General features: G+C 40.9%; 3 protein-coding genes across 4 annotated transcripts; 1 reads left to right on the top strand and 2 right to left on the bottom strand.

Annotated features, from left to right (window-relative positions):
• Positions 1-11,178: 11,178 nt before the first annotated feature.
• On the bottom strand, positions 11,179-35,473 carry PLAA (phospholipase A2 activating protein). Its single transcript, XM_072992039.2, has 14 exons — positions 34,563-35,473; positions 32,874-33,067; positions 32,286-32,386; positions 32,044-32,164; positions 27,917-28,084; positions 26,627-26,762; positions 23,900-24,069; positions 20,345-20,502; positions 20,007-20,226; positions 19,687-19,755; positions 15,495-15,566; positions 13,988-14,089; positions 12,623-12,787; positions 11,179-11,880 (listed from the first exon to the last, which is right to left on the bottom strand). Exons 1-14 carry the CDS (start codon positions 34,829-34,831, stop codon positions 11,315-11,317), a joined length of 2,511 nt encoding a protein of 836 aa, XP_072848140.2. The 5' UTR covers positions 34,832-35,473; the 3' UTR covers positions 11,179-11,314.
• A 138-nt stretch (positions 35,474-35,611) lies between these two features.
• On the top strand, positions 35,612-131,087 carry IFT74 (intraflagellar transport 74). Of its 2 annotated transcripts, none has more exons than XM_020796174.3 (20): positions 35,612-35,763; positions 52,572-52,715; positions 53,937-54,072; positions 55,429-55,477; positions 58,451-58,549; positions 58,725-58,785; positions 59,029-59,088; positions 66,059-66,120; positions 80,088-80,226; positions 81,228-81,290; positions 84,005-84,148; positions 84,703-84,743; positions 98,836-98,915; positions 100,784-100,837; positions 113,204-113,301; positions 117,836-117,962; positions 125,512-125,675; positions 127,690-127,815; positions 128,881-128,941; positions 130,519-131,087. In XM_020796174.3, exons 2-20 carry the CDS (start codon positions 52,596-52,598, stop codon positions 130,632-130,634), a joined length of 1,800 nt encoding a protein of 599 aa, XP_020651833.1. In that variant the 5' UTR covers positions 35,612-35,763; positions 52,572-52,595; the 3' UTR covers positions 130,635-131,087. The 2 variants fall into 2 exon arrangements, with proteins under 2 accessions (XP_020651833.1, XP_078241019.1); XM_078384893.1 differs by having other exon boundaries at positions 35,661-35,763; positions 58,730-58,785.
• On the bottom strand, positions 68,794-78,403 carry LRRC19 (leucine rich repeat containing 19). The gene is made up of 5 exons (XM_020796176.3): positions 78,279-78,403; positions 75,608-75,697; positions 73,887-74,397; positions 71,075-71,266; positions 68,794-69,337 (listed from the first exon to the last, which is right to left on the bottom strand). The coding sequence occupies exons 1-5, from the start codon at positions 78,306-78,308 to the stop codon at positions 69,030-69,032; spliced, it is 1,131 nt and encodes a 376-aa protein (XP_020651835.3). The 5' UTR covers positions 78,309-78,403; the 3' UTR covers positions 68,794-69,029.
• Positions 131,088-131,777: the final 690 nt, after the last annotated feature.

Here is a 131,777-nt window from a genome sequence, read left to right as displayed (position 1 = left end):
CGGGTTGCCAGCGAAGATCGAACATAAAGCGTGCCTTTCCTCTCTTAACTCAAATCCAGATCCCGGCCTTGCTGGGTTGAAAAATAATAAGTGTTCAAATGAGCTATTAGCATCCCATTGTTCTAAACCAGGAGTCAGGGAACTTTTTTACCCTTTACCCCCAAAAAATGTATATACACTGCCATCACCCTCTTGATTTGAAAGGAAGGAAATCATATATTATTTGAATTCAAAATCTTATTGAATCTACACAGGCTGTGTACCGAACTAGCAGGATATATCATCAGTATCAGTGGCTACCAGGCTAGTATACCGAACTAGCAGGATGCACCAAATTTAATAAAGATGTGCACTATTTTTGCTGGAATACATTGCACACCAGCGATGGGGTGGTATAGGGAGTAGTAAGGTGTCCAACGTGCCTAGCAAATTGCATTAAATTTTTGCTAGCTCACAGAGAATTTAATAATCATCAATGGCTGGCAGAGTGGTGCTAGAAATGACATGCCTGTTAGAGACAGCCAAGGCCGGGGGGGGGGGTTCCTACCACTTTAATCACTCTATGTGTAGTGTGCAAGAAGGAACAAACCAGGCTAAAGGTCATGTTACCCACCCTGGTGCCACAGCCCAACATCAAAGGATCAGTGCACTATTTTTTATTGTAATCTATGGAAAACTCAATAGTGGCCAGAGGATTGGAAAAGATCAGTCTACATCCCAATTCCAAAAAAGGACACTGCCAAAGAATGCTCCAACTAACGTACAATTGCACTCATTTCACACCCTAGCAAGGTTATGCTCAAAATGCTACAAGGCAGACTTCAGCAGTATGTGGACTGAGAACTCCCAGATGTACAAGCTGAATTTTGAAGGGGTAGAGGAATTAGAGATCAAATTGCTAACGCGCTGGATTATGGAGAAAGCCAGAGAGTTCCAGAAAAACATCTACTTCTGCTTCATTGACTACACAAAAGCCTTTTACTGTGTGGACCACAACAAACTATGGCAAGTTCTTAAAGAAATGGGAGTGCCTGATCACCTTATCTATCTCCTGAGAAATCTGTATGTGGGACAAGAAGCAACAGAACGATATGGAACAACTGATTGGTTCAAAATTGGGAAAGGAGTACGACAAGGCTGTACACTTTCTCCCTGCTTATTTAACTTATATGCAGAATACATCATTCAAAAGGCTGGACTGGATGAATCCGAAGGCAGAATTAAGATTGCCGGAAGAAATAACAACCTCGGATATGCAGATTATACCACTCTGATGGCAGAAAGTGAGGAGGAATTAAAGAACCTTTTAATGAGGGTGAAAGAGGAGAGCACCAAAAATGGTCTGAAGCTGAACATAAAAAAAAAAAAAAAACTAAGCTCATGGCCACTGGTCCCATCACCTCCTGGCAAATAGAAGGGGAAGATATGGAGGCAGTGACAGGTTTTACTTTCTTGGGCTCCATGATCACTGCAGATGGGGACAGCAGCCACAAAATTAAAAGACACCTGCTTCTTGGAAGGAAAGCAATGACAAACCTAGACAGCATCTTAAAAAGCAGAGACCTCACCTTGCCGACAAAAGTCCGCATAGTCAAAGCTATGTTTATTCCAGTAGTGATGTATGGAAGTGAGAGCTGGACCATAAAGAAGGCTGACCGCCAAAGAATTGATGCCTTTGAATTGTGGTGCTGGAGGAGGCTCTTGAGAGTCCCCTGGACTGGAAGGAGAACAAACCTATCAATTCTAAAGGAAATCACCCCTGAGTGCTTACTGGAAGGACAGATCCTAAAGCTGAGGCTCCAATACTTTGGCCATCTCATGAGAAGAGAATACTCCCTGGAAAAGACCCTGATGTTGGGAAAGTGTGAAGGCTCTGCTCATTACCCCCAGGATTTTCCTTTTTACCCCATTTGGGGTAATTTACCCCTGTACCCCGACCACAACCAGTTGTCCACCCAGGAACACCAGAAACTGATACTTCCGGAGCTCAGTGCCTCAGCTAATTTTAAAAAGACTGTTTCTTGGAGGAAAAGGCAACAGGTTTAATCAGGTAAAAAAAGTGTGCACATGGGTGCAAAGCAGGGTAGGGACCCTGAGATCAACAGGGTTCAAGTTTTTATAACGTTCTAAAAAAGAACAAAAGAACACAGCGGTTCATTGATCCTTGAGGAATATATGCATTGGTTACAATTTCTTGAATCTGAGCGAAGCAGTTACCCATGCGCAGAGCAATTTATTTCTAAGGAATGAGTTTTCCTTCCAAAGCACTTCTTTGGCATGTGCTCCCTCCTTACAGGAGAGCACAGTTAGGAAAAACATAAGCTGCTCCTTTTCGCTCATAACTCATTGCTGATGCCCAATTGCATCTAAATTAAAATCATAGTATTTAAAAGGATGAAACTTTGGTCCACAAAGCTAATGCAAAATAAAATGTTTTCAGAGATGTGGCCTTGTTTGTTTCCTTGAAAACCGACGAGATTAACCAATTGATTTCAGTGTGAGCTTTCCCTGGTGATAATCCACTTCTTAAAATATATCTTCACAGAACTGGGCTGCAATCCATGAAAGGTGATGCTGAAATCAATTAGTTGGTTTTCAAGGTGCTATAGCAATTCTGTGGGGGTTTTTATGTTTGTGTGTGGTGTGTTTTATTATTTTTTTTTGCTTCTGTTGCCAAATAGAATGCTAGTTTCTAAACAATAAAAAAATGACTTAGTTGCTTTCTCTCCAGGCAAGCTTTCCCTGAGTGACTGGCTACTTCAATGTTTTTATTGAAATGGACTGTTGTACTTTACTGCTTTGAATGTGCTTTGTCGCTGTTTGTTTTTTAGTATGGTATTTATTTTATTTTTAATGTTGTCAGTTTTAATATTGTCCTTTAATGATGTAAGCCACCTTGGGTCCTTTTAAGGAGAAAGGTAGGGTAAAAATATTTTAAATAAATAAAGTCAATAAAAAGTTCTGTGGCCCCATAAGAATTAACTAATGTATGATAGCATAACCTTTTGCATATTATCGGGCTCAAATTCCATGCTTGCTTTAGTTGTTTTCCCCCGAAATACACTCCATGGCATCCTTCAGTCTCGAAAGACTATGGTATCGTGCTCTGTATCGAGGACTTGAAACAGCATCTAGTGTGGCTGAGAAGGCCAATTCGAGAGTGACAATCCCTTCCACACTGAAGACAAATCCAGTCTCTCCCCTGTCCAGCTTCCTGATTTTGCTGCTTTTGTAACTGCCTCTTTGCCTCAGCTTGCTGGACAAGGGTCTCTTCAAATTCGGAGAGGCCATGATGCACCGCCTGCCTCCAGGCTGAACGCTCAGATGTCAAGATTTCCCATCTGTTGAGATCCATTCCTAAGGCCTTCAGATCCCGCTTGCAGATATCCTTGTATCGAAGCTGTGGTCTCCCTCTGGGGCAATTTCCCTGCGCTAATTCTCCATATAGGAGATCTTTTGGGATCCGACCATCAGCCATTCTCACGACATGCCCAAGCCAGTGTAGACGTCGCTGTTTCAGTAATGTATATATGCTAAAAATTCCAGCTCATTCTAGGACTACTCTCTTTGGAACTTTGTCCTGCCAAGTGATACCAAAAATGCATCGGAGGCAACGCATATGGAACGTGTTCAGCTTCCTTTCCTGCCATGCACAAAGGGTCCAGGACTCGCTGCAGTATAGGAGTGTGCTCAGGACACAGGCTCTATAGACCTGGATCTTGGTATATGTCGTCAGCTTCTTATTGAGCCATACTCTCTTTGTGAATCTTGAGAACATGGTAGCTGCTTTCCCAGTGCATTTATCCAGCTCGACATCTAGAGAGAGGGTGTCAGAGATTGTTGAGCCAAGGTACACAAAGTCATGAACAACCTCCAATTCTTGTGCAGAGATGGTAATGGAGGGAGGTGAGTCCACACCCTGGCCCATGACTTGTGTTTTCTTCAGGCTGATTGTTAGTCCAAAGTCTTGACAGGCCTTGCTAAAACGATTCATGAGTTGTTGGAGGTCTTCAGCAGAATAGGCAACAATGGCTGCATCATCTGCGAAGACGAAGTCCCGTATGCATTTCAGTTGGACTTTGGTCCTCACTCTCAATCTAGAGAGATTAAAGAGCTTTCCGTCTGATCTAGTCCGGAGATAGACACCTTCTGTTGCAGTTCCAAAGGCATGCTTCAGCATGACAGCAAAAAAGATCCCAAAAAGTGTTGGTGCGAGGACACAGCCCTGTTTCACTCCGCTTCAGATGTCAAAGGGATCTGATGTTGAGCCATCAAAAACTACAGTGCCTTTCATTCCCTCATGGAAGGACCTGATGATGTTAAGGAGTTGAGGTGGACATCCAATCTTGGGAAGGATTTTAAAAAGGCCATCCCTGCTAACCAAATCAAAAGCCTTTGTGAGGTCTATGAAGGCCACAAAGAGTGGCTGTTGTTGTTCCCTGCATTTCTCCTGCAACTGTCTGAGAGAGAATACCATGTCAGTGGTGGATTTATTGGCTCGAAATCCACACTGTGATTCTAGATAGACTCTGTCTGCAAGCACCTGGAGCCTCTTCAGTACGACACGGGCAAGCAGTTTCCCTACAACGCTAAGAAGAGAGATGCCACGGTAATTATTACAGTCACCCCTGTCTCCTTTGTTCTTGTACAATGTGACGATGTTTGCATCCTTCATGTCCTGTGGTACTCCACCTTCCCTCCAGACGAAAGACTTCATACAGTTCACTGGTGATGATCTCTTTACAGCACTTCAGCACTTCAACAGGGATGTCATCCTTTCCAGGTACCTTGCCGGAGGTAAGGGAATCCAAGGCTGCTTTTATTTCTGCTAAGGTTGGTTCACTGTCCAACTCTTCCAAGACAGGACAGCACTCAATGTTGTTTAATGCTTCTTCGGTTACTACATTCTCTCTGGAATATAACTCAGAGTAGTGCTGCACCCAACGGTCCATCTGCTGTGCTCGGTCCTGGATGATCACACCTGTGGCAGACTTCAAGGGAGCAGATTTCTTCTGTATTGGACCTAAAGCCTACTTGATACCATCATACATTCCTTTGATGTTACCTGTGTCCGCTGCTATCTGTATCTGAGAGCAGAGCTGAAGCCAATAATTGTTGGAACATCTCCTGGCAGCCTGTTGGACTTGGCTACGAGCATCTCGAAGAGCTTGCAAGTTGTACTCACTAGGACAGGCTTTGTATGCTGCTAGAGCTCTCCTCTTATGCTCGATGGCTGGCATCAACTCCTCCGAATGGGCTTCAAACCAGTCGGTCATCTTTTTGGTCTTCTTGCCAAAGGTTGACAAGGCGGTGTTATACACAGCATTCTTGAAATGTTCCCAACGTTCAGGTGCATTTGCATCAGCCAGACCTGGAAGGGTTTCCTGTAGCGCTTGGGCAAATTCCTCCACTTTTCTTTGATTGCAAGTCTTGCTGATGTCAATGCGTGGTCTTCCTTTTTCATGTGATAGAATCTCTTTGTTTGCAGTTTTACTTTACTACACACCAGGGAATGATCAGTATCGCAATCAGCACTCTGGTAGCTGCGTGTGATCGTTATACTAGGAAGGCTCGAACGTCTGGTGAGGATCAAATCAAGCTGATGCCAATGCTTGGATCTTGGGTGTCTCCAAGAAACTCTGTGTTGAAACTTCATATTAAAGAATGTGTTGCTGACGCAAAGACCATAATAACTGCACAACTCCAGCAAGCGTTGGCCATTTTCGTTCATCTTTCCAATGCCAAAATGGCCTAGACAAGTGGGCCAAGAGTTGTGATCAGCACCAACTCTAGCATTAAAGTCTCTGAGAATGAACAGTGGCTCTCTTTCAGGGAGTTTTTTGATAGTAGCTGCCAGATCGTCATAGAATTTGTCTTTTCACATATGCACTAATGAGGGTGACTGGTCCTGCTGATGAGTGGAGCTGCAGAGACAGAATTCTTTCGCTCCCAACAGTAGGTGGAACAATGGATCTCAGGAGAGTATTTCTGACTGCAAAGCCAACACCATATTCCCTGGTCTCATTTGATGGTTTTCCCTGCCAGAAGAATGAGAAGTTCTTTTCTTTGACAGATCCCGAGTCTGGCAATCTCGTCTCTTGCAGGGCAACAATGTCCATCTGCAGTCTACTCAGTTCCATGTCAATGACAACTGTCTTGTGCACATCGTCTATTTCCTGCAGGTCATCATGAAGGCCATAGTCAGAAAAGCCAGGGGTCATTGTCCGTACATTCCAGGTGCCCAGCTTTAGGGCAGAAGTTTTCTTACAATTGTTGCATGGTGCACGTTTATGGACCTGCTTGTCGGGTTTTACCCTAAACCCCACGCACCCCGTGAAGGTAACAGACCGTGGTGAGGTAGCACCTTACTGGCTGGGGGCTGCCCAGCTTAAGGCGGGCGGTATCTACCTAGTGAGGTGCAATGACCTCTCCCACCGTCAGAAGTAGCCCCTGGCGTCATGCTCTACGCCAATCGAGCAAAGACTTATAACTGGTAACTGCTACTTCCCATGTTGTTTCGACGCTGTATGCGAAGCTGGAGTGTTCTCTCCAGAGCATGAAGCCTGGGTAAAATAATATGGAGGATAGGCTGTTACCCAGGCAGCAAATCCCCCCTCTCCACATCACTGAAATAGTCCAGTGGAAAGGCGAGAGCCAATACAACTGGTTCCAACGATGTCGCAGGAGAACAACACGAAATGCCTCCTGGGCTCCAGCTCTGGATTTTTCCTCGAGGTTAACTCCTGAAGCCTTTTCCATCAGTGGATATAGCCACAAGGCAGTGGAGGTTTGAAATCAGAGTTTTCCCCCTTGAAAATTATTGTTTTGAAAATAGATAAAGGATTATTCTCTGAAATGTACAAAGGTTGAGTGCTGGTATCAGAGTTTCTCTGTATTCACATGACAAAGCTTTTTTCAATAAAAACAGTGACAGTGACATAATCCTCGACTACCCGCTTTTGTGTACTTTTCTGATATCTAATTTCTTTTTGTTGTTGTTTGTTGTCAAGACAAAGTATTGTATATAACTAGGGTACAGTGGTGTCTTGAGTTGCAAACTTAATTCATTCATTCTCAAAGCACCATTTCTCATAGGAATAAATTGAAACGCGATTAATCCGTTCCAGCCTTTTTTAAAGGTTAAAAAAAGAGCAGGAAAGGTGGGAGGGAGGGAACAGTGGGGAAAAGAGGAAATAAAGAAGGCCATCACTGGGGTACACAGACCCCCCTCAGACAAAGGGTTGTGCTTTTAGGCACAGAAAGAGAGAGGATAGAGAAAGAGAAGAAAATTGGGGGGAGGGGGAAGAGTTTGGAGTGTAATACAAAAAAAAATTCCAGAAGGGAATAAAAATAGGGACTAATGCAAAAGCGGTTAATCCATCCACTAGGGGGGAGATTTTTTTAACCTAAAATAACCTCTAAGGTTAAAAAAAGGGTAGGAAGGGAGGGAGGAAGGGAAGGCACAATGGGGAAAAGAGGCCTTTTTGTGGTTGTATCTCAAAGCACCTGTTGCAAATCAATGCAAAATGTTGCGACTGGAGCTGGTTGTAACTCAAATTGGTTGCAAGTCAAGACAGTGTAAGTCGAGGCACCACTGTACTTCTCATTAAATGCACTTCTGCAGTCATTGTTACCTAATTGGAAGCTGTTGTATCATTTAGCACAGAAAACCCACAAAATAGCACCAGAAGACACTCTGACAAAGGACTGGTTTCAAAAATATCTTTCATTTTCTTAGGGGAGAGGTGGAGAGAAGCTTTTTAAAAAGAGGTGGCTTTTAAAAGTACAGTGTGTACACGAATCTCGGTAAGCTCTGTACTTCTTTCTGATTAACAGAGAAAGTGGGGAGAGACTAAAGTTGGTAGGACAGAGGTGCTGAAATGCAAGTCTGGAAAGAGCTGTATTTTTAAATGTTGTGCATAAAAATAGGGTTGTAGCAGGTGTGGTGGCACTGCGGGCTAAACCGCAGAAACCTCTGTGCTGCAGGGTAGGAAGACCAGCAGTCGTAAGATTGAATCCACCCGACAGAGTGAGCTCCCGTTGTTTTGTCCCAGCTCCTCGCCAACTTAGCAGTTCGAAAGCATGCAAATGCGAGTAGATGAATAGGTACCACCTCGGTGGGAAGGTAAAATGGCGTTCCCTAGTCACGCTGGCCACATGGCAACGAAAACTGTCTTCGGACAAGCGCTGGCTCTACGGCTTGAAAATGGGATGAGCACCACCCCCTAGGGTCAGACACTAGATTAAGAATGTCGAGGGGAACCTTTACCTTTTTAGGTATGGTGTACAAGAGTGAGGAAGAACATTGACAGTGAAGCCCTCTTTTCCTTTAAGTTGCAGAGAAACTGCTATCTTTCTTAAGAAACTGCTATCTTTTGTCCCCTTCTTAGGGGAACGTCTTGCAAAAAACAAAACAAAAAAACAGAAATTTTTTTCCTATCAACATCATCACATAATCCTGATGGTCTGGAGTTCGTACTGTAGCCTGTATTTGATACAACCCCCCCCAGTGGGGAGAGTCCATACTGAAAACACTAATATTCCCTACCATTTAATGTGTTGGGGTTTGCTTGAATCTAAATGCTCCTCAATTCCATTCACACTCCAGCATCCTCTCTTCTTCCCTTCCTTTTCACAGGTCTTTCTCTTTTCACCTCAATATTCAGCCTATACCAGCAGAAGCCATTTTGTCCCTCTCAATCTATGGTATTTTTCTTTACTATTCCACTGTTTTTATCTCCATCCACTTGATGCTCACTGTCTTTAACTGACCCAACTCCACTCCCTACCCTACAACTGGCATTATGATTTTCTTCTTTTTAGAATAATCATATCCTTGTTCTCCAAATCCCGACACATTTTCAAGTTACACAAATGGTTCATTATGCTGCAGATGATAAAAGGTTTGTTCTCACATGTACATCTGTGCATACCAATTTCCCACTCAAAAACAATTTCAAAGTGGCTGTTAAGGATAAAGGCTGGGGTCTCCTGGATTCTTTGCTTGTTATGCAGGGATATACAACTGGCAGCCGAAGGTAGTTTGTGCACTCCCATGACCCCTTTACTGCCTTTTCCTCTCACAGAACCGTTTTGCTTTTCATGAGCTGAGCTGCAGAAATAAAGATATTTCATAGCCTTCCCATGAATGGAGGTTCCACAAACTTCGGAGTCTTGGTTGAAGCATCCAAAATTACCTAATTACACCAGGTGGAAATGAGCCAGATGGAAGACCAACATTTAGGCTTAGCAACTCACAGCTAGATGGTCTCTAGGCATAGTCTACAACCATCTTCAGTAGTTTTTATACTTGAGGCTTTATCTTATCTGTAAAATGGAAACAATACTTCTAACCAGACTCTGACTTATACATTAGGAAAAGCACCTTCTGTACTGAAAAACTACTTTTAAGATGTTGATTAACGATACTACTGAATAGCAATGACATAACAAAATAATGCCTCTTCAGAGTTTCATCTGAGAAAGGAACTGGATTCCCAGGAATCAGTCTCGCTGGAAGCAGAATCTACAGAAGATGCCTCCCCGAAAATTATGACTCCCAGGAAGTACCTTAGCAACTCCTCTCTCCTTTTCACAGCAACAAGAAGCAAGGCAGCAGAAGCAGATAGTGCAGGTAAATGACTTAAAAGCCCTTCAGGGAGACAAAACAGGCATGCAAATTTGGGTTTCTGGGCTTTAATTCCCAGAATTTTTGTAGAATTCTAGGAACTGCAGTTATAAAAATAGAAAAGAGCACACCTCTAGTAACTATAGTGAGTAGAACTCTTGTTCACAGAATCCATGGGAACATAACTGGTTGGATTCACTGTAAAAAGCAGATCAGTTCTAGCTGAATCTCCAAGAAAACCACATGTAGAAGGAATGACGACTGCCTGTACCTTGAAGGATGAAGTCCTGCTTACTACAAGGTAGTACAGTTAAATGGGGCCCCACAGAGTGCTATTATGCTGCTGAAATTTCCTCCTGGGAAGCATATCACAGGATCACAACTGCCTCTTGCAGTGGGGATTGCTAACAAATCTTACCGTAGCACACTGAAGTTTGGCAAAGCACATCCCAAGGAAAGACATTTCCCAAAATGAAATTAGTACATTCTGATCTCAAATACTTATTTGCATACTTAGTATTGCAGCTATATTTCTAAATGTATAAGAACAAAGGATAAACACAGTAGCTACATGTTTCTGATAAGGAACTAAGAAATAATGCTGACATTTAGGTATAACGAATTAGACTTTAGAATTAACATCTCATCAATATAAATGAGACAGCTCGCAGTCTTTCAGCATTATTATTGCAATCTGGCTGGCTAAAGATAACTTCCCAATGTTGAAAGAAGCGTAGTGTTATCACTGAATCCAGAGGACAACACCATATGTATTCTGAAAGAACATTTTACAGGAAAAGAACAACAAAAAAGGGAAAGCCCATAGCACACCTAAACACAGAAAACACATTGCTGCTGTTACCCTAATATGAATCCTTTCTTCCTATAATTAGATGAAGAAAACTGAAGAATCTCTCTAAAGGTTTTTGCAGTATCTTCAATTTCAAGGAATGAGGAGCATTTTTAGGTAGAGCACTATACAATGCGAAAGCTAGAACAGCAGCCAGCACCTCCGCTTGCTGGAGGAATAAGCAGTAATGCTGACCTAATTCAGGAATGGGTACCTTACGAGCCTTCAGATGCCATAGAACTACAATTCTCATCATGCCTTACCTTTGGCTATATTGACTAGAACTGACAAAGACCAGCAACATCTATAGAACAAGCTGCCCACTGCCCATCAAAATATAATATTCATTGTTGTACTTTTCTTCTAAAATAATAAAAAGTTCCAGAGAAAAACAAAGTTTCTTATAAGTGGCCTATATCCTCTGCGTTTCCGCAGATTCTGGCATACCCCTTAAATTTGCTCTGTGTGGTCACCCAACAAGGACAGATTTGGAGAACCCGAGGAGGAAACAGGATATCCATTTAACAAACATTGTCTGTTTCCGTAGTTAGATACAGCTCAGTGAATGAAGCTTACATTCTTTATTTCTGCTTTTACTTTTATTCTTTTCATTCAGATGACACCAAAGATAAACTGCACAGTAGGATCTCATGCGTCTTAGCTCTGAAGAACACCACATACCAGATCACCACATACCAGATCAGTGCAAAAAGATTTTATTTCGATTGTTTCACTTAATATCCAGATTTAAACTCACAGTATTTAATTATTGTAAAATATGAAAAAGTTTATCTTCAGTGTAGTCCTAAACTCCCAAGTGCCCTTAAAAAAAAGAGTTAGAGTAAGTTCAGGACAAACCTACAGCATTCATTTACTTTAGCTGGTTCTGATACAGAGGAGTATTTCTTAATTTGAGAATCAACCCCTAGAGACTTAGCTAACTGCAGAGCATTTGAATCCCCACTAATCAGTGTCCCGAGAGCCACCAGCAGCCTAAAAACAGCTTCGAGGTCTTGCACAACTTCCATGACTGTGCTGATCACTGACAAGCACTGAGCTTTCCCCTCAAGGTTACTCATTTTATGTAAACAAACGGCATAGTTCAGCGCCAAGGTGGCCAGTGCAATGTGAATGTTCTTATTGCTACTCGACTTCAGTTCTATTGCTTGTGACATGATTGTGTCCCCCTGCGATATCATCAGCTTTTGACCAACTGGGTGGAGAAAACAATTGCAGAAAATTCTAAGGGCCAGCATCTGGTTGGCTTGTTTTCCACCGGGGTTCAGAAAGGCAAGAAGGTGGCTGCAGAACTGGATGCCATCCTTTTCACTGCAAAAGCTTTCATTCACACTGGGATGCTTGACCGATAACCGAAGGATATCGAGGGCTGGAAAAACAATGTCTAAAACCAAAAACAAACAACAACACGCCATTACTATATTATCCTTTGAATTTTTATTTTTTTTTTTGCAATACTGAAGCAGATTTGTCAATCCCATGGTAAAAATCTGCCTCCTAATTAATAAAAGAGGGTTCTTCTCTGGAACACGGACACCTCATGGGTATTTAACTTGGGCAGACGCTGGAATACTGTCACACCAGCTAAAAAGAGTTAGGCTTCCATCAGTAAAATAACAGCCTTTTAATGGAAAATGGTTTTGTAAACTTCTCTTGTTCCAGTTGCTTAAATAATTATTAATGCCCAAGGGCAGTTTACAGCAAAACATAGCAGCAACATAATTAAAATACCAATTTGGCAGAATAGAAAATAAAAATAATACAATACAAATAAACAATATAATTAGAAAGCATTAAAATATATTTATGTAAATTTATATATTTATGTCAACTTTTAAAATGGTAGAATTGATCAGATTAAGGCTAGAAAAGTTCAGCTGACTCTGCAGGTATAATGTTTTGAAATGCCTGCCTGAATAACAGGGCTTTTAGTGACTTTTTAAAAATTGCTAGCAAAGGGGTCAGACAAATTGCAGGAGGAAGTTCATTCCACCACCGAGAAGGCCCAGCTTCTCATCTTCTCCCTCCAGGCCACTCTCAGAATTAGCATCCTCGGCCAGCCTGTTGTGCATACTGTCTTCTTTCCATATAATTTTTAGATCTACAGTATGACCCCTACTTCGTACCATTTGGCCAGTTAATTGCTTTCCACAAGGTTTGCAGCTGCTGTGCTGTGGGCGCTTCCATAGAGGTATTGCATATGACAGACAGCATATTTTCTAGAAGATCTAATTCATCTTCTGTCAACCGCTGTTCTTCAGGTGCACTTCCATTAAGTTCTTTCAGTTTACCTATATAACAACACAACATGTTCCGAAATTACTCAATGCAAGATACCTTTTCATTTTGCGGCTTTACTGAAAAACCTAAACATTAAAAGTCAGTCCAGCTCTTTGAGAATAGTTATCCCTCTTGTAGAATTTGAGAAGTAATCTGGAAGATAACTTTCAACTATCTACTTTGACTCGACTTGTGACTAGAGATGTGGAATATGAATATCCCTGTCCCAGCTGGACCTAATGAGGGTCCGGCCCCCCAGGACCGGCCCATACACCCACACGTCCTGGCGCCTCAAAGGCCCTACTCTTCCTGCCAATGGCGCCAGGAGCTCCGCTGTCTCCCTGCTTGGCTGGCTACTCAGCAGCCATGTGGGAAGACTCGCCCTTCTGCCCCCTGCCTGGAGTGGCCAGCCGAGCAGGGAGACAGCGGAGCTCCTGGCTCCATTGGCAGGAAGAGTAAGGCCTTTGAGGCGCCAGGACGTGTGGGTGGATGGGCCAGCTCCAGGGACCAAAACCTCATTAGGTCCAGCTGGGACGGGGATATTTGCATTCATTTACAAACACAAATATCTCCATCTCTATCTGCAATTTGGCATCCACCCACCCTCTCCCTTTTCTCTTGGGGAAAAAACTTGTTCACAATAGGGACTCAGTTTTGGGACTTGGTGACAAGGACTCAGACTTGCACTCAAAGACTTGTCTTTCTGTACAAATCTGCACAGAAATGCCTACTTGCCACACAAGGCAGATTCATGATTAGGCTGGTGCTCATTACTTGCACCCCCTTGTCATATATTCCAGATGCATTAAAAGGGGGAAACAGGCAGTTCTTTCAATATTCCTCCACATAACAAAACTGATACCAAAGAGGACTGTAGTTCACTATTTACCACGGAGAGAAATATTTAAAAGTTTCAGTCCTAATGCAGTACCAAACATTCTGTTTTCATCAACAGGGGGAAGCAAACTTCCTTCAGATAAACAAGCAATACTACAAAGAATACCCTGTAATATTTATGCCCTAAGAGTACAATTTGTTTATATTAAAAACATAAATCCCTTCTGTAATCAAACCATTCCGTACTTATTCTCATCCACAAAGAGATCTAAAAGTGACAAGGGATTAAAATGACATATTTTACATAACTGCAATGCTGTAAAGATCATTGCTTCTTGGAAATGGCATTTAATAAGCCATATAAATATACTCACCGAGTATTAGTGCAGGATTAGCCTGATCAAACGTAACAGCTTCTTTTTTTGGAAAATAAATATTTTCAGATTTAGTTGTAGCGGATTTGTAAGCACCAGATCCTAAAAAGGAGAGAGGAGAAAGAGACCAGCAGTTTGTTACTAAAATCAAGGTACTGCTCTGCAGCATAGAACTGAAAATAAATATTTAAAGTAGCTAAAGACTCCAAAACTGTGAAGTTATTCATTACCCAGATTTTTAAGAAATGCTTTGCAGCTAATTTCACCATAAATGATTCACTGAACTGACTAAAAATGATTGTTATTTGATTTTCCTCTTTGAAGAGGAGATTGGGGGGGGGGGCAGAATAGCTTCCAAAGGGAAGAATTATATAAATAGCATTTAATAATACTCAAGTGTTTAAAAAGCAATTAGGAAAAACATTTCAAATGTTAATTCAAATATATATACATACAGTGGTGCCCCGCATAGCGAGCGCCCCGTTTTACAACGAATCCGCATAGCGATGCAGATTTTGTGATCGCAAAAGCGATGATTTATTTATTTATTTATTTTATGTCCTGCCTATCTGGTCGGTTAAGACCACTCTAGGTGGCTAACAGCATAAAATAGTACAAAAATGTTTAAATGGAAAAAACTTTAGGAGAGGGAGGAAACAATAGGAAAGGGAGAGAAGAGGGCATCAGGAATTGTCTGGAGGGAAGGCCTGCCGAAACATTCATGTTTTTAGTTGATTTTAAAAGATACCCAGCGAGGGTGCCACATGATTCTCAGGAGGTAGGTTGTTCCAAAGGCGAGGAGCCACCGCCGAGAAGGCCCGATTTCTTGTCTTTACCTTCCGGGCCTCCCTCGGTGTTAGGCTCCTCAGCCTCACCTCCTGGCTTGCACGAGTGACACGGGTAGATCTTGGTGGGAGTAGGCGTTCCGCCAAGTATCGAGGCCCTAAACCGTTCGCTTACGGATCTTCGCATTGCGGTTTTTTAAACAGCTGATCGGCGGTTCCAAAATGGCCACCCACAGCATTTTCGCGTGGTTTTCTCGCTTACCGGGTGGCGAAAACGGCGGCCGTATGGAGGATTTCCGCATAGCGGTGAGTTTTCCCCCCACAGGAACGCATTAAACAGGGTTTAATGCGTTCCTATGGGGTTTTTTGTTTCGGATAGCGATGATTTCAGATATCGACAATTTTCCTGGAACGGATTATCGTCACTATGCGGGGCACCACTCTGTGTGTGTGTGTGTACACACACATACACATACATACAAACTTTGAACATACAAAGTTAATTCAAAAAGCACCCTCTTAATTTCACTACACCATTATTTGTCCTCAATTCTGAAACCTCCAGGCACCTCTCCATGTTCCAGGTTTTCTTCCTTTCCTTTCTTCATCTGCAGTTAGTGCCACTCATATGCTCATCCCAGGATAACAGATGCCAGTTGAATGGCTGCCACATAAACCATTAGCACACTTTGCCTTACAATTATGAAAGACTTTTCACTGACCTGTAAAGGGATCACCTCCACGTACAGCAACTGAAGAGTCAGATCCTGAACCTGGGACATAGCGACCAGCACCTGGGGAAAAATTGCCACTAACAAATAAACCCCTGCATGCCATGCTTATGTACATGTGATTGTACAATGGCAAACAAAAATACTGACATCCTCCCAACACACACTTATGCTCCTTTTAGTGTAGGTCCCATTTTAAGCTATCCATCAACCCACTTACAGCCTTGACCGCAAGCTTTTCAGGACCAGGTGAAATTTATTTTTAAGGAAACATCTATAGGTCTGTGCTGCAAGTGGGTTTATGGATAGCTCTATGTGGAGCTGATCCCTTTACAGTGGACCCTCGACTTACAGACGGCTTGACTTAGACTTTTCGAGTTACAGACTTCTCTGGCTGCAAATTTTAGGTTTGACTTGCAGCCAGAGAATCGACCTACAAACCAGAAAAAACACAAAATGGAACAAAAGTGGAACAAAAATGGTCGGTTACAGGATTAATCTGTTATCAATGCATTGTAGGTCATGGAGACGTGACCTACAGACTTTTCGACCTGTAGCCATCGTTCCAATACGGATTAATTCTGTAAGTAGAGGGTCCACTGTACAGGTAGTGTGCATTTGTCTGTGAACACACAAATCTTCAAACAGTTTCTTGCACCCAAGAGAAAAGTAGGATAATAGAACTGCAGTGCTGGAAGCATCTCCAAAGATGCTCTAGTCCAGTGGTTCCCAAGCTTTACTGCAGCTAAAACTGTGCTCACGACCTGGGGTTCAAATCCCAGGTAGCCGGCTCAAGGTTGACTTAGCCTTCCATCCTTCCGAGGTCGGTAAAATGAGTACCCAGCTTGCTGGGGGGGCAATGTGTAGCCTTTATAATTAAAATTGTAAACCGCCCGGAGAGTGCTTGTAGCGCTAGGGGGCGGTATATAAGTCCAATAAATAAATAAATAAATAAATAAGCTTGGGTCCCAAGAGGTTACTAAAACTCCCAGAAGCCTTTACCACTAGCTGTGCTGACCAGGATTCTGGGAACTGTAGTCCAAGAACATCTGGGGAACCAAGGATGAGAACCATTGCTCTAGTCTAGGGGTCCCCAACCCCCGGTCCGCGGCCCGGCACTGGTTTGTGGGCTTGCCGGAACCAGGCCATGGACACAAGTCTCCACCCCCAGGGAGGGGGGGCGATGTTGCGCTCCTAACTGTTCCCGCAGCGACCCTTCCCTATGGGGAAGCCGCCGCGTGCCAGGCTGCCTGGGAAGTGCCAACGGCCAGCCACCAGGCTCGGGGCCGCTCCACCCAGGGCGAGCGGTGTGGGGGGGGTGGAGCACGCGCACACATTCCTGCTGTTTCCTGCCTGGCTGATTCTTCCCAGGGGGAAAAGGTGGGCCAGGCCGGGCCGCACGGAGTGCCGCTACTTGTCCGCTTCTGAGGCTCCAGGAGGGCGGCTTCCCCGCGGCCACTGCTGCCACATCCCCCTAGTGTGGCTCACCTTCCGGGGCCTTCCATCAGAGCCTCACTCCCACCCTTGCAGCGGCAGCTCCGTCGCTCACGGCAGCCCTTGCCTCCTCCTTCTCCAGCAGGGAAAGCATCCCCTGCTGCCTGAGCCCCACTTCCTTTTCCCTTTCTTGGCTCGTCTTGGCCTGCCTGTTTCTCTCATCCCCTCCCTTGAGGCACCCAGACTCCCGCCAGGTAGGAGCCCTTAGCCGCCCCCACCCAGCAGCCCTTGGCTTCCCCCCTTCCCCCCCCCACTGGCCAGAAGTTTCCCAAGAAGGCAATGCTGCGCACCAGGAGGGCTCGCTGGCCCGCCCTTCTGGCCAGCTCGGGGGTGGGGAAGAGCTAAGGGCTGCTGCGTGGGGACGGCGACCCGGTGGGAATCTGGGTGCCCCCCGGGAGGGGAGGAGAGGGGAGAAAAACAGGCGCGGAAGGGGCTACTTCCAGCTACTGCTGGAGCCCTAACCCGGGGACAGGCGAACAAGCCATGAGAGCACAGACAGGACCAAAGAGAATGAGTCTGTTTCTCTCCTCCCCTCCTGTGGGGCACCGGGATTCCCGCCAAAAGCAGACAAACAAGCAAACAGAAACCCACCACCGTCGCCAGCAGCACCACTCTGCTTTCCTTCCTTTCCCCGCCCCAACCCAGCCCCACTGCCAGAGGAAATAGGTGAGTAAGCTCTGCTGGCTTGGCAAGGTGGAGGGTGCAGGTGGAGAAGACCTCTTACCCTTGCCCCTTTCAGGGGGTTGTTTTCCCTCCTCCCCCCATGCATTAAATGATTTGGAGGGCAGGTGGGTTGGTTGCCTCATCCTGGGGAAAAGCAAGCCCCTTTTGATATAGTTCCCCCTGAGGGGAGGGGGAAGAAAGTGTCGTGGCAGGGGAAGGAGCAGCCTGATGGAGGAAACAATGTGGCATGATACCCTTCCCCTCTCCTCTCCAGTCTTTGCTGCTGTTGCTCATGTGTTTTTGGTTCAGGGAGAAGGTGCTTCCTGGTGGGTGGAGTGGGGGCTGACTGCTGCCGGCTTGCATGTATATTTAGGCTCCGGGCTGCAGCAGCAGTTGTGCACTTGCCCTGGGCCACCTCTTGCCGCCGCCGCCGCTCTTCTCGTCTCACCTTCCCTCCTCTCTGCTCCCCTCCCTCCCTCCGCCCTCCCTGGCCAGCAGCTTCACGCTAGCACCGCCGCCATCAGCAAGAGCAGGGGCGCTGAGGGGATCGGGAGGAGTGTGTGTGTGTCTGTGTGGCGAGGGGCAAAGGGATGGGGGGGAGAGATGGACCGCTCAATGGGAGAGCGCGCACGTACGCTGTGCAAGCCTCTCTGCTGGGTGGGAGAGTCGGAGCCCCCTTTCCGCGTCCTGCGGTGGGGCCAGAGGCAGCCTGTCTCCTTTTGTGAAAAATGCTGCAGGGCAAGGGGACAGCCGGCAGAAAGGCTGCTTGGCTCAGATCGCCTGCATGGGAAGCTCTGGCAGGCGAGGGTTGCGCTGGGCTTCTTGCATGGCTTGCACATTCCTAAATTGCACAAGCGCTGTGCTGCGCTGCTGTTTGCGCATGCGCCCAAGCACGGGGGGGTGCCCCGCCTTCACCAGCCAATCCGCGGGGGGTGCCCCACCTTCACCAGCCGGTCCGCAGATGGAAAAATGTTGGGGATCACTGCTCTAGTCTACCTCTGCCAATGCAGAAATCCATAGCCAAAGCATCTTTGATAAATGTCAATCCAAGCACTGCTTAAAAATCGCCAGTGAAAGATAATTCACTACCTTCTAAGGCAGTTTTTCTCCACTATCAAACAGCAACTATTTTCAATAAATCTTTCCTTGTGTTTAGATATAATCCCTTTTGTTATAATCTCCCTCCTTGTAGTGTGAATCCAGAAACAAGCTTGCACCATTTTCCATGATTATCATATCTGAAGATGGTCTTCATACCACCTCACAACTAAACAGGTCAGCAGCTTTATTTTCCTAAAATCTTGGAGGAAAAAAGTATAACAATATAACTGACCTAGTATGACCTGTTCTAGAAACATCCCTCAATTTAGGCATATTATAGTTCCACAAAATACAGTGGGGTCTTGACTTAAGAACGCCTTGAGTTAAGAACATTTTGACTTAAGAACCACTCTCATAGGAAAATATTGACTTGACTTACATACTTAGATTTGAGTTAAGAACTAAAAAAACCCACGTGGGAGGCAGGGAAAGTGCAAAATTGGAACTTTCAGTTAACTGTTGGCCAGTGAAAAGGGTGCCTGTCTGCTTCCTCACTCCTCCCAGCGTTTAGAGAGTGGATTGGGAGACAGTCTTCAGACTGCCTGGTACTGCCTGGACTGTATTTTCCCTGCCTTCCCTGAACCTTTCTTGACCTAAGAAAAAAAGAAACAAAATATCCCCCTCTAGTGGTCGTACGCAGAATAGCATTTTCCCATTAGTTTCTATGGATGGAAAAGAGCAGATACAGATCAAATGGGTTTCAATGCATTCCTATGGGAAATGCAGATTTGACTTGAGAACATTTTGACTTGAGAACCGCCTTCCAATACGGATTAAGTTCTCAAGTCAAGACCCCACTGTAAGTTGTATGTAAAAAAGAGAAATGTAGAAATGTTTCCCTGACACTAAGTTCACTTCAGGCAAGTCACAAGGTCTGTGCCCTATTTGCCTCTCATAAAAATTTATACAAACATCGAAACAATACCTGTAAACGGATCTGCTGCAAGTCCTTCGGTGGACTCCAAGGAACCTCCTGGCACATAGCGCCCACCACCTACGAAGAAAGAAATCCAACAGAAAAGGAAGTTTTCGCTGTATACATTCTATTCAAGTACAGTTTCTCTCCTATTAAGTCCAAGTTACCTCCTCCAATAATGAAGTGCCCACGGTTTTTACAAACACACACAAGAGTATATGCATGCTCAAGCAATCTGACACCCTCCACTACTCATCTGAAAGGAAGCACATGTTATCCATCGCATATGTTGGAAGTAGACAAAAGAACAAACAAGTCCTTTCCATTACCTGTGAAAGGATCTGAAAAGTCAGAGTTTGCAGGTCCAAGAGTTTGCCCTTTGGTGTTATCTATTATGAATTTGGCCACCTGATCCAGGAACATAGGATTTAGATCATTCTTTTGAAGGAAATTATATGCAGTCAGCCATGGATCATCACTGATGTTGTACGGCAGCTTATAGGAAGGTCCACTCTCATTCACATCAATGCTGAAAACATAGTCGTATTCCTTCACATGGAAATGAAAAGGAAGAAATTGGTTCTTCTTGTGCAGCTCCACTATACACAACAAAAAAGGATGGGCACACAGCCTTTTAGCAAACATAAAACAATGAGAGAATTCTCACCCGTCCTTCAAACAAAACTTTTCCAGATGTCTTCTGTGTGGCTCCAGATGAACCAACAACATCCCCAATTTTCATCCATCTGCCTTCACTGACACTCCACTGGTAAGCTTCAACCTTGCCACCATCTTTAATAAGCCTTGTTTGCCCTTCTCTAGTACCTTGGGACACAGAAAGAAAAAAAATAGAACAACATTGTAAAAGCAAATGACTTTATTAACTAGGATGCTTCCTCCCTTTAAAAACAAGCAACAGATTCTGAAATCATGGAGACCAAGAAATGCTAAAAAAATGATTCCCCACCTTGGTTCCCCAGATGTTCTTGGACTACAACTCCCCAAAATCCTGGCCAGCACAGCTAGCAGTAAACGTTTCTGGGAATTTTAGTTCAGGAACATCTGGGACCCAAGGTTGTGGACCACTGGTTTAAAAATAAGAAAAAGAACATTTAGAAAGTGCAGCTTGGTCCTCATCTAGCTGTGCTTTTCAAAAAATGGCATCACTGCCAATTTTCTGGAAGAGTTATAGCCATTTCAGTCATGGGTAAATGAGTATTTGATGGCACACTGTATCCCATATAATTTGGGCACTGTATCTTCCTCATTGTGCATACTGTTCAACAAAGCCACAACCTTTGTGGCTCATCAGAGTTGTATGAAGGCTTTGGTTATAAATGATTGTCACCTTTACCACTGCATGTGAGCTCTGTTATTCATGCCCTGTTACCTTCTAAACTGATGAAAAATAGCTGTGCTCCTATTAAGAAACCTAAGAAGTCCTTCTATAAATTTGCACTGTACTTTTAAAAAACCATCTAAGCACCATTTCTTAGGAACCTGCACCTCTGCAAGGAATTTCAAATATAAATTTAATGACTCCCCCCCCCCTTTTGGATTGGCTCTAACATCCTAAAAAAACCTGGCTAAATAATCATGTCTACCATAGAAAACAATTTTAGTAGCAAAGACAACAGCAATGAAAGAAGATGCGAAGTAAGCATCATATTTCTCAGTCAGCCCATGTAAGATCAGAGTGTTTTGCTAAAGACACGTTTTACCACAGGATGAAAAATCTAAAATGATGTATTTTGACAAAATGAAAAGGGGGAAAGCAAGATAGTGTAGCATTTTAAAGACCAATAACTTTATGTCCATGGATCAAAATCTACTTCTTCAAACACAGAGATTTCAAATACACGTATCTTATATTTATTCCACCGTGCAATAAAGAAACATGGCCTGCCAAGTATACCAATAATAGACAAAGTTAAAATGGTTGGTTAGAACAGGCAAGGAACTATCAAGTTGTTAATCAGCAGATCCTAGCACGTGAAAAAAAGTTAGGTAGACCTGGCTGTCACATGAATGCTAAGAGTTACTTTTGGAACAGTAGCAGCTGGACTGTTCTAGTGGCAAACTGGTTGAACTAAATCAGGGGAAAGCCAGGCTCAATTTCCCATGAAGCTTACAGGACCACTAACTTTCTTTTAAGTTTGACCTATTTCCAGGGTTGTCAGGGAGACGAAATGGGAAGGACAGCCATGAACGCCACCTTGCACTCATCAGAGGAAAGGTGGAGTACATGTGTAATTAGCAAATATAAAGATTCAAACATAGAGCAAATCAGAAAATCTAAAGAAGGTTGATGTTCTAATAATGCCTGAGAAGAACTAGTTTAAATTCCTGTTTGTTATTTTTATTTTTGGTGGTTTTACTTTATGTGAAAAGTGAGTTCCAAGCCTGCTGCTTACGAGAACGGCTGCCCAATTTGTGTGCATATTGGCTTAAGAGAAAAAGGCTCTAGTATTTATTGATATCTACTCATACACTTCATGCAGGGTAGGATGAGGAGTGGGAGAGATTGTTCCAGCATGTTTGGGGAAGAAAACTATCACAAACAGCTTTATTCGCTAGACTATCCACAGGTCATAGGCACTTTTTCCCCAAGCTGTAGTCATCTGGCTTAGAATGCACAAGTAACAATGAAGCAACAAAAGTGCTGGTAAATGCTGGACAAAGTTCATATACTGATCATAGATAAACAAGGTAAAGCACCAAAGCAAACGAAAATCAATTTGATCTCTTAGGAAACAGGCAAATATTTCTGTTGTTCTAGTATGCTAAAGTTTGAAAAAATTATAACAGAAATAAAAGCAGTAAAACAAACAGCAGAAGTTTAGAAAAAGAAAACCTGGTTCCTGTTCTGACATTTTCCCTTCTTGAGAAACTCAAATGGTCAAACAGAAAACCAGGGTGGAATGGATTCAAATGAAATTGATTTTTTTTAAAAAATTAAAATATTTTGATTATTTAAATGTTTTGAGTTTTTTAAATTTAAAATTTGATTTAAATCAAATTAATTTTTTAAAAATCTTTTATTTTTATCTATGCTACAGAAAACTATAGACGTGTCATGTATGCAGCTGGCACTTTATCATGGTAGCTTCTTAGGCTGATGCCACATATTTGTCTGTCTCTCTCTGAAGCTTACATGTTACCCCTTGCTTCCTTCTCTGCTTCCCATCTTGACTTTTTAAATGAAAGAACAACTTTGTACAAAAGCAAATAGACAAAATCTGATCAAATGTCATCAGGGTCAACCCTGAACATACTGTATTTCTCCAAAAATAAGAAAGGGTCTTATATTAATTTTTTCTCCAAAAAAACCGCATTACAGCTTATTTTCAGGGGATGTTTTATTTTTGTTCATGCACAACAATCTACATTTATTCAAATACAGTGGTGCCTCGCTTAACGAGCGCACCGTACAACGACGAATTCGCATAGCGATCCCCTTTTCGGGATCGCTAATGCGGAGGCATACCGATCGTTCCAATGGGCAAAACTCGCATAGCAACGATCGGTAAGCGTTTCGCTTACCGATCTTTGCTTTGCGATGCCCGCGGATCAGCTGTTCGGCGGTTCTAAAATGGCCGCCGGACGCCCAAAATGGCCGCACGCAGCGTTTTCGCGCCCTCCCCTCCCTTACCGAGGGCGCAATAATGGCTGCTGCTATGGAGGAAACTTCGCTGAACGGTAAGTTTAGGGCCCATTGGAACGCATTAAACGATGTTTAATGTGTTCCAATGGGTTTTTACGTTCCGTTTAGCGATGTTTTCACATAGTGAGGGTTAATCCGGAACGGATTAACCTCGCTATGCGAGGCACCACTGTACAGTCATATCACCTTCTTCTGGTTGCTGCACAATGGTGGAGGGCGAGGTTTCACAACTGGGACTTATTTTGGGGGTAGGGCTTATATTACAAGCATCCTGAAAAATCATACTACGGCTTATTTTCAGGTTAGGTCTTATTTTCTGAGAAACAGGGTAGTTTGATGGTATTTCTGCCCTCAGTAACAATCTGCTTTTCTTTCCCTTCTAGTTCTAATACTCCATTACAGTTAGCAGTGCCAGGATAACAAACAATCATACAAAAAAATTAACAGTTATTTAGCAATTAAGATGTTACCAGAACATGCTAAACAGAAAAGCCTATAAGCTTAATCTAAAACTGGTGCAGGAGTGAAAAAAAATGTTATATAAATTCAGAATTATACCGGGTTCGTCCAAATGCTCTCTACCAGGAAGTTCTTCAGCATTGATATCTCCTAAATCACCAGTTTTAGGATCAATTGTTGCTTGGGAAAGCTCCTTTTCAAAAGCTTGGATCTCCTCCAAACTTGCTGTGCGCTCCAAAGACTCTGTAAACACTCTGATAATGCCATCACTGAAGGACGAAAAAGATATTTCTCATCATACAAAGGAGAAGTTTTTAATGCATTATTTTCCTTCTTAATTCTGTTCCCATCCCCCTGAAAGTGGTCCTGATGTCAAAAGCAAACAGAAATCATTTTTTTTAAAAAAATGCCAAAAAACACCTGATCCTAGAATAATCCAGTGAATTACATCAGGCATGAGCTTCCTTTAACATGTTTTGACTTGTTTTCACTTTTTAAAAATTCTGTAATTTTATGTGAGCCAATGATCTGTTTCTGTTTTTACAGAAAAGATGTAATTGATCAGCATTCAGCCCATCCTGAGTTTAAACTCTTGTTAAGAAGATACAACTGCCTTCCTGGATCAGACCAAAGACATCCTCATTTCCTCTCTAGATGCCGTTAGGAAGCCGCCGGCTATAACCATGCACTGTTTTCTCTTTCTAATGGCTAGAAAGGTAGCTTTGAACACGGAGGCTCTATTTTGTGATCACAATGGTTAACAATTGTTGGTAGAATTGGCTTTCTTGGATACAACACTCTATTTTCCACAGGCATCTCTGTGATGAGATGGGTTTTTGAGTTAAAATCTTTTAAGGCATATGGGTTTTGTAATTCAGAAATGAGCCAGAGAGGTTCCATCTTGTTTCTTTGTATAAAGTATCTTTACTATGCTGACAAGTTGTTTTCTAGGCGAGCAGAGAGAATGTTATTCTGAAAGCCTGAGAAAGGACTCGGTGTGATTGGATAGATGGGAATTGTTGTGACTCTTTGATAAACCACAGAAAACCCAAATAACATCTGGTGCGTATGGGAAGGAAGTCATGTGATGTAACAGGACTGTTTGCCTAGTAACGAACTCTGATTGGATGACATCGTGGGAAGGTGCATTAAGCCCTTGCCAGTTACTCTTGAAAAAGGAACTTTTTGCCTATGGACATTGTCTTTCCAAGACCGACCTTTCATTCGTTCGTGACCTACTCTTCAGTCATTTGGGACTCAACCTAATATCTTTCGAGACGGACTGGTGGCCTACCTACATGGACTGTTTCCTATGCTTTGCTGGATTACTTTTGGACTTATGGGATTTTTCCTAAGGACTGTGCATGGACTATTTTCTATGGACTGTTCTGTGGAATATTCTTTATGGACTTCTTTTCTTGGAATACTCCATATGGACTATGCTCTTGTAATTTTATAAGGACTATGGTATATTTACTGGATTTTTCTTTTCTAAGGACTATGGGACATATAATGGATTTTTACTTTTGTTTAGGGGTTTTTATTCTATAGGATCACTGAGGACTATAGCCTTTTTATAACCTACTTGGATTATTTTGTTTTTACTAATGAATTACTGGAGTGGAACTGTTTTTATTCTTTTTAATGGCTTTTTGTGTTTTTGTAAGGTTTTTGAACTCTTTTATATTTTTCATGTTTTCTTTGCCTCACTACATCTGTGTAACTAAACAGCACAATGCTAGTTTATTCGTTTTGGTTTAATTTGGCTTTGATACCTAGTAACATGCTTTTTCTTTAATAAAATAAAGATTATAAAACTCAATTGGTTTTCTGAACAGTACACTTGTCATAGGGTCATCTGAGAGTGCTGCCTCGGCCTAGCTTACTTAGAGTCCTGTCAGTGGTGCAAGTTAAGTCTAAGGACTACAAAGCCCACTTGACCTTTTCACAATAATATCTGAGAGTACCAGGGTGTTCTTATGTGGGCAGACCTGCGAGAAGGAGTGTTGTAGCATGGCTAGCTGAATTTGGACTCATTTAGCCCATTTTAGCATGTGCAAACTCCTGATTGCTCTCTGTCCAGGCTTACACGTGAGTTTTCGAACCCGTGTTTGCCGACAATCTCTATTCCCGACCTCAAAAATGAAAGGAGGATGGGTTCAGAACTGCTTGTTATGACATGTGTAATTGTCAGCAGCAGCTTCAGGTTAGAGGGCAGACTGGAGAGAACTACTTATGGTTTTAAATAATCTAACCTCCAGCCTATCATAAGTCGTCAACTTGTCACTGGTGGATTACATACTATTTTCCTCCAATCCCTGAAACACATACGAAAACAATACAATATAAAATGATATACTGTACCTAAGCCACCAAAACCTATTAATTTACTTTGTCTGAACATAATGCTTACATTTCCGCATTTAGCATTATGTAAATAAGACTTGGATTTGAATATTCCACTATCCTATGCAACTCAAAAGGAGTTCAGAAGCTTTTATTTCTGTCTTAAAGGAATAAAAATTTGTTTGGACACTTGAGCTCCATACAAAACATGGCTAATCTTAACTATGGACTGGTGAAACAAGCCAACTTCAAACTATAGTTTATGAAGCTAGCTAGCTTCTAATGATCACATTTAGTATCATCCATAGTTTAGGGCTAGGATTGTACATTAAATTCCCATCTAATCTAAGGGAACTTGTCAATTCTTGCATTACACCTAGGGACTTCTTCACACACTTCAAAAGTGCATGTCTTGCATCCCTTTGTGTCCTCCATATTCAAACATATGGGCAACATGTGAGCAGACTAAAGTCTGGCTACCTTGCTCCAACAACAATGTCTCCATTGTCCAAGACACAGCAGCACCAAATAGACTGAGCTGGAAGCCTGATTGTCTGTGTACATTCCCCTTTTCTCCAGATTCTGAGTGTTCTGTCTTCACCAGTGGTAACAAAATCTAAAATGAGATAATTCATTTGTTAAAATAAAAAATGCAACTTATTTCCTGTCAACCTTAGATTTAAACTGTGCTTATGTAAACACCAGGTTAAATCCAACACTGACCCTACCGATGCTGCACCCACTGAAATCAACAAGATGGAAGTTAGTTGTGATTAAAATTCCCATTCATATTAGCTTGTCTACTCTGCATAGAAGTATCTTAGAGTTTGGGCATTAAATTATTTATCCGCATAGGCCATTCCAGGTCTAAATGCCTAACATTCTAGCTAACAGTTTCTTGCCAATCTATTTCAAACCAATAACTTGGATCCAAAGACTAATTTGCACAACCAGAAGCATTTCCACTCACTCACAGAGGGGTGTGTATGTATGCATTACAGGAAACTGACTGAACCCCTTCCCACAGCTGCAGGATCTGTAGTAGATTAAAAACCATACTGGAAGATGGCTTTCTCTTAAACACATCGAGAAGTGTACAAAATGCTTTAACATGAGAAAAAGCCTTCCTTCTTTCTAGGGTTATCACTAAGTCAAAGTCATTTATTTATTCTAGTATGAGAAAAATTTGTCAGACTATAGCTGGCAACTCATCCAGATAAACCAGGGGTGTGGCTAACATTCTAGCATGTAAGGTTCATTTTAGCATGAAGAAACTGTTTTGGCATCCCCTCCTGTCCTTCATTATAACAAGTTTACCAACTCTCCCAATGCAGAGATGTGCAACTTCTGTGCTTCTGCTGCTGAAATTCAGCAGCAGACTGCACCAATGTAATTAAGCAACAACTGAGAAAATAAACCCATTTAAGTATTCTGCTGTGCATACGGGCAGCTAATTTCAGGAGCAAAAACTACACGCCATATACTGCTTTAATCTCGGTCTTTCCCAGATGCCAGCAAGGTTTGCAAGTATAATTTGCCATCAGGTTATAGCAGTAAAGTTTTTGGAAATGTAAGGGGCACAACAATAGACTTGAGAGCCATTATCCCAGTATAGGGAATTGAATGCCCCATTCCACAACAGAGAATTTGAAATTTATTACCCTAATGCTAGGGAAAACTGAATTTACTTCCCTTTTAACTTTATTATTATACAAAATGCAGAATTGTGTTTTTAATTTTAATTTTTAAAAAACAAAATCAGTTTCTTACCTTTGCTTTGTGGAAATACAGATATGCAATATATATAATTCGTGTGTCCATAATAAACCTGAAGACACTCGCCAGATATCTGCCACCTACGAACACTGGCATCATTGGCACAAGAAAGAAACTCTGTTTCACTTAGAATAGCTAAGCCTCTTACACAATCTTCATGCCCTTAATGAAAATAAAGAAAGACTTGTTAGCTAAAAGATCAGTCTCACTAGAAACTTTTCAAAACACCCTAAATGCAAAAAGCCAGTATTCCCAAGGCGCGAAACCATAGAAAACAAACACTTCTATATTTAGTGCTGGAACTGAGGTCTCAATGCAGTTATCTGGAATGACAATTATCAAGATTTGCAGTAAAGAAAGATTGTGTCACCATCATCAGTGGGATCTTTCTCAAGTCAATGGAGATGTCTCTAAAGTATAGTACAGATCTAAAAAGAATGGTGTACAACACTGGTCCTCAACCTTTTTAACCCTGCGGGCCAGTTGAGGAAGGCAGGGCACTCCCCAAGGGCGGGGCAGCACTCAGGGGCACTTGTGCACATACGCAAAGGGGTGCAGGAGCGCCCGCGCAGGTGCAGACAAAAAGGGGCTGTGTGGGGGGAGTACATGCGGGGGTGGGGGGGGAGGTCTCTCTCCATGGCCCGGTTCAGCTCAGGCCACGGACTGGCACCAGGCCGGGGACTGAGGGTTGGGGACCTCTGGTGTACAATATTTGTAATCCCAAGCTCATGACTGTTGTTCAGCTTGAGTTTCTTGTTGGACACCTGAAGCTATGGGTGGCACATGGGTCATTCCATATCAAATCAACCAATGAACAATCCATTTTGGAATTTGATGTCGTGGATTTGGTTAATTTTTGGTACATTTGTACCTTACCATGAGATTTTTTTTTTTAAAAAAATCAGATTTTTTTGGTCCACCCATTTCTAAAATATTGCATTTTCAAAATTGCAAAAAAAAAAAAAAAAGCCAAAATTCACTAGCCACCATACCTTCACATTTCACTGAATAGATACCTACAATAGCTACCGACCTGGGACAGGTGTCATTGTAAAGCTTATGAACAGGCCTTCATTTGATATACAACATGATGGAACTGTACATTTTTAAAAAATGTACACATTAAAAAAATTTTGAAATTAGAATTTTTCGGGAAATGGAATTTTTAAAAGTTTTCAAAACAATTCACACTTAAAAGATACATGTCCTGTAGCTAGTCAATCCAAATTTCAGGCTAGTATCTCATTGTTATCATACAAAACTTAAATTTTCTTGTTGGCAGTGACAAGGATTTAAACCCCCTCAAGTCCATTTTTTTTTTACAATTTACATTGATAAAATTCTGTGGTAAACTGAAATAAATTTAAAAACAGGATTTTTACAATCAGATTGAGACACAGAGAGGATGTGTGTGCGTGTGTGTCTTGGTAAAGGAACTGCTCAAAACATATAAGACAAGCCCTGACATTTTTGTATCTTTTTAGTCATGTGACCTTTCACCACCATTTTACCTTCCAGCAAGCTGGAAAAGCCTTTTTCTCCTTTTGACAGATCATTTTAACAGCCATTCCCTCCATGCACCAGTACTAATTGGGCTCTTCTATTGCTTGCAGCAAAAAATTGTAACACCTGCAAAAGAGCTGTACTAGCAAACTCATGACAATCCTGAGATTTCCAAAATACTAAACCCATGTATTGGTATTTGGGGAGGAGGGACCTATTCCTATCACTCCATGCCACAGAATGTTGAACGAGCCGAAGAAAAATTACACAATCAGGCAGGAGGAGGAAATAGAATGAAGTAGCTGGAACAGGAACACAAATCACACATATAAGCATAGAAATGAAATTGAAAGAATAATTGGACAAAGCCATTCCCTGTTCAAACTAGGAAGCTACTCTTCTAAAGACATTATAATTGGAAGTGAGAGCAAACTAGGCATCACTGGGGAGGACCTCAAACTGAAAGATCCAAGATTACTGAGCAGTTAAAAATGGGAGAAATTGTATTCCTCCCATCTAACCACAAACACCCCAAACATCTATCAAGGGAAGGGGACAAGCATAGCCCACTACAGACTGAGAACACTCAGTAGGCAGGGCTCAGAGATAAAACTGGGTGTGTAAGTGTGTAAGATACGCCAGAATATTGACCATAAGCCGTTGATTATACTTGATACTGTATTTAATGACCTGTTTGAGTTGCCAATTAAACAATTTTAGAGTCTAATGAACAACCTTTTAACTAATTTAACTTAAAAATTCAATAACCTTGGACAAGTTTCATATAGATTTTATTTCAAGCTGATTGGGGGGGGGGGGGAGAGAATCTAACAGCCAGAATCCTGTTGGTGATCATTGGTGCACAAACTGCCACAGCTCATTGATGAGGGTCTGGAGGGCATCTCAGTTGCACAATCAGGCATGCGACCAGGTAGCTAACTGTGATGCACCCTGGCATCTTGTCAATTCCTTGTGGCAAGCTACACAAAACTTACATGAACAATAGGATTCTGGCCACTGCATTATCTGGAAAATCTGTTGTATATTGCTTGTAAGGAAAGGCAATGTTTATCCTTTGCCAAATTCCTAAGTTACCTACTTACATCACAAGTGCATTTTTCTTACAGAAACACAAAAGTTAGTAGCTCTATTATTCTGCTCATTTTGAACACTTCTGTATAGGACATGGTAACTCCAAAAACTAATTATCATTAATTATTTCCTTCTTAACATAAACAATGGGGAGGCAGGGTAAAAATTTTCCTAAAAAACAATTACTTTCCTGTTGAGTGCAACTCTGACCCAGCCCAATTAGTCACTTATTTTCAACATTTCATTACTTTAGCCCTCTTAACTTTCATTTCTTCACCCCAGCTAAGTTTCTGTTCTTTGCCACATAGTAAGTTTCATTTCTCTCTCTTCCACAAAATTATCTGGAAGACTCCCAAATGTTTTCCTTTCAAAACAAACAAACTGGAACCCTATTGAACTATCTATGCTTGCTCAATGCTGTTTACTCAAGTGATTTGTACTATTTGCTGGGGGGGTGTCTGTTGTGCCATCTGTCATTCACTGATTGTGCAAATCATCATACAACAGACACAGAGTGGCGAGCACCATTTAGTTGGGTGCCTTTTGTATGATAATTTGCATAATTAGTGATTAACAGGTGTCACAACAGACAATGAACATGTCTGGCCAGACTCATAGTGAAATATGAGAAAATACTAGAAAAATACTGATGAAAAGATGCTTCAAATATTGCTGTGTATACTGAACTATGTAAAAAAACTCTGGTACCTATAACTGTCCACTACAAAGAAGCATCATCTTTTGACAGCTTCTTCCTTACTGCTGTGATACTCTAGTCTGTAGGATGGGCTCCCAGCATAAGATATAATTTGGAGAAGTGCCACAGCAAACAAAAGCATAGTTACGGATACAGCAGCAACTTCATGCATTAAGCATCTTTCTATAGCTTAGAAATGCATAGGGGAGGCTAGCCATCTTCAGAAATCATTAGACATCAGTTGACATTCCTTAATTCAATTTCAACAAAAATCTTTTTGTAAAGAAGACAAAATGATAATACAAGGAGTCCCTTGTTGTGGCACAGAAACTCACAAAATTATGGCACAAGTTTTTATATACTCATCCCATGTTACTGAATCCTCACATGAACACACATTTCAGACAGAACTGCAGAACTATGGCTGCACAACACGTGAAGCCCAGGGACACCTGTACTGACCTCTATTGTTAACTATAACAAAATTCCTTCACACTTCATTTTAAGTAGTACCAGACAATGTGGAAGCCCTCCTATCTTTTCTTTCTCACTGAGTGAAAGCTAGAGAAGGCCCCTTTGAATCAATGGAACTTATGGAGGAGCAGATTTACCAGATTCCCCACTGATTCAATGGCCCCACTCTAGTGTGCCTTACTATGGTAATCAACAGGATTTCAGTCAATAATGTCTATGGCATGCCCAGGTGAAAAGGTACAGAGGAAGAGCTCTCCTATCATTTTTAAACCCTGGAAGGATGTTTAGTCCTTCTCAATTCTCTAAAAATTGCAAACGTTCAAATATTATAAAAAGTTCCAGGTCAAATACTTACCAGTAAATGTTCTCTCACATCTACCTGCTTTCCATAGTTTAATGGTTTTATCAGCCGAACCAGTCAGCATTAATCCTTGTTCTGGTAAAATCTTCACTGCCCAGACAGCAGCATTGTGGCCCTGTATTTTTTTTAAAGGCAGGACATTAATGCTCTCAGAGACTGTCTACGTTTTCTGAAGTTGAAAGAACTATTCCTTATATATTGATAACAAACTTTTGCGAGAAGAAGAGCTTGCATACCTCTAATGTCATCATGCATTTGTCATTCAACCAAACTTTGGCTGTTGTATCCCATGAGCCACTAAGCAATGTTCCAAACTTTCCAGAGGAAAGGCTACAAACTAGGAAAAAAAAACATGAAACAAGTATCATCAGGCTTTACTCTGAATCTTCAGTAATAATGCTAGCAAAGATGCTTTGTGTTACATTACTAGTTCTCCAACCACACTCATTTTTCCTCCCACAAAACATCTTCTGTCTCTCTTGGATACCTCATGAAGGCTAGGTTTCACAATCACAACTACTACTCAGTAGAGGAAAACATGGTATAGTTAACATGTTCATGATTAGTCATAGTCTAGCCGCCTAGAGTGGTCTTAACCGACCGGATAGGCGGGATATAAAATAAATAAACAAAAAAATATAAATAAATAAAAATACAAAATATCAGTCTATACATTCCAGCTTTTTGTTGTATAATGGAATGATATTTGATTAAAATGTACATGCAACCTTGACTTAATTACAGTAGTAAAATGTTAAAGACTCTACAACAGACACTCAGCTAAGGCCAACAACTGTAGCAACTATTTTTGACCATTTGCTTACCTGTGTCTTTATGACCTTTAAGGACATACAGTGGTGCAGAGTTGTCTAAAGTGAAGATGCAAATGTTGTTGTCATTGCCACCAGTAGCAATTAATCCACGGGGATAGAGATCACTTGGAGGGATGACACACACACAAGAAACAAAGTTGGAGTGGCCACTCATGCAGTGAATTTCAGTAAACCCTCTGTTGGGACTAAAGACATAACAGATACCACTGAGTCTACATTTCTACAATGAAGGAGTCCTCTCCATTTAATAAACTGAAACCAATCTTGTACCTAAGTTCATCCTACATTTTAAAAAGAAACTGAGTTCTCAAGAAAAAATAATAATTGAACGAACAACTCAAGCATGTCATTATAGAATTTGTAATATTCATATCTTAACTGCAATCATGAGAGGTATTAAAAATAAAGCAGCTAGAACTACAAAATGTTTCTTCTTGAAATAATTACTTTTTGATTGGAATCCTGTTGGCACAGCTCTACGTGTGTAAGGCTGATGATGTCATCAGATTTCACAAGTGGAGATGCACCAGGAGGATTCTGGGCAAAACTTTTAGGAGTAAAACAAATAATAATTTTTAAACAATTAGTTTAGGGAATATGGTGTTATGTGGCATCAAGTCACAATTGATTTATAGCAACTCTAATAGGATTTCCAAGGTATGTGAGATATTTAAGGAGTGCCACACCTTCCAGTGAATTTCTATGACTGAGCAAGGATCTGAATCCAGGTCTCCTGAGTTCTAGGCCACTACTCTTTCTACTATACCACATTGGTTCTCAGGGAAGAAGTGTGAAAGTAATATCTGAGAATGAAAAATATAGAACACTTATACTGTGTATGATTCATGGTTGGTATTCTGACCAGCTATACAAATCACAAGTGACCAATAAATAATACACTGAACATGAATGAGTGTTACGTTTGCTAAAAGGCTCTTTAGTCAATGAGATTTGTCATTGATCCAACTGATTATGTTCTGACATGAGGCTACACACTTCAGTTTATCTGCTCTGCTGACTTAAGGTAAAGGTTCCCCTTGACAATTTGTCCAGTTGTGTCTGACTCTAGGGGGTGGTACTCATCTCCATTTCCAACCCATAGAGCTACCATTTGTCCGAAGACAATCTTCCATAATCCCTTACTCTTTGCCGTGCCGGAGGGAGCTGATCTGAGAAACGTCTGAAAACCCAAATGTTACCCACCCCTGCCCAATCTATTTATTTATTTATTTATTTTATTCTATTTATATCCCACCTATCTGGTCGATATGACCACTCCAGGCGGCTTACAAAGTCATAATACAATAATGCAACAGCAACATCAGCAACAGCAGCAACACAACAACAATAAAGACTTATTACAATAAATAGTAAAAGCTTCAAGATGGGAAAAAAATCTAAACAAAGACGGTATGACTTGAGGTTTGAGATTAACGAAATAACTAAGATGATAACTTTAACAGATTTTCAGTTCAGAAGGAGGAAAAAGTCAAGTCATCCCTAATGGCACTGAAATCAACTGGTCATCTTCCGACCTCCCTGTCCTGCCGTAAATCAAGGCAACAGAGAGGGCTCCCCATCTCTCTCGTCTGTCTGTAAGTGGAAATAATAGACTGTATAATACTTCCCGTCCCCTCCGCAGCACTCGGTGGCTCCCTCCCGCTTTTAGCGACGACCCACCTGTCCGGCCCCCAGAGCCGCGCAGTCCGGTCCCGGGAGACCGACACGAACGACCCGGTCGGGAAAAGGCAGCCGCTCAGTCCCCGCACGTCCAGCTCATGCCCCGCCAAGGAGCAGCGGAGCCGGTAAGCGCTCGCCGCGCCGGCCATCACTCCGCCTCTCCCGCACCCTGACACAGCAGTGGGAACAACCCCCGCCCCGGTCCCCTTCCTTTTCTCCCCCGCCCCAACGGAATCGACATCATTACGCGCCGGAAGAGGCGCAGCCATCTGCCAACCTCCGCCTGGAGCAAAGGAAGCACTACATTTCCCAGAATGCACGAGGGCAACGAGCAGCGGCAGGCCTCCTTAAAGAGACACTCCTCCCAGCTCTACATCCTGTTACTGTAGTTGTAAAATTGCCTATTAACGTTGATTCAGGAGAACCGTCGCGCTTGTTGCAGCCAGATGGGGCCGCTTACGAGTCTGACCAGTTAATGAGGAATAATAATGGAAAAAGTGGGTCGCCAACGGCTGCAAGACTGCCACTTTCCCCATCCGCTTCACGCTGTATTGTTGGGGGAGTTAATGCCATCAGGATAACTGAACCCCATTCTAACAGATAATGTTAATCTTTTTCATGTCTTTCTGTTTTAATCTTTTAATTGTATTTTAAATCATATGTTGTTTAATTAATCTTTTAATATTTAACTTATTGTGTTTGTAATTGTGTGAATTTGAATGTGAGCCGCTTTGGGTCCCTTGTTAGGAGAAATGTGGAATAACAATGATGATAACTGTGAAGGGGCCCAGAGCAAATTCCAATATCCATAATAATACTTTTATTGGTTAATAAAGATGTGCAAACCAGACACAACATCATCGCTTCCTAAATGGCCAAAAAAGCATTAAAGGGAAAGCTGGACCTTAACCCCTCATTGACTGCGAGCTGCTCCCACGAATTACTGTACAGTATTATGAAATGTCCCGAGACCAGCCGTAAAGTCTCGCGATGAAAGACGAGAGGAGGAGGAGTTCGGAGAGATTCCAGAGAGGCTGTACCAGGGTGAGGCAGGCGGAACAGCGCCGCCAGTTGGCCGGTGGGTTGCCCGGGTTGCTAGGATACCGTTGGCCGCGCGGAGAGACGAGGGCCTTGGAAGGCATTCGGTGAATCAACCGCCCCCCTCCCTGGGCTGGAGAGACGGGAATAAAGAGGGAGGCAGGTAAGAGGACCAGGCTAGGTCAGGAAAGGGCCTCTGAGAGGGTTTGGCACGTCGGGTTCCCGGCTCTCTGTATGCAACTGGAAACAGCTTTGGTTTTTACTGCAAGAGCCAAGCTCCGCCCTTAGGTTCCCCCCCCCCCCCAGCCTGTTCTCTGTATCTGAGCCCCCCCCCAACACCCATGATAGATAATGAACTTTTGTGAACAATATCCCACTTTATTAGATATCTAATATCTCATAAACAGGCTGGCTTCCGAGTCCTGGAGGACTCTTCGTCACGGTGGGCATTGCAAAGTTTTTAGGGCGTCTAATAAAGTTAGCGCCCGCCCTAGTTTTCAGATTATGTACCAGAACTACGGGATGTACTAAACGGATGATCACTGAAAGGGATGATCGGGATGATTGCCTGCAGTTCACCTCCAAGCCCCTAGATGTCACTATCTTTTTTCACTTAAGCTCAATTTAAACAAATAATAACCAACATAAAGCTTGTAAATATGTATGACTAATCTAAAAACGGGTTATTAGTGCATATATGTATACCTGGCACTGGTCTCTATGCGTTTCCAGTGGGATGATGGCTGTATCTTTCTGATTTACGTGGGATGATGGGGTTATTAGTGCATATATGTATACCTGGCACTGGTCTCTATGCGTTTCCAGTGGGATGATGGCTGTATCTTTCTGATTTACGTGGGATGATGGGGTTATTAGTGCATATATGTATACCTGGCACTGGTCTCTATGCGTTTCCAGTGGGATGATGGCTGTATCTTTCTGATTTACGTGGGATGATGGGGTTATTAGTGCATATATGTATACCTGGGACTGGTCTCTATGCGTTTCCAGTGGGATGATGGCTGTATCTTTCTGATTTACGTGGGATGATGGGGTTATTAGTGCATATATGTATACCTGGGACTGGTCTCTATGCGTTTCCTGTGGGATGATGGCTGTATCTTTCTGATTTACGTGGGATGATGGGGTTATTAGTGCATATATGTATACCTGGGACTGGTCTCTATGCGTTTCCTGTGGGATGATGGCTGTATCTTTCTGATTTACGTGGGATGATGGGGTTATTAGTGCATATATGTATACCTGGCACTGGCCTCTATGCGTTTCCAGTGGGATGATGGCTGTATCTTTCTGATTTACGTGGGATGATGGGGTTATTAGTGCATATATGTATACCTGGCACTGGTCTCTATGCGTTTCCTGTGGGATGATGGCTGTATCTTTCTGATTTACGTGGGATGATGGGGTTATTAGTGCATATATGTATACCTGGCACTGGTCTCTATGCGTTTCCTGTGGGATGATGGCTGTATCTTTCTGATTTACGTGGGATGATGGGGTTATTAGTGCATATATGTATACCTGGCACTGGTCTCTATGCGTTTCCTGTGGGATGATGGCTGTATCTTTCTGATTTACGTGGGATGATGGGGTTATTAGTGCATATATGTATACCTGGCACTGGTCTCTATGCGTTTCCAGTGGGATGATGGCTGTATCTTTCTGATTTACGTGGCATGATGTGGTTATTAGTGCATATATGTATACCTGGCACTGGCCTCTATGCGTTTCCAGTGGGATGATGGCTGTATCTTTCTGATTTACGTGGGATGATGGGGTTATTAGTGCATATATGTATACCTGGCACTGGCCTCTATGCGTTTCCTGTGGGATGATGGCTGTATCTTTCTGATTTACGTGGGATGATGGGGTTATTAGTGCATATATGTATACCTGGCACTGGCCTCTATGCGTTTCCTGTGGGATGATGGCTGTATCTTTCTGATTTACCTGGGATGATGGGGTTATTAGTGCATATATGTATACCTGGCACTGGTCTCTATGCGTTTCCTGTGGGATGATGGCTGTATCTTTCTGATTTACGTGGGATGATGGGGTTATTAGTGCATATATGTATACCTGGCACTGGCCTCTATGCGTTTCCTGTGGGATGATGGCTGTATCTTTCTGATTTACGTGGGATGATGGGGTTATTAGTGCATATATGTATACCTGGCACTGGTCTCTATGCGTTTCCTGTGGGATGATGGCTGTATCTTTCTGATTTACGTGGGATGATGGGGTTATTAGTGCATATATGTATACCTGGCACTGGCCTCTGTGCGTTTCCTGTGGGATGATGGCTGTATCTTTCTGATTTACGTGGGATGATGGGGTTATTAGTGCATATATGTATACCTGGCACTGGCCTCTGTGCGTTTCCTGTGGGATGATGGCTGTATCTTTCTGATTTACGTGGGATGATGGGGTTATTAGTGCATATATGTATACCTGGGACTGGCCTCTGTGCGTTTCCAGTGGGATGATGGCTGTATCTTTCTGATTTACGTGGGATGATGGGGTTATTAGTGCATATATGTATACCTGGGACTGGCCTCTGTGCGTTTCCAGTTGGATGATGGCTTTATCTTTCTGATTTACGTGGGATCATGGGGTTATTAGTGCATATATGTATACCTGGCACTGGTCTCTGTGCGTTTCCTGTGGGATGATGGCTGTATCTTTCTGATTTACGTGGGATGATGGGGTTATTAGTGCATATATGTATACCTGGCACTGGTCTCTATGCGTTTCCAGTGGGATGATGGCTGTATCTTTCTGATTTACGTGGGATGATGGGGTTATTAGTGCATATATGTATACCTGGCACTGGTCTCTATGCGTTTCCTGTGGGATGATGGCTGTATCTTTCTGATTTACGTGGGATGATGGGGTTATTAGTGCATATATGTATACCTGGCACTGGTCTCTATGCGTTTCCTGTGGGATGATGGCTGTATCTTTCTGATTTACGTGGGATGATGGGGTTATTAGTGCATATATGTATACCTGGCACTGGTCTCTATGCGTTTCCTGTGGGATGATGGCTGTATCTTTCTGATTTACGTGGGATGATGGGGTTATTAGTGCATATATGTATACCTGGCACTGGTCTCTATGCGTTTCCAGTGGGATGATGGCTGTATCTTTCTGATTTACGTGGGATGATGGGGTTATTAGTGCATATATGTATACCTGGCACTGGCCTCTATGCGTTTCCTGTGGGATGATGGCTGTATCTTTCTGATTTACCTGGGATGATGGGGTTATTAGTGCATATATGTATACCTGGCACTGGTCTCTATGCGTTTCCTGTGGGATGATGGCTGTATCTTTCTGATTTACGTGGGATGATGGGGTTATTAGTGCATATATGTATACCTGGCACTGGTCTCTATGCGTTTCCAGTGGGATGATGGCTGTATCTTTCTGATTTACGTGGGATGATGGGGTTATTAGTGCATATATGTATACCTGGCACTGGTCTCTATGCGTTTCCTGTGGGATGATGGCTGTATCTTTCTGATTTACGTGGGATGATGGGGTTATTAGTGCATATATGTATACCTGGCACTGGCCTCTATGCGTTTCCTGTGGGATGATGGCTGTATCTTTCTGATTTACGTGGGATGATGGGGTTATTAGTGCATATATGTATACCTGGGACTGGTCTCTATGCGTTTCCTGTGGGATGATGGCTGTATCTTTCTGATTTACGTGGGATGATGGGGGAAATAATTTCAACACTATATGGAACTTCAATTTCTTCTGCTAACACATTGGACTATTTAGAATAGTATATATTTCTTGAGAAAATGAAATAGTCATTTGTGTGACTGAAATGCATTTATAGTGGGTAAAGTAGTCCAGGCCATAAACATTGTTGGCTAGTGTGTGTAATGTGGTCTACTATAGGCTTCATATTTGTGAAAAGTGGGGGGGGGGTAGTCTCATTGGTGGTCCAAGATATCGCCGTAGTGTATGGAGGTCTTTAATATAGTATAACATGTTTAAGGCTGGGTCCACACTGGAGTTTCCAAGTTCTGCTTAGCTGTTCCGTCTGAAACAGCTGAGTGGCACTTTATGGACCTATTTTTTTTGTTTTCATCCTTATGCACACACAACAGAAGGGACACCCATAGACTTCTATGAGGATTCCATAAATGTCTGTAAAATTCTGTTAATTTTGAGCATAAAAAAATAAAAATAAGGGTTTTTTTTTAGGTATTAAAACCATAGTGTACCAAAAACTACACATATTTGGTTTCACTTGAATAGTATCAACCTGCACAATAAAAGACAACTTGTCATTTATACGAACTATGAACTCCAAAAAAAGTAACCACTCTCAAAAATTGCATAATTGCATTTTTTTTCCACATTTTACCCCACATAGTAATTTTTTACTGATTTCTTAGTACATTACAGGCTAAAATAAACAATGTGAACACAAAGTACAAGCACAAAAAACAAACCCTTAAGCCCCTTTTGGTCGTAGACCAAAAAAATAAATAAATATTATGTTCTTGAAAGGCGAGGATGAAAAAACGAACGCTCAGAAAAAAACAAATGTATCAGGAAGGGGTTAAAGTGTCCCCACTGCTCATGATCATCTGTCATCTACATAGATGTATACATACACACATGTAACCACACAAATATGCTCCGATATACTGTATACACCCCCAAATGCAACTGAGTAATCCACAAGCAAAAAATTGGTACAAACTTTTTTTTTAATACTGTTTAAGAATAAAATAACAAAGCAAGTAATTAGTGAGATGTAGTACAATCTCTATCAAGTGGTGGGAGGTAAGCTTTTCCTGTATAAACATTTTATGTAAACCAATTTTTAAGAAGGTATTTTATCTCTTTTGCATTGTAAGCATATATAATATGTTGGTATTCTTCCTTTTGATGCTTCACATTTTTGGTGATACCACTTTCGACATATGACACAAAAAATTTGTTTCTCTTCGTGTTCTAAGTCTAGAAAACAATGGCTTGATGAGCACATTGTCCAACCTTCTGCACTGCCATAGTGGGATGCAAAATTTCTTATGTCCTCTTCTGTATTTCTTTCCATTAGTTGTATCATGGGTGGATTATAAGTTAACATTTTTTGTGATATTCTTTGGTGTATTTTTTCTCCTTTTTTTTCCATGTGCTGGTAATCCAGTAGTTTCACCACTTCATCTAGCCACTTTCGCACTTTTAAACTGTCAAAATTTTTTATATATTGAAGTCCATTACATATGCTATATGTGTGGATTAAAACGTGTAATCCACAGTCATAGGCATTGTTTTGTTTTGGGCAGTCTGCACTTACTATCCAGGTCCATTCAGTCTCTAGATACTGTACATTTGAACATAAAGCATAAATGCCATAAAGTATTTTTTGTATTATTTGGCAATACTTGTCATATGCATTGTTTGACAATGAATCCAGTATTATTACTTTCTTCTGGCGAAGATCAGCAACAGCTAAAAGCCAATGTACCCCTCCACCATACAAAGATAGGTCTGTATTTATAGGAAAAAGTAAGGCATCAAAGTTTAAAAGGGACATATGATCTGCCAGTTTTAAAAAAGGCAAGTACCCTCCATTGGCCACAGCATGGAAATAATGGGTTGGCACAGCAAAACAACAGCTGGAAAGAGCAGATGACTTTATAATGTTTATTAATGCAGAGTCTAAAATGTCTCCTTCCAGCCAAGCCTGGGGTTTTAGACATGGTGTGCGGATGTCAAAGTCGCCTTCAATATTGTGCCAGGGATAATTCTCTTTCTGAATGTTTATCTTCTTTGGGGTACTTGTGTTTTTTGGACATGGGAAATCCTCAACAATTAAATCAACAGAATTACTTTCTGATGACAACTCTATAATGGATGTTTCTTCTTTTGTGGCAAATTGTGTACTACGTGCAAGCATTGAATCAGGCGCTGGTTCTGTTATATATGCATAATCTTCTTTGCGTGGTTTTTTGCGACCTGATTTTCCCTCACAGCGCTTTTTTCTTGCTTGTTTTCTTAATGTTGATAGGCAGTATGAAAAAGTGTCTTGTATAAAAATTCCAGTAGCTTTTTGCACAGCGATTATATGAAAGCAGAGACCAGAGCTTTTACATGAGCAACTTGGCTTTGGGGATAAAAAGACAGAATGCACTTCTTTTTTAAAAGGATTTTTAACTATAAACACCTGTAACTGTGTATTCAGAGAAACTAAATTTCTTTCTATACATAAATTGGCTATGGAAGTCTGTGTCATTCTTTGACATGATTGTTTATTTATAGTTGGTGTTGTATCCGGATTCTGTGATTTTACCTTAAAAACAATTTTTTCTATGGGTAAGTAGTCTGGAAACTGTGTATGTTCTGTTGGCCTTTTCAAAAGATCTTGAAATGTAGCTTTTAGTCTAAATTTTCCAAGGCCATATTGAGCCCTTTCGAACTCATACAAATAAAATGTCTGTAGATGTTCAAAACAAAGTAGAATGCTGTCCAACGGTAGTTCCTTCCAATCAGTTGCATCCTTTAAAATGCGATTCATACTTTCACTGACATTATTGGTTGATGTTTTGTTCTTAAATGCATGAAACTGTTTGGTATAAAACCTGCTTGAAAATTGAAACATTGGCTCATGTAGGTATTTTTCAAAATAATTGCTAAAAGACTCAGACCACAGTATTCTAAATTGCTCATATTTAATTACCCACTCTTCTTTGCTCTCTGCATTTCGTAACTGTTCAATGTGATCTTTTAAAACTTTGATGTCGTCTTTTTTTCCACCAGCACGTTTTACCCAAAATTCAACATCTTTTAGGATGTGATTTCCACACAAAACTAGTGGAATGTTGGGTAAAACTTTATTGAATGCACTAATTATTCCTTTTTCACGATCAGTTACCACAGGAATATGTTTAATGCTGCTCAGGTCTAGACTAGGTGAAAGTTCACTTGTAAATTTTTCATGGTGTTTTTGAAATTTCCGTTCATGAATCATAAACGCAACAGGAAAAATTGGATCATTTTGTAAAATAGTATTTCTTAGTACAAAACTAGAAACATAGAAGTCACCAAGGTTGAATGTTGTATCATAGGAAATCATCTGATTAGTTGTTGGATCATTTTGTGCCATGGTTAAAAGGTCTTTTGCTAGATCTGTTATTTCCTTTTTCCATGCTAATACAACAAGATCTGGAAAAAAATTAATAATTCGAATAAATTCTATTTGGTAAGCAAGCTGTAGTGTTGCAAACAAATCATCTTTATTCCTCTTCTTAAGGTCTTCAGAGTATTTTAGATTTTGAATCTGTTTCAAATCTCTGGGACGGTTTACTGCAATTCTCGCATTATCTCCTTCTGCAGACGCTTTACTGTGCATCTCAGAATATATTTTTTTAGGAGCATTATGTTTAATACACTCTAACCTTCCTTCCACAAATAATGATGGTGTTGATGGTATAAATGGTCGGAAAGATTTCGCATTACCATGTTGAGTAGGGTGATAAAGTGAATGATCGCCAAGATAATGAATTATTACAATGTTTTTCTTTGGTCCCGTGATATATTTCCATACATTTTTCTTGAACGACAAAATACATTTTTTTCCTCTGCCATTAGGATCCTTTATTGCAAAATACCTAGAAAACAAATGCGTAAAATACAGTTTAAAACTGAGCAAAACGTCTTTAATGATTATCAACATAAAAAAAATGTAATAAACAAAATAATAATAATAATAATAATAATAATAATAATAATAATAATAATAATAATAATAATAATAATAATAATAATAATAATAATAATAATAATAATAATAATAATGTACACTGAGGCAGTGTTCACACGGAATTTTGCTTGTTGTTGCACAATATGTGCTGGTACACTGCAAAAAAAGGCCCATGATGGAGCCGATGGGATTTGGGCTACATGTGCTTTTGTTTTGTAGAACACACGGTTTCTGGGCGTCACAGCATACATTGGAGAACAGGCAGAGTCTAATGGATTAAACTAACCAAGCTGCTATTGCAGTTCTTGCATTAGTTTGCAAAAGGGACAGGTGTTTGTAGGACCCTTCCTAACAGGGACAACATAGAGCTCAGTGGAAGGGTTTGCCTTAAAAAGAGGAGCTCATGACGCCTATATTGAACTTTTGCCAGTCAGTAAGCTGGTTTTACATATTGCTGCAATATATGCTTATAGCGACACACTGCTAAATGTACCAAGATATAAGCATGTATTGCAACAATATGTAACACCAGCTCACCAACTGGCAAAAGTGAATGAATGGGGCTCATGGCACCTACATTTAAGTCGAACCCTTTCACCGAGCGCCAAGGTGTCCCCATTTGGAAGGGTCCTACAAAAACCTGTACCTTTCCAGCACTAATGCAAAAGCAGCCACAATGGAAGGAGCGTTCAAAACCACCATGGAGACCGTATATATGTGTGTGTGTGTGTGTGTGTGTGTGTGTGTGTGTGTATACACAAGTTAACCCGTGCAGGATACTCGTGCATTCTAGTCAAATCAAGCTACTTAAGATGTTAAAAAGGTTCTTGTCATGCGCTTCGGCCTAGCCCAGGCCTCCTCAGGGGAAGTGAGTTACTTCCCGAGGCAAGAGCCCTTTTTTAACATGCCCTTTCTGATGCTGCCACCTGCTGGCTGTCAGAGGTAGTTTTGGCCACAGCCACACACACACACACACACACACACACCACTGGGATTTTATATATATATATATATATATATATATATATATATATATATATATATATATATATATATATATATATATATATATATATATATATATATATATATATATATATAAAATTAACAAAATATATATAATTAACATATATATATATAACATATATAATTAACATATATATATAATTAACAAAAGGATACTATTGTAACTAACATAAAAAGATTACACTAAGTGTACTTACGCTTTGTATAGTTGCATTTCAATAAACCATTTTCGCTGCTTGTTGTTTCCACGTGAGATCCATCTGTACTGGTCCCTTGAATAGTCATTCTTGTGTAGGCTTTCCAGAGCCACAAAAATGTAGACTTCTCCTCCTTTTGGAGCCACTGGTGGTTGGTGCATGACACATTCACCAGATATATCATTTTTGAATACTTTTTCAATAAGATCAGAAATGTATTCATATGTGAGTTCTTCTTGAAGATGTTGTAAAAATGGTCTATTGGCCATGATGAAAAATTCCAAAGACCAGTTTTCAGCAGTAACAAATACTCAAGTAGCTGGAGTTATGAGCACCTTCAAAGATCTCAGAGGTCCAACAGATCTGACTTACCTCTGCATCACACAGGGTTTTATGCTTTCAATTAAATGTATCTTCTTTGCATCTCACAGAAAGGACATGTGACCAGATTGTTGTATATTGGTAAAGATACATGGAGGTCATAAACAGGTCAGAATAATTAACAGAAATTATCAAGAGGTAGACAAAGATAAGAAGAGAGAATCCCCCACAAAGAACTTGATATACTTTAATAATGCTTAGGCTGGGTCCACACTGGTGTTTACAAAGTCTGCAGAGCTTTTCCATCCAGAACAGCTCAGCGGACTGAATGGGCATATTTCTTCCGTCTGCATGTGTATACAGACTGAACAAACGTGACCTCTGTAGACTTCTTTGGGGGTTCTGTAAGTCCATAAAATTTTGTTATTTTTAAATGGAATAAAAAATGTGTCATGCAATATTTTTTTTTTCCTTCAGAATGAGGGGGGTGGGGGGGAGTGGGTGTCTGCAAGGGGACAGAGCCTAACAAGGGATTCAAAAATGGTTGCATACAATGTCTAATGTTGGCCATACATCAGACTAAGGCCAAGTCCACACTAGGTCCGTGCAGCCTCCGTTCGGGCTGCACGGACCTAGCCGGAACATAGACGGAGAATGCAGCAATTCTTCCGTCGATGTTCCGTACAAGCCTAACCATAGGCTTGAACGGAACATCGGCGGAAGAATGCTCCGTCGGTGTTCTGTCTACATTCCGTGCTAGGTCCGTGCAGCACGAACGGAGGCTGCACGGACCTAGTGTGGACTTAGCCTCACTTAACCACAACCCTCCAAACTTTCATCCATCAAACCTGTTTGTCCAACTAAAACAGCGCGGCATAAATCTAACCAACTCTTCATCAGACAAGCCAACCTGCTGACCTTCTGTCCAACTTGAGATATCACCGGAGTAGGCTGGATTCACACTGCTCTATTGTCCCCCATGGGATTGCTGTGGCTTTCTTACAGCATCTGTTAGGGTACTGTCTGACACCTTTTAGTGTGGTATCCTAATGGATACAGTGAAATAGTTGCAAAAACACTGTATGAACTTCTTCTGCATGGTTTCAATAAATAATTTTTCTCAAAGACTGGCTATACTGAATAATTCCAGCAGAACCACAACTTCCAGCATCACAAACTGTCCATATAGATAAAACAATAAACTAGATCTGTTAGTTTGAACTCTAATGCTGGCCATACACTAGGATGACATCATGCATCGTGTGGTCACAGTATATTTTTATGTAAGATGTTGTTTAAACGCGCACTCCCGCTCGACGTTCGTTGAATCTTATGTTCCTTCTATTTGACCATAAGATCCATCAATTTTCTTTGCACATCACGTGCGCATTGAGTGTGCCAGAATGTGCATTGGTAAATATAGGAGGAGTCAAATGGGAGTTGGTCCTGCAGCGAGTCATCCCAGTATATGGTTAGGGTAACCCTAACCACAAACCTTTAAAGGTTAATTTCATAATATCGATGATAGGACACTCGACAGTCAGAATATTACCCTTGTGGAGGTTGACCTTGCAGAACAGACAATCTTCTGCAAGTCGATCATTTTATATAGTCAATCTTGCACAAGAGCCGATGTTCTGCTTGTCGACTTTCCACAGTTGACCTAAGGAGAATTTACCTACTGGCCATAGACGGCCAGATCCCCAATAAACTAACCTGTCACCCTTGAGAGTAAATCAGCTATTACAGACAAAACTGGTTGTGGTACAATAGGTCTCAGCTTGCCTTCACAGACAGGTGATGCGGGGTTACAGGTTCTATCACAGTATGTGCCTAAAGTAAAGGTGCGCTGTACTGATACCTGGATTATCAACACAGCAGTTCCAGCTGTTTAATCGATGGCCGTTAGGTTAACTGTGAAAGTTTGACGGGCATGAGGTCAACTCATGTGGAAGGTTGAATTATGGTTATGGGTTGTAGTTGGAGTTAAGATTAGGGGTTAAACATAGGGTTTATTGTTAGGGTTAGGTTTTGGGCCTACGGTTTGGGTTTAGGGTTATTTCATTTTTTAAATATTGTGTTTTAATTCTGTTTTGTTTTTAGCCCCATTATGGGACTAGATTAGACTATGCGACCGCTTGATAGCAATACTGCATTACAATATACTAATTACAATATACTACCTATAAACAACTGACCAATACGGTCAAATATATGGGCCAATATGTCAAACTAGATCATATGCACTAAAAAAAAGACATAAACTACAGCCTTTATTAAAAATGATACATTTTATTAAATATTAAATAAACAGACAATAAACAGACAAGAATAAAAAACCCGATAATGGATGCAGACAAATGCTGGGTTGATATGCAAATTACACAATCCTTATTGCATAGTGATCAATAAGCAATCACAAAAAATACAACAAAGTAACAATATAAATAATCAATATAATAAATTATATCTTATAACCTCTAGTTTAATCCACTGGGGTTATTGGGGAAGCCTGTCCTAGGTGTCTGGTACCCTTTAAAGCTAAACTGTGCTGCTGCTGTACACTGCTGGCTACGCTGTAACCTGAGTACACTATGGGGAGATATCAGATACAGACTTCAGCTGTAGTCTTATCCTTTCCTGCTATGTCTAGCACCTGGCCATTGGAGCCGGCCACAGAACAGCCAGCACCAAGGCAGGTGAAAGCACCTGATAAGCTGCAAACAAATAATACTATTTATATAAAATAAACATAGCAGCTGTGCTGTGAATGGTAACAGGCAAGTCATGAGCTCCATACTAAAAAAAAAAAAAAGAATTGCTTTGAACACAATTGCTACTTTTTTGGCAAGTAGCTGTTTCTATGACCTATTTGTGTGCTTACATTCCTTCATTTATTTATTTTCTTTTATACTGGGATTACATGTTTGATGGGTCCATAACAGATTACCAGTTTTCCATATATTTATGGGTTCAACATATATTTGCTGTTCTGGAACGAATTAATATTCCATGTTGAGGGACCACTAAAAAAATAAAGCCATCATCCCACTGGAAACGCATAGAGGCCAGTGCCAGGTATACATATATGCACTAATAACCCCATCATCCCACGTAAATCAGAAAGATACAGCCATCATCCCACAGGAAACGCATAGAGGCCAGTCCCAGGTATACATATATGCACTAATAACCCCATCATCCCACGTAAATCAGAAAGATACAGCCATCATCCCACTGGAAACGCATAGAGGCCAGTCCCAGGTATACATATATGCACTAATAACCCCATCATCCCACGTAAATCAGAAAGATACAGCCATCATCCCACAGGAAACGCATAGAGGCCAGTGCCAGGTATACATATATGCACTAATAACCCCATCATCCCACGTAAATCAGAAAGATACAGCCATCATCCCACAGGAAACGCATAGAGGCCAGTGCCAGGTATACATATATGCACTAATAACCCCATCATCCCACGTAAATCAGAAAGATACAGCCATCATCCCACTGGAAACGCATAGAGGCCAGTGCCAGGTATACATATATGCACTAATAACCCCATCATCCCACGTAAATCAGAAAGATACAGCCATCATCCCACTGGAAACGCATAGAGGCCAGTGCCAGGTATACATATATGCACTAATAACCCCATCATCCCACGTAAATCAGAAAGATACAGCCATCATCCCACAGGAAACGCATAGAGACCAGTGCCAGGTATACATATATGCACTAATAACCCCATCATCCCACGTAAATCAGAAAGATACAGCCATCATCCCACAGGAAACGCACAGAGGCCAGTGCCAGGTATACATATATGCACTAATAACCCCATCATCCCACGTAAATCAGAAAGATACAGCCATCATCCCACAGGAAACGCACAGAGGCCAGTGCCAGGTATACATATATGCACTAATAACCCCATCATCCCACGTAAATCAGAAAGATACAGCCATCATCCCACTGGAAACGCATAGAGGCCAGTGCCAGGTATACATATATGCACTAATAACCCCATCATCCCACGTAAATCAGAAAGATACAGCCATCATCCCACAGGAAACGCATAGAGGCCAGTGCCAGGTATACATATGTGCACTAATAACCCCATCATCCCACGTAAATCAGAAAGATACAGCCATCATACCACTGGAAACGCATAGAGGCCAGTCCCAGGTATACATATGTGCACTAATAACCCCATCATCCCACGTAAATCAGAAAGATACAGCCATCATCCCACAGGAAACGCATAGAGGCCAGTGCCAGGTATACATATGTGCACTAATAACCCCATCATCCCACGTAAATCAGAAAGATACAGCCATCATCCCACAGGAAACGCATAGAGGCCAGTGCCAGGTATACATATATGCACTAATAACCCCATCATCCCACGTAAATCAGAAAGATACAGCCATCATCCCACTGGAAACGCATAGAGGCCAGTGCCAGGTATACATATATGCACTAATAACCCCATCATCCCACGTAAATCAGAAAGATACAGCCATCATCCCACTGGAAACGCATAGAGGCCAGTGCCAGGTATACATATATGCACTAATAACCCCATCATCCCACGTAAATCAGAAAGATACAGCCATCATCCCACTGGAAACGCATAGAGGCCAGTGCCAGGTATACATATATGCACTAATAACCCCATCATCCCACGTAAATCAGACAGATACAGCCATCATCCCACTGGAAACGCATAGAGGCCAGTGCCAGGTATACATATATGCACTAATAACCCCATCATCCCACGTAAATCAGACAGATACAGCCATCATCCCACTGGAAACGCATAGAGGCCAGTGCCAGGTATACATATATGCACTAATAACCCCATCATCCCACGTAAATCAGACAGATACAGCCATCATCCCACTGGAAACGCATAGAGGCCAGTGCCAGGTATACATATATGCACTAATAACCCCATCATCCCACGTAAATCAGAAAGATACAGCCATCATCCCACAGGAAACGCATAGAGGCCAGTGCCAGGTATACATATATGCACTAATAACCCCATCATCCCACGTAAATCAGAAAGATACAGCCATCATCCCACAGGAAACGCATAGAGGCCAGTGCCAGGTATACATATATGCACTAATAACCCCATCATCCCACGTAAATCAGAAAGATACAGCCATCATCCCACTGGAAACGCATAGAGGCCAGTGCCAGGTATACATATATGCACTAATAACCCCATCATCCCACGTAAATCAGAAAGATACAGCCATCATCCCACTGGAAACGCATAGAGGCCAGTGCCAGGTATACATATATGCACTAATAACCCCATCATCCCACGTAAATCAGAAAGATACAGCCATCATCCCACAGGAAACGCATAGAGGCCAGTGCCAGGTATACATATATGCACTAATAACCCCATCATCCCACGTAAATCAGAAAGATACAGCCATCATCCCACTGGAAACGCATAGAGGCCAGTGCCAGGTATACATATATGCACTAATAACCCCATCATCCCACGTAAATCAGAAAGATACAGCCATCATCCCACTGGAAACGCATAGAGGCCAGTCCCAGGTATACATATATGCACTAATAACCCCATCATCCCACGTAAATCAGAAAGATACAGCCATCATCCCACAGGAAACGCACAGAGACCAGTGCCAGGTATACATATATGCACTAATAACCCGTTTTTAGATTAGTCATACATATTTACAAGCTTTATGTTGGTTATTATTTGTTTAAATTGAGCTTAAGTGAAAAAAGATAGTGACATCTAGGGGCTTGGAGGTGAACTGCAGGCAATCATCCCGATCATCCCTTTCAGTGATCATCCGTTTAGTACATCCCCAGAACTACTGTACGTGACTTCTTTCCTTTCCCGGTACATGTGTGATGAATGCTGCAGTCCACAAAAGGTTGTGCTACTACAATGAATGTGTTTGCTGTTTAAGGTGCCGCACAACTCTGTGGTTTGTGCTGCAACTGGTCAACAAAGAGACCTCTGTAGAAACTATAACATATATGGGCAAAAGTAACTGTTGTTCTTAGACAAGTTGCCTGCTTTCAGGGAGTTTTTCTTTCAAGTAAGAGATTATTTAACAATGAAATTGGCCTGTAATCTAATGCTATAGAACAGTGTTTTTTGTCCCCAGATGTTCTTGGACTACAGTTTTAAAAATCCTGGCTGTGAAGCCACAAGTGAAGGCTTCTGGGAGTTTTAGTCCAAGAACATCTGGGGACCCAAGGTCAGGAACCATTGGTATAGAACAAGCTGTCCAAACCTTTTCAGAAGTTTACAACTCCTTGCACAGTGCTCGGTATGTGTGTGTGTAATGGGTTATAATTTCTTTGCAGCATTTACTAGAGATTTCATATAATAAAATTGTGAAATGCATTGCATTTCTACGCAATAGAGTTGTTTCTGAGAAGCCTTTGTTCTGAAGTTTGATACTGGAATATTATATTTTTCTATATTTCTTCTGCCGAAAGAGGGGGGGGATCTTCAATTTAAAACAAGCTATTCTGATTGATGCTGTTATGTCAAACAAAGATTTTAGACCATAAATCAGCTCCCTAAAGGGAAACCTGGTAAATCCTTTTCATACCTTAATTCCCATTACATGTGAACACTGCAGCATAATCCCTATAATAACCACCCTACTTCCCAGATAGTGCATCATTACTGATGTGGAAGTGCTAAAGTGAAACATGAACTTTGATATGTCATTATCTACAATTTTGCAGTTACTTGGGGATTGTATGGGTACTTTTAATAGTTAAAGACCAAATACCTGTATAATTGCAGGAGTAATAAAATAGGCTATCAGTGACAGACTGGCAATGCAATCCAAACTCAAAGATATGTGAATTTCGTTGTATGGGTATACTGTGTATCTACTTACAATGACAATAAATTATATTATTATTATATGCTGGCTGCAGTGGGCTTGGAAATAGTAATTGCTCTTGTGCCCACACAAACCCCTTGTGCTGGCTGGTGACAGATCTGTTGGCTCAATTCTTGTGCTGGCTGAGATAAGTTGGGAGAAGAACAAAGAAACAAAAAAGACACACAAGGGAAGGACTGGTTCAGGAGTTGAATTACAGCACATCAACCCCCCTTGGCTAATAATCACAATCATTGTACCTATATATACTCGAGCCAGTGTCAAGGTAGCACTAAGTAATTTCCATGGTGGAGGTGGTAGATTTAGTATAGCCTCAGTGGCTTAGTGTCAGCTCAGTCAGTCCTCAGTTGTCTTGGCTAGTTAGAACTAAACCCTGAAACAGAGAACTGGCATTGAGACAAGCTCATCAATATAGATATGTTGCCTGAAGATAAAGGTCTTGGTAGGTACATTAAAAAGACCAGTCCCCTAGATCTGTTGCAGTGAACTTGGTTACTGATTTCAACACTTAACGACAAATACTGAAAAAGTCTATGTTAGAAGAACATCTGTGCTCTGATGAGGTAATGAAATGAATAGCTCAGCTATTGTTGGTTTTTAATCATGTGTGTTTTGTGATTTTAAGAGATCAAAATTTTTGGTGAGAGGAGAAGATAAACAACGATTACTGGGGAGGAGTGTGACATTAAATACAAAAGAGTTACAGAGAACTCTAGTGTATAATTTATGCTTGTTTCTACAGAAAACTTGAAGAAAAGAAAAAAAAATGGCGAGTAATCACAAACCACCTACAGCACGTCCTTCTTCAAGAGCAGGAATGGGGTTGGGTGCCAGACCACCATCTTCCTCATTACGGCCGCCATCTGCAGCCTTACTTGGTGGTGGAGTAAGTTAACAATAATCTATTCAAAACCCTACATACTCAGTCTGACAAGTTACATGGATGAGTAATAATTTTTAACATCTGTGCTGTATAATCTTTGCAATTTTCACTTTATTAAAATTTTTAAAAACTTTCAAAAGTTAGACCTTCAATGCAGATTTCTCTGTTAATATTTCTTGACTATCAGTTATATCCTTTGATGTTAAAAAAAGAGTTGCCCACTTCAGAAAGTTCACAATCTCACGTTAGTTACTAAAATCCAATCTGTTCACTTAGGCATTTGACATTCAATCTTCTTCTGTATCTTCTTTTCCCCTGTGCTCTAAGGTTCCCTTTCTTCATACCTTCTTCTGATACTATTAGTGATGGCAATGGTGTGGATTGTAACATCTGCTCCATTTATTAAACAGGGCCTCCCTTTCATTCCACAATCATTTTTGCTTCCCTAAAATAATTCCTGTGCACTGGAAGACCTTTAAAAAGAAAAAAATGGCATATGTTCCAAATTGCCATTAACTCCATGTATGTGAGCAAAAGTGCCTTCTGTGTACCCAGGATGACCTCCAAATTCAACCCAATAAATGCTTATCTTGATTAGTTCATTTAATCTGACCTTTGACAAGTATCTGATGTAGGGGAGCTTTGGGAGAGACCAATTTGTAGTGGAAGAAGAAGGCATTTAACCCTGTCTTTACCCATTATTTATTTGTTACAAGCAACTACTAATAACTTTCCTATCATTTCAACAAGGGTAGATTTCACAGTTTAAATCACAATTTAAATCACTAGCAGGGTGGATAAAAAAAGAATGATTTTAAAAAAGAAAATTTAAATTTAAAAAATTGATTTAAATTTTTAAAATCTGATTTTTTTAAAATTAAGATCCTTGATTTTTATCCATCCTGCCAGTGATTTAAAGTGAGATTTAAATCAGATCCACTCTTATTTTAATTTACATGCTTTCCCTTGCAAAATTATCCTTTTGCTTTTGTATTTCAGAATCTAGAATATTTTATATTTTAGCTGCTTTTATATTAAAAAATATGTTGGCATGTTGTATTTTAAAAATTTCTCTCCTCTGTATTTCTATATAAATTTAATCAGGCTGTAAGGCCTCAGCCTGCTGTTTCTTAGGTTACAACTTGGAACAGCATGATGTTCTGTTATTTGGGACTGCTATATTGTTGTTGCTTTTTTCAGTAATTCCCCCCCCCCCCATGTTAGATCCCTCCAGGCACTTCAAGGCCAGGAACACGCGGTGGATCCGTAGGTACAGGTCTGGTTTTATCTTCTCAAATCAAAGTTGCGGACCGTCCAGTGACTCAGCAAGGGCTCAGTGGGATGAAAACAGGAATGAAAGGTATTTTCAGATGGAAAACATAATTCAGCTTTGTTTTGATCATATCTAGTGTTTTGCTTACGGAAATAAGAGAAGACAGAATCACATTTCATTTGTTTTATGTTATTTAATTAGTATGGGCTTTGAGAAATAAAATGTCAAAACCTCTGAGGGGGCCATGACCAATGCTTCTGGCAGGTCATCGGCCCTTGCCCTGTAGCGCCCCAAGACCATGGGTGGAGTCACAATTCTGGGCTCGGGAAGGCAGGAGAAAGGAAAGCCCAGGTGTCACTGGGGAGTAGGATGATAGGGAACAATGGATCAGAGAGGAGAGGGCATGCTGTTGGTCTTAAAGGAGGCCAAGAAAATTGCTGGGATATTTTGAGTGAAGGATCATCCAGAAGGGAGACCCAGGTGTCTGCAGTAGAAGAGCTAGACCTTGTCCTCTGTGCAGTTGGAGAGTTAGCCTGGGAGAAGGACAACAACATTGGCAGGAGCCTGTGAGCTGCTTTGAAGCAGGTGGGGCAGAGGCCAGGGAAGAGGGCTACTTACTACCCTACCCCATCCCCAAGAGAGGCATCATCCCCACCAACTCTGTGGCAGCTGAGACAGCCAATGTGGCAGCATCCAGCCCCACTTAGCTGAGGCAGTGGTGGCGTAAGCACCAGCAAGAGAGAAGGAGGAGGTTTGCCAAAGAGTGAGAGGACAGCCAATGCCTGCCAGCTGCTTCTACCAGCCCTCGCTGAAAGACTGCAAGCCCAGCCCTGATTGGGGCTTATTTATTATAAGCACTACCTCAGTGACATGAACTGTGGCCAGTACAGTACTGACTGCTTCCAGGGAACTAGCATGGGAAACTGAATCCCCTGATGTGCCGGAGAGTGGTGACAGTAGCCACTGTGCAAAGCACCTTGTTTACTACAGAGCCATCTTACCAGCAGCCTGGAGCTGATAGAATTATTGATAGGAATCCTGAAGGTGGCTGGCCTGTTGAAATGAATGAGACTTGTTATTCATGATATACTTGACACTTTTTTGACCCAAATTCTTTTCCATAGTTACACCAACATTATAAAATCAACATAGCAGTTGGAGGTGAATTGTCTCAATTTAAGAAATCCCCATAGACATTATGTGTTGCAGAGTAACCTGTGTGATTCAGTATGCAACAGGTAATGTCTATGGAGATTTCTTAACTTGAGGCAATTCGCCTTCAAGAGTTTATGCTGGTTGTGTTACATTGGCATTCTTATGCAAGAGGATTTTGGCTATTGAGTTTACTCTAGGCATGACTAATGTTGACCCTTTGTTAATGTAGTTGTTTCTGTTTCTACTATAGTGTCTTCTAACCAGCTTACACCTGGTTTTGTTTGTTAGGTCCACAGAGACAAATTATGGACAAATCCTATTACCTGGGAGTTCTTAGGTATGTGAAAGCCACATCAATGGTATGTGTAGTTTTGCTATCTTACATGGAACCATATTGTTCCAAGAACTGTATCCTAGTCCCATCAAAGCTTATGTGGCCCCAGGTTTTGTACTTGAGGAACCTGGAGGGGAAGAATTATGGCAGTCTATTATCCCTTCCCCCTTTCCATTCCAGCCTCACTTGCACATTCTACTGCGAAGAGGCAGATTCCTTATTCTTTCAAATGGCAGTAGTTTCTCAAATGGTCCAGGTAGTCCATTTTTATTAAACCCAGTATAACCAGAGAGGATAGTTACTGTAGATATCATATTCAGTTTATCCCACACCATCTCAATGATATTTCTCTACTGCTCTCTCTACTTTGCTGGAGCAGGGGCTTATGTCTTCCCAAGCCTCATTCTGAATTGCCGTAACTTCACTAAATTGCCATATTCACTTTCCATCAAATGCCAGAGTGTGTGACTAATGACAAGTGGCACAGCTGGCTTTCTGGTGTGTTTCTATCTTCATACTTCCACCCACTCTCCTCTTCATGAGGCTGCTAGATACAGGATCTTTATAGGGTGAACATGACTATGTATCTGTCTGCTCTGATTGCATAAGGCCTCTAGAAGCCAGAGGTAATCTTATTCAAATCCTTAATCTCATTGAACTATTTTGTAAGTCATTCTTAGTTGTAGTTACAATACACCATAATTTGATTACATGTGAGTTTAATGTAAATACTGTACAGTATTTCCCCGAAAATAAGACAGGGTTTATTTTAATTTATGCTCCAAAAATGCATTAGGGCTTATTTTCAGGGGATGTTTTGTTTTAGTTTTTTCATGTACAACAGTCTCCATTGGAGATGGGGACGAATATAAAAACGGATTGCTTTTTCTGACTGAATATAGCTGATTTGTTAAATATTCATCGATCCGTACTTGTGGATTCCAGAGACCCCCACAAATATTTACCTGTTTTTATTCATCCTTCATATTTAAAAAAACAAAAAACAAAACACACACCATTCTGCATACCGGCCACTGATCAGCTGATCGGCGGCAGAAAGGCAGCCACCACCCCACACAGTCACCCAGTACCACAGACTATCCCCCCACCCCTTGCTTTCCCTACCTTAGGCCCCACGCCACCCCCAGCGACACCCTCTTACCTTAATCACTGCTACTGAGGTTTTCTGATCTTGGAGCCACACATGTAAAAAAGGAGACTGGCTGCCCTTTGCAAAGATGGCAGCTGCAGCTTCATTTAGTGTAGGGAAGCTACAGCTGCCATCTTTGCAAAGGGCAGCCTGGATTCCCTATCCTAAATGGAGCCACAGCCGCCATCTTTGCAAAGGGCAGCCAATCTCCCTTTTTACATGCCGTGGGTGCGAAGGCCTGACTGAGACCTCGACAGCAGCAATTAAGGTAAGAGGGTGTCAGTGGGAGTGAGGTAGGGGCTAAGGTATGGAAAAGAAGAGGGTGTGGGTGTAGGCTGTTGGGGTGGCTGGCTGTATGTGGGGTGGCTGCCTATTGGCTTCTGATCAGCTGATTGGCAGCCAGTAAGCAGAATGGGCTTCTGTACCATGTGATAAACTCTCTTGGGGAGACCCAATTTGTGGGTGAATAACTTGGAGGTCCGATATCAGATCTTCACCAAAGTTGGCAGGCGTGTTGGAGAAAGACATAGGAATCTCCGTTATGATTCTGGAGTCTCTAAGTACCTGGAGGGAGTTTTCCTGAGGGGGTCCTCTTTGTGACTATATAACTCGGAGGTCCATGAGCCAATGTTCACTAAACATTCAGGAGTTGTAGTAAAGTGTCCGAGGAAGCTTCTCTGAAAATTTGGCATCTCTAGGTGGTTGGGAGCCAGTGTTAGCCATTTAAAGTGCAGACCGATCGAACCGTCAGTTCATCAAAGAATACTCGTATATTCATATTCGTTGATCTGCTAACCTTGACAAATAATGGATCAAAACGAATTGCCATTTTTTTAATTTGTCCCCATCTCTAGTCTACATTTATTCAAATACAGTCACATCATCTTCTGGTTGCTGCACAATAAGTCCCTGGTGAAGGGCAGGGTTCCACTTAGCTGGGCCTTATTTTGGGGGTAGTGCTTATATTATAAGCATCCTGAAATATCCTATTGGGGCTTATTTTTGGGTTAGGTCTTATTTTCGGGGAAACTGTATTACTTCTTTTGTGAACTTGAGAGGAAAGAAGTCTATGTAGAGCTTGCTTCTTTTATAGATACTTACTGTAAAAAAACTAGATAACTTACCAAATTCATAAGTAAAGATTCCCCTTGACATTTAGTCCAGTTGTGTCCAACTCTAGGGCTCCTCCCTGTCTCCAAGCCGTAGAGCCAGCGTTTGTCCATAGGTTTTCCGTGGCCAGCGAGACTAGACACGGCACACCATTACCTTCCCACCGAGGTGGTACCTATTTATCTTCTTGCATTTACATGCTTCGAACTGCTAGGTTGGCAGGAGCTGGGACAAGCGACAGGAGCTCACTCCGTCACGTGGATTTGATCTTACAACTGCTGGTCTTCTGACCTTGCAGCACAGAGGCTTCTGCGGTTTAACTCGCAGTGCCACCATCAAATAGTAAGTTGAGTTTTAGTGTAGTCTCCTCCAGTTGGTCTCAAAGACTGCACACACGTCACCAAAATTCAATGGCCACTTAGGAAACCCATTTAAAAGATGCATTTCCTTGCATTTAATGTGGTTTTCCCTGGTTGTTGCCAAATGTGGATGTTAGATAACTACAAGACATTTGGAGTAAGTACAGTCAACCTGCTCCTGTTAGCTGTCTAGCATGACCAGCCACCAAGAATGATGGGAAATGTAGCCAATAATATCTGGAGAAAGGTGTGTTGTCTCCCATTATAGCATCATAGTTAGAAATAATTTTAAATTAATTTACTGCATCATATAAAATCAAACTGTGGATTTTAATGTGATTACCCTTTTTCCTACAGAAGCAAAATAAATGAGCTCACGACAGAAATCAACAAGCTGCAGAAAGAAATTGATATGTACAATCAAGAGAATTCCGTTTATCTGTCCTATGAAAAAAGGTGAGCCAAATGACGTGTATTTTCAGAATTTGTAAATGTATTTCGCAGCATTATAATCAGGAGACTTATACAACCTGTCATGTTTGATTTGGAAATGTTAAAACTTAAACCCTGCTTTAATCACATTTTGTTATAAAAGTGATACTGTTTAGTAATTTTCCTCCTTTTATCTTAGAGCAGAATCTTTAGCTAGCGAAATCAAAGAATTTCAAGGACAGCTAGCAGACTACAATATGGTATGTTCTATTTTTGCAGATTATTTTCACTTGTATGTGTTTTTGCATTAAAATACTAGATTTAACTTTGCCTTGCAGAAATGTTTTGTTTAGATTACCTCCTATTGCTTCCCTAATCCATTTATTACATATGCACTTCTGAGAGTAAATATTGCATATCTGTAGTTTCCCTTCTTTTTCTTTTGTCTGTGTTCATATGTTATTCCAAAATGAACAGTTATTTGTGTTTCTTTGTTGTTTTAGCTCGTGGACAAACTTAATATGAATACTGATATGGAGGAAGTAATGAGTGATTATAACCTGGTAAGCATTGACGTTATTTTATCACAATTTTTGATGTGTTTGAAATGTTGGTTTGTTGTTGGCGTGCAGGGCTGATGTAGTTACCATTTGATTCTTCCATCTGTAGTGTTAAATTACCACTGAAAGATGTTTGAATGTCAACAGTGTCGCCACGATCTAGTGGGGTTGCTTCGCTGAGTGGAAGTGGGTTGGGAAGTAATTTTTCTCCTTCCACAGGCTCTGTGCACCCAGCTCCAGAAGGCTACTAAACCCTCCAAAATCAAGTGTTCATGTCGCTTGGATGATGGGGGGGGGGTTGTCAAGGAAGAAAGTTGTACTAGCATGACACTGAATTCAGCAATGTGATTGTTTCTCAAGAGGAATGCAACTATAGTGTAAAAATCAGGTGTTGCAGAATGCTGTTTTCAAAGCTGGCTCTTCCTACCCAATGCAAGACACAGTTTTTGTGTGCATTAGACCACATCAGAAAGGAACCATATCACTCAATTTTTATATCTGTAAAAATGGCGGTGCAAAAGTGAAGTGTTTTACCATTGAAGCAAGTATTTGATATGAAAATACATCTTTATGCATCAAGGAAAGTGTGTGTTCCTCAGTCTGGACTATATTGGCACAAAAGGGCCAGATGTGAAGTCACACAAGTTAATGCCAGACACACAGTTCCATGTCCCCATCCAGCAGAAAGGCCTGGTTGGGAGGGGAGCTATGCTCCCTTCTTTGCCCCTCCTCTAAGAAACAGGTTCTTGGTTTGACTGCGGTGTAATTGAACAGACTGTATACTTGCAGGCTTGGCTGCTCCAAGTGCAGATGGTTTCATTGGGTCCTGGGGTCTCACATTTGCTGGATGTGCATCTTGAAGACACTTGGTACTAGACAAACCTTCTTCTAATGTTGGGGTCTTTCATTCCATTAACTGTCTACTATCTTACGTTATAGTGTTGCATGTTTTCTGGATTGCATTGAAACTTGCTCATATACAGAAATGACTTGGTGAAACCAAAAGGGCTTAAGGTTAAACCGCTATACTGCAGCCAAAACTGTGCTCACGACCTGGGGTTCAGTCCCAGGAATCCGGCTCAAGGTTGACTCAGCCTTCTATCCTTCCGAGGTCGGTAAAATGAGTACTCAGCTCACTGGGGGGACAATGTGTAGCCTGCATAATTAACTTGTAAACCGCCCAGAGAGTGCTTGAAGCACTATGGGGCGGTATATAAGCAGCACACTTTGCTTTGCTTTGCTTTTAAGTTACTCATAAGTAGTAAAGCCTGTGGTTACAGGCAGTCTTATGTAGGTATTCCTGAGTCTGAATCCATATTCATGTTTTAATATTTGTTCTAATTAATGTTATTATAATTGGAATGATCTCTAAGCTGTATCAACAATCTACTAAAGGCATTTCAGAAATAAATATATAAATATTTGTGAAGATCTGTTACTTCATTTAACAAATAAGCCCTGGGAGCTACAAGAACCAAATGTTAATTTTTTTAGTTTACAGCAATAAAGAAGAAGCATAACTAAGTAAAAAATTTAAAAAACAAAACCAGATAAGCAATACAATGATACATAATGATGTATGATACTCCCCCATTAGGGCCCTCTGGAGATATAACATTTTTTTTCTGCCAATTATGGTGCCCCATTTCCCTTCCAGAACTGCACTGATTCCTGCAAAGGCACACAACACTTCCCCTTTATTAATACAAAATTGATCAATTATCCACAAATATCCTTATTTACTACACCCTACTTTAATTTAATGTTACACGTCAACTTATCATTAATAGCTATATTCCAGACTTTTTTATACCAGTCAATCATATTTTATTTTCAAGTTTCTTGTTACCATTAACCTTTCTGTCATTAATAAGTTTGAAATTAAGTCTTTCATTATACAACTTCATTGCTCCTTATCAAATATTAGTAAACAATCTATTTTAGGGCAAACTATATGTACCTTAATTATTTAATTTATTTCCTTAAAAAACCAACAACCAAAATTGTAATATATTCTCACATTCTACCACATATGAAAATAAGTATATACATCTTGACATCCACTGACTACAGCATAACGTAGAATAATTAGCATCTGTTTGATTTAATGTCACAGTTAAATACCAAAGAAATTTATTTTTAAAAAATCCTTTGTCCTTTAGACATGGATTTTAATATTTTTATCCCATATATTCTTCCATACCTTGCTACCTATTTCCTCTCCTAAATCATGTTTCCATATTTTTGAAGAAAATAGTGTCCCTTTCATTGTCTTATTTTCATCTTCCTTTTCTTTCTGTAATGCCATTTCTTCTTAAGCCCATTCTTTAGTCCATTACTGTAACTGAATAAGATTAAACCAGGATGGTCTTAACCAGTCTTTCCTGGAGGGGAGAACTCAGAAGGTGGTGCTGGGTGACTACTGCTCAATGCCCTGGCCATTGACCTGTGGCATTCCTCAGGGTTCTGCTTTGTCACCCATGCTTTTTAACATCTACAGTGATGCCTCGCTTGACGAGGATAATTCGTTCTGTTGAAATCGCTGTTAAGCGAAATCCTTGTCAAGTGAAACGAAAAAGCCCATTGAAATGCATTGAAAACCAGTTCAATGCGTCCCAATGGGCAAAATACCTCAGCGTCCAGCGAAGATCCTCCATAGGGCAGCCATTTTCCGGTGCCTGTAATGCGAGGAATCCGTCTTAAAGCACAGTGGGGAGCCATTTTGCACAGCGGGTGGCCATTTTGAAACCTGGCAATCAGCTGTTCTTGATCATCATTAAGTGAAAAATCGGTTCCCGAAGCAGGGAACCGCTCGTTGTGAAACGGAAAAAGCCCATTGAACCATCGTTTAGCAATCACAATAGCAATCGCAAAAACTAATCGTCAAGCAATTTCCTCGTCTAACGAGGTAATCGTCAAGCGAGGCACCACTGTACATGAAACTGCTGGAGAGGTTGTCTGGAGTTTTGGGGTTTGGTGTCACCAGTATGCAGATGACACCCAACTCTATCTCTCGTTTCCACCTAATTCCAGGGAAGCTGTCTTGACTCTAAACCAGTGTTTGGCATCAGTAATGGGCTGGATGAGGGCAAACAAACTGAAACTTAATCTAGACATGATAGAGGTGTTCCTGGTCAGTCAGAAGGCAGATGAGGGAATAGGGATACTATCTGTGCTGGATGGGGTTACACTCCCCCTGAAAACTCAGGTCCACAGCTTCTAGATGATCAATGCTTCTGTTTCAATTTATTTGTAATGTGCTTGCAACGGCTAAGGCCACACAAATAAACTTGCATTTGATTTGAGGTTTGCAGCTTGGGTGTACTCCTGGATTCATCCCTAAGCTTGGATGCCCAGGTCTCGGCAGTGGCCAGGCGTTCATTTGCACAGCTAAAGCTGGTGTGCCAGCTGCACCCATTCCTTGAGATGTCAGATCTGGCTACAGTGACACATGCCTTAGTTACATCCCGTTTGGATTACTGTGAGGCATTCTATGTGGGGCTGCCTTTGAAGACGGTTCAGAAACTTCAGTTGGTGCAAAACTCTGCAGCCAGACTACTGACTGGGACTAGCTACAGGGAGCATATAACGCACCTGTTACAAGAACTGCACTGGCTGTCAGTCTGTTTCTGGGCCCAATTCAAAGTGTTGGTTATTACCTATAAAGCCCTATACAGCTTGGGTCCAGACTACCTGAAGGACCGTATCTCCCTTTATGCGCCTTCTCAGCAATTAAGATCAGCAGAGGAGGCCCTCCTCTTGGTCCCATTGCCAGCACAAGCACAGCTGATGGGGACGTGGGAGAGGGCCTTCTCTGTGGCAGCTCCCAGGCTATGGAACACTCTCCCTCGGGAGATCAGGATGGCCCCTTCCCTGTTACCCTTCCAAAAAAAGCTAAAGACCCATGTCTTCAGGGAGGCCTTTATCAATTATAAGTGAATCCCTGAACCCCATTTTAGCAGATAATTTTAATCTTTTTCATGTTTTAATCTTTTAATTGTATTTTGAAACATATATTGTTTAATTTATATTTTAATATTTAACTTACTGTGTTTTTAATAGTGTGAATTTTCATGTTGTGAGCCGCCTTAGGTCCCTTGTTGGGAGAAATGTGGCATATAAATGAAACTAATAAAAATAACCAATAATCTATATTTGTTCCTTATTCCCCATCTTTTCCAACAAGCCTTTTATCTTAATAACTTGTTTCTTTTGCAATAGATAAATAGATTTTATAAATTTTGTTTCATATTTCCTGCAGATTTCTCCAATGTTACCACTAGGTGTTATGGAGAAATTGAAAAAAATAAATATTTTTCTATATTTATTCCAAATTACCTTTTTTTTAACAAAAAGGGTTTTCATTTTAGTTATCTAGTTTTTGCAATATTATTCTTTTGTATAAAGAAAATATTCTCAGGCTTCTCACCAATTTTCTGCTATTCCAAACTTAATCAAATTAAATTATTAAAATGAGATATAATCAAGTGTATGTCTCATTTAATTAGCTATATAATGTACCCTTGTATTGGGAAGACCCAACCCTCTCTGATTTTGAGATTTATACCATATCTTCTTAAAATCCTTAATTTTTAATCTCTATTGCAGAATATATTAATAATTTTTCCCAGTCTTTCAGCTCTCCCTAAGTGATATTTATTGGTAACATCATAAATAAAAAAATAATCTTAAGCAAGATATCCATTTTACATACTGCTGTTATACCAAATCAAGAAAGTAAAATCTTCTAAATACTGTATCATCTCTTATTTTTATTTCCTTGTTTCATTTCACTAAAATTTTCTTCCTTCAAACATTCTAAATTCTTTGGTTTATTTATACCTAGCTATTTAATAAAATTTTTGAATACTAATACAGTGGTGCCCCTCATAGCGACGTTAATCTGTTCCGGATTAATCGTCGTTATGCAGAAACATCGCTAAATGGATCGAAAAAACCCATAGGAATGCTTTAAACTTGGTTTAATGCGTTCCTATGGGGCCCAAACTCACCGTTCAGTGAAGTTCCTCCATAGCGCTGCCATTTTCGCGCCCTCGGTAAGCGAGGGCAGGGCGCGAAAACACTTGCGGCAGCCATTTTGGGCACCCGGCGGCCATTTTGGAACCGCCGATCAGCTGTTTAAAAAACATCGCAATGCGAAGATCGGTAAGCGAAACGCTTACCCATCATCGCAATGCGAGTTTTTGCCTATGTAAACATCACAATGCGATCGCTTTTGAGATCGCAAAAGCAACATCGCTATGCGGATTCATCGCTATGTGGATTTGTCGTTAAACGGTGCGCTTGATAAGCGAGGCACCACTGTATCCAATTTTGTCCTAATTATCTCCTTTTCATCATAATTAAATAATGTCATCTCTTATTTATGCCAATTTATCTGTACTCCTGTTATCTCTTCAAATTCTTTCAAACTGAAGTTTACCCAATCCATAGCGATTAATGGATTTTCTATTGTTATAAAGTATCATCAAATAAATTAACTCTATCCTTAAAGCCTCTATGCCCACATTAGTGTATCTTTGAGAACATTTGCTAACAATTCTGTAACTAAAGTAAACGATATTGGGGGAAAGGGACATCTTTGTCTAGTACCACAGCCTAGGGATATCTGTTCTGTTATACAATCAGTTATTAGCACAATTGCAATATTCTCTGAATATAATTGATTTATTAAACCCTTAAATTCCTCCATAAAACCTGCTGTTTTTATTATCATTTGAAGTGTTGGCTAGTCCACACAATAAAATACTTTAAGAATATCTAATGAAATTATTTTCACCTTATTTATGAAGATTCTCAGTCGTCCAGGTGAGGCTATCTGGAAGTTGAGTCATGGCAACTGGATTTCTTTCTTATTAGGCTGAAATGTTTCACTACTCATCCAAGTAGCTTCTTCAGTCTGAGGAGAGTTGTAGGAGACCTCTGATATATCCTCCATGTTGATTTAACTCCCTCCTGGTCTGAATTGCCTAATTAGATGGACAATGGACGGGGGGGAGTGAAAATCCCATCTCAACTTCCAGATATCTCACCTTCATTTCTTGTTTTTTCTAATATTTATTACATTTAATACTCTTCTCATCAAATCTGCCATTTGTCTTCCTATTGTAAAACTCCTCTTCATTAATATTGTTGTATCTTAGCACCTTGAATTATTAATAAAGTACAGTGGTACCTCACTAAACGATGACCCCACTAAATGACAAATGTGCATGACGATGACTTTTTGCTATCGCTATAGCAATTCGCAAAACAGTCATTCCAATGGGCGATTTTCACTTAACGATGATTTGGTCCGTGCTTCGTGAACCTTTTGTTTGCAAGACGACAATTTTTCTGGCTGCCCTGTCTTTTCCGGACCCATGCTTCGCAGGGCAGCCATTTTTTCAGCTGATCGGCACTCGCAAAATGGCTTCCCTATGGGCGATCTTCGCTGGACGACGAGGTATTTGCCCCATTGGAACGCATTAAAACCGGGTTTCAATGCATTCCAATGGGGAAAGGGTTTTCGCATCACGATGATTTTGCTAAACAGCTATTTTCTTGGGATGGATTATCATCATCATGCAGGGCATCACTGTAGGTCTGTAGGGTCCAGGATCAGTTGGGTCCTTATTTCCTTTTGAAATTAATATGATTAACGGGTAACACTAAAGGGCAATTTCAAATATGCCCTCACCAGCTCACATGCATAATAGCTTTATTGTTCCTGCAAGAAGCTCAAGCTACATGAACAATTATGCTGTTATGCATGTGGGGTTGTGAGGGCATATTTGAGATTGCCCTTGTTATTCATATTCAACTTATCATTTATAGTATGATCTTTCATTGTTAGTTAGAGTAACAAATGAATTAGAAATAGATACAAGAATAGCAAACATGGGACCTTAGTTATAGAAGTGTTGTATCTGTCCTAATAGTGATGCTAATGATGACTTTGTCCTTTTAATAGCTGAAAGCTCAAAATGATCGTGAAGCTCAAGGCACAGACCTGATTTTTACAGAAAGGCAAAGGTAAGTATATGAATTAAACATTTGAAAACTTAGAAACTAGTGAACTCGATAGTGTTCTCTATGATGTCAGTGCTAATTAATGGTTTCTGGTCCTGGTTCAGTGCTATATCTTCAAGCACTTGAAACCATGAGTCCCTCTTTCACACTGTAGATGTTTACTGCATCTAATATTAGTGTTGTTGCAACAACTGGTGCCACAAATATTGTAAATAACCATTTTATTTATTTAAATGTTTATCCCGACCATTTAGTAGTCAGACCACTATTCTGGGTTCCTTACAAATCATAACAACATGCTATAAGCATATAAAAAACAGTAACAATCAGATCTAATAAAACACCACTCAAAAGAAACCAAGTCTCTAAATATAGAGCAGCGAATACCAAGAAGGAATGTGTATATGTCAAAATAGAGACAAGAGTTATCATAGACAAGGGTAATCATAGACAAAATTTATATTGATATCCACCAGCCTTTTTAGGATTTGTAGTATTCTATCTTAATTCCAAACAGACTTTCTTACAGACTGCATTACTTTCTATGGAATTTATTTTCCAAATAAATGTCCATATGATAAAATCTTGATAAATTAGACATGATCATACCAATGTATGTTATTTTGTCAGTTATGAGCCAAATGTGAATAAGTCATAGCATTAGCATATTAAATCATGGCAAATATCTTAACATTTGCTTCATGACTTTGTCTGAATCCAAAGTATACGATGAATTCATAAAGATGGTTATAACATGTTCTTCCATGCTTGTTATACATCAGTGATCAAAACATGACCAGACAAGGTTTTTTAAAAGTTTCCCCAAATGCATTAGACTTCCCCACTTCCAGCAAACAAAAGGTGAACTACAAAACTGATGGTCCTCCCACCCTCCCTGCAGTGTATAAACATCCCTCAAATACCAAGTTTTCAAAATGGAAATTGCCTGTTTCTCATTTTGGCTTTTGTTTGCTTGTTTTTGACATTTTGGATAGTGGACAGTAGCTAAGATAAGCCTGTATGTGTGCAGTTGTGCAGATGAATTCAGAAGAAAGCACAACTACCCTTTTGTGTTACTGAAGCAGCAGTAGTCAACTTCAGGGGATCCTGGCAGCTGCAGGATCTTGACAGCATAAAAATTTTCATGATCCACTAAAGTAGCCCACTCCTGCCATAATAAAAGAAAAGAGCAGTTTTCTTTCTTCTGAGCTCATCCTGCTATTGAAGAGATACAGACTCTTTGATTTTTCTTTTTCAGGTAGTCACAACAAAGTACAAACTAGTATGATATGCTTTATCTTGTATTCTAGCTTGCATGGAGCAGCAAGTTCACAGCAATAAATGATTATATTTTATCTTTGGGTGCAGCTACAATGCATTATAGCTCATAATTTGAATTGGATTTGGCATGTTTAAAATGAATGGGGTTTTTTCCTGCCAAACTAATCACATGGAAGCCCACTCCTTTCTATGGTCTCTTGTTTCTTTTTGAACAGCTGGCAGAGGGTTGCTTATTTCATGACAATTCAGCTGGCATAGCTTTTTTTCTAGGCCTCTTCTGGCATTTATGATCAAATATCTCAGTTCAGAGTGGGAGTCAGAGAAGTTTCCTATAGGGAAATTTGACTGACATCTCTGGTGGGATAATCCCCTTCATAGGAGCCTTCTCATCTCTCCTCTGCACAGTTTGTCTATTATTTTTATAAATGTTTGTCATGTTATACACTGTGCTGGATCACTGCTGTACTGTAAACCCTCGTTCCCAGATTAAATTGATAAACACTTTTTGCACCTTATCAGTCTCTACCTCTCCCCCTGCCTTCTTGCCCTGTAAGTCTTGCTGAAGCCTTACTAAGAACCAGATGAAATTGACAAAGCTACTCTATTTCAGCAGATTGATAAGTTGTTAGATCAGTTCAGTGCTATATCAGCTCAGAAAGAAAACGTTGAAAATATTATGCAAGTACAGTACATTGCTATCTATATAATGCTTGCCAAGACAAGGTTTCAGATTGGATGTTGGGATGCTAAGCATAAAAGGCGTGAGGAAGAGTGCAGTGGCAGAACCAAGAAGCCTTTCCACTAGACCTTCAAACACTGTAGCAGGAACACCCACCCCAGCATTCACCCCTTTGCTGGTGGAGGATGCGTATTACGGGCATCCCTGAGCCAAGATCTCCATAGCTTCAGAGATAGGATGGCAGTTAGAACAGGTGGCTGTGCATGGGGAAGTGATCTATGAAGACAGGTGAAAGACACAAAGCCTCATTGGACCATCCTCTTCCTCCTTTTCCTTCTCTTTTACTGCTGACAGTCTGTGAGTGGGAGCATGCCAACAGCTGGTGTTCAGTCACTTGGGGACTGGTTGTTTGTGTAGTGTCTCCCAGAACAGCCCCTATGTGAGATACTTGTAAATCATATCCCTGCAGACTACTAGCACAATTTTAATTGCAAAAAAAAAGCCCTGGCCATTTTTAAAAACAACAGCTGATTTTTAAAACACAAACCAATAATATTTTGTAGTATAGTCACAACTGTTATTTATTTTCAGCTTTTTAAACTCCTAAAGTAGAGCTTTTAAAAGTTTTGTTGTTAAACTTGTTATTAAAAGTATTTTTGTTGTTACTTAAAGACACTAAGCACTTCCTTTGCTTTTTTTAAATATATAAAACCACATTTAACTTGGTTATTTACTGTGAGGAGATACAGTAATTGATTTATTTACACATGCAAGTTAGACCCTCTGCCACCATACCACTGAGTAATAGTTTTTCTTAATAATAATATGAAATCATACATATTTAACAACACATTTGTTTTAGTCCTAATGCTTATATTGACTTGTAAACACTACAGTTCTGGACTAATAAATCAGGCTAGGCCATGAGGTTTAGTGTCTTTATAACAAATTATTATGATTCAATATATTGATCTTCAATAAATCCATCTTCTTCCGGAACAAATGTGTGAAATTGTTCAAAAACTACCACAGAGTCATCTTTATTGGTTCCTGGTGTCTGTGGGTGTGTATATATATGAGATGTGAAGGTTTCCTCAAACATCTCAGGTTCCTCCTCTTCCAGACGGCTGTGATTATAGCTAATCAAATAACGGTACCATACTGGAAATTTGATAGCAATAATTATCAACGTTGTAGTGCCCACAATAACTACTAGGACGCCAATTAGAAAGGTCCAACTTTTGCCCGGTGAATGAAAACCTGTGTGTTAAAGTAAATAAAATATCATGTGGGGTGTTTTTTTTCAATATAAGTTCATATCTCGTTTTTCTTCACCAACATCTCTAAAAAAATCTCAGATTTCAGAGAGAATACATAAGTGTCAAATGGTTCAGTTTACATAAAGATTTCTTCTCTTTTTTCCTTCTCCCCCATAGCAAATACAGTTCCTTAGGCTGTTTTAAAAGCAGAACTCAGATTGAATCTGTAATGTTATAAGACATTAATACTGTATAAGACTGAACGTATTTCAAGAGCTGGTGTGTTTAACAGAGAGTCCTTAAGCATTCTATTGTGGGCATATTTCAAGGCTGTTGTAGTCATATTTCTCTGTTATAGGAAACAAGTACTACGAACCTTGTGGCACCTTAAAAGACTGGCATGATTTATGTGGCATAAACTTTTCTTGACTGCAGCTCATTTTCAAAAATGTGTAGTAGTCCACAAAAACTTATGCTGAATGTAACTTGGCAGGATGAAATTCAAATTGTGTCCCTCCCCCCCCCCCCCAAGCAGAGCCATTAACTAGAATCTTATTCACTTACACAGTCATGCAAGGATAGCTGTGTAAGCATTCCATCCTTCACTGACATTGCATCATATGCTAATTCTCATGTAAATATGCAACCAGTTGTTCAACTGATCATGCAGTGGAAGAAGGGGGCTAACCAGAAGGGGGGAAAACACTATATGATTTTCTGTATGTATGTGGAGAACATAGGAGGATCTTGTCAATTCAGTCAATTGGCTATTGCTAAATGTTGTTCACATTATGCAAGTATCTTTCATTCAATGCATCTGCTGTTTCATTCAACACATTGGAGAACTATGCTTATTGGAGTCAAGCTTTAGACTTTAAAGTGCCACAAGTCTGGGATTAATAATTTATACAGATTCAGCTGGTAGAGAATAATAGTTAAATGCGCAAAGTGCAAATTGTCTCTCAGATCGCAAACATTTTTCTGAAGTCAACTCTATCCCAGCTACGGATACCAATCCACATGAGTCACTCTTGATGAAGTTTTTGAAATTATGCTTTCTTGCTAATTAAGGTCACTTAGCGTTACAGAAGAATCAGAAATTGGACCCCATCCGTTGCACTGAATTTCTGACCTACCCAGAACTCAAGTTTACTTTGGGTTAACCTCATGTTTGTTAGTATATATGCAGATCTATTCAGTGCCTTGCAGTTTAGCATTTTCAGTGAAGAACTACTCCAGAAGGGTCTATTCCATGTTTCTATGCAGCATACACAAATTATTTCATTATGTGATGTTTTATAAGCAGTACAAAAATGACTGTTTTATGCACACACAAACGTGTGCAGATGTACATATAGATATAAATACATACAGTATATATATATTATTTATGTAAAACTATCTCACAAAGGTTCTAATTTGTGTAAAAATATGAAAGATAATGTAGTCCTTAAGCCAAAGGCTTACTTCTGAGTAAATCTGGGTGAGAACACCTACAACTGTGTGATTACTCTTTCAAAAAAATCTAGAAAACACATATTTTCTCATTTTATAGTAATTGGTTTAGCTACTTTAATGAGAAAAAATGAAAATATTGTCACTTCTCTTGAAGATACTCCTTTTTTTTTAGCCTGCATTAATTACATATATAATATTTAACATTTCTTCTGGATCTGTTCTCTTGTTCATGAAAAATGTGGCTCGTTTGGCCAGTATATGAGCATTGATGGGCGCTTACCTTTGGCTGAGTACAATTGTCCATCTCTATCACCAGTTGCAGAAATTAGAGTATCATTGTTAGGAAAAAGTGTAGTCGGTGCAGTGGTTGTTTCAGTCACGTCTCTCTTTTCACAATTCTTTAGAAATGCTGTTTTGATAGGACATGTCTTCAGACTAGTAGGAGAATCGCATACTGTACTGTTCTCATATTCTGTAAAGATTAAACAATTTAAAAATAAATATTAGGGTATTAACATTTTTGGCCAGTACTATTATGCACAGTTAACTTCAGCTGTATCTGAATGCAGAAGATTGTTGTAAATTTTGAATGAGACTGTGTGACACAATGACTCCTTTTACTTAGTGTATTAAGTGACAACTAGTTTAGGCCAGTACTATGCTAAGCAACAGGATTTCAGCCAATGTATCTATAAAGGGCAGAAATATAACTGTTACCTTCATAATTCAGTATACATAAATGGTTTTATATGAAAAAAAATTTCTTGGTGATTAAAAGAGGGATTAGTGGCATAGACATCTGTTAAGTTTGGCTATACAGTGGTGCCTCGCTTAACGACGATAATCCGTTCCAGGAAAATCGCCATTAAGCGAAAACATCGTAAAGCGAAAATAAAAACCCATTTGAAACGCATTGAAACCCGTTCAGTGCATTCCAATGGGGTAAAAACTCACCGTCCAGCAACGATCCTCCATACGGCGGCCATTTTCACTGCCTATATAGTGAGGAACCCGTCCCTAAACACAGCGGGGAGCTATTTTAATCACCCGGTGGCCATTTTGAAACCACCAATCAGCTGTTCGAAAAACATCGTTTTGTGAAGAAGCGGTTCCCGAAGCAGGGAACTGATCATAGCAAAGCGAAATTCCCCCATTCAGACCATCGTTTTGCGACCGCAATTGCGATTGCAAAAAGATCGTTGTTAAGCGGATTCGTCATAATGTGGGGCAATCGTAAAGCGAGGCACCACTGTAATGACATAATTCAGAAGTCCACAAGAACAAGCATTTTGAGTCTTCGTTTTGAGAACCATATTCAAAGAAAGCCAATAAATTAGACTTGTTTTTAAGTGGTTCTTTTTAAGTGGTTCAAGAATGATTAGCACTGAATGTCATAGTTTACTCAGAGAAAATAATCCTGTGTTTATGTGTGTATGTGTTTATTTAATTTATTTATTTAAAATATTTTTACACCACCTTTCTCATTAAAGAGGGCCTAAGTCAACTTACATCATTAAAAGACAATATTTAATGCTAAAAAATCCAGTAAGTATAAAATATTTAAAAGGATCAAACAAATACCTCTCTAAAAACAGTAATTAAAAAAATGAAAAAAAAATTCAAAGTAGTAAGGCACAACAATCCATTTAAAAGTTCCACTCAATCAGCCAGTCACTGAGGGACATCTCTCCTGTAGAGAAAGGTCTTTGCCTGCTTCTGGAAGGACTGCAAAGATGAGGGTAGCCTGACCTCCTGTGGGAGAGAATTCCAGATTCTGGGAGCAGCAACAGAGTAGACTCTCTCCCATGTCCCCACCAAAGACACTTGTGAAGGTGGTGGGACCAAGAGAAGGACTTCTCCTCATGATCTTAACATCAAGGAAGGCTCATAAAGTGAGATGTGATCCTTATGATAGCTTGGACCCAAGCTATTTAGGACTTTATAGGTTAAAACCAGGGACGTGATGGTGCTGCGGGTTAAACCACAGAAGCCTGTGTGCTGTAAGGTTAGAAGGCCAGCAGTTGTAAGATCAAATTCACGTAATGGAGTGAGCTCCCGTTGCTTGTCCCAGCCCCTGCCAATCTAGCAGTCTGAAAGCATGCAATTAGAGAAGATAAATAGGTACCACCTGGTGGGAAGGTAACAGCATTCCGTGTGTAGTCATGCTGGCCACATGACCATGAAACTGTCTATGGGCAAACATTGGCTCTATGGCTTGGAAATGGGGATGAGCACCACTCCCTAGAGTCAGACACAACTGAGCTAAATGACAAGGGAAACCTTTACCTTTACCTAGGTTAAAACCAGAACCTTGATTTTGCCCAAAATCAAAGTGGCAGCCAGTGGAGTTGCTGTAATGGGAGCAGGGGTGGTGTTATGTTATCCCTGTAACCAACCCCAGTTAACAGTCTGGCTGCAGCATTTTTGACCCACTAAAGTTTCCAAACACTTCCAGGATGCAACTAAGGCATGTGGCACTGTGTCCAAATCAGACCTCTGCAGAAATGAGCACAGCTGGTGCACTAGATTTTTGGCTAGGAGTGCAATGCACTCCTGGCCAAAACCTGGGCATCCAGACTCAGAGACAAATTGAGGAGCACACCTAAATAAGGTGCGCACCTGCATTTTCAGAGGGAGTGTAATCCCATCCAGCACAAGCTGCATTCCTATTCCTTGCTCTGCCTTTCAGTGGACCAGAATGCCATACATGGACAACTGCCATTGTTCAGTAAATAATTAAAAAAAATCTCTAGAGGATTGTCCACTTCGGCTAGAAAATAGTATGCTTTTTAACAAAGCAATCCTAATGAAGATTGCACATTCTATTCATATTTCTATGAAAATATTATTTGGCAGACATTGTATGCACATTGATTGATTGTTACCAACAACTAGCAGGCATGTGTTACTGAGCTATTCATCCATCAGTGCAAATCCTAGACTGCAATCTTATTCTCATGTACCTGTAATTGAGCCCTACTGAACTCAGTAGGCCTTATTCATAAGTAGATTTATATAAATGCAGTTTTACTGGAACTATACTATTCATGTAGATAAACACATAAAGGCATAAGGCATTTTGTGCCACTCACCTATTGTTATGTTAGGATTATTCAACCAACTTTGCAAACGAAGGAGACCACATGAACAATTCCACGGATTTTCACTCAGTGTGATACTGATTGAATTAAATGGCAATTTAATATCTAAGTATAGAAAGTTGTTATTTTGTAGGTTCAAGACCTTTAGGTTTTCCAGTAATACAAAGGTATTAGAATCTAATTGTGAAATTTTATTATTTTGTAGATATAGCATTGCTAGCTTATTTGTGCCAACAAATGCTGCTTGTTCAACGATTGTGATAGAATTATTGCTGACATCTAGAACTGCTAGCTTTGAAAGACAGTTAAAGCTATAATTATGCAGAACAGCAATAACATTGTTGTTTAAATATAGTTCTGTAACATTTCTATACTTGTGAAGCATTATTCTATCAGTCTCATTTAAAGTGATGTTTTTGTAACTAAGATGTAGTACAGAAACACTTTCGGTCACGATGGAAGGGATAGAAAAATAGCTTTCTTCTGATTCCTCAAGCATGACCTGTTAAATGAAGATAGAGATACTGTAATAATAATACAGATTAGAATTATCCTGTGGGGAAGTTAATCAAGGTGAAACAGAGAATGTGCTAAACATCAGACTTCTATAATTCTATAGTACTATATAAATTATTGTTAAAATACTGTTGCTGGATTTCATTGTAATTTTTTTCTGTTCCACATTTCAAACATACAGAATAAAATCATATTGCAACAATAAAGAACAACAAAACAAAAATAAAACCAGAAACTATTGTTTTGGGAAACAAAGTAATAATTAAATGTTATGAGCTTCCTATTAGAAACTTTATTACAATCAGAGGTTTGCCCTGAAGAGGTAACTCAGGCTGTATGAAAATAATCCTGATGATTCCCCCTCCATTGAAATCTCAATGCTTGAATGGTTCTCAAAAGCCATCTTTCCCTAACTCTCTGCGTCGCATACATGCATACAATGATACCCAGTGTCCCATATCATTTTAGACCAACACCAAGAAAAGTTTCCTTTGTGATGCTAAGGAGGGAGGTCCATGAAAGAAAAGCTTTCTTGTGGGTGACAGTAGATACACAATATGAGATTTGCTCATGTACAGCATGTGGTGATAAGTCATATTTTTGTCTTATAGATGAATGAAGGAAAAGTGTGGTAATGTTATTTCAGGATACAGGTTATCCTCTGAACAAGCTTTATATGGAGATTTTTAAATGTAGGCTGCAATCTTAATAACCTGTCATCTTGTGCAAATTTTAATTGTACCATTAAACACAATGAAACTTCTCAAAAGACTTGAGGTTATATCCAATAATGTCTGTTTGCCAACAGAATGAACACAACTAGAAAAATTGGCATTAATCAAATTATTAGTTCCAGATAAAGTTGACCCATTGAATCAGTTGCATTACAGTGAATCAACAGTTATGTAACTCCTATTGAATCAATAGATTTATTCTAGCTGGGACTACCAGTTGGATTCAGGTCACTGTTTCCTCCCCAGCCTCAGTTCTCTGCAAATCTATACTGTAGCTGAGGATTTGGAGAATCCCCTCAAGTTGATTTGGAGCACATCATAGGGGAAAAGAAGTAAAATTCCTGTTGGGTCTTTAGAAGTCTCCTTCTGTTGCTCTGAATATAGGCCATCATCAGGACTGAGTTGTTAACAATTTCTAGAAAAATCAAAGAGTATTAGCTGAGTTTTCCTGATAAAACTTACAGTTTCAGTACTGTCGCATTTCACAAAGACTGGGTGTGCTACAAGAGTTGCAACCAGTACCCGGAGCCAGCCATGATTCATGTTCAAAATCTGTCAATTTAGAATAGTAGGTATAAGTAATCATTCAAATTGTAACAGATATTGTTGTTCATAATAAATAAAGTCAAAATTAATCATTAATCTCACTTATTTTTTAGTATTTTTTCTTAATTTTTTCTAATTTTGATTTATGCTCCTTTTTGTACTTCCTACAAAATGGTTTATTTTTAGTACTGATTTGTACCAGATGTAGAACACAGAACTGTGGTACTTCCCATGTGATGTCTAAAGTGGGAACTTCTTGGTTGGAAGCTTTCAAGTAGCACTCAGAACAAACACACAAATGAGCTTCAACAGAGAAGTGGATTTCTTAGAATAATTGTTAAATATTTTTAAATGCTTCTTAAAGATACTTGGCTTTCTTAACAAGTGGAGACATGAATTTTTAACAAGTTTGGGTGGAAATCCCAGTAAACTCTGCTTCAAATAATGCGATAGAAAATGAGAGGTGAAAGAAATGCTCCATCTGCAAGATCCTCGTCATCCCAAATGAGAAATACTTTAAAAATCAATACAAAAGAAGGCAGTATTGAAGGAATAGAACACATGTTTTAGTAGGGGATTTACAATGTGATGTAAACATCACAAAATGTGGTTATTTTTGATGCAGAATGGTAGGCTTTTGGATTTTTTTGTGATATTTCAAAAATTTCAATACCACAGATTATCAAGTTGACCCTGAGGAAAACAGTACCAAATAATGCAATGAGTGGTTGACAATTATTAATCATGTTTGATGCCTACTTAGCTGTCACATAGGACAACCTCCTCCAGTATAGCATTTGTAGAAATGGGTAAAAATCAATTGCATTGGCAGAATGTTGTTCTTCCTAAATAACTCCTTTCTATAAGGTAGTCTGTTGGGGCAGGGGGAATCTCCCTTTAACAGGTCAAAACATCCATAGTTGTTTTTTTGCTATTGTCTTACCTAGCAAAACTTTGCCCTGCTCATAAAAATGGTAGATGAAAGCAGAGGTATCAATTTTCCTAGATGAACAGTGTTATTTGTCCATCTTACTGTTTAATGTCCCAAGCAGCCTTGCCTCACACTTTGAAGACCAAGCCAAAATCCAACATGAGAAGATATTTAAGTTTTGAGAAATTAAATGTAATATTAAGATTATAATTTCAACAGGAAGACAAGTTTTACAAGTTCATACCAGATGCAGAATTCAGCTCTGTGGTGTTTAAAAGAGAATCACAAACTATATTCCTAATATAATCTTTAACTCTCTTTTAAATAAAATCAGAGGCAGAAAGCTGATCTCTCTTCCTCAATAGCATAGCAGTTGCTACATCCCCCTTCTCAGGTCCAGAAGCATCTTCAATTGGAGAGCATGGGAGCTGTTGTTTAAGAAAGGAAAGTGGAAAAGTCCTGCTATGTACATTCACTTTAGTGTACTATGTATAGTAGATTAGTATCACGAGCACTAGTGAGAGGCAGAGGAAAATACTCCTCCCTCCGTGTTTTGAACCAGATATGATTATTCTTCAGAAACACCTTTATCTGGCCATCTCCTTCATTCACCGCAATAGTGAATTACCTGTACGAGATATCAAATATGTATGCTTGCTGCACAAATCCATTGCTTCTTGAAAGGGTCTTGTTCTATTATTTAGGGCTGCTGTAGCTTTTATAAAATCTAAAATGGAACTAAATATAACTGATTTTCTTCTAGTATCTTGCTTTTTGAATCTTTAAGAATCCACAAGCTGGTTTTCTTAAATATCTTACTGATACTCATGTCTCATGTTTCCTGCTCTCAGCCAATTTCTGAAATGGTGCAGCAGATCAGAACCGCACAAGATGCAAGCAGTGTTGAAGTCATATCCTGCTCTGCATATGGACATCTTGTAGACAACTGATTCATAACTGTGTGAACAATACAATCCAGGAGTAGGTGATACTTTTATTAGAGCACTTTAAAAAGATAAAATCTGTTACCTTTTGTGGATTGTATGGTTTTTAGTGGTCTAATAAAAGTATTACTCTTGCACTGTATTATGTAAGGATCACATTACTTTCCCTCAACTTTTTAATGTGAAAAATGCTAGACTAGATTGATTTTAGTCCAGTCCAACACATTTCTTGTGTTTCTATACCTCATGCTGGCTTTTCTTGTTTGGCATTGTTTCATAGATTTCTTAAGGGGAGAGGTAAAAATGTAATTAATGTTATAGATTGAAAATATTGGTGCAACAAAATAAAATTCAAGTTGCAGTAGAATTTTTGTTGTGGGAAATTCTGCCAATATTCTGCTGGCCCCTGTATGTTTCAAATTATGTAAAAAAATAGTCTCTGAAGTTGTAGATTTATGACTGAACTGTTCTATTCTAAACACTACTTTGTTTAAGAACAGCATGATTCAGGTTACAGGAAAATATTGGAAATAGAATGCTTTTCAGAGAACAAAATATATCTTCTCCTGGGATAACTAAAACATTTCCTCCAAATTTGTTAAATTTTGAAAACATAGATTATGTTTAATCAATAATTGTTACAGTTGCTTTCTGAAACAAGAAGTTTAATCACACACATTGATGGTTATATCAGCAGTTAAAAATATCTTACCTTAGTTTTTCGTTGAGACATTAAATCCATGTTTGCGTGTTCTTCTGATGAAAATGACAGTATGAAAGGTGCAATGTTACTTTGCCTGACTTCAACCTTTGTACCCAATTAGCAGGCAGGTAGTTTAAAACAAGAAAGTGCATGATGTCTTTAGCAAAAGATTGACTAAGTTGGGTACTTCCTCATGTCCATCCATGATTTAGTATCTTCAGAGCCAACCAGGAAGTATCATGTTCATTTTATGAAGGGGTAGCAAGAGAGCAAGGCAAACCACTGTAAGAATTTCTAGTAAATAAAGATTGTTATGAATATAAGCTGCTAAGGTTTAACTGGTTGTAAGGGGCTGTTATCCATTTCAGTAAAAATACGAGCGTCATCACACAAGTGTAGCCTAGATACAGATGCTAGGTATTTTTTAATAAGGAAGAATGTATGTGCTTGACTTCAGATCAAAGGTCAGACAGAAAGTTAAAAACAACTAACAGCCATAGAAACTAGCATGCTACCACACAAGGGTTTGAAACTGTATGAGAAAATGCTCTTGTTCTTCCTCTATAAGGCTGTTTCTCTCACATGCTACTATAGAAGCTGCTTGCTACTTCCCAGCCTTCTAAAAAGACAGAGTACAAAAGTTTGTAGAAAAGAAATGTATAAACCACCTTCCACATATTAATGTGTCCATGTGCTGTTCTTGTTCATATAACAGATGAACATTTTGGGGAGGGAAGGTTGGGATCACAGCTGTTCCACCCCCCCCCCTTACAAGTCATCTCTTTGCAATCTGTTATCTTGTAAAAGTCAAGTATTAATTGGATGGGAAGGGTGTGTATATTGCAGTATACATACAAGTTATATCTTCATAGGCTTATGTTAAAATGCATAAACATGTGGGGCCCACACATTAATTGAGCATATGAATGAAGGTCTTCTTTGCAGGGTTCAAATCCCCACTCAGCCATGGAAAATAAACAATCCTTACATATCTCACTTACCTCAGAAACCTTACTAGGGTTGCTATAAATCAGAATTAACTGGACAGCTCATTATTCATTCTCTTGAGAAGAAAGGGTGTAGAAGATATTGTGTTTTTTTTCCTGAGTCTGTATTCTGTAGTAGTGATGAGATTTCATTTCTGACTTGGGTTCAACAAAACTTTTAAACATCGGTTGTTGTTTGTTTGTTTGTTTTGTTTGTTTGTTTTTGTGGCAGAAAAGCAAGGATTTTATTCAGATTCAAGTTCAATTGAATCTAAACTTGCTTCCCCACCTCTTTATTTTGAACCAGACCATGGACTAAAAATCTCTCATCAATGATTTTTTTTCTCATGGAAAGGTAGATCTTCTTTTCCCTCCAGTAATTATGAGCTGACTTCCTTGTTTTTCTTATCTAACAACCCTGAGGTTGCTGATGTGAGTGAAAAGATGGGTGGCAGCAGTAGTTTTTGTGGGTCTCTCTATGTGCCTCTCAGAACATGCTACAGGAAATCTGTCTGTACACATAAGAGTTTTCTGGCCAGCTTTTGTGTGAATTGTCTGTGAAGCACCCAAGCTCTGGAAAGTAGGCATTTTGTTGGAGTCTCTGGGTTTAGTCTAAAATTCTCTATTTTAAAACAAGTTTTAATTCCATCTTTTTTTTTTATTTTGTTATATGTACTTTGTTTTATGTCATTTCAATTATGTTGCTTTATTTTTCACTTCGTTTTCTTTAATTTTGCATAGGCTAATAGGCTGCCAAAGTAAAACAAGAGACTTCATTTTCAAAATTTTAAATACTGAATCAGTTTTATAAAACTTTCTTCTTGTGATGCAGTAAAGAAAAGCAAATTCAGGTTGTGGAAGAGGAGATCCAGCAGGAAAAGCAGGCAGCAGAAAATATAATTAAAAATATGTCCGAAGAAGATCAGGCTAAATACATGGAGACAAAAGAGGCAAATGAAAAGCTTTTGCAGGTAACTTTTTGTGCTGGTAGTCTGAATTACAGCTTGATACACCCAAGCATTGTTTGATGAAATGGAAAGGGACTGTTTTCAGTAGATAGAATCCAACGCTCTTAACACTAAAACTGGAAAATAAAGAATACCAAGGGCTCCTTGTCTAGATTTTAGTTTCATGTGTTGAATTTAGATGTTAGTGCACAATACACTCTATCCCCTGGAAACCATAGGTGTCAACTGCCAACCCTGTTTTGACCTCCCCAAAACAGCTCAAGCGACATAGAAGGAGATGCAGATGGGAAAGGGAAAATTAGGAGTCCCTTTTGCACATTGAGAAATATTTTATACTCAGAGCAGTCCCTATATGCGAGAGCCTTTCAGACAGATCACTGATAATTCTTGTACTCATAACTCTCATATTTACTTCTCAGATTTGTATATTTACAGACACTTCATATAGATGTTTGAAACAATAACATTCTTATAATATTACATTAGGCTGAGAAAGTGCCCGAGATGCCCAGTGAACTCACAGTTAACTGGCAAGTTTCCCAACATATAGGCACCACACCAGAAATCTTATTTTTCCCAGTGCTTGGTATCTGTTTTCTTCAAGAGGAGGAGTCTCCAACGAAAAACAGTCTCAGAGCTTGGACAAGTTACTTTTTTAGACTATAATTTCCAGAATCTCACAGCCAGCATGACCAGTGAGGGATTATGTTGTAGTCTAAAGAAGTACATTTTTCATTCTTGAGGCAGGATATTCCTTCTCACTGGGTGGGTAAGATCTTCATAAGTTGGAAGGTTTGTTTGTTGCACAGTAACTGAAATGCCTACTGGCCAAATTTCACTTTTTATCTGCATTTGTGTAGAACAGCATAGTCGTGGATGTGAGCTATCTGTAAAGCACCCAACTTCCAAATAATTCTCTTCTGTTGTTTTTGTTTTACTTTTTCTTCCCCAGACCTATTGTAGCTTGTTATTAAACCTATATTTACATTTTATTTTTCTCCTAGGAATTATGTGCTTTACAGCAGGAGCTGGACACTGTGAACATGAAAGAACAAGCATTAGAAGCTGTATGTATGGCATTAAACTGTTCTGTTGTCAGTTCAATTATATGTTTGTGGTAATGGAGGGAGTTGGGAATCTGACAGCTGGTTAAAAATTATCATATTTAATAATAATAATAATAATAATAATAATAATAATAATAATAATAATAATAATAATAATAATAATAATAATAATAATAATAATAATAATAATAATAATAATAATAATAGACACGCATTGTCATGGATTTACCCTGGGGTAATCAGTTTACTGCCCACTGAATATAAATTTACAAGCACTATTATGATCTCATCTAATGGATATCAGCCCCAGACTCAGGCTGTATTTGTATTTCCATTTTCCTGGGTGCTTCTGTTTCTTTATGCTCCAGTATGTGACATCTAGAATACTGAAACAGAAACTCCCAGAATTCAGAAGCAGCAAGCAGTGATAAGGGAAGAGCTGAAGGAGAGGGACAGGTTCATGCTAGTTTTTTTGTGGAATTAGTTCGTTACACCAACCTACAGTAAGCACAACAGAAAAAATGCAGCACCAAATTGATCCTAGTTAACAAGCCATCAGTTGTATCCTTCATTGTATATTGATTATTTGGTGTACAAATAACAGTACATTAACTAGCATCAATTCCATGTTGCAGTTTACACCATTGCACTTAATGCTACTGTAACTGACCAGAACTGTATTTTAACAAATTGGCAAGAAAAATAGAAAGTAGTTTGAAATATGGTGCTAGAGGGGAGCTTTCCAGCTATAATGGTGCCTCGACTTACAACCATAATCTGTTCCAGAAGATGGACGTAACTCAAAATGGTCGTAAGTCGAAGCACCTTTTCCCATAGGAATGCATTGAAATGCAATTAATCCGTTCCGGCTGAAGAAAAAAATCATTGCAAGACTCATTGGAAATGTGATTAATCCCTTCCGGCCAAAGGGGGGGGGGGAGAAAAGCAATCAAGCGTGCAAGACCCATTGGAAATGCACAGAAAACAAATGGAGCAGATCAGAAATGCACAGAGAACAAAGAGGGCAGGTCGGAAATGAAAAGAAAACAAAGGAAAAAGCAAGGGAAGTATGCAGGACCCATTGAAATGGGAGGGAAAACCCCAAAAAGCAACCAAACTGCCCAAATACCCATTGGAATTGGGGGGAAAGCCAAAAAACAAACAAACCCCCAAGACCCATTGGAAATGGGGAAAAACACTCCAAAAAGCAACAAAAAAAACCCTTAAGGCCCATCAGAAATGGGGGAAAGCCAAAAAACAAACCCCCAAGACCCATTGGAAATGGGAAAAAACACTCCAAAAAGCAACAAAAAACCCCAAGACGCATCGGAAATGGGGGGGGGACCAAAAAACAAACAACCCCCCCAAGGTCCATCACAACACAGAAACTTAAACCCCGCAGCCCAAAACTACGCTGCAAAAACACCCAGAACAGTTTTTAAAAAGCAGAAAACAGCACCTAACCTTACCAGGCAGCCCGAAGCCTCCCTGCAAAAACATATACATGCTCACTCAGAAGCAGAAGTGAGGCAGTCCCAAGCCACCTCCGACACAGACTCATGCTTGGGTGAAAGAGCTACAAAGCCTCTTTCGCCACCTACAGTTAGCAATTTGAATTTCCCGCCTTTAAACCCTGCCTTTTTCTGTTTGTAAGTGGAAGCTCCGGTCGCAAGTAGAAGCAAAATTTTGCGGTCAGAGCTGGTCATAATTCGAAATGGTCGTAAGTAGGGATGTTCATAAGTCGAGGCACCACTGTATCTTGGAGTGCCATAAAGACAAACAAGTGGGTTCTAGATTAAATCAAACTTGAACTCTTCCTAGAGGCAAAAAATGATGAACCTGAGCTTATCATACTTTGGCTACATAATGAAGAGACAAGACTCAATAGATGAGACAATAATGCTAGGAAAAGTTGAAAGCAGTGGGAAAAGACAAAAGACTAAGTATGCGATGGACTGACTCATTGTTATAGCGACAAATGTCTAAAACACAAATGGAAAGTCTTGCCCCCACCCCAAACTAAAAGTAGTCCACATGACCTTTCCAAACTGAACCTCCTTCACCCTTCATGTGTTCCCCTCCCCAATAGAGCAACTAGATTGGAAAAATCCTTCCAGAGGCATCAGTGGAAGCCCACCCCCACCGCCCAGCCATCAAGTCTAACTGTACCATGGGAGATTATTGCAGCTCGACAGAGAAGAGTTAATTGTATCTTTCATGGATATTGTCAACCTGCCCAGCACCCATGCCTGAAGGATAGAGAGGAAATACATTTATTTATTTATTTATTTATTTATTTATTTATTTATTTATTTATTTATTTATTTATTTATTTATTTATTTATTTTATATGCCGCCCACACTACCCAAAGGTCTCTGGGCGGCTTACAGCATTTAAAATACAATAAAGATATGTAACAATTAAAATACAATTAAAATATATATAAAATTGCCATCGGACCCACAGCTAATATTATTTCAATTGTACTGTTACATGAATTTCTGTTACACGTGAGAACAGATGTGTAACCTCACCTGATTTTTATTTGCCCCTGCCAATTTTTTGTATGGTCCCTGGCACTGCTGGCATGCACCCCCAGAAGATTAGACACAATAGAATGAAGCCTTCAGTGTATGAAAGATTCCCCTTATAATATAACCAACAAAAACATTGTAAATGTAGACATTTCATCAACCAGTATTTCTTTCTTCAGGAAATAGCACACTCCCAAGTTAAGCAAGAGGCACTGCAACTGTATGAAAAACTTCATGGTCTTGAAGAACATCGTGATCAAATGATTGAAGAGGACAAAAATGTGGGATCTCCCCAGGAGGAAAGAGATAGATTGCTAAAACAGGTAGGGAAACAATAGATATTGAATATAGGTTATTTCCCATACAGTTAAACCTAGGGGCCAAATTTTGTCCCTGGGCCTTGTTGTGGATCACGCTGGACCTGGACATTTTGCAGGCCTTTAAAAAAAAGTTAATTGGAAGTGCCCAGTGGAGGGCCTAGCCTCTGCCAGGCCGAAAACTGCTGCTTTGAGAGGCCTCCAGAGGTAATAGGCAAGTCATTGTATAGAAATAATTTTTCTCACTCTGGGTAAACTAAATAGCTAAATGCAGGGATGCTTTAAAATACAAATAAAGAAGGAGGGGATATATTAATACCAAATTTCTGTTGTTGAGAATCTGTAGTGTGCACTGCTTTTCTATAGATCTCCAGCATGAATACAGACCTTTATCTAGTCAAATAACTACTGTAAAAGTAATTTCAGCCTTATCTATAACAGAAAAATTATTAAAAGTATTCAGTCTAGATTCGTAGCATAAGTAATATATCTGCATTAGACAATTTTCTCAAGACCAAGCTTTTAAAGTTTTTATTTAATTCCTTTTCATTTTTTTTAAGGTGAAAGAAGACAATCAAGAAATAGCAATCATGGAGAGACAGTGAGGACTTTCTCATATTTTTCTCTTAGGGTCTCCCAACTGCCAGTATATTAGTGCAGTTTCATAATGTACGAGACTCATTGGCGGAAATCTTATTGCATGACGTATCTTTAAATTTCTTCTTTGTGGCCACTGTGAATCATATCCTGGGTGATCTGCGCCTGCACGGAATCTCATCGGAAAGTTCTAGAGCTTCTGCAGTAGAAAAAACACATCAGAATAAGGCCCCTCCTCCCTCATATAAGTACCTTGGCGCCAAGGCTCCCCTTTCAGTTTTCTTTCAACCACTGCGTTAAGAACCTTATAGTTCTGCTTCTGTGAGTAAAAGAGAGAGTTTATTCTTGATACCTTTCTTTTATCAATCTTTTTTCCTTTAAACCTTTAGATCAAATTCATTATCATCAGAGATTTTTTTCTTTTCTACTTTGCTCGGCCTCTGGCCGCAGCATGCCCCCCCCCATCATTGTTTTTTTCTCCTCAAATTATTTTCTCCTATTCATTGCATCTTTGGGCCCGTTTGAACACTGTATGGTCTGTGATAACAAAATATCACTCTCCAACGGCCACACCAAGTGTCTTTTTTGCTTGGGAGAGGCACACCAAACATCCTCCTGCCAGCATTGTAAGAACTTCAAGTGCGGAGTCCGCTATTCTCGTTTATCCAGATTAAAACTCCGTCTTTGAGAACAATCCCTTCAACCAACCAAAATGGCCCAACCTCCTTGTAAGGCCACTTCACAAACCAAAGCAATGATTCAAAGCCTCAAAACAATGTCCACCACACCATCCCACTCCGGCGCTCCATCCACTTTGTCTAAAACTTCAAAAACCCATAAATCAAAGGGCTCAATACTGAAATCCTCTGTATCGAAGCCCTCCACTAAACATCAAATGTCCACTGAAGCCTCTTCAGTTCCAGAGCCTTCTCTGCTTCAAAGACCTAAACAGCATAAATCTAAAGCTGCAGTCATCTCTCAGCAGTCTCAGCAAACCGCCAAATCAGTCTCTATTGGTTCGCCTTCTGACGATGACAGAATCCCCTCTCATCAACCCTGCTCCCAATCACCGGAATGGGATGACAGAGTCGATCAATTAACATCTTCTCCTCCCAGTCCTCAACACTCTGTTCTTTCAAGCAACCCTTCCATAGTTGCTTCACCTGACAGGGACGACTCCAAACAACAACTAGAGACCATACCTTCTTCGGTTACATCTGATTGTCCACCACGACCGCCTCAGAGACATCGGCCCCAATAGTCCCTGGAGCCATTTATGTCATCACGTTTGGCTCAGACCCGTGTTAATGCAGACTCACCGGGTTGCCATTTGCCCCGATCAGTGCTCGACCGGACAAACCGCAACCACCAATCAGCCAGTTGCTCTATCAGCTCAGCCATACCTTCTCATGGTGCGTCTCGATCTCGACAGACATCGGTGTCGAAACGGCCATATCACCATGACCCACATCAACTCCAACCTGCTCTCTACCTGGCACCTAAAAGACCCAGGACGGTCGAGCAATTTCCTTCTACAGGTGAGGCTTTTACAGCTCCAGCCTCCCGATATTTTCCCACTAATCCAGATGAGGGAAATCATTGCTCTCACTTGGCATCTCCAGCAACTATATACTCCACTGCTTTACAAGCTCTCCAACAACCTCTGTTTCGACATCACCAAGACAGAGGCTCTGATATTGATGATCCTCTATACCCATCCTGATCCATGGACACTTGTTCTTTTCCTCTTTCAATGCATCCATCACCCAATAGAACCAAGCCATCAAACTCGACATCAATATGACTCCGAGTTCGTCACCAACGTTCAACCATATCAAATGACATCCATGGACACTCGGATGACATCTCTCAATACTAAAAATCCTTGACACCAACAAATCCCCATGGACATGCTGCCTCCATCAACATTGAGCCACAAACATCAATACTGTGACACTCAACCTATCAACACTGAAGCCGATCAACAATCCGTAGACTCCTGACGTGATCCCGATTATTCCAATCACAGATCCAGACATAATACACCATCAGTATTACTTACCTCACCAGAATCCAATCTTGTTGATGCCGACCCACCATCACCTAAATCTCTCAATCTCCAAATCCACTGTCCTTTGACAAAACCGACTGATCATCTATACGACCCAGTCTCTAAAGATACAACTACCCCAGTACACATCTCATTGCTTCCGTCTCTACTCAGCACTGCTCAACGATCCTGGACAAAACCAGCCCCTTCCCATAACAGTACAGTACAGAAACCTTTATTGGCATGCTGCATAAATAAAACGATAAAACAATAAAATACCGGGGAAAGATTCCCCTTCCCATAACATGTCTAAACAAATCGATTACAGAGTCCATGATCCTGGAGCTCTGTTTCTTCAAAAACAACCAGCTCCAAACTCTTATTTTTGTCAAAGCTTCACAATCCAGATCTAGACATCAACAGACCCTCATACTACCAAATAAAGACAGTAGAAGGATTGACTCAATGGAAAGATGGCTTTATTCATCAGCAGCATCCACCATGTGTGTCGCTAACTACCAAGGAGCCATGTGTGCATATCAACGTTTCCTTTGGGACAATATTCTGGTTTCCCTTCAGACCGCATATGTCAACCTTTGTCGAATCTTTGCCAGAAAATAAAAAAGTACTTGCCCAAACCTTTCAACCAGAAGGGCTTTCCACTGCCAAACAATAGATGCTGTCTCCTAGGCACATGGTAGATGCCACAGCAAACCTGCAGAGATTATTCATTATGTAGGTGCATGCATAGATTCCACACAAGCTCACGCCTTTCTTCCTCCAGACGAGAGAAAATCTCTTCGCCTTACTTCAGGTTTTCACCCCTCATGCTATGGTACCCACCTTGACTGTGCAACATGTGCTAGGCACCATGGCCTCTATGACTCAGAAGTGCAGCACGTACGTCTCGAGATCTCTTCAGTCGTGGTTTTTCACCCTCTTCGACCTGCTCACAGATCCTCCTCACACTGTTTTAAGGGTCACACCAGAACTCGTCTCCCAACTTCAGTGGTGGTGTTTTCCTCCCAACCTATCCATTGGGCGGCCTTTCCGACAACCACAACCATAAATACAGGTCACCACCAACGCCAGCCTCACAGGCTGGAGAGGTCACTGCAAATCTCTCAAAATCCACACCAAGTGGTCTTCCAGAGAGAAATTGCTTCACATCAACAAATTAGAACCGTTTGTGGTTATAAAAGTTTGCAAAGCTTTCAGAAATCTCGCTGGCAAGATGGTACAAATTGCCACCAACAACACCATGGCGACGTACTATGTTCTGAAACAAGGTGAAACCCACTCTCCAAGTCTCCTCTATTTAATAATAATAATAATAATTTATTGTCATTGTAAGTATATACACATACAACGAAATTCCAATCAATGTGACAAACCCAGACCTACTGGGATCTATCACACAGTTACTAAGCTGCCACCAACCATTCCCTATAATAAGTCACACAGACCAGGGATGGATTTTTAAACAACAAAAGAATAAGGTTTATTTTAAATACAAACAGGGTAAATAAAACAATCAGGTGAATAAAATAAAGTAACGTGGCTTATTCTCACACACACAAGCATACAGTTTGGTTCACCTAGAACCTTTAACTTAAAGCACAGACCCTGAACCCATCAGTTCTGGCTAACCCACAGACACCTGAACTTATCAGGTTGGTACTCTGACACACAGTAGTACCCTGTCAGACACCCAGACTCCCACAACAGCTTCTTCTTCCCCAGCTGCTGCTTCGTCCCAACCCAGTGTCTCACAGTCTGTCTCAGCATCTCCCTTCACCACACAGGCATCACATATTTATACAGTACAGCCCCTCCTCCTGATGTCCCGCCTTCCACTCCCCATAGGATGGAACTTTCCCTCCAAACCCATGACAGACAGGTAACATCAGTGCTGTTATGTAACACCTCCCCTCTTTAGCAGTCGACCTCTGGGAGAGGTGCCTAGAACATCATATCTTCCTCATGGCCTTACACATTGCCGGCCACAAGAATGACTTAACCGATCTAATCAGCCGCACAAACTCTCAAACTCACGAATGGGAGTTAGACCCATCAGTTTTTCTTCGCCTATGCAAATGATGGGGCAAAGCAACTTTCGACCTCTTCGTCTCCCGTGTGAATCAGAAGTGCAAACGATACTACTCCCGAGCCAGCATTGGCAAACACTCCCAAGGAGATGCATTCGTCAGCTGATGGCCCAAGGCCCTTACTTAATTTTTTTCTGCCATTCCTGCTTCTCCACAAGGTTGTGGTTCGCCTACAACGAGACAGACCCGATGCCATCATTATAGCCCCTTGGTGGCCGAGACAACCCTGGTTTCCAGTCCTTTACAATCTCTCATCAGACATTCACCACCTCCCTCGCCTGTCCCAAGTACTCCACCTAGACTCACCTGTTCCGCACCTGGCAGGGTGGAGGATTCCGCCTCGCTAATGAACATCCTCCGTCAATCAAAGAAGCCATCCACTAGAAAGGCTTACCTGTATAAATGGAATAGATTCAAATCTTTCACTGAAGCTTCTTCATTGCCTTCTATCAACCCATCACTTGCTACTATTCTACTTTTTTGTTTCATTTCAAGTCTAGCGGCCTTCCCCTCGCTTCCTTGAGAGTTTGCCTCTCTGCCATAGTTTCTTATCAGCCCCCTAACTCTCTGACAGCTGATTTCTTCAAGCATCCAACACTGAAACATTTTCTTAAAGGTCTATCTCATATCTACCCAGATACCCGCCCGCCTTCCCCGCAGTGGTCACTAACACTAATACTGCAACAACTTTCTAAAGCTCCTTTTGAAACTTTAGCTTCAACTGATTTATGGCTAGGTAAAGGTTCCCCTTGACATTTAGTCCAGTCATGTCCGACTCTAGGATGTGGTGCTCATCCCCGTTTCCAAGCCATAGAGCCAGCGTTGGTCCAAAGACAGTTTTTGTGGTTGCATGGCCAGCGCGACTAGACACAGAATGCCGTTTACCTTCCCACCGTGGTGGTACCTATTTATCTACTCACATTTACATGCTTTCGAACTGCTACCGTGTTTTCCCGATAATAAGACACTGTCTTATTATTTTGGGGGGACAGAAAAACACCAGAGGGCTTATTTTCAGGGGAGGGCTTATTTTAATGAATATTGACAGCCATTTCGGCTGTTCCGGCGGCCATTTAAACCCAAAAAATGCGGGGAAGGAGGAGGAGCCGCCGCCACAAGAGTGATGAGGGGTGCGCTGGCCAGGCAGGCAGGCAGGCAGTCGGGAGGGAGGGAAGAGGCGCGTGCGCGCTCACCCGGCCAACCCCCTTTCCCTCTTCCTCCTCTTCCTCCTCCTCCACTTTCCCTCTTCCTCCCTCCCGACTGCCTGCCCACCTGCTTTCCTCCCGCCGGCGGCAGGAGGAGGAAGAGGAGGAGGGAATGCGGGGGGGTGGCCGGGCGAGCGTGCGAGCACCGCTTCCCTCCCTCCTGACCGCCGCCGGGAGGAACGCTCGCTCGCCTGGCCACCCCCCCTTTCCCTCTTCCCCCCCTCCTCCTCCTCCTGCCGCCGCCCCCCCAAAGCCTCTTCCCGGGGCCCCATCTTATACGGCCGGTCGTGTTACACGCCGGCATATACGGGTAGGGCTTATTTTCGGGGGAGGGCTTATTTTAGAGGAATGTTACACAGGAAGGGGAGGGCTTATTTTCGGGATAGGTCTTATTATCAGGGAAACACGGTAGGTTAGCAGGAGCTGGGACAAGCGATGGGAGCTCGCTGCGTCACATGGATTCAATCTTATGTCTGCTGATCTGACCCTGTAGCACAGAAACTTGTGCAGTTTAACCCACAGCACCTCCATGTCCCTCATTTGCAGCTACTTACCTTTAATACAGTTTTCCTCATTGCCATCTTCTCAGCTCGATGAGCTAGTGAATTAGAGGCCTTACATCACAACTATCCTTATTTACAGTTTTTTTCAGACAGAGTCAAACTATCCATGGATATTTCTTTCTTCCCCAAAGTTGTATCTCAATTCCATCTCTCTCAGCCATTTATCCTTCCTTCCTTCTTCCCATCACCATCCACAACTCAAGAAAGAATCCTCCATACTTTAGACGTTGGGCGAGCCCTTGCCTTTTACAGCCAACGCTCCCAACATTTCAGGCGTTTATCTTGACTTTTCATAAGTCACCAATCAGCTACTAAAGGTCACCAGGTGACGTCTCAAACTATATCTAGATGGGTCGCTTCAACCATTCACCTCTCTTATCAGCTGGCACACAAACCAGTCCTGAAGATGATTCGCCCGCACTCCACTAGAGCAGTGGTGACCTCTACGGTATTCCTACACAGCGTACATCTTCCAGACATCTGCGCCTCTGCTACCTGGGCACTTTAATCCGGCATTATAGACTTGATCTCCAGCAAAAGTCTGATGCGGCCTTTGGACATGCTGTTCTAGCCTCTACCTTGGCGTGACACCCTGCCTGCGGGTAAGATAGCTTTTTAGTCACCCAGGGTATGATTCGTAGAGGCTATGAAGAAGAATGACAGGTTACCCACCTGTAATTGTAGTTCTTCAAGTGGACCTCTGTGATTCACACATACCGCCCATCCTCCCCATTGTCACGCCAGTCTGCTTAATGTAGCAGTGGTTGACACAACTGAAAGGGGAGCCTTGGCACCAAGGCTTATATGAGGGGGAGGGACCTTATTCTAATGTGCTTCTTGTTACCACAGAAGCTCTAGAACTTTTCGAGGAGGCTCTGCGCAGACACGGATCACCCAGTGTGTGAATCACAGAGGTTCACTCGAAGTACTAAAATTACAGGTATGTAACCTGTTGTTCTTCTTTGTAGCCTCTTTGAATCATACTATGTTTAATCTGCACATGTGTGGAGCCTCGATAGAATATTCTTGAGCTTTTTCGGTAGCAAAGGAAAATACATTAGCATAGACACCTCCCCACTGGTATATATACCTTGGCGCCAAGGCTCTCCAGTTTCTTTCAACCGCCGCGTTAAGAGCCTCAATCGTTGCTTCTGTGAGAAACATAAAAAACAGCCTCTAAGAGAAAACCATCCATGGATGCTTCCTTGGTACCGGAATGATCACCTCCGAAGAAGGTTAAGTCTTCTAAATCGAAGCCTTCCAAAACTGTTTCCCCGACTCCACAACCACCAGAGTCTAGAAACCTCATCTATCTAGGTTCTCTTTCAGATAAGGAGGTACTTCCACCTCATCAACCTCACCATCATAGTCTCCTGAATGGGAACAGCGTGTTGATCGACTCACGGCTTCCTCTGATAGCCCATGACAATCTTTGGGGGTTCCGAGTGAATCTTCACAAATTGCCTTGTCAGACATCCATGGCACTAAACACGACCAGAAACTCTGCCCCTGTAACTCTGCCACCTCGGCCACCAGCACATCAACAAAAGCATCAAGCCTATATGAGTGTCCGCTTGCCTTCTCGCGCGGAAAGAAATCACGCCCAGCACCATCATTGGGATGCCATTTGCCCTGATCGGTGCCTAACAGAGAAGCCCACCAAACACTATCGACCAGTCACTCTTCCTGGTCTGGCAGTGCTGCCCCTGCAGGATGTCTCTGCTAGGGAGCCTTCGGTGTCAAAGCAATCTTATTACCATGATCACCCAGGACTACCTGGCACCTCTCATCTGCCAGCACCTAAGAGCCCCAAACAAGCCGATCAATACTCCTCAGCTCCAGGCATGTTGCAGCACCAGTAAGTTACTATTTTCGTCTCCATTAGGAGGACCGGAAGTGCTCATCCCACTCAGCTGTCTGTCTATTCCACCATAATACAGTGTGGTCCATCAACGCCTTTACCACCTCGACAGCTTGATACCAACTCTTTCAATATTGACAATCCTTGATATTGAATGCTGTCTATGGTTGCACTTTCCATGTCGGCAGCAGTTGAAGACCCTTGCTATCGACTCCTGTCCATGGACGCACCTTCGACGTCAATACCGATCGACAACCCTCAATATCGACTGTCCACCGATGCCCCTTCAACATCAACAGTTTGGCATCGACACCAATATTTTGAGGACCAGCCACTCAACGTCGATATTGATCAATGGTCAATTGACTTGAGGCATGATGCCAGTCTGTTGTTTCGCCATCAAAAGACCCTCTTGTTGAAAAGTTTGTGCTAAGACCCTGTTATCTTCAGGGAGAGCATCAGTAAAGGTAGACATATTGTCCAGAGAAAACATTGGTAGGCGCCCATAGCTCCCTGATAGTTGGCAACTGTCATGGTGAAGGCAGCATAAAACTATAGCCATCTGCCCATGAAATCAATGTGCCTGCTGTCTTTATTAAGTGATGTTAATATTTGTCTGTGCCGAGAGCAAGATTATGAAGCTTTGAGGAATATGGAATTGGGAGCTTGTTGTTTCTGTAAAAGACTGTGCCCAGATCATGTACTCGATAAAGGTTGTCTATGCCTTTTGACACTGAATGAGATGATGCTGGTTTGGTTGAAGAATGTCTAGCTGTGCTCAGCAGAGAAGGGAGCATGGAGATATGAACCAGTATGACAGTATCTTTAGAGATGGGATCATAAAGATGATCTGCTGCTCCAGTAGTGGGTCTATGGATTTGTAGGTTGAGGTATTTGACCATACAAATCATTAGTTGAGCATAGGTTTGAAAATCCTCTACTGGTGACAGAGTGTCTGTGTCTGCCAGGTCAGAATCCAGCGATATTAAAAGTCGTGATGGTGTTTGAGGCCTGGAACCATGATCAGATGGATGCTGTCTGCTAGACACTGAGATGCCGGCCCTAAATCAATGGCTACCTCTGTAGCGCTTCGACATTTCTCTTGACTTAGAGCTGCAGGTCTAGTCAAGGATGCGCGTGCGCGCATTAAAGATCTCGCATTCGATAGAGTTGGTCTCTTCAATGCTGAGACTGATGACATTCTTGAGAATGTTCAGAAATAGAGGACAGCTGCCATGCGTTCGGGAGTCTACCCCACATACCAGCCACACCCTCAGCGCAGTCAGTGGCGCAGCCCTTACACCTCCTATCAAAAATTTCAACAAGAACTCAAAGACAAACATCTTATGTGCCTTAACTACAAACAACAACCTTACCGCGCCAAACCTTGCCAACAAGCTACAACTATGCTCAATGACCTTAAGCCTAAGCATCATGTTTGACATGTAACCAGCTGAGATCCCAATACCACCTCCCACCTCTCCTCCTCTCCTTTGGAAGTACTTACTTACATGGAAAGACATCACTACAGATGCCAAAGTGCTCTCCATCATAAGAAATGGGTACCGCATCAAATTCCAGCAGCTTCCTCCACCGTCACACCTCCATCACAAACTCTACAAAACGAAATATAGTCATTACTACTCAAAAGACATCATAGAACCAATACCACTACAACATGTAGTCATAGGTTTCTCTCTCACTGTTTCACCATCCCCCCAAAAGATGGAGGCCTTTGCCCCATCCTCAATCACAGGGAGCTAAATCAATACATCAGTACCACCAAGGTCCACATGGTTACCCTCGAGTCTGTCCTCCCCTTGCTCTGCAGAAAAGATAGGTTTTCAGTCTTAGACCTAAGAGACACCTATTTTTCATGTCTCCATTTATCCTTCTCACAGGCCCTACCTATGCTTCCAACTCGGAACTCAGGCCTACCAATTCAAAACACTTCCATTCAGACTCGCAACAGCTCCCCGGATATTCACCAGATGCATGACCCCTGTGGCATCTTACCTCAAACTTACCAAAATTCACATCTCCACGTACATCGATGACTGGTGCTTGTAGCACACTCCCATCACAAAGCACAACGAAACATTCACTTCACTTTGTCTCTTCTCCAGGAACTTGGCCTGGCAGTAAATCTACACAAGTCCAAGTTAAAACCCATAAGTCTGGTTCATTATATATGAGCAATTTTAGACTCCATATATGCTCGGGCATTTCTCCCAACAGACAAATGCCTCAATCTAACCTTCCTTACTATGTGCCTTCACTCCTCATGTGCTTGTATCTGCTTTAACGGCCAAACATGTTTTAGGCACTGTGGTATCCATGACTGCTGTGGTTCAGCATGTTCACCTCAAAATAAGATAACTCCAGGCATGGTTCCTAGGCTTGTTCAACCCATTGACAGACTCACCACACATGTTGCTGTGAGTCACTCCAGAACTTGCCTCCCAGCTTGCATGGTGGCACTCCATTCAGAGCCTAATGATGGGACGACCCTTTCAACAACCCCACCCACAAATCCAGGTTACTACAGATGCCAGCCTTACCAGCTGGGGTGCCCATTGCAGATCCCTGCAAATCCATGCCTGGTGGTAACAAAGAGTGAAACCCCTCCATATCAACAAGCTAGAACTCTTAACACTAATAAAAGCTTGCAAAGCTTTCAAAAACCATCTTGTGGGCAAAATGGTTCAAATAGCCACAGACAACACCACCATGATGTATTGTATTCTCAGACAAGGGGACACTCACTCCCCAAGTCTTTTATACCTCGTTGTAGACCTGTGGGAATGGTGCCTCTCTCCTCACATTTGTCTCACGGCAATACATATAGCCGGTCAAGACAACAATCTGGCAGATTTGCTTAGTTGAAAAAAAAAATTCAAGCCCACAATGGAAGCTAGATCAATCTGTTTTTCTCTCTGTGTGCAAACAATGGGGCACACCCATCATCGACTTCTTTGCCTCCCGGGTAAACTGGAAATACAAGTGTTATTGCTTCCACTTAGGAGTAGGCAAGAACTCCCGCGGAGATGCATTCATTGGACCAAGTCACTTATTTACCTGTTTCCACTGTTCCTGCTCCTCCACAAAGTTGTAGTCTGGTTTCAACAGGACAGGCCCAATGCTATCCTGATAGCTCCATGGTGGCTGCAGCAGCCATGGTTCCCAATTTCCCACCAGCTGTCGTCCAACATTTATCACCTACCCCGTCTACCTCACCTGCTAATACAGAACAAAAATCTAATTCCTCACCCAGATCTCCCTGCTCAGACACCCTACTCCGAAACATTTCCTCAAGGGGCTATCACACCTCTGCCACAAATGTCCACCTTCCACCACCTCAGTGATCACCGGCATTGGTCCTTCGACAACTTACAAGGGCCGCGTTTGAGCCCCTGACATCAACTGACCTCAAGATACTTATCTTCAAAACGATATTTCGTGTGGCCATCACGTCAGTTCGACGTCCTAATGAACTTGCAGCCGTAAGGTCTGACTACCCTTTGTGATGCACCGGATCCCCTAAAGGGCCACTGGCATTCGGTCAGAGAGTTTGACAGGCCACTGGGGCAAGTCCCAAGACCCCAGCAGTGCATAGCATAAGCCCTTTGAACAAGTCTGACCTTAAAAGAACACTTCACACTTAACCAGTACTTTGCAAATACAGACACATGGGCTTTGTGATTCCTTAGAACTCACTAAAGCTTAGTTAGGTAGGATTCTTAAATGATAGCTAGTTTGTGGCCCTCTCCACCTCCTGGATTTAGCCAGACCCTGCTGTTCAAGAGACCAGTCCTTTTATAGAATTTTTTATAATTAATTTTTATTAGAAAAATAGAGTTTCAATAGAAATCAGTTGATATTGCATAATCATTAGTATCAAGAACATATTCAAAGATCATTGTAGTTAAATAAGATAACTATTTCCCATTTAAAATAATAAACACTAAAAAGCTAAACTAAGGATCCTTACTTACATCCTTTCTCAATTAAGCTCCTTTCTCTCCCATCTTCATGGAATCAAAGTCCATAGCAGGACAACACACCAACCATTGAACCACATTCACATAACCCATTGTCCATTTTCTAGCTTTCTAACTCCTCCCTTCTTCATGACCTTTCTGGCTGGTAACCAATTAACCTAAAGAGGCTGTACCACCTCTCTCCTCCCGTTATTCCCATGAGAGTCCAGGTGTTGTTTATCTCTTCTGCAGCCAGCTTAGAATGTTGAGCCTTCCACAGGCCTCTCAATTTGGCCTTCATGCTATCTGGATCCAGGCTGTAATGGTCTTCAGGAAAACACTCTCATGGCGCTTAGAAAAACACATTCCAATGCCTCTCAAATTATCTCCACACAGAACCTATCTGACTCCATTTTACATTTCTCTGACTACATATCCCATCATCATGACATTTCTCTACATAGCCCATCATTGTGACATTTCTCTAACTACATATCCCATTATCATGATACCCTTAGCTCCAGTTTTACCCAGATAAGGTTTTTGTAGATATTTCTTTTTTACCCAAGGTTGTCTCCCGGTTCCACCTATCCCAACCTTTAGTTCTTCCTTCTTTTTTTCTATCTCCTACTCATCAAAAAAGGATCCTCCATACTTTGAATGTAAAACAGGCTCTTGCTTTTTACATAGCCTGCACTCAATCCTTCAGATGCTCAGCTACCAACTTCCTGCCAGGGGTCTTCAAGTTACCTCGCAGAGAATTTCTAACTGGGTTGTGTCTACCATCCAGCTTGCTTATCAGTTTGCTCGAGTTCCAGCGCCACAGAGTATCCGCCCTCATTCTAGGGTATTGGTGACATCTACGGCGTTTCTTCGGGGCATCGCCATAGCAGACATCTCCGCCTCTGCCACATGGTCACAGCCGTCCACGTTTATCAAACACTACAGATTGGGCATTTGGCAGTAATCTGATGCTGCTTTTTGGTATGCTATGTTATCATCTACCTTGGTGTGACACCCTCCTCCAGGTACGGTAGCTTTTTAGTCACCCATAGTGTGATTCACAGAGGCCACGAAGAAGAACAACAGGTTACCTAGCTGTAATTGTAGTTCTTCAAGTGGACCTCTGTGATTCACACGTCCTGACCCGGCCTCCCCACTGTCACACCCTTTCTGCAGTGGTTGACCTAACTGAAGGGAGAACTTTGGTACCAGGGCGGAGGGGCCTATGCTAATGTATTTTCCTTTGCTACCACAGAAGCTCTAGAATATTCCAGCAAGGCTCCGTGCATCCACAGATTACCCATAGTGTGAATCACAGAGGTCCACTAGAAGAACTGTAATTACAGGTAGGTAACCTGTCGTTATGTCTGAGGAGGTTCACAGGGAGTTATGCCCAGGAAATCTATATGTCTGATTGAACAATATATTTTGCAACTGCCCATGCACTGAGAACCCAGTTGACCGTGCCGTTGACCATGCAGCTGCATCTGCTGAAGTGCTTTCTGGATTCTTCTTTGGTGCAAATTTGGTACAGGCATAGCTATGCAACATTATTTCAGCCCCTAAATCATAGAAACAAGTTGTAGAAGAGAACTGCTTATGCACTGCATAAAAAGGCAGAGCTAGTGTTTTGCAATTCCTGTCAAAACACATACAGCATGTGAAAATGTAATTAGAACTGCAGTGTCTGATGACCTGAACTCTTCAAGACCAAAGTGGACTGCAAGACTCATGTTTTCAGTATGTTTAAGGCCTGGTGACTATGACATGTCTATTCATTCCATGGGAAAATTGTTGGGTGATTAGGGGTGGTGGGAGATGGCTTCTTTTCTCAGTTTTACATGATAAGCACCTTACTTGTGGCCATTATTAGGAAAGGAAAGGGGAAAGAAAAGGAAAGGTTCACGTTGCATTATGCAATACATTTCATCTGTATGTGCTGTTTCAGTCACCTTGTTGAATTTTTTATTCATTCTGTATTAATCTGTGACATGACACTCACATAACGTGCAGTTTTAAAGGAAACACAGTATTAAAGGAATAGTGCAATCCAACATTGTTAAATTTTCTCAGAAGGCTTAATGACCAGCAGGGGGACCCATTTGTTAGGAAGCAAAGCGAGGTTTCTCCTTTTAAAAATTAAACATGCTAAGTCAAAACCTTATAAAAACCATTCCAGAATGCTACTATGCTAAAAGATTTGAGATTTACTGTTCCATTATTTCAACTATATATTGGCCAGACTTACTTTGATATAAATATATATTTTTAATCTTTTAAAATCTGCACTTTTAGTTGTTATCATTCAGTTCTTACATTACTTCAGGTTAACAGAGATAAAAGAAAAGATTGATCATCTTAATGAAGGAATACGGCAGGTTGATATGGATCTTGAAGAGCAGCAAGGTAAAACAGATTTTTCAGACTTCTAAAAACTTGATTTAGATTTAGAATATGGGACAATAACACGTAAACACTTCTACGTATTATGATATATCATTATTTAACAGAGAGACGATCGTGACAGTTTTCTTGCAAAACGAGTGCTGATATGAATATGTGGCAATATCCAATTAGTGTAAATGTGTAATTGATTTCATTAGTTGATTTATCTTTAAAACTACAGTCATTTGAATACAATATCCTTTCCTTATTAGAATGATTATAAACTTACAATTTGCTGCCCAAATTTAAAATGATAAGTTGATTATTTTTTTCATATTTTTTGTTGGGGCATTTCACACTTTGTTGAGACTAATTTTATCTTTCTAAATAACAGTGGAGAAGGAGTTAAAATACATATTAAGGACCTTAAATAGTGGTGCTCTTCTTTCTAGCTTGCAAGTTTGATATTACAATAGCTACTTTATTTAGTTTCTCTGTAATCCTGTCATTCTGTTTTTATTTTATTTTTTCATATTGTATTTGAATTTTTCTCTTTTAACCTTTGGATGACTGTATATGGTAAATCTTTATTTGCTTCACTGTTTATAGCTTGACAACAAAAACTCAGCAGCTTCACTTTAGCCCATCATATTTCTTATGACAGTACTATTAATTTCCATTAATTACTATTAAGGAATGTACTTTTTTTTGGCTAAAGAAGTTTGAAGCATGGCTTCAATGTGGCACAACATCATGTTTTTAAGCTGCTCTATCCAAAGTCAGTATTGCCATGATGACGTTCAATCTTTGGTAGAGGAAGAAGAAGAGAAAATGGAGAGATAGGGACTTCTGAACTGGTCTTGATTTATTGAATCCTTGTGATTGTCCCTTTTGAATTATATATATTTTCAGAAAAAAATCATATCATTTTCTCAGAAATTTACATTTTGGTTGTTTCTTTTGAGTCAGGTTTAGTGCTTTCAGAACATTGCTTAGTATTCTTTCCACTTTGCTCATTATCTATATAGTACCCCCACTTAAAGTCTCAAGTCCACATAACATGTTATGGCCATTATTATCTATGGGCAACTCACTCTGCTTCACTTATTTTAGATTTTTGAAATAAATCACTTTTTTTTTGTTTCAAATCGAACATGCCTGTGGGTCCTCTAAAAAGCAGACTGGATTTCTTAAGGCCAGTACTACAAAGTATTCATTTATCATGAAAGGGAGAGTCAGCCAGGAAGAGGATCACAGCTGCAAGGAAGTTCAAGGAAAATAATGGTCTCTTGGGGCTAATGCCCACGTTTTTAATTCGTATGTGCAAGATACGAAGGAAAGCAGGAGGATGTCGATATAACATTAAATGGGAAAAGGATTCTCAGCTCTGATGTATCTATATTTAACTTGACCTTTCAAATTAATGTTTTTGTCTTGACTTGTGAAATTCCCACATCTAACGCCGTAATTTAAAAACTAGTTTAAAGATTGAATTTCCATTATTCCTACCGTCAGCATGGGTAGCAATTGGATAGAAATTGTGTGACTCTCCCAAAAAAATCTGTTATGAAATGACTATATAGACAGAATACTGAAAAAAACTGTTTGTTGCAGAATATAGAAAATCTGTTATACCAAATTCTGGAAACACTTATACACATACTATTTCATGTTAATTTCATTAATTGATAAATATTATTGAGTTCATTAAGTAGCCAATAGTGCCAAACTGCAGAATATGAAGTTTGAACTATGCTCAGTAGATACTTTGCTTATTATGGGACTACGAGATTGCATAAAATAATGGACATTTGCAAGCTCTTATAGATTGCTTTTATTTGCAGGTCTAAAATAATTAACTGTTCATTTTCAAATGATAATTTTTGTAGGCGAGAAAAATCTGAAACATAAGGAGTTGAAAAAGAGAGAAGAAAGCATGGACAGTAAGTAGTTTCATATGCTTGTACTGTAATTTCATGTGAAGTTATTTTTAAGCCTTGGTGCCTTTGCTTTAATACATCAAGCTTTGATGTACTTTGTTCCACGGTCTTACATCCAGGATGTACAGGATCGCAGGTTCTACCTCTAAGCATGAGGTTCTACCTCTACCTTACTTAACATTCTTGAAGGTATTTATCCACATCTATAAAATGAAAATAGGTTACTATTTGAGGCCTTTGAATTACCAGTAATAGCACCTTTCCTGACTGTTAAATTGCATACAGAGTCTTAAACAACACAATTGTAGGAAACTGAAAAGTAAATAAAAATATTTCATTGTGTGTCTGAAAATACTGAATATAGAAGAAAACAAAACTAAAAAGACCATGGAGATCAAAGTATAGCATATTTTAAGACTCATGCATACTTCTTCAGCTATTTTCATGTGAGAGCATCTTTGCAGATTATAAATGTACCAGCAGAAACTGTATCTTCAAAGGGCAATTAGATCAGAAGGGTATCTAGTACTGACTTAGCAATTGCTATGGGCATGCAGGAGTTCTTGTACATTTGTAGCTGCTCTATTTACTTCAGGATCAGAAACATATCTCTCAACACATAAGCATTATGCTCACATACCTACCCTCTATCTTGGAAAGTTTTGTTCATACATTTGGATCATTCTCATGCTGTAGAATCATGGAACTGAAGGGCAGGAATGGATCTCAGAGGCCATCAAGTACAGCTCCAAGCAGTGTGGAAAATCCACAAGTAAAGCACCCCAGATAGGTGGCCATCTAACCTCCGCTTATAAAACTATTGTTCGAGTTTTAGTCCAGCAGGATAGCAGAGAAGATGTCAAAGAGTGCAGTAACTATAGAGCAATTGGATTGATTCCTCATGCAAACAAAGGGATGCTTAAGATTCTTCTTTGTAGTCTCTGCGAATGCACACTATAGTGTTTAATCTGTGCTTGCACAGAGGTTTCCAGAATATTCTAGAGCTTTATGACGTGTGTAGTGAACAGCCCTGATCTCACCTGCCCATCACCGCAGAACATTGAAGCAGGAGCCAATGAGTGAACGGAAGGGGGAGCCAAGGGGGGAAGGAGCTGGATATAGAGACTAGTGGATGGAGTCTGAGAGAGGGAGAGACTATGTGAAATCTAAAAGTGAACTAAGAGTGAGTTAGAGGTCTGTAAGAGCATAGATTGAAGCAGAGTGTTAAAAGAGTTTTGAAGTTATATCCTATCTGATTCATATATAAGTGATTGGCAGTCAGTGATTTATCCTATGAATATTTACTGATTATTAACTTCCCTAATTAAATAAAATTAAGTTTTGACAGCACACATGTCTCCATACTCAATTGATATTAAAGTATTAATATCTGGTGGCAGTGAAGAAGAAAGAAGAGCAAGATCCTCGTGAAGGCCAAGGGAATAGGGTCTTCAGAGGAAATCGCCACAATGTGTTTGCCAGGACCGCCTCCCTAGCGCACATGGCCCGCCCATCCTGGCGATTGCCTCAGTTCTTTTTGCCGCTGCTGAGGTTTCTTCTCTCGACGAGCTCCATTTGCCTTTATCTTCTACATTTAAAGAATAAACAGAGGGAAATTAGTGAGAGACTTTCGATCTATATCTCTCCTCAACTGCCCCCTTCCTTTCCCTTCCCCCTTTTTTTCACCATTTTATGGCCCTTACAGGGCCGTTCAAACGGTGCACATCGTGCCCTAACAAGGTCCCTCTCACACGGACACAATTCTTGCCTTTTCTGCTTGGGAGAATCTCATCAACCTGCCCCATGCCAATTCTGTAAAAATCTCACAAAGCAGGCTCTTAAACTTAGACAACAACATCTCAGGTCCTCTCTCTGGGAACGCTCCCTCCACCCTGTGCCAGCTATAGAGACTACACAGCCTTCCCAAGCTTGTTGTGCTTTACCTGATGTCCCTGTGACTTATCCGAAATAAAAATGTAAGTCTAAATTGGTCTCAAAGTCAAAGTCTGCTACATCAGCATCAAAGTCAACTCCGGTACTGAAGCTTCCCTCGACATTGGAGCACTCTAAGTCCAAAAACTCTAAGAAATCTTCTACCGAGGTTCAGCCTCCTAGGCAGGCACCCTCTGCACATGCAACTGATAAATCCATGCCTTTAATCCTGCTTCAGGATCAACAAATTATTTGCCTTGGCTCTATTTCCGTGGATGACGATGACTATTAGCATCAGGCCAACCACCTTCACCTCTCTTAGCCCAATCTCCTTTGTGGGCCAATACCTTGACTGATGTGGCAATATTACCAAGATCTGACCACTCGAGGCCCTCCGGTTGCTCTGTCTCCGTGTGTCAGTCAAGTTCAGCATCTGTTTTAACTGATCCACACTCTCCAAAAGACACACCATACACTGTAGACTGGTCCTTCCAATGCTGACCTTCCACAACCTCCGATGTCAACGAGGTTGCTGGCATCGCATGATTCATTGACTTGATGTCGCAATCCTAAACGAGTCGCTTTGTACAACCCACCAACATACTATGAGCTCCCTCCCAAGCAATACTGACATCGCTCATACTGTTATTGCCATCCTGATACCAAACTGAAGCGCCCTTGGTATTCATACTGTGTTTCCCTGAAAATAAGACAGGGTCTTATATTGATTTTTGCTCCAAAAACAGAATTAGGGCTTATTTTCAGGGGAAGGGTGTTTTTTTCATGTACAACAATCTACATTTATTCAAATACAGTCATGTCATCATCTTCTGGTTGCTCCACAATGGTGGAGGGCGGGGTTTCACTTAACTGGGGTTTATTTTGGGGGTAGAGCTTATATTACAAGCATCCTGAAAATCATACTAGGGCTTATTTTCAGGTTAGGTCTTATTTTCGGGAAAACAGGGTACTACTACCATTCTGATTCCCCAGACTCACGGTCCCCTCCTCGGTACCATCCACGAACACAGGAGTATGACCAGTCCTCGTCTGCGGATGATCCCACACTCCTTCCTGTGGTACCAAAGGCACAAAAGTCTTCCCGTAAGAGGAAGCATACCTCTGAATATCCTCCAGTGCAGCCACCTACACTACCGAAACGCTATTGACCATCAACTTCGACTTTGGTACCGACTGCTGAACTTGCCACACTTTCGCATATTTGTACCTCCTTTCTTCAAGTGACTACAGCTTATACTGGTCCTTCACCCCGCCTCTAGATGCGAATCAGACCCATCAACTCAAATGCTCTAAACCTCGTCATGGTACCGCTTACTCTATACCATATAAACAGGATAGTGGTAAATGAGGGGTTATCCACATGATACTCCACCAGATGTCTTGGTCTCTCAAACCGACCTCCCTCTCTGACATCATCCAATTCTGACACTTCAGACTCCCTGCCATCACAGGAGTCCCCTCCTAACTTGCCAACACACAACTCTAATGTGGCCAGTGCCAACCCATCAGAAAATTTTTCTTCCTACTCTCAGCCGGTGCTCCGCATAGCTAAGTCTATGAGCTTCGACGTACAACAGCTAGTCCAGTCCAAATCAGACAAGATCTATGAAGACATTAATGAAGACCAAATTCCTCCACTTCGTATGGGATTCATCCCATCTCTTCTAAAATTGATTAAACAATCATGGTCCAAACCATCTTCCATACCACAGATCTCCAGAAAAGTGGAGAATTTATACAATACATACAGAGATAATACAGCATTCCTCTCCAAACATTCACCTCCAAATTTGGTGATAGTTGATGCCAGTCAAAACAGAGCGCAAAACCGGTCTAATGCAACACCTAACAACAAGAAAGGCAGGAAGCTCAATATTATTGGCTGCAGGGTCTACTCCCTCGCTGTCTTCACTCTCCATGCAGCAAATTATTTGGTAGCCATGGGAGCTTACCATCGGTTCTTATGGAATTAAGCCCTCCCATCATTCAGTCAGCACCTGCTGAATACAAATCCTGTGGCCTTGCTTTTCATCAAGAGGCCATGGCTCTAGCACACCAAGAGCGTATCACCTCATGGCATGTTACTGAGTCTGCATCAAAACACATGACTACAGCTGCTGCCCTCCAAAGACACGCTTGGCTTCATTCAGCCTATATTTCCTATGATTCCTGCATTCACATCGAAGACCCTACCCTTTGATGATGTTGGCCTCTTTGATAATAAAACTGATGAGATTTTGGACAGCCTCCAAAAAATGAGAAAAACAGCACACTCTTACAACACACAACCATATTACAGACTGCAGCAATATCAATGATGTTGCCCCTACTCCTACCAACAATACAAATCTTTTAATGACAAATGATACTAACTGCAGTCCTCCTTTTCCTTTCAACCTCGACATTCTACACAAAAACAATGTCCTTGACAGTCTTTTCAACAACCTGACAAGAAAACAAAGCAGGGTCTTTGACTTTCAAGCAGCCCAGATTCAGCCGTCCTACTCTCTCCCCTTCAATACCACTCACTTTACAGCTCACCTTTCATCTTGCGCAGCCATCACCACTGACAATTGGGTCCTCACTATCATCACCATAGGCTACGCAATAGAATTTGCATTCCTACCACCACCAAGGACAATTCTCACCACACCATCACATGTCCTAAAAAAGGGAGATCCAATCCCTCCTCTCGAAGGATGCTGTACCCACTCGTCATCCCATCAGAAAATGACCCTGGGGTCCTTTCCCGGTACTTCACAGTATTGAAAATAGATGGAGATCTTTGTCCCATTCTCGACCTCAGGGACTTCAATTATTACATAATCCAGAAACACTTTCATATAGTGACACTAGAATGCATTCTATCCATCCTCCAAGATAATGATTGGTTCGCTGTCATCGATTTAAGCAATGCCTATTTTCACATCACCATCCACCAAGAACACTGACAATCTTCCAGATTCTCTCTCGGAAATGCTACCTACAAGTTCAAAGCCCTCCCATTTGGACTTGCCAGCGCTCCTCAGATATTTACAAAGTGCATGGCCCCCATAGCAGCCCATCTCTTCACGCAGGGAATTTCCATCTTCCCATATGTCGACGACTGGTTGCTCATTGCCCCCTCACATTCTCAAGCACTACACGATGTAGACTACACTCTCTCCCTCCTAAAAATCTGGGCCTAGGAGTCAAGTGAAAGGAAAATCCAATGCTGCAAAGAAAAATACTGCATAGGAACCTGGAATGTAAGATCTATGAACATTGGGAAGCTGGAGGTGGTCAAACAGGAGATGGCAAGAATAAACATCGACATCCTGGGCAACAGTGAACTAAAATGGACAGGAATGGGCGAATTCAGCTCAGATGATTATCATATCTACTATTGTGGACAAGAATCCCGTAGAAGGAATGGAGTAGCCCTCATAGTCAACAAAAGAGTGGGAAAAGCTGTAATGGGATACAATCTCAAAAATGATAGAATGATGTCAATACGAATCCAAGGCAGACCATTCAACATCACAATAATCCAAGTTTATGCACCAACCAGCATTGCTGAGGAGACTGAAATTGAACAATTCTATGAAGATTTACAACACCTTCTAGAACTGACACCAAAGAAAGATGTTCTTCTCATTCTAGGGGACTGGAATGCTAAAGTAGGGAGCCAAGAGATAAAAGGAACAACAGGGAAGTTTGGCCTTGGAGTTCAGAACGAAGCAGGACAAAGGCTAATAGAGTTTTGTCAAGAGAATAAGCTGGTCATCACAAACACTCTTTTCCAACAACACAAGAGGCAACTCTATACATGGAAATCACCAGATGGGCAATATCGAAATCAGATTGATTATATTCTCTGCAGCCAAAGATGGAGAAGCTCTATACAGTCAGCAAAAACAAGACCTGGAGCTGACTGCGGTTCTGATCATCAGCTTCTCATAGCAAAATTCAAGCTTAGACTGAAGAGATTAGGAAAAATCACTGGGCCACTCAGGTATAATCTAAACCAAATCCCTTATGAATACACAGTGGAAGTAAAGAACAGATTTAAGGAACTAGATTTGGTGGACAGAGTGCCTGAAGAACTTTGGATAGAGGCTCGTAACATTGTCCAGGAGGCAGCAACGAAAACCATCCCAAAGAAAAGGAAATGCAAGAAAGCAAAGTGGCTGTCCAACGAGGCCTTAGAAATAGCAGAGAGGAGAAGGAAAGCAAAATGCAAGGGAGATAGGGAAAGTTACAGAAACTTGAATTCAGACTTCCAAAGAATAGCAAGGAGAGACAAGAGGGCCTTCTTAAATGAACAATGCAAAGAAATAGAGGAAGATAACAGAAAAGGAAAAACCAGAGATCTGTTCAGGAAAATTGGACATATTAGAGGAACATTTTGCGCAAAGATGAACATGATAAAAGACAAAAATGGGAGGGACCTAACAGAAGCAGAAGACGTCAAGAAGAGGTGGCAAGAATACACAGAGGAATTATATCAGAAAGATTTGGATATCCCGGACAACCCAGACAATGTAGTTGCTGACCTTGAGCCAGACATCCTGGAGAGCGAAGTCAAGTGGGCCTTAGAAAGCCTGGCTAACAACAAGGCCAGTGGAGGTGATGGCATTCCAGTTGAACTATTTAAAATCTTGAAAGATGATGCTGTTAAGGTGCTACATTCAATATGCCAGCAAGTTTGGAAAACTCAACAGTGGCCAGAGGATTGGAAAAGATCAGTCTACATCCCAATCCCAAAGAAAGGCAGTGCCAAAGAATGCTCCAACTACCGTACAATTGCACTCATTTCGCACGCTAGCAAGGTTATGCTCAAAATCCTCCAAGGTAGGCTTCAGCAGTATGTGGACCGAGAACTCCCAGAAGTACAAGCTGGATTCCGAAGAGGCAGAGGAACTCGAGACCAAATTGCTAACTTGCGCTGGATTATGGAGAAAGCCAGAGAGTTCCAGAAAAATATCTACTTCTGCTTCATTGACTATGCGAAAGCCTTTGACTGTGTGGACCACAGCAAACTAATTCAAGTTCTTAAAGAAATGGGAGTGCCTGACCACTTTATCTGTCTCCTGAGAAACCTATATGTGGGACAGGAAGCAACAGTTAGAACTGGTCATGGAACAACTGAGTGGTTCAAAATTGGGAAAGGAGTACGGCAAGGCTGTATATTGTCCCCCAGCTTATTTAACTTATATGCAGAATACATCATGCGGAAGGCTGGACTGGAAGAAACCCAAGCCGGAATTAAGATTGCCGGAAGAAATATCAACAACCTCCGATATGCAGATGATACCACTCTGATGGCAGAAAGTGAGGAGAACCTTGTAATGAGAGTGAAAGAGGAGAGTGCAAAAAACGGTCTGAAACTCAACATCAAAAAAACTAAGATCATGGCCACTGGTCCCATCACCTCCTGGGAAATAGAAGGGGAAGATATGGAGGCAGTGTCAAATTTTATCTTCCTGGGCTCCATGATCACTGCAGATGGAGACAGCAGCCCTGAAATTAAAAGGCGCCTTCTTCTTGGGAGGAAAGCGATGACAAATCTGGACAGCATCTTGAAAAGCAGAGACATCACCTTGCCAACAAAAGTCCGAATAGTCAAAGCTATGGTTTTTCCTGTCGCGATGTATGGAAGTGAGAGCTGGACCATAAAGAAAGCAGACCGCCGAAGAATTGATGCCTTTGAATTGTGGTGCTGGAGGAGGCTCTTGAGAATCCCCTGGACTGCAAGGAGAACAAACCTATCAGTTCTAAAGGAAATCAACCCTGAGTGCTCACTGGAAGGACAGATCCTGAAGCTGAGGCTCCAGTACTTTGGCCATCTAATGAGAAGAAAAGACTCCCTGGAAAAGACCCTGATGTTGGGAAAGTGTGATGGCAAGAGGAGAAGGGGACGACCGAGGATGAGATGGCTGGACAGTGTCTGCGAAGCAACCAACATGAACCTGACACAACTCCGGGAGGCAGTAGAAGACAGGAGGGCCTGGCGTGCTCTGGTCCATGGGGTCACGAAGAGTCGGACACGACTAAACGACTAAACACACAGGAGTCAACAAAGACAAATCTACACTGGTTCCTTCACAGAAAGTGACTTACATACACACAGTTCTAGACTCACGAAAGGCTTTTCTTACCCCAAGAACGCACAATGAAACTTTATGTAAATCTCCAGCATTTTTACCCTCATGCGATGGTCACCACACACCAGACACAGCGACGTCTCAGCCTCATTGCAGCTACCACATCAGTCATACAGCATGCTTGCATAAAATATACTCTCTGCAGACATGGTGCCTGTCCCTCTTCAACCCTATGTCTGACCACCTATGAACCTCCCGAACTCGCAACCCAACTACTGTGGTGAACACAATAGTCAATCTCTTCATAGGAAGACCCTTTGCACCCCTTCAACTCTCTGTACGGGTTACCACAGATGCAAGTCCCACTTGCATCTTGGGGAGCTCCTTGCAGTGGCCTTCACATTCACACCCTCTGGTCTCACTTTGAAAAATGCCTTCATATCAACAACCTAGACTTCTTAGCCATTTTCAAAGCTTTTTGCACTTTCAAACTACTCGTTACAGGCACAGCCATGCAAGTAACTACAGATAATACCACTGCACTTTTTTATGTGAACAAACAGGGAGGCACCCAGTCTCTTCCCCTGCTATACCTCACTGTTCAATTCTGGGAATGGTGCTTCGGACACCATATTTTCCTGATAGCAGTCCATATTTCCACTCAATGCAACCAGTTGGGAGATTCACTAAGCAGACTTCGCACCCAGATGCACGAATGGGTCCTCAACAATGCCATCTTCCGCCAGCTTTCGAACCTGCAGGGAAAGCCACACATTGACATTTTTGCCACTGCTCAAAATACAAAGTGTGCTCATTATTGTTCCAGAGCAGGAATTGGCCCAGGTTCCCTTGAAGATGCACTCATGACACCGTGGACGCCACACTTAATCTACCTTTTTCCTCCTATTACTCTCCTCCTCATGACCATCATCAAGTTCTGTCAAGAGCACTCAAATGCTCCTGGACTGCAAGGAAATCAAACCTATCCATTCTGAAGGAAATCAATCCTGAGTGCTCACTGAAAGGACAAATCCTGAAGCTGAGGCTTCAATACTTTGGCCATTTCATGAGAAGAGAAATCTCCCTGGAAAAGACCCTGATGTTGGGAAACAGTGAAGGCAAGAGGAAAAGGTTATGACAGAGGACGAGATGGTTGGACAGTGTTATTGAAGCTACCAACATGAATTTGACCAAACTCCCCTAGGCAGTAGAAGACAGGAGGGCCTGGCGAGCTCCTGTCCATGGGGTCACGAAGCGTCGGACATGATTTAATGACTAAACAACAAAAACAACAAGATTAAATCAAGCCGATAAGCAAAGGTGTCTCTCTAGAACGCTCTCTAGAAGTAAAAATGACTAAACTGAGGAGGCTGTTTTAGTTTGGGCACTGTGATGGGCAGCCTCATTCGGTGTCACCAAGGAGAAGCTGATTGGCCAGGGTTGAGCCAATCACGATTTGCCGGATGGGTTCAAGGGAAGAAAAAAGGAGTCTGTGGGAGAGAGTTTTCAGTTGAGAGAGTTAACAGTCAGAAAGGGCTGGAGGAAGGTTGATGCATAGTTGAGAGAGAGAGAGCAAAGTTTATTTATCAACTATAAGTCATTAAAATACGTTAAAATAAAATAAAAGCAGCAGGTGAGATAATTAATTAAAAAGCAAATACAATGAGACGTAAATAGGAATCAAAAAGACAGATGTACAGGAAACAAGCGAGCTCGGATGTTGATTGCAGCCAAGGCAAAGTTTGCCACGTTTAAGGTAGTATTGGCGTTGATGTCAGCCAGGAGCCAACAGACCTGGGCGAGATCAGGTCTGTCTTGGATGGAAGTCAGAGAACTTGCCAAAAACCTTGATCTAGGGGAGTGGTAATGTGGACATCTCAAAAGGTAGTGAGTGATGTCTTCGATTTCTCCCAGGTGGCAAGGACAAATTCTTAGATGATAGGGCAGATTCTCGTGTCTGCCCTCTAACACTCTTGAAGGCATACATTGAAAACGTAGAGCGGTGAAGGCCTTGCGAAGGGCGAATGTAGTTATCCAGGTCAAATAATTTTCCATGACAAAGGTTGACTTATAGAGTGGGAGTGAAGAGGAATAAGGTGAGCTAGAGATGGTGCCGAGGTCACTTCTGATATGAAAAAGGCGAATTGTGTCCTTGAGACTAGCTTTCACACATTTGAGCGGAAGAGCGGTTAAAGAATCTAAGTCGATGCCATAGGAGTCAGTTATTTGTTTCACAGCACTCACCCAGGATTTAAGAGAGGGGTTGGCCAGTTGTTCTCTGAAGCAGATCTTAGGTAAACTGGTATCATTCATTTGGGACAGTTTATGCCAGTACCGGACTAGTGCTAAATGGCAGGTGGCAGCTACAGAGATAAGGCCTACTTCTGCCCTAAGTAAGGAGGCTGGAGTACTCCGCGGGACACACAAGATGGAACGAATGAAGGTGTTCTGTGCGGCGTCTAGGGTCGAAATATTTGTGTATCCCCAGATTTCGGCCCCAAAGGTCATTTGGGGAATCAGTTTTTTGGCAAAAATTTCAGTAGCGGGGGGAACCAAGTTGCCTCCTTTAGACCTAGTAAAGTGTAGGAGGGCTTGGATGGCATGGGCGGCTTTGAGCCTTGCTGAGTCCAGGTGTTTTGACCAGGAAAGATGAGGGCCAAAAATAATACCCAAGTAACGAAAAGCTGACACTTGCTCGATTGGGAAGTCCCCAAGCCTCCAGGTATGTTTTCTGCGATGGTTCCCAAAGGTCATCACTTTGGTTTTTGCGTGATTTATTGTTAGTTTTTCATGACTGCAGTAGGTACTTAATTTGGCCAGTAGTCTGCGTAGCCCAACCGGGGTGAGTGAAAAAAGAGCAATGTCATCGGCATATAATAATATTGGAAGTTTTATGTCCCCAATTGTCGGCGGAAAGAAATCGAGACCTTGGAGCTCAGGTACAATGTTGTTTATGTAAAAGTTGAAAAGAAACGGAGCCAGTAAGCAACCTTGGCGGACCCCCTTTTCGGTAGTAATTTCCTCTGAAAGCATACCATGTGGGCCGAGTCTAACTCTGAGATTGGTGTTTGTGTGAAGCTTTATAAGAAGAAGGAGGAGTCTTTTGTCAATATTGGTTTCTGCAAGTTTCCGCCATAGACGGGATCTATTTATTGTATCAAAGGCCGAGGATAGGTCGACAAAGGCAGCGTACAATTTTTTCCTCCCCGCCTGGGTGTATTTACGGACCAAATGGTGGATAACAAAGGAATGATCCAGCGTTGATTTCCCTTTTTGAAAGCCAGCCTGTTCTTTAGCGATAATAGAATTCTCTGATGCCCATTTCTCCAGCTTAAGGAGCAGGAACTTCGTGTATAGTTTGGAAACCACACAAAGAAGACTTATGGGACGGTAGTTTTTTGGGTCCAATTTGGATCCTTTTTTGTGAATGGGGGAGACAATACTGTCTAACCACACCGAGGGAAATTCACCTGAGTGGTTAATGAAGGAGAACACTTTGGATAAGCATAGTTTTCCAGCATAGCAGTGTGGGTGTCCAAAAGAGAATTGTCTATCATAGTTACAGTGTTAAGAAAAAACTTGTTGTATTTAGAAAGTTAGTTCTTTAAAACACAAAAAACTGCATGACTAAGAATTGTGCCACATAACCATTATGTTTCATAAAATAACAGACATTATTGTTTCTTTTACCATTGAATCAGTTTGGCTCTTATGTTTTGGGCTTAAGGATAGCCCAGCAAAGAGACTAGAGGGTTGGAAAAGTGATTAGCCAAGTGGCCTGGTCACAGGCACAACATGAGCAGACTCACTGGAAAAGACAGTAGGTTGAAGGCAGCAGGAAGAGGATAGAACATGAGATGCAGTGACCACCGCTTTGAGTTTGTAAGAGCTGAGCACAGCTGTTAATAGCAGGACCTTTGGGAGGTCACTAATTCATAGGGTTGCCATTAGTCAGAAATTTAGAAGTGACTTGGTGTCACATCAACACCACAACAATGTTGGGCAAGCACAGGTGTCCCACTCTTGTTCTTATTTATAGAAAGAATAAGCACTTGGCTATATGTATGTATTTTCACATGTATTGACTGACTTACACACACTGTTACAGATGTATCAATACAGTATATAGATAGTAAAGGCATCAAGTAGGTGCAACAAAAATAATTTCCATACAAAATATTTCTTCATAATGGTCCATTGATTTCATTGTTACTTTTTTAAAGTTTGCTTTTTAATACAAGTTGCTATAGGTGTTGAGTAACATTTCACAATCCGTCTGGTGTTCCGTTTATAAACAGCAGCCTCTGTTATCTTGTTTTTCAATCTTTAGGCTTTCTTGAATCTTTTGAAGAGACGAAGAACCAGGAACTGGAACGGAAAGCACAGATAGAGGCCAATATTGTGGCACTTTTAGAGCACTCAAGCAGAGTAAGTGGTTTTGGCTCCCCTCCTAAGCACTTCCACATAGAAGTAACCCCTTCTGAATTCACTGTGATTTACTATTGATTAAAGGCGGCTAAAATTCTCAGCCCCCTTTTTTAATGAAACAGGCGTTTATTACTTACATTTAAATAGAGCTGAAGAAGAGTCGGCCACAATGATTGTTGCCTTCTGAATAATAAACCAATTTGTTGATAATATATCTAGCTATTTCCCCATTTTTCTTCAGAAAATAAATCAGACTAGTTTAATCAGCCAAGTAGTTTCAAGGACCATGTTAAACTAGCTCTCCACCCCTTTTATTCTTTGAGCCAGTGCAGGCTTCCTGTTAATTGCAGTTAAGAAATGAAGAGCCAACCTTGGAAATATATACTTCTTTAACCTCGTTTCAGCTTTCTCCTCCCTGCAATCAAGACTCTTTCCTGCCTTATTTATCGTAAGACCTGAAACCTATTTCAGATCATTACTTCAGGAGCTATTTAAAAGAAAGTACTGGTTAATTTTAATTTTGTTAATGTTGGTGCATATATAACACTTAACTGCCGTTAAGGCAAATAGAGAAATCTGTTTCATAAAAATATCAAATTTTGTTTTTAAGACAGTATTAACTACAGTTACTAGGAAGCCATCACTGTATCTGCACTACCTTTTCTTCTTAATTCTGCCATCCTTCACAGTGTCACCCTTGTTTCTCCCTTTAATGTCTATATCAAAGCTTTTTGTTGTTGTTGTTTCCTATCGAGTTCCAACTTATGGTGGCACAGGGTTTTCTAGATATAAAGTACTTAAAAGTGCTTTACCAGTCCCTGATCTTAATGGCACCGTGAGACCAAAGTTGCAGGAATAGCAAAGCACATAAACTCCATCAGCTACATACACACCGAGTGATATGTACTTCCCTTGCTCCAGGAAGACACAGTGGGGATTCAAAGTTGCAGTACTTGCCTCCATAGCCAAGTGATCCAACCTACAGAGCTTTGCTAGGTTATTTTTAAGTAAAAAAAGAAGAAGGAAAACATTTGTATTGTATCTGGAAGTTGAGTCTGGACTTTTTTCTTATTATGCTGAAATGTTTCGCCATTCATCCAAGTACAGTGGTGCCCCGCATAGCGAGGTTAATCCGTTCCGGATTAACCTTCGCTATGGGGAAACATTGCTATATTGAACAGGGAAACCCATTGAAACGTATTAAACTTCGTTTAATGAGTTCCAAATGGGCACAAAACTCACAGTTCTGCGATGTTTCCCCATAGCGGCAGCCATTTTCGCGCCCTTGGTAAGCGAGGGCAGGGCGCAAAAATGCTGCACACGGCCATTTTGGGTCGTCCGGCGGCCATTTTGGAACCGCCGAACAGCTGATTCCCCAGCATCGCAAGAAATCAACAGGGGTGGACGCCTTAGATACAATTTGTCTCCTGTTTATCATGCTACCCTTTAATCCATCCCCAGAAAGATCAGGACCTCACCCACCAGAAAGATGACTGCTAACTACTGTTAACTACTCATGACAATGGGTGGAGAAGCTGCAGAAGTGGGATTTTCACTCCCCCCCTCCCATCCTTTATCCATCTAAGGAGCCTTTTCAGACCAGGCAGAAGTGAAACCAATGTGAAGGCTATATCAGCAGTTTCCTACCAACTCTCCTCAGACTGAAGAAACTATGTACTTGGATGAATTTATTATTTATTTATTGATTGATTGATTGATTGATTTGATTTATTTGATTTATTTGATTTATTTATTTGATTTATTTATTTGATTTATATACCGCCCATCTGGTATATTCTACCACTCTGGGCGGCTACCAATAGACATATACTCATTAAAATACAAAACCATAACATAATCAATAATACAGTAAAACAGTGCAAAATATAATAAATGATAGATAGCAAAGAAAAAGAATTAAGTGCTGGCAGGAGGGAAGGCCTGAGTAAACATCCATGTTTTTAGTTGGGGTTTAAATGTACCCAGCGTAGGGGCCTCGCGAATCACCAGAGGGAGGTTGTTCCAAAGTTGAGGAGCCACCACCGAGAAGGCCCGGTTTCGTGTCTTTTCCTTCTGGGCCTCCCTCGGCGTCAGGCTCCTCAACCTCACCTCCTGGCTCGTGCGGGTGATCCGGGTAGATCTTGGTAGGAGCAAGCGTTCCGCCAAGTATCGAGGTCCCAAACCGTTGAGGGCCTTATAGGTAAGCATTAAAACTTTGAAGTCAATGCGGAAATGAATAGGCAGCCAGTGCAGGCTGGCCAGGATAGGAGTAATGTGTTGGTGTTTTCTCACTCCAGTAAGGAGTCTGGACACTGCATTCTGCACCACTTGAAGTTTCCGCATCAACCTCAAAGGCAGCCCCACGTAGAGTGTGTTGCAGTGGTCTAATCTTGAGATGACGAGCGCATGCACCAAGGTAGTGAGCGCCCCCGTGTCAAGGTAGGGCCGCAGCCGGGCTATACGACAAAGGTGGAAAAAGGCGGTGCGAACTACCGACGCCACCTGTGTTTCCATGGTGAGCATCGGGTCCAAATGCGCACCCAAGCTGCGGACCCCGCTCTTTGCAGCCAGGGTCACCCCCCCGAACGAGAGTCACCCAGGCCACTAGCCACGGGGGCCCCCACCCTCAGAACTTGCCCGGGTTCAGCCTCAGCCCATTTTCCTGCATCCATTTCAGTACGGTCCCCAGGCAGCGCTGAAGGGACAGGACGGCATCACCTGCAGTTGGTGAAAAGGAGATGTAGAGCTGAGTGTCATCCACATACTAATGACACGATGCTCCACACCCCCTGATGACCCCGCCCAGCGGCCTCATGTAGATGTTAAACAGCATTGGGGAGATAATCGACCCTGTGGGACCCCATAATTGGAACTCCACAGGGGCGAAAAACTCTCCCCAAGCTGTACTGTCTGGGGCCGGTTCTCCAAGAAGGAATGGAGCCAGGCAAGTGCCGAGCCACCAATTCCCGACTCGGAGATCCTCCCCAGGAGGATACCATGGTCAACGGTATCAAAGGCTGCGGAGATGTCAAGGAGATCCAACAGAGACGTTTTGCCCCTGTCAGCCTCCCTCAACAGGTCATCATACAGGGCGACCAATGCCATCTCTGTGCCGTGCCGCGGCCTGAAGCCCGACTGAAACGGATTCAGGGCATCTGTTTCATCCAAGTGCGCCGGAAGCTGGTCTGCCACCACCCTCTCCACCACTTTGCCTTTAAAAGAAACATTGGCAATGGGCCTATAATTGCCAATTTCGTCCGTCGCCAAACTAGGTTTCTTTCTGATGGGCCTAATGAGTGTCTCCTTGAGGGCAGGTGGGAAAGACCCATTTATTATTGCAGTGGCCCATTCTGTTGTTATCAGCCTGGCTGCTTTGATTAGCCAGGCCGGACAAGGGCCAAGGGAGGAGGTGATGGCTCAACAACGGTCAAGCACCTTGGCCACAGAGTCAGGCGTTACAGGCTGAAAGGAGTCGAAAATTACTGGGCAAGACGGAGCGCTGGACATCTCTGCTCGACTCACTGTATTCAAAAAAGGAGAAAGCTCCCGGCGGATGGCCTCCACTTTAGATTTTAAAAATGCTACAGATCATGAATAGCAAAACATTTCAACCTAATAAGAAAGAAGTCCAGTTGCCTTAACTCAACTTTCAGATAACCTTATCTGGATGACTGAGAATCTTCACAGACATTTGTATTGTCGTTCATGATATATGCCACTGAAACAAGACACTTGTAGCCTTTATCTTCTTTCAGTCTGTCAGCAGACAGCATTCTTGATTTTTAACTAAATTTAGGTTTATCAAATTCAGTAAAACAAAACTAGAAAGTTAATCCATGTGTCATTTAACTGTGCTTTTAACATAGATATCCTCATTTCTCATTAGTTACATGGACTAAACTTCATTCTTATTATTGGGTGATCATGGGTCTATTAATAATAATCATGTGTCATCAACTCAATTCTGACCTACGGTGATCTTTTTCAAGGTTTTCCAGGTACAGAATATTCAGAAGTAATTTACTGTTCTTTTCTTCTGGGAGCATCCTGGGACTTTGCAGCTTGCTCAGAGCTCTTCTCTCAGTGGGGAAGCAAACTCCCAACATCTGGCTCTGCAGCCAGATATCTAAACCACTGAGCTGTCCAGCCAGCATATATCTATTACTATTATTTTAAAATAGTGTTTAAAAATCAACATTTTATAATTAAAAAGTTACGTATCATGCAGGATGGGTATTTTTTTACCAGGGACAAATATCTCTCTGTTTATCTCTCAAATTGCATAGGCCTGTTAACATTTTGTTCATCTTCAGGCTTGTGTTCTCATATTAAGTGAGGTAATACAATGGTCTATAAAGATTACAGCAATACTCCTTTTGATACATAATCTCCAAACATGAAATGTTTTTCCTAAGGGGATTTACTGCAGTAGAATTAAGTATATGGAGGATCTCCAACTTCTGTCATTGTCCAGCCATCAGTCGTAACTGTATATTTGGAAGGTATCATGTTCCATTCTTTTTTCACGATACAGAATGTAAATCGTATCAAGCAAATATCTTCAGTAACAAATCAAGAACTGAAGATCATGCAGGAAGATCTTACTTTCAAATCAAGTGAAATGCAGAAATCCCAGAGCACTGCTAAAAACCTGGGTTCAGGTAAGTGTGTTGTGTAAAATGTATTTGTTTATTCATTTCTAAATTCTGTCCCTTGGTCTATTACAAAAAATACTCCTAATGTGATGTAGAAAAATGGCACACAATACAATAAAATGTAACAAACATGATAAAAGGAAATAAAAAGAATAACACCAAAGGGAAAAACAGCTGTTAGAAGATCTTGCATATTATTTGAACTCCGAAGAATAGGACAAGCTTTGCCCAATACCTGCAGGATTCCAAATACCAACATAAGTGGGGGAAAACTTTCAGGATTTGGATGACACTCCAGAAAAGGCCCTTTCTTCAGTAACTACCTTTCTGACTTCAGAAAACAAAGATATTTCAAAGAGTGGCCTTTCGCGGTACTGAATTTCACAACAAATCTAGTACCATATTTTGCTCTGATTCAGAATTTTACACCCCTTGCTCATCTTTTGTATACTCAGGTCCCTGTCTTCCATTATGGAGTCAGTCCATCTTGAATTTTCTTCTCCTTTCCTGCTGCTTTCAAATTTTCACAGTATTACTGTCTTTTCCAATGAGTCTTGACTTCTCATTAAGTGCCCGAAATATGACAGCCTCAGTTTCATCATTTTTGCTTCCGGAGAAAGTTCAGGCTTGATTTGATCTCGGATCCATTTGTTCATCTTTCTTGTCTTTGTATTCTATGACAAACTCCAGAAACATTTCATCAAGTTGCCTCCAACTTATGGTGACCCTAAGAATGAGGCAACTTGACAGCATGTAACAACCATGACACCTTTGTTTCAGCAAGGAGTTACATTAAGTCTTTCATTAATGGATACTGAGGTGTGTTATAAGATAAATAAACTTTGTCAAATGAGTGTAATTTTAAGGCATAAGCTTCATCACTTTTCAGTGTATTAGTATGGTAGCTAGCTATTTCCCACAGATCTTCCGGTCCAGCAATGCCCCAGTGTATTCTGTAACAGAATGTTTCTAGATTTTCCAGATTCTGATATGCCCCTCCATGAATAGATGAACTCCTCCCTTTTGCAGAGGAAACAGAAATCCAGAGCCAAGCTTTAAAAAGTAATAGTTGGCTATTATAGGCTGTGACAGGGCTTTTCCAGTTTTAAAAAAAATCAAAAGAAAATGTTTTGAGGTGGGGATCAAGAAGCTGGTGTAACCCTCCTAGACCCAAGGATGGATATATATCTTAGACCTCTGGAGGTCACCCAGCCCTGTGCTAGATGAATGAGAAAGGTAATAATTTTTAGTTGTATCCCTTTTCCTAGCAATCAGTCATGCCACAGTGCTCTGAAATTTTCCCACCACCCAAACGCAGCATGGCAGGGGAAGACTGTATGGGTGGTTTCCACCACACTTTCTTCTGTTGGAAGCAGAATACTGTTGAGCAGTGGTCTGGATGAAGGATGTTACTGATTTTTTAATCATGCAGTAAGAAAGATAAAGTTGGATTTTTTTTTAAAAAAAAGTATTATTTCCCATTGGGATGCTGTAGACCAGTGGTGTCGAACTGTGGCCCTCCAGATGTTCTTGGACTTCAACTCCCAGAAGCCTTCACCACCACCTCTGCTGGCCAGGATTTCTGGGAGTTGAAGGCCAAGAACATCTGGAGGGCCACAGTTCGACACCACTGCTGTAGACCCAATTGCTGTGGAATTCTATTCTGCAGCCACAAAGGCATTTTTAAAAACTTCTGAAACCAGCCACAGAATGAAGTATAAATGTAGTAGTATCTAACAACAGAGAAGTACAAGAAAATAAAGGTAATGGGTATAATCCATCCCTCCTGTTTATGCACGTGCAAAGATGTTTTAGCACAAATAAGTTCCAGAAGCCTTGAACCAGAAATGAAAAACTTTCAAATATGGAAGCTGAGGAAGAGAGGAGGCCATTGGGTTTTCATTTTTTAAATCATATTTAAGAAGCGTATTTCTATTATAATGGGAGCTTAAGATTTCTTTTATTTCTTAAGAAAAGATATTTAGGGGCTCTAACTGGGATTCTAATTTGATCTAGTGACGTATGCATTAGAGCTTCATGAACCAAAGGATGCCCATCTCCATACCAACACTTCTTGAGAGCCTTCCCAAGCCATGTTGGCTGGGGACTTTGGACACTTGCAGTCCATGAAGTGAAACAAAACCTTGCATGACTACAAAAAATCGGTAAGATGTTGACAGCAAACAACTTGAGTACAGGATTTATCCGTTGGCCGCCTCTATTATAAAAAAATCTTTTTAGTTGCCCTATCAATCTGGAGCTCAATAGTATAGTGGCATTTAGATGTTGTTTCCAAAAGAGTTTCTCACAAAATTGGATACCCAAATATTTAAAGGACTGTACCTGTTCAATGACATGCCCATACAGTGACCAATTATGTTTAGGGGCTCTCTTCCCATAGACCATGATCTTTGTCTTAGTGTAGTTGATTGTTAGCTGTTCCTCTTTACAGAGCTGCCCAAATTTAGATAGCATTCTTTTAAGTCCGATTTTGTTCAGGGATAGCAAAACCAGGTGATCGGCATAAAGCAGCATTGAGATCTTTCTATAGCCTATGGCTGGGGAGAGAAAAGAAGGGGGAACCATTTGCGGGATCAAGCTGTATATACAGAAATTGAAAAGAAACAGTGCTAAAATGCACTCTTGTTTCACCCCATGGCTAATACAGATCTTTTGTGATAGAGTTCCTTGTAGACCAATATGCATCTTACCACAAATGCTTGATGAGGCAGAATTATGGGAGAAGCAGCAAAGCCAGAATTGGAAATTTTGCAGAATAAATTAGTAAGGCTGATAATGGGGCTCCCTCCAGGAATTCCTTCAGCTCATCTCAGAGCTGAGTTAGGCCTTCCCTCAATTGCTGCTAAAGCTGACCTGGCCTATTTTAGATACTGGCACAGATTGATCAACCTAGAGGACCTCTCCTTGATAAAGTGCTGCTGGATAGAACAACTACAGTCTGGTGGATGGGCACAACAGTGCTACTAAAAACTAAAAGCCTATAACCTCCCACTGGAAAAATTCCTCAGTCTAGGCCTCCGGGACCTTAGAAACTGGGTTCTTGACTTTGATGTCAGTCAGGACAGGTCTGTTATTGTCGGGTACTGTTTTTCCACCTGGTACCTCCAACTTCAGTTGAATCACGCAAAACCAAGTTACTTTGAGCCACTGACTTTTTCTCAGATCCTCAGAACGTTCACAGAACTTGGGCAGATGGCCACAGCATATCTTGAAGGGAGGTATAAAGGAATCCCAGCGGAGGAGTGGAAATGTGTTTATGGCTGCAATCAGATTGAGGACCTAACTCACTACTCATTACTCTGTCGTCTCTATGAAAATCCCATAGAAAGATTTTTGTCTCCCATTATTCAGCTGTATCCCAACTGTCCTTCAATGGCAATAATAGTAAAACTACTCGATGATACACAGCTGTATATTACGTACTCTGTTGCCCAATTTGCTCTGGCAGCTAAGAAGTTGAGGTTTTGATTTGTTAAGGTTCATAATATTACATAAATGTTGAATATAGTGACTATAAAAATGTTCTTTAGGAAGCCATGAGATCTCTCCTTTAAGTATAAAGATCTTGGCACAGATGGCTCTCCTTCCCTTCTCTCTCTCAGAGGAAACTCCTATGAGTAAACATATTTGCTGATGGCAGCATTTCCCCTTAACATTTCCCTGGGTCAAAGCATGAACTAGTTTTGTCTCAGAATTTGCTACTGTGTATACACGGCTTGCTGAAGTCTGTGACTTAATGGCATATCAGGAGGAACTGGACTGCATCCTCTTCCTGTCTCTTCCAGAAAAAAGAAGTTTCTCCTTTTCTTTTTTTCCCTTTTCTTTTTTCCTTATTGTTGGATGACAGTTCGATGAAGAAAAATGTTACCTTGTTCAGGTTTTTAAACAATGGAAATTCTTCAAGTCAGATGAGAGTCTGGTGCTCAATATTTTCTACACTAATGTACACTGAGGGGATGTTTCTCAGCCATTCCTCAAAATACCTAGGACTGAATTTGGCATCTTGCAACCTGCAAAATGTATATTCTGGCACTGAGCTACTCCTGTACTCCTGTCTTTGGGACAAATGGGGCAAGATGCTTTCACTGGGAGTAAACTCAGTTCCTTCCCACTGCAGTCACAATAGTCAACTTGCTCCCACTTTCTCTTCAACTGCTTTCGACACAACTGTTCAGAGGGAAAAGGCAAGATAAGTGAAGGAGGCTTCAGTCTCCTCTTTCTCATCTTTGGTCAAGGGAGGGCCAAAGGGCTCCAGGAATTAGCTAAAGGCCTGTGGTCGTACTGTGGGCTTCAGCAGATCAACAACAGTAAAGGCATTCCACTAATTAAATTACTTATGTACATTTTTGTAGTTTATTCATCATTGCAAAAGGTTGTGGTAATAAATGCTGATAGTTTTGAACTATGAGAGACAACATATGGTATTATTTTACTATATTTAATAACTATGGTCTCATTCTCAGTGCTAAAGCTGGATTGTGATTATCACACTTTTACATAATAGCAGCTATACAGTATTGCAGTTTCCAATTTTACACATTTGTCTGCTCATGTCAATATTTTATACCAGGGAATTCCTCACAGTGGAAATTCTGCATTATTTACATTGATATGATATCATCTATATAACATTACTATTGTAAGGAATATGCAAATAATACTCCAAATATTTTCAGGAAGAGACAAATATTCTCATTAATTTAATTGCACAGATTTCAAGGACAACCAAGAAGCCACAGATTAAAAGTGTAAAAATATAGTTTTAATCCCTTTTGTGAATAACTTTTTCTGTTCATGAAGGAAACCAGGTTCCAGGAAAACTAGAATTTTTTCTTATAAATAGGTTGTGAGGCAAATATTTAACATGATTCTCTCTTTTTCCAACAGCACCTTCTCTATGCTTTCTCCCATACTTTATATAACTCTGCAGCATGTCATTCTTTCCTCTTCTTGGCCATGTCATGTGGCCTTGAAAGCCAGATATCATTGTGAGGTTCTCACTTCCTCTCCCGTTACACTGTTGGCTGGGCTACCTTTTATCCCTCCGAGCTCAAGTTACCTTAACAACTGCAGAGCCAAGTCTGATTTCAGCAGTAACCTCTTCTACCAACCTGGGTCAGGAAAGGAGGAAAATTAAATGTTGACAGTCTTTGATGGAACACTTTCCTAGTTATCCTGGCAACTGGAACTATTTGGGTCAATGCCATTCACCAGTTGTGAGATCACTCTGTGCTGCCCTACAAGACAGCTGGATCTACTCTTGATTATTTGCACAATACGTTGTGGGATGGAAATTCCAAAGAGAATATGCATATGCAACTCTCTTCAGATTCCTCAGTGCGAGCCTGTGCTAAGTAATCACAAGTACAGTACTGGACATGAAACTGTTTCCACTTAATATTTTAATTAAATTAAATGTATAATATATCTCATAATCAGGAAAAACAGTTTGTCTCTCTCTCTCTCTCTTATTCTCTCTGCATTTGCCTATTTCTGGCATATCACATCTGCCTAGACAGATCCAGTCACCACTCATTACATCCCAATAAATCTGTTCCCAGCAGCTAGGGAATCAGATACTACCAAATTCCTTTTCAGGAAAATACCCCTAATTGACATATTGTAACTGTTATTTACCAGAACACTCCTTTCAAGAGGTAGCATGTATCGAGCAATTCTAAGACCTTTTGAACACCAGTCAAAATAATTCAGGGGAATAAAATCCTTTCTCCATATATATTGAGTTGTTTCTCCTGAGTTGTTAAACTCCTCCACATGAGGGCCCCTTCTCAATAATCAATGTATCATAACGGATATATTTCCTAAGCTGCCTCTCTCCACTTTTAAGATTTCAGCACCTCACAAATACATCTAAGCTATATGTAGAAACATGACATCCCAGGTAGCAATTAACAATAGTGCAGAAAGAAACTAAGTGCAATTCTAATAGCAATTTATCATATAACAGCAGCTATCAGTAATACCAATAAAATGGGATGCAGTTTTTGTTTGTGTATTCTTATTTATTTATTTATTTATTTATTTATTTATTTATTTATTTATTTATTTATTTATTTATTTATTTATTTATTTAGCCTTCCATAGAGGTGTAGGAAGGGACGTGGTGGCGCTGTGGGCTAAACCGCAGAAGCCTGTGCTGCAGGGTCAGAAGACCAAGCAGTCGTAAGATCGAATCCACGCGACAGAGTGAGCGCCCGTCGCCTGTCCCAGCTCCCGCCAACCTAGCAGTTCGAAAGCATGCAAATGCGAGTAGATAAATAGGTACCATCTCGGTGGGAAGGTAAACAGCATTCCGTGTCTAAATCACACTGGCCATGTGACCACGGAAAGATTGTCTTCGGACAAACGCTGGCTCTATGGCTTGAAGAGCGGGATGAGCGCCGCCCCCTAGAGTCGGACACGACTGGACAAAAGTTGTCAAGGGGAACCTTTACCTTTTTTAGAGGTGTAGGGCAATCATAATCCCCAGTATAATTAACCAAATGTCCTCAGATGCTGTCCTTTAGATCAGTGTTTTTCAGAAGCTGAATAAACTTGAATCCAAAACTAATTAGAGAAAACAGCTACTTGTCATTCCACTCTTATGCAGGTTTTGAATCCAATACATGAGGACTGGGGTTGGAATCAGGTTGTCATGCACGACTCTAACATGCTTGCCTGATGTCTTCATACTAGGCAGTATATTTACAGAGAGGTCTGTGCATACCACTTTGCAAGCTGCATTCTGTTTTTATGATGTAGAATTATCTGTTTTAGAGTTAGAAACAGTGGTCTTTTGATAGCCCACACACTGAAACCAAGCAAGGCCAGCCCTGTCATTAATCAAAGTGAGGTGGTCACCTCAGGTGGCAGATGCAGTGTGATATGGAGAAAGCAGTGGTAGAAGCCACTACCCATTCCTCTCTATTGGAACACAAACCTTTGTGTTCCAAGAAGTCTACCCCAGAGCCGTAAGCTGGTCTGTTGCCTTCAGGTGCAATGGAGGAGGGTGCCCCATCACAAATATTAAAGTCCATTCCTATAGAGCAGTAGTTCCCAACCTTGGATCCCCAGATGTTCTTGAGCTTCAACTCCTGGAAATCCTGGCCAGCACAGCTAGTGGTGAAGACTTCTCGGAGTTTTGGTCCAAGAACATTTAGTCCAAAAACCAAGTTGACAACATTTTTACATAGTTTAATAACTAAAGAGGGCAGTTGGACCTTTTCACATGTTTTTATTAACACATGTTAACTAAGAACAACTGCTAATTTCAGTTTGGTTGTTCATGCTGCAAATAATAAAATGTGTCAACACTCATCTTATCTGTACTACTAGTCCATCAGAGACTGGATATTTGTATGTTAAAGATAAGAACAACTTAAGAGCTTTGCTGGATCATGGCCAAGTTCAGTGTGCCAAGCAGGATTTGATTGTCCCTTTGAAAAAACAATTTTATAATTTAGTTCTCTCTTTGCTAGAGAATAAGCTCTACTGTATGTCAACACTGCTCACTAGCCATTTTCCTTTTTTACAGACAGTCAGCGTCTTCGGATGGATCTCCAGAAGATGGACCTGTTAGAAGGCAAGATGATAGATGAACTGAATTCCCTGAAAGAAAAAAATGAACAAATGACTAAGGACTTAGAACTATATAATAATCTGCCAGCTCTGAAAGCAGCAGGAGAAGAAAAGAAAAAGGTAATTAACAATCAAAAACATGTTTCCAATATTTTCTTGAGACTCATTCATTTAATTCTTACAGGTAAACATTGTTACATACTTTCTTGAGCTTCCTTCACATTGAAGCTACACTCCTGTACACACAGTCCTGAAATTTAGCCCCAGTGAACTCAGTGAGGCTTACATCTGAAGAGCTATGCATAGGATTAGGCTACTTCTCCAAGGTGTTATTGCACATGGCTGAAGGAGATTCATGTTATTAGTTCCACTGCAGTCATTGTAATACTGAAATAGCTAAATCTGCCTTGCAGGGTAGCACTGTGAAGAGATGACATTTAACTTTCTATTGATGTAGAAAGGGCCTTAAATATTAAATCAGATTAAAAACAGTGTTTTTAAAAGAAAGCCAGTGAGACAGTGTTCAAAGTGTTTTAGATTTAAAACTGAAAATATACAAAAATGTGTGTGATCTAAGAAATATATGTATATAACTAGAAAGATATTGGGTAGTGTTCAGTGCTGGATTTACACTGGCAGAACAGTGAATTCCAACTCAATAACGAGGAAGCAGTCTTTCTTTTCCAGTGCATTGCCCGTATATCTTATAATACAGCTGCAGAGTTGGTCTTCCAGGAGCTCCAAGGGATGAAGAAGGGACGGGAAGGAAGCTTCATTGTGCTCCCATTTCAGTGCCCACACACAGAATTTAGCCCTTAAGAAATAATTTAGAAGAAAAAGGAAGACTTGCCTCACTTACCTGAAAGTAAACTCTCTTGAAAGTGGTGCTGCTTATCGTCAGTAAGCATGTTTCTATAATAATGATGTGCTAGCAAGTTGATTCCAACACTTTCCAGAGATGCTTTTCAATTCAGAAATGATTTATCATTCCCTTTTTCTGTGGGGCAGGGTGGGCTGTGTAGCCACACACTGTAGAGACTGCCTCTTCTCCTGGAGAATTGAACTCCCAGCCTCTGGCTCCACATCCAGATGTACAACTTACTGAGCTATCCAGAAGATGGCTGTAAATCAGTATTGCAGAAACATCTGCTAAGGCTGTTTACTCACTTCTCTGCCATCCATGTTTTACCTGCACCCGCTTGCCTATTCCTCCATATCATCAGGCTCCCCACTGCTGTGCTTTTTTCACATGAAAGTATATTATGATATTATCCCACTTGCGGATCTTTACCTTCATGGCAAGAACTGACTGTGAGGGCACTACCTTGTAGTGTTTTTCTAGTTCAGTAGTGCAGCTCTGCTTCTGTATTGGGCCTGTGCATGCTGTCTCTTCTGAATGGATCCCAGAAGGATCCTGGAAAAAGCTTGTAATAGAACTATGCTACTTGCTCCCCAAGCTTGCAAAAGCACCACAGATCCACTTCAGTGATTTCTACAATTTTTAGTGATACAGTATTTGGATTGCCTGTTCACATTGCTGAATGGTCAGCAGTTATTCTTTTCATGGATATTTTTCTAATAGTCCAACTCTCCTGCCATTATATCTCACTTACAGCACTGGAACACTGCTGTAAGCATTGATTTTAGCTGTGCATTATCTGCAGAAGGTGCTTCATTATCTATTTGCCTTTTACTGCCTCAAACAAACAGCTTCAGGGGAAAAAGAAATGCGTAAGAGTGGATAGAGAATCAGTATTATGAACAGAAAGAGGGGGAAAATTAATCACATAAAAGTGTGCGATTTCCTTCCTTTATAAAATTAAAATAAACTAGTAAGCCTTTATGGGCAAATATGAATCTCTACTTTTCTATTCCCAAAGATAAATCAGCTTTAGAATCAAAATCCAGCATTTGTTATACCATTCTGATGTACAAATTAATTTCACATATGTGAGTTGTCTGGGTACCCTTTCTGCACAATCTTTTCAATACAGAATCATGTCACTTGTGCAGATGGTTGCTGGAAGCTTAGACTTATGTAGATTTCTTTTCTTTTGGATTTCCTTGCATTTTGAAAACAGACTGAGTTTTTTGAAGTCTAATGTTTATACTTTTATTATTTCCTTACACAAAGAAACTGCAAGAAGAGAAAGAAATGCTTACAAAGCGCAGAGATGCTTTCAAAAAAACTATGGAGCATCTGAATAAAGAATATGAAGGGCTGAAGCTGCAGCTCCAAGAGAATGAAACACATGCGCAGGTACAATTGAAAATATGTTTTACCTTGGGCTTAGCCTGTCCGCACCTTTAAAGAGGTACTTGGTGTACCCAGTCCATGCAGATACTGAATGGTATCAAAGTCTCTTTGGTACAGTCTTAGGACATAAACTGGAAAAATAACCACAAGCTATGAATCCAAGAGGGAATCCAAGAGGGAAAGGGAAAGCCCTTCTTCAAATACAAATCACAGTGGGCAGTTGTTGCTTTAGAATGACTATTGAATGACATTAAGCGCTGTCACTTTTGAACTGTAAAATGTTGGCTTAGGTAGAGCTATTTTGAAAGGTTCCTTGTAAATAGGTGCATCAGGTAAACAAACTGATAGTGTAAAATTTTTACTGTTAGGAAGCAGCCATCGGTATAATAACCACATTGCCTTCCTGTTGGTGCTGAAAATCTTGTCTCAATCCCAACATTTAACTTGCTTTCTTACAATCTTTTCAGCACAGTCCTGCTCTTATCACAACTTCTGGCATCAGACAGGAAACCTAGCTATGGAAATGAGGAAGTTTCTCCTTTTTAGTTTGGGGCCCAATGTAGTGTCAAGATATGTCATATGATAAGGGTTACATATTTGGAAAACAATTATTAACTAAAAGAAGTACAGACCATGAGAATTCAGTGTCTTTCATAAATCATAATTTCATACTCTACTGTATTTAAAGTCCAGGTTCTCCCTGTTTACACTCCATACAACCAACTTTTGATTTTATTTATTTTTTAGTTGAAAAAATCGACACACTTCAATGGAGTCTTTGCTAGTTCTTTTAAATTTTGTATTGTTCTGATTAAACATTTGTCTAAATTTCTCCTGGTGTAACCAGTGAGATTTAAATGACGAGTTGTCTGCTCAGCTGTAGGCTGCAATACACTAGTGGAGCTTACTATCAGATAAAGAGGTACAGGATTGCAAACCTTTATCTTAACTACATGCACTTTGGAGAAAGCAACATAACAAAAAATAATGAAGTTTTTAAAATTGTTATTAATTAAGAGGGGTGCCTGAGTACTTATTTTTTGTCCCCCCCCCATTTTGTACTTTCAGCTTACAAATCTGGAAAGGAAGTGGCAGCACCATGAACAAAATAACTTTGTCATGAAAGAATGTATCCTTTTTGCTTTCATTTAAAAAAATGTGAAAATGGAAATAATCACAATAAATTATTTTTAAATCTTTAGTTTAAATGCTTCACAATTGTGTAAGGAGCGGGATGATAGAAGTAGAATAAATTTCACCTTCAATGGGTAATCTTTAAAGTTATATGGCTTTAGTCCATCCTCTCAGCAAATCAGCTAAAGATTTGTTAGTATGAGGATTTTTAGTGATAAAAGTAGTCTTCTAGTACAGCGGTCCCCAACCTTTTTCGGTCCGTGGACCAACTGGGGAAGGCGTGGCACCCCCCATGCTCACACGCATGTGCGAACAAGCACGCACGCTCACTCGCACAGGCACGGGCGCGTTCGGGCGCATGCACAAATGGTGGTGCAGTGCTTGTCTATGAGCACTCGTGCTCATGCCCATGTGCAAACGCCGGCACGGCACTTCCACAGGCATGCTGGAGCGCACACGCAGTCGCATATGGGCTGTGCAGGGGTGAGTGCATGTGGGGGGAGGCCTGTCTTGGTGGCCCAGTCCGGCTCAGGCCATGGACCGGGACTGGGCCACGGACCGGGGTTGGGGACCTCTGCTCTAGTACTTTGAATAAAGATGTGAGGTTATTTTGTATGAATATCCTATGTTGAACATAATTAGCCACTGTTAATAAACTGTTGTTTGTACAGAAAATATTAATATGAATATTACGATCACTGTTGATATTTTATGCAGAAGCAACAAGTTGTTCTAAGTTGTGCAGGGATGTGTTTCTGAATGAATAGGGGTAGCATTAGATTATCAGTCATTCTATATAACAGCGTAGGCAGTGTAGACTCCAACTGATTTCATTCTTTAGCTAAAGCAGATGTTGATATGCTGCCATATCAATCAATGTGCAATTAAGCAATTAGACTTCATTATTAGACATAAATTGCAAATTGTGTAAGTCAACAAGGTACAGTGGTACCTCGACTTAAGAACTTAATCCGTATTGGGACTGCGTTCTTAAGCTGAGACATTCTTAAATCGAAGCACCATTTCCCATAGGAATTCATTGCAAACCATTTAATCCGTATCTCCTGTTTTTCGTTCTTAAGTCGAAGCACTGTTCTTAAGTCTTATGTTGGGACGTTCTCAAGTCGAGGTACCACTGTAGTTCACACCAATCTGATATTCAGATTTTTCCCTTGAAGCTTTGCACTGCAAAAGTGACAATGATTAGTGGGTAAAGGAGACCCTGACTATATAAAACAGCAGTATTGAAAATTGTGTTGTCTCTGTTGTTATCTGGTGCCACAAAGTTTTTGTCTTCCTTAAAAAAATTTATTTTGTTTTCGGCCTGATATAACCAATCACTATCTATTTTGGGGCCATGTATAAGTGTATAAGGATTTGCCATGTAATCTCACTCTTATGTCTGAGGAAGTGGACTTGATCCATGAAAATTCACATCAAAATATAGCAGTTAGTCTTTAAGATGCTACAGTTTTTTTGTTATTTTTATTTTTCTTCTGTTCTAAGCCTGATTTTCTTACCTGTAACTTTGATGTGTATTAGAGAACCTCCCTCCTTAACCTTCATAATTAGTTATAGCAACAAAAGGCCAAGAAAGTGATTACCGGCCCATAATGAAGAATGTGATGAAGCAGGTTGCAGAATACAACAAAACTCTCATTGAAGCTTTACAGAGCAGCAGGAGTTGAATCGTCTTTTATGTGTCAATGATACCTTTTGTCAGAATATTGCCTGAAGTTTTTCAAGAAGATTCTTGATACTGGAATACACACATATTATCATTACTATTCCATGCAAGCTAAAACTACATCCAAAGTGTGCCGTTCTAAATACAATCCTGTTGCCTTACGACAACTATTCATTTAAAGTATCTTAATGTACACAGTTTTAACCTTGCTAGTAAGCAATGTGATGTAATTTAAGTACCGTATTTTGAAATACAGGTTCTAGTTGGTAGTGTAAATGGAGATGTAAAGATATTGGAATAGTTACTTCAACAACAGAAAATATTATATTTGTGCCTACAGTTTTATTAATTTACCTTTTTGTATCAGAATTCTATAAGGGAATGGGAACATTGAATTGTCAATGTCAGCTATGTAGCAGATAGTTATAAATAAAGATATTTGATGAGAACTCAACATTGTATTAGTACAAAGAATACTATATTATTCCCTTGACCTTGAGGGAGAACTCCTTATGCATAATAGCCTGCTTGTGTATAAAATCCCACTCATTAGTAAGTCTGACTCACAAACATGATGGCAGGAAATAGATATGTCTAGAAAGCCAGATATAAAAGATCAATAGCGTAGTCTGTTATTAAAATAGAAGGGGACATAATTAAAATTGCTTGATAAAAATGATAGAATTGTAAACATTGCTTTGAATGTTAAAAAAAAGCTAGAATGTTTGGAACTGCAGAGGTGTTGAAAATAATATAACTGTAGAAAAGCAGTGGCAAAAAAAATAAAAGGCATCATCCTGCTTAGTCAGATAAAAGGATGCTTGTTGGGGGTGGGGGATATGGCCACAGTCTTACAACAGAAGCAACACATACACATGCACTTGTACATATATAAATACACAGACAGAGTACATACACAGAGAGGGTATTGTGTGTGTAAACTGTTGTCAAAAAGAAATTAAATGCAGAAAGTGCTGCAATAATTATGTTAGAGAAACCAGTAATATAAACATCCTCATGTTGGTGAGTTAATTAATAGTGCAATTCTATGTACATTAATTTGTAGAAAAGTTGCATTTCATTCTGTTATTCTAACAAAAGTGCATAGGATTGCACCACTACACATGATAATTTTTAAAACTGC

The sequence above is a fragment of the Pogona vitticeps genome, chromosome 2, assembly GCF_051106095.1.
Source record: "Pogona vitticeps strain Pit_001003342236 chromosome 2, PviZW2.1, whole genome shotgun sequence".
In the NCBI taxonomy this organism is placed as follows: domain Eukaryota; kingdom Metazoa; phylum Chordata; class Lepidosauria; order Squamata; family Agamidae; genus Pogona; species Pogona vitticeps.
Note: the sequence above shows the minus strand (reverse complement) of the source record. Positions and strands in the feature narration are given on the sequence as shown.

Coding starts and splice junctions, on each gene's coding strand:
- PLAA (XM_072992039.2), bottom strand. CDS start 34,831: ATGGCTGCGCCTCTTCCGGCGCGTAATGATGTCGATTCCGTTGGGGCG. Junction 24,070..26,626: donor GACATTGTTGTTGGAGCAAG/GTAGCCAGACTT, acceptor TTCGTCCTTCAG/TGATGGCATTATCAGAGTGT. Junction 20,227..20,344: donor AAGTTTTGTTTGAAGGACGG/GTGAGAATTCTC, acceptor TTCCATGTGAAG/GAATACGACTATGTTTTCAG.
- IFT74 (XM_020796174.3), top strand. CDS start 52,596: ATGGCGAGTAATCACAAACCACCTACAGCACGTCCTTCTTCAAGAGCA. Junction 52,716..53,936: donor CAGCCTTACTTGGTGGTGGA/GTAAGTTAACAA, acceptor CCCCCATGTTAG/ATCCCTCCAGGCACTTCAAG. Junction 58,550..58,724: donor TATCTGTCCTATGAAAAAAG/GTGAGCCAAATG, acceptor CTTTTATCTTAG/AGCAGAATCTTTAGCTAGCG.
- LRRC19 (XM_020796176.3), bottom strand. CDS start 78,308: ATGGATTTAATGTCTCAACGAAAAACTAAG. Junction 75,698..78,278: donor TGTCTCAACGAAAAACTAAG/GTAAGATATTTT, acceptor CTAAATTGACAG/ATTTTGAACATGAATCATGG. Junction 69,338..71,074: donor ACAATTGTACTCAGCCAAAG/GTAAGCGCCCAT, acceptor TTTAACACACAG/GTTTTCATTCACCGGGCAAA.